We start from the raw sequence: 116788 nt of genomic DNA, 5'->3' as shown, positions 1-116788 counted from the left end.
TTTCTCATTGGAAACATCTACATTGATTTACAGGCTGCAGCAGTCATTACATTCTTCCATTAAGCTCCATAACTGGAAGAACAACTCCCACTCAAAGGTTCCCCATGCTTAGAGCTGATTCGTTCACACAGTCACATGATACGATACAACACAATAAGTCTTAAAGCTACAGTCCTTAAAGCTACAGTCCTTAAAGCTACAATTACTTCAGACCCAGCGACAGTGAAGGAACGGCCGATATATTTCCAAGTCAGGATGGTGAGTGACTTGGAGGGGAACTTCCAGGTGTTGGTGTTCCCATCTATCTGCTGCCCTTGTCCTTCTAGATGGTAGAGGTCGTGGGTTTGGAAGATGCTGTCCAGGGAGCCTTGGTGAATTCCTGCAGTGCATCTTGTAGATGGTACACACACTGCTGCTACTGTGTGTCGGTGGCGGAGGGAGTGAATGTTTGTGGATGGGGTGCCAATCAAGCGGGGCTGCTTTGTCCTGGATGGTGTCGAGCTTCTTGAGTGCTGTGGGAGCTGCACTCATCCAGGCAAGTGGGGAGTATTCCATCACACTCCTGACCTGTGCCTTGTGAATGGTGGACAGGTTTTGGGGAGTCAGGAGGTGAGTTACTCGCAGCAGGATTCCCAGCCTCTGACCTGCTCTTGTAGTCACAGTATTTATATGGCTGGGTCCAGTTCAGTTTCTGGTCAATGGTAACCCCCAGGATGTTGATAGTGGGGGATTCAGTGATAGTAATAGACTCATAGACCTTTATAGTACACAAGGAGGCCATTTGGCCCATCATGTCCTCACCGGTCAACAAAGATCTGACTACACTAATCCCATTTTCCAGCGCTTGGCCCATAGCCCTGGAGGCTATCACAACGCAAGTGAATATCTAAATACTTCTTAAATGTTACAAGAGTTTCTGACTCAACCACCCTTTCAGGCAGTGAGTTCCAGACTCCCACCACCCTCTGGGTGAAAAAATTTCTCCTCAACTCCCCTCTTAGCCTTCTACTTACCCTAAATCTATGCCCCCTGGTTATTGACCCCTCTACTAATGGAAAAAGTACCTTCCTATCCACCCTATCTATGTCCCTCAGAATCTTATACACCTCTATCAGGTCCCCTCTCAACCTTCGCTGCTCCAAGGAAAACAACCCCAGCCTATCCAATCTTTCCTCATAGCTCAGACTCTCCAGCCCAGGCAGCAACCTGGTAAATCTCCTCTGCACCCTCTCCAGTACAATCACACCCTTCCTATAATGTGCTGTCCGGAGCTGCACACAATACTCCAGTTGTGGCCTAACCAGCGTTTTATACAGTTCCAGCATAACCTCCCTGCTCTTGTATTCTATCCCTCGGCTAATAAAGGCAAGTATCCCATATGCCTTCTTAACCACCTTATATACCTGCCCTGCTCCCTCTGTGGACATGCACACCAAGGTCCTCCTGATCTTCAGTACTTTCCAGGGTCCTACCATTCATAGTGTAATCCCTTGCCTTGTTAGCCCTCCCCAAGTGCATTACCTCACACTTTTCCGGGTTGAATTCCATTTGCCACTGCTCTGCCCACCTGACCAGTCCATTGAGATCCTCCTGCAGTTTACAGCTATCCCCCTCACTATTTACCACTCTACCAATTTTTGTGTCATCTGTGAACTTATAGATCATACCCTCTACATTTAAATCCAAATCATTTATGTACACCACAAACAGCAAGGACCCCAGCACCGAGTCCTGTGGAACCCCACTGGAAACAGATTTCCAGTCACAGAAACATCCCTCTACCATCACCCTCTGCTTCCTGCCTCTCAGCCAATTTTGGATCCAATTTGTCCTGTGCCCCTCCCTCTCTTTGTCTTTACCCTTCCACCTCCCCATTCCTCCCCTTCTCCTGGGCCCAGAGATGCTGGTCAGTCTCGTCTCCACCATCTGCATTCTCCTAGCCCAGCTGGACCTGGCCGGAGTTCAGATGGGTGGGAGGATTTCACTGGGTCGGCTTTCAGAATCGAGACGATCTCTCCTTTCCCCACCTCTCTCCCAGCCAGGTGGCTAACAATGGGAAGCAGCTCCTGGAGTTCAGGTAGCGGCTCCCACAGGACACTGTGGACACTCTGCAGATTGCTGGCCAAGTCTTCATCAAAGTGCTCGATTCCTCACCGAGAAGGTGAGTATCAGGAGCTGGAATCTAATCCCAAAGGGGTCAGACAGGTGGGATTTGCTGGAAGGTGACAGGTCACAGCTGTTGAAAAAGCCACACGTCATTCAGGGCTTTCTGAACGAGATTACAAATAGACGAACATGGTCTTTATAAACACGGGTTAAGCCTCAGGCCTCAGTGGGAGGATCCTGTCCAATTCTGGATCCCACACTTCAGGAAGGATGTCAAGGTTTCGGAGAGGGTGGGGAGGAGATTTCCGAGAATGTTCCCAGGGATGAGGGGACCTCAGTTCATGTGGAGAGACTGGGAGGAGCTGGGATTGTTCTCCTTAAGGCAGAGAAGGTTAAGGGGGAGATTGAATCGAGGTTTGTGTGTATGTGTGTGTGTGTGCTGCCCAGCCTGATGATATATAACATCCCCTCTCTAACCAGCTTCTCTGCTTTTCCTGCAGCCATACCTCCCTCAACAGACCCATTATCCAAAACATGGTCAGGCCGCCTGTTATTTCTGGACACTCACTTCCCTGATTGCATTTAATCAGAACACTGGGGAGTATTGCAAGAGATACTAGCTAACCTGTGACCCATCAAACACTCCCAGGACAGGTACATCATGGGGTTAGATACAGAGTAAAGCTCCCTCTACACCGTCCCCATCAAACACTCCCAGGACAGGGAGAGCACGGGGTTAGATACAGAGTAAAGCTCCCTCTACACTGTCGCCATCAAACACTCCCAGGACAGGTACAGCACGGGGTTAGATACAGAGTAAAGCTCCCTCTATACTGTCCCCATCAAACACTCCCAGGACAGGTACAGCACGGGGTTAGATACAGAGTAAAGTTCCCTCTACACTGTCCCCATCAAACACTCCCAGGACAGGTACAGGACGGGGTTAGATACAGAGTAAAGCTCCCTCTGTCCTGGGTGGGGGATGGAGTGGGATTTGGGAATGAATTGTGTGATGTTCAGTTTGTTGTTAGGTATGAACTGTAATCTTTTTTCTCTCCCTTTGTCCTTCAGCCATTCTGTCTAAAGGAACCAAATCTGGTCAGTACTAGAACGGTCAGTACAGACACACAAGACATAGAACGCCAGATCTGAGGAGCTGTGTTAAATCTCTGTCCAAGCATGGTTAGACTACACTCGGAGTTGCCGCACACAGTCCCGGTCTCTCTATCCCACACTCGGAGTTACCACGCACAGTCCCGGTCTCCGTATCCCACACTCGGAGTTAGCGCGCACAGTCCCGGTCTCTCTATCCCACACTCGGAGTTACCACGCACAGTCCCGGTCTCCGTATCCCACACTCGGAGTTAGCGCGCACAGTCCCGGTCTCCGTATCCCACACTCGGAGTTAGCGCGCACAGTCCCGGTCTCCGTATCCCACACTCGGAGTTACCATGCACAGTCCCGGTCTCTCTATCCCACACTCGGAGTTACCGCGCACAGTCCCGGTCTCCGTATCCCACACTCGGAGTTACCGCGCAGTCCCAGTCTCTCTATCCCACACTCGGAGTTACCGTGCACAGTCCCGGTCTCCGTATCCCACACTCGGAGTTACTGTGCACAGTCCCGGTCTCTCTATCCCACACTCAGAGTTACCGCGCACAGTCCCGGTCTCCGTATCCCACACTCGGAGTTACCGTGCACAGTCCCGGTCTCTCTATCCCACACTCGGAGTTACCGTGCACAGTCCTGGTCTCCATATCCCACACTCGGAGTCACCGTGCACAGTCCCGGTCTCCGTATCCCACACTCAGAGTTACCGTGCACAGTCCCAATCTCTTATTAAAAGGATATTGAGCCACTGGAGAATGTGTAAGAAAGATTGACAAGGACAATCCCAGAAACTGAGAGGTAAGAACGATCAGGAAAGATTGAACAGGTTGGGGCTCTTTTCTCTAGAAAAGAGAAGGCCAAGGAGGTGACCTGATCGAGCTCTTTAAAATGATAGAGGGAGTTTTGATAGGGTCGATGTAGAGGAGATGTTTCCTCTTGTGGGGGGGTAGGGGGGAGGAGACCAGAACTATGGGCCATCGATATAAGACAATCACTAGTAAATCCGATCGGGAATTCAGGAGCAACTTCTTCACCCAGAGAGTGCGGAGAATGTGGGACTCGCTCCCACAGGGAGTGGTCGACAGAGAGAGACAGATGGAGGATGTGGGAGGTCGGCCAGGAGAGCGTTGGAAAACCTCGGAGTAGTGTTGAGGAAGATTGTTGGGCTTGAAGTTATTACTGTAGAGGCGAATAACACAGGTAAATATGGAAGGGAAATGCTGCTTGCATTGACATAGCGCCTGTCACAGCCACGCCTGGCGTTGGGGGGCTCGATACGATGCTTGTCGTTCACTCTGGGAGGGAGTGGGCTCTGACCTTTACCCTCTGTTCCCCAGGCCAATACCGTTCCTGAGGAAGATTGAAACTGGATTGGCTGCAGGTCACATGATCACAATCCGAGGCCAGACTCACCAAGACCCATGTGAGTAATTGTCTTCCGGAAACTTCCGCCACTCCTCAGCATTCATTCCACAGAGGGAGCTGGTCAGAGGCGATCTGGGAAGCTGGGCAGTGACAAGTGTGTGATCCCCATTTCACTGCCTCAGGACACCCCAAACCGTTCACAGACAATGTTTTTTAAGTGTATTAATTGTCGTAATGTAGGAAATGCAGCAGACGGTTTATACACAGCAAGATCCCTCAGCCCAACTATCTTCAGCTGCTTCATCAATGACCTTCCTTCCATCATAAGGTCAGAAGTGGGGATGTTCGCTGATGATTGCACAACGTTCAGCACCATTTGCAGCTCCTCAGATACTGAAGCAGTCCTTGTCCAAATGCAGCAAGACCTGGACAATATCCAGAACAAAAACAAAAATACCAGGACAAACTCAGCAGTATCTGCTGAGAGGAACACAGTTAACATTTCGAGTCCGTATGACTCTTCAACAGAACTAAGTAAAAATAGAAAAGAGGTGAAATATAAGCTGGTTTAAAGGGGGGTGGGACAGGTAGAGCTGGATAGAGGGCCAGTGATAGGTGGAGATAACCAAAAGATGTCATAGGCAAAAGGACAAAGAGGTGTTGAAGGTGGTGATATTATCTAAGGAATGTGTTAGTTAAGGGTAGAAAGCAGGACAAGCAAGGTACAGACAGCCCTAGTGGGGGTGGGGTGGGGGGGGGGAAGGGATCGAAATAGGTTAAAAAGTAGAGATAAAACAATGGATGGAAATACACTTAAAAATAATGGAAATAGGTGGGAAAGAAAAATCTATATAAATTATTGGAAAAAACAGAAAGGAGGGGGAAGAATCGGAAAGGGGGTGGGGATAGAGGAGAGAGTTCATGATCTAAAATTGTTGAACTCAATATTTAGTCCGGAAGGCTGTAAAGTGCCTAGTCGGAAGATGAGGTGCTGTTCCTCCAGTTTGCGTTGAGCTTCACTGGAACAATGCAGCAAGCCAAGGACAGACATGTGGGCAAGAGAGCAGGGTGGAGTGTTAAAATGGCAAGCGACAGGGAGGTTTGGGTCATTCTTGCGGACAGACCGAAGGTGTTCTGCAAAGCGGTCACCCAGTCTGCGTTTGGTCTCTCCAATGTAGAGGAAACTGCATTGGGAGCAACGAGTGCAGTAGACTAAGTTGAGGGAATTGCAAGTGAAATGCTGCTTCACTTGAAAGGAGTGTTTGGGCCCTTGGACGGTGAGGAGAGAGGAAGTGAAGGGGCAGGTGTTACATCTTCTGCGGTTGCATGGAAAGGTGCTGTGATTGGGGGTTGAGGAGTAGGGGGTGATGGAGGATGGACCAGGGGGTCACGGAGGGAATGATCCCTACGGAATGCCGATAGAGGGGGTGAAGGGAAGATGTGTTTGGTGGTGGCATCATGCTGGAGTTGGCAGAAATGGCGGAGGATGATCCTTTGAATGCGGAGGCTGGTGGGGTGATAAGTGAGGACAAGGGGGACCCTATCATGGTTCTGGGAGGAAGAGGAAGGTGTGAGGGCGGATGCGCGGGAGATGGGCCGGACACGATTGAGGGCCCTGTCAACGACCGTGGGTGGAAAACCTTGGTTAAGGAAGAAGGAGGACATGTCAGAGGAACGGTTTTTGAAAGTGGCATCATCTGAACAGATGCGACGGAGGCGAAGGAACTGAGAGAATGGGATGGAGTCCTTACAGGACAATATCCTGGACAATATCCAGGCTTGGGCTGACAAGTGGCAAGCAACATTCGCGCCACACAATTGTCAGGCAATGACCAACTCCAACAAGAGAGAATCCAACCATCGCCTCTTGACGTTCAATGGCATGGAAGATATGTTGCCTCCCGGGTGCCAGGATCAAGGATGTCACGGAACGGCTGCTGGGCCTTCTGAAGGGGGAGGGTGAACAGCCAGAGGTCGTGGTCCATGTTGGGACCAATGACATAGGAAGAAAGAGAAATGAGGTCCTGCAGGCAGACTTTAGGGAGTTAGGTAGGAAATTGAAAAGCAGGACTTCAAAGGCTGTAATCTCTGGATTACTCCCAGCACCGCACAGTAGTGAGTATAGGAACAGAGGGATAGAGCAGATGAATGATCAGCTGGAGAGATGGTGCTGGAGGGAGGGCTTTAGATTCCTGGGGCATTGGTCCCGTTTCTGGGGGAGGTGGGACCTGTACAAGTTGGACGGGTTACATCTGAACAGGAACAGGACCAACACCCTCACGGAGAAGGTTGCTAATGCTGTTGGGGTGGATTTAAACTAAATTGGCAGGGGGATGGGATCCTGAAAAGCAGTTCAGAGGGGAGAGAAGCTGGGATTGAATTAGAAGTTAAAACGCTAGTAAAGAAGGGGGGGAGAGGGAGGGAGGAGAGGGAGGGGGAGGGAGGGGGAGGGAGAGGGGATGGAGCAGAGTAAGGTGGAGGGGGAGGAGAGGGAGTGGGAGGGGAGGAAAGGGAGGGAGGATGGGGAGGAGAGGGAGGGTGAGGGTGAGGGGATGGAGGGAAGGGAGATGGAGGGGGGAGGAGCGGGAGGGGAAGAGGTGGAGAGAGGGAGAGGGCAGAAGGGGTAAGAGAGGGGGAAGCGGAGGAGGAGAGGGGGATAAGGTGGAGGAGGAGAGGGGGGTAAGGTGGGGGAGGAGAGGGGGGTAAGGTGGGGGAGGAGAGGGGGGTAAGGTGGGGGAGGAGAGGGGGGTAAGGTGGGGGAGGAGAGGAGGGTGATGGGGAGGAGGGGGGATGGGGATGGAGAGGGGGAAGGGGGGAAGGGGAGGAGGAAAGGGGGAGGGGAAAGGAGGGAGGGGAGTGAAGGGTGGAAAGGAGGGAGGGAGGGAGCATGGGAGGGGCGAAAGGAGGGAGGGAGGGGGAGGGGGAAACGTGGGAGGGGGAGGGGGAAATGTGGGAGGGGGAGGGGGGAAAGAAGGGGCAGGAGGGGGGTGGAAAGGAGGGAGTGGGGGAAGGGGCAAAGGAGTGAGAGGAGGGGAAAGGAGGGGAAGGGAGGAGGGGAGGGGAGGGAGAAGGGGGGTGTGTGGCGGGGGAATGGGACGAAGGGCAAGGGCATGGAGAGGAGGAGGAGAAGGGGGGAGGGGGAGAAATGGGGTGAGAGGAGTAAGGGGGGTGGGCGGGAGGGGGCCGGGGAGGGCGTTGGGGGAGGGAGGAGGTCAGTGGTGGGTGGGAAGGTGTGGAGAGAGAAGAGGGGGAGATTGGGGGAGGGGAGGGGGTAGTGGCTGGAGGAGGTTACAGAGATAGGGAGGGGTGTAGGGGCTGGAGGAGGTTACAGAGATAGGGAGGGGTGTAGGGGCTGGAGGAGGTTACAGAGATAGGGAGGGGTGTAGTGGCTGGAGGAGGTTACAGAGATAGGGAGGGGTGTAGGGGCTGGAGGAGGTTACAGAGATAGGGAGGGGGTAGTGGCTGGAGGAGGTTACAGAGATAGGGAAGGTTGTAGGGGCAGGAGGAGGTTACAGAGATAGGGAGGGTTGAAGGGGCTGGAGGAGGTTACAGAGATAGGGAGGGGTGTAGGGGTTGGAGGAGGTTACAGAGATAGGGAGGGGTGTAGGGGCTGGAGGAGGTTACAGAGATAGGGAGGGGTGTAGGGGCTGGAGGAGGTTACAGAGATAGGGAGGGGTGTAGTGGCTGGAGGAGGTTACAGAGATAGGGAGGGGTGTAGGGGCTGGAGGAGGTTACAGAGATAGGGAGGGTTGTAGGGACTGGAGGAGGTTACAGAGATAGGGAGGGTTGTAGGGGCAGGAGGAGGTTACAGAGATAGGGAGGGGTGTAGGGGCTGGAGGAGGTTACAGAGATAGGGAGGGTTGTAGGGGCTGGAGAAGGTTACAGAGATAGGGAGGGGTGTAGGGGCTGGAGGAGGTTACAGAGATAGGGAGGGTTATAGGGGCTGGAGGAGGTTACAAAGATAGGGAGGGTTGTAGGGGCTGGAGGAGGTTACAGAGATAGGGAGGGGTGTAGGGGCTGGAGGATGTTACAGAGATAGGGAGGGGTGTAGGGGCTGGAGGAGGTTACAGAGATAGGGAGGGTTATAGGGGCTGGAGGAGGTTACAGAGATAGGGAGGGTTGAAGGGGCTGGAGGAGGTTACAGAGATAGGGAAGGTTGTAGGGGCAGGAGGAGGTTACAGAGATAGGGAGGGTTGTAGGGGCTGGAGGAGGTTACAGAGATAGGGAGGGTTGTAGGGGCTGGAGGAGGTTACAGAGATAGTGAGGGTTGCAGAGGCTGGAGGAGGTTACAGAGATAGGGAGGGGTGTAGGGGCTGGAGGAGGTTACAGAGATAGGAATGGTTGCAGGGGCTGGAGGAGGTTACAGAGATAGGGAGGGTTGTAGGGGCTGGAGGAGGTTACACAGATAGGGAGGGTTGTAGGGACTGGAGGAGGTTACAGAGATAGGGAGGGTTGTAGGGACTGGAGGAGGTTACAGAGATAGGGAGGGTTGTAGGGGCTGGAGGAGGTTACAGAGATAGGGAGGGGTGTAGGGGCTGGAGGAGGTTACAGAGATAGGGAGGGTTGTAGGGGCTGGAGGAGGTTACAGAGATAGGGAGGGTTGTAGGGGCTGGAGGAGGTTACAGAGATAGGGAGGGTTGTAGGGGCAGGAGGAGGTTATAGAGATAGGGAGGGTTGCAGAGGCTGGAGGAGGTTACAGAGATAGGGAGGGGTGTAGGGGCTGGAGGAGGTTACAGAGATAGGGAGGGGTGTAGGGGGCTGGAGGAGGTCACATAGATGGGGATGGTTGTAGGGGCTGGAGGAGGTTACAGAGATAGGGAGGGTTGTAGGGGCTGGAGGAGGTTACAGAGACAGGGAGGGTTGTAGGGGCAGGAGGAGGTTATAGAGATAGGGAGGGTTGTAGGGGCTGGAGGAGGTTACAGAGATAGGGAGGGTGTAGGGGCTGGAGGAGGTTACAGAGATAGGGAGGGTTCTAGGGGCTGGAGGAGGTTACAGAGATAGGGAGGGTTGTAGGGGCTGGAGGAGGTTACAGAGATAGGGGGGGTTGTAAGGGCTGGAGGAGGTTACAGAGATAGGGAGGGTTGTAAGGGCTGGAGGAGGTTACAGAGATAGGAATGGTTGTAGGGGCTGGAGGAGGTTACAGAGATAGGGAGGGTTGTAGGGGCTGGAGGAGGTTACACAGATAGGGAGGGTTGTAGGGACTGGAGGAGGTTACAGAGATAGGGAGGGGTGTAGGGGCTGGAGGAGGTTACAGAGATAGGGAGGGTTGTAGGGGCTGGAGGAGGTTACAGAGATAGGGAGGGGTGTAGGGGCTGGAGGAGGTTACAGAGATAGGGAGGGGTGTAGGGACTGGAGGAGGTTACAGAGATAGGGAGGGGTGTAGGGGCTGGTGGAGGTTACAGAGATAGGGAGGGGTGTAGGGGCTGGAGGAGGTTACAGAGATAGGGAGGGGTGTAGGGACTGGAGGAGGTTACAGAGATAGGGAGGGGTGTAGGGGCTGGAGGAGGTTACACAGATAGGGAGGGTTGTAGGGACTGGAGGAGGTTACAGAGTTAGGGAGGGGTGTAGGGGCTGGAGGAGGTTACAGAGATAGGGAGGGGTGTAGGGGCTGGAGGAGGTTACAGAGATAGGGAGGGGTGTAGGGGCTGGAGGAGGTTACAGAGATAGGGAGGGTTGTAGGGGCTGGAGGAGGTTACAGAGATAGGGAGGGGTGTAGGGACTGGAGGAGGTTACAGAGATAGGGAGGGTTGTAGGGGCTGGAGGAGGTTACAGAGATAGGGAGGGGTGTAGGGGCTGGAGGAGGTTACAGAGATAGGGAGGGGTGTAGGGGCTGGAGGAGGTTACAGAGATGGGGAGGGGTGTAGGGGCTGGAGGAGGTTACAGAGATAGGGAGGGGTGTAGGGGCTGGAGGAGGTTACAGAGATAGGGAGGGGTGTAGGGGCTGGAGGAGGTTACAGAGATAGGGAGGGGTGTAGGGGCTGGAGGAGGTTACAGAGATAGGGAGGGGTGTAGGGGCTGGAGGAGGTTACAGAGATAGGGAGGGGTGTAGGGGCTGGCGGAGGTTACAGAGATAGGGAGCTGGGGGACTGAGAGTGGGGACGATGTGGGACTCGCTCCCACAGGGAGTGGTCGAGGTGAATAGTATCGATACATTTAAAGGGGAAGCTGGATAAACACATGAGGGAGAAAAGAATAGAAGGATATGGAGATGGGGGGAGATGGAGAGGGGTTGGGGAGAGGCTCATGTGATTGTGAATCAATTGAGCTGAGTGGCCTGTGTGTAATGTTACAGTAATTTGATATATTTCCTGGAGTTTTTGTGATTTAGTTTAATGAGCGAGAGGCTACAATAATGTTTCGACAGCTGTCTCAGCACAACAGTCTCTCTCCCTCGATACAGAGCTGTGACCTGAGGAAAAGCTGCTTTTGAGAGACTTCCATTAAGTCTCAGATTACTGCTTAAGCAGCTTGTTATAGAGTTGAGCAGCTGAAACTGCGAATGAACACTAACTGGCTAATGGATGTCCATTAAATTATTCAGCAGTGTGACAGATGCCCGGCTACGTTTTATCTTTATGCCTCTGCCCCCCAGCTAGGGAGCAGAAGGAGCCCGGACCCCCTTCCCTGTCAGCGTCAGTGGCAACCCATAAATTAAACCTTCCAGACAGCTTTATCCCAGTCCCTGCCACTCCCAGACGCCCTGTTTCTGGGAATGGGGAAGGTGGGGGGTGGGGATAAGAGTGGGCTCGGAGAGGCTCCAGTTCTCAATCGCTATCCAGAGGCAGCTGCTAAAAATGAGGGTGTGGAGAGAGCAGGTTGTCAGCCTCCACCTCTGAGAGCTTCCTCCCATAGCCAAATAGCTGACCATCATTCATTGCATAGACTGAGCAAGTGTCCTACAGCACTCACATCGCCGAATGATTGGGAAGACTGTGGATCCCTCTGAGAAAACGGAGGGGATCCCCCTGTCTGGACTCCTGCTTGCCTCAACCGAGGGTCTTTCTCTCCTCTCTCCTCCCTCAATGTCACTCTGGGCTCGCTCTCTCTCTCTCTCCTCCCTCAATGTCACTCTGGGCTCGCTCTCTCTCTCTCCTCCCTCAGTGTCACTCTGGGCTCGCTCTCTCTCGCTCTCTTCTCCCTCAATGTCACTCTGGGCTCGCTCTCTCTCTCTCCTCCCTCAATGTCACGATGGGCTCGTTCTCTCTCTCCTCCCTCAATGTCACTCTGGGCTCGCTCTCTCTCTCTCTCCTCCCTCAATGTCACTCTGGGCTCGATCTCTCTCTCTCTCTCCTCCCTCAATGTCACTCTGGGCTCGCTCTCTCTCTCTCCTCCCTCAATGTCACTCTGGGCTCGCTCTCTCTCTCTCCTCCCTCAATGTCACTCTGGGCTCGCTCTCTCTCTCTCATCCCTCAATGTCACGCTGGGTCCGCTCTCTCTCCCTCCTCCCTCAATGTCACTCTGGGCTCGCTCTCTCTCTCTCCTCCTTCAATGTCACTCTGGGCTCGCTCTCTCTCTCTCCTCCCTCAATGTCACTCTGGGCTCGCTCTCTCTCTCTCCTCCCTCAATGTCACTCTGAGCTCGCTCTCTCTCTCTCCTCCTTCAATGTCACTCTGGGCTCGCTCTCTCTCTCTCTCCTCCCTCAATGTCACTCTGGGCTCGATCTCTCTCTCTCTCTCCTCCCTCAATGTCACTCTGGGCTCGCTCTCTCTCTCTCCCCTCCCTCAATGTCACTCTGGGCTCGATCTCTCTCTCTCCTCCCTCAATGTCACTCTGGCTTTGCTCTCTCTCTCTCCTCCCTCAATGTCACTCTGGACTCTCTCTCCTCCCTCAATGTCACTCTGGGCTCGTTCTCTCTCTCTCCTCCCTCAATGTCACTCGGGGCTCGCTCTCTCCTCCATCAATGTGGTTCAACAGAGGGCACTGGTGAGAAATGACTGAAGCATTCTGGGAGAAGTCAACGCAGTCACCACGACTCAGGAGGGAATTGAGGAGGACCCACTGTCAAAGGATGGAATAGCCCCAAACATTACATTGCTGTAGTGTTTCCATCCCTCCCTCCTCTTCAAACCTAAAAAAAGAGGAAGAGGCAGTGCCTTCAGGAGTGCACCAGACCTGCGAGGGACACTCATCTGAAAGTGGATTTTAAAGAAAAAGCAGCTGATTGGTAAGTAAATCCTGGGAGCAGACTCGGAGGGAAGAGCACCGGAGTGGTGAGTATAAATCTAGCTTACCTCGGGGATTCACGGCCTTGTCTCCAGGGAGAAGACTTGGAGGGAGGAGCACTGGAGCAGTGACCTCGGGGCACAGAGTAACTGAAGCCAAAACTGAAAAAGTGACATCACAGGAAAGCTGTGACCTGATTGGTTGGTAGGAAATCTGCACCAAATTTGAAATAAAAAACACTGCAAAGTTACTTAATAAATGAATTATCTAAGTAGTGATGGCTGGGCAGGTGATGTGCTGTAGCTGTATGATGTGGGAGCTGGCAGATCCCATTGCGAGCCGCAGTGACCACATCTCCAGCAAGTGTTGGTTGCTGGAGGAACTCCGGCTCAGAACTGATGAGCTGGAGTCCGAGCTCCAGACGCTGCAGCACATCCAGGAGGGGGAGAGTTACCTAGACGCTTTGTATCAGGAGGCGGTCACACCCGGTAGATTAAGTACCTCAAATTCGGTCAGTGGTCAGGGTCAGCAGGGTGTGACTGCAAGTGAGGCAGGTAGAGGGATCCTGTGTTCAGGAACAGAGGAGCCTCAGCTCTTGACCTTGTCCAACAGGTACAAGGTTCTTGCTCCCTGTGTGGGTGAGGAACAGGGCTGTAGGGAGGATGAGCCAGCTGACCACGGCACTGTGGCACAGGAGGCCATTCATGAGGGGGAGCAAAAAGACAAGTGGTAGTTGTAGGGGATTCTATAATTAGGGGAATTGATAGCATCCTTTGTAAGCAGGATCGAGAGTCCCGCATGGTATGTTGCCTGCCCGGTGCCAGGGTGAGGGACATCTCTGACCGGCTTGAAAGGATATTGAAGAGGGAGGGGGAGGATCCAGTTGTTGTGGTCCACGTCAGGACAAATGACACAGGTAAGACTAGGAAAGAGGACCTGTTTGGGGATTATCAGGAACTAGGAATTAAAATAAGAACAGGTTCTCAAGGGTTATAATCTCCAGATTACTACCCAAGCCACGTGCAAATTGGCATAGGGACGTGGGAATAAGGGAAGTAAACATGTGGCTAAAGGAGTAGTGTGGGAAAGAGAAGTTCCATTTCGTGGGGCTCTGGCATCAGTATTGGAACAGGAGGGATCTGTACCGTTGGGACAGTCTCCACCTGAACTGATCTGGGACCAATGTTCTAGTGAAAAGGGTAAACAGGGTGGTCAACAGGACTTTAAAAAGTCGGGGGGGAGGGAAGGATAAAACTCCAAGAAGTATGACTAATGGGAAACAAAGCAGCAGGTTAGCGTTGGTGGGAGGTGGATTCAACTTCATGGAAAATTCTGAAAAAACTGAAAAGAAAGGAGAGCCCAGGAGAGGCTATTAAAGTCTCCAGAACACAAAATAGGACAGAGTGTTTGGAAAGGGCTAGGAATCTAACTTCAAGCACACCAGATAAAGGGACGACAATGAGAAAGGGGATGGGAAATACAGGACTGAAGGTGTTGTATCTGAATGCATGCAGTATACGAAATAAGGTAAATGAGTTTGTGGCGTAGATTGAAATTGGCAGGTATGATGTGGTGGGCATCACAGAGACATGGCTGCAAGGGGATCAGGACTGGGAGCTAAATATCCAAGGATATACATCCTATCGAAAAGATAGGCAAGTTGGCAGAGGGGGTGGGGTTGCTTTGTTGGTAAGAAATGAAATAAATCGATAGCAAGAAATGAAGTAGGGTCAGATGATGTAGAATCTGTGTGGGTAGAGTTGAGGAACCGCAAAGGTAAAAAAACCATGATGGGAGTTACATACAGGCCTCCGAACAGTAGTCAGGATGTGGGGCACAAGATACACCAGGAGATGGAAAAGGAGTGTAAGAAAGGCAAGGTTACAGTGATCATGGGGGATTTCAATATGCAGGTAGACTGGGAAAATCAGGTTGGTAGTGGATCCCGAGAAAAGGAATTTGTGGAATGTCTATGAGACGGCTTTTTGGAACAGCTTGTGGTGGAGCCCACAAGGGAACAGGCAATTCGAGATTTAGTGATGTGTAATGAGGCAGATTTGATAAGGGAGCTTAAGGTGAAGGAACCCTTAGGAGGAAGTGACCATATTATGATAGAATTTACCCTGCAATTTGAGAGGAAAAAGCTGGAATCAGATGTAACGGTATTACAGTTGAATAAAGGCAACTACAGAGGCATGAGGGAGGAGCTGGCCAGAATTGACTGGGAGATGAGCCTAGCAGGAAAGACAGTGGAACAGCAATGGCAGGAGTTTCTGGGAGTAATTTGGGAGACACAGCAAAAATTCATCCCTATCAAGAAGAAGCATGCTAAAGGGAGGACGAGGCAACCATGGCTGACAAGGGAAGTCAGGGACAGCATAAAAGCTAAAGAGAAAGCATACAATGCGGCAAAGAGCAGTGGGAAACCAAGGGACTGGGAAGCCTACAAAGACCAACAGAGGACAACCAAAAAAGAAATAAGGAGGGAGAAGATTAAATATGAGGGTAAACTAGCCAGTAATATAAAAGAAGATTGCAAGAGTTTTTTTAGATATATAAAGATTAAGAGAGAGGCAAAAGTGGACATTGGGCCACTGGAAAATGACGCTGGAGAAGTAGTAGTGGGAAACAAAGAAATAGCGGAGGAACTGAATAGGTACTTTGCATCAGTCTTCACGGTGGAAGACACGAGTGACATCCCCAAAGTTCAAGAGAGTCGGGGGGCAGAGGTAAGTATGGTGGCCATTACCAAGGAGAAGGTGCTGGGAAAACGGAAAGGTCTGAAGGTGGATAAATCACATGGACCAGATTGATTACACCCCAGAGTTCTGAAGGAGATAGCTGAAGAGATAGTGGAGGCATTAGTGGTGATCTTACAGGAACCACTGGAGTCAGGGAGGGTCCCAGAGGACTGGAAAATCGCTAATGTAACCCCCCTGTTTAAGAAGGGAGTGAGACAAAAGACGGGAAATCACAGGCCGATTAGCCTGACCTCGGTCATTGGTAAGATTTTAGAGTCCATTATTAAGGATGAGATTTCAGAATACTTGGAAGTGCATGGTAAAATCGGGCAAAGTCAGCATGGTTTCATCAAGGGGAGGTCATGCCTGACAAATCTGTTAGAATTCTTTGAGGAGGTAACGAGTAGGTTAGACGAAGGAGAGCCAATGGATGTTATCTACTTGGACTTCCAGAAGGCCTTTGACAAGGTGCCGCACAGGAGGCTGCTCAGTAAGATAAGAGCCCATGGTGTTGGAGGCAAGGTACTAGCATGGATAGAAGATTGGCTGTCTGGCAGGAGGCAGAGAGTGGAGATAAGGGGGTCCTTCTCAGGATGGTGGCCGGTGACTAGTGGAGTTCCGCAGGGGTCAGTGTTGGGACCACAGCTTTTCACTTTATACACTAATGATCTGGATGAAGGAACTAAGGGCATCCTGGTTAAGTTTGCAGCTGATACAAAGATAGGTGGAGGGACAGGTAGTATTGAGGAGGCGGGGAGGCTGCAGAAGGATTTGGACAGGTTAGGAGAATGGGCAAAGAAGTGGCAGATGGAATACAACATGGGGAAGTGTGAGGTCATGCACTTTGGTAGGAAGAATAGAGGCATAGACTATTTTCTAAATGCGGAGAGAATTCAGAAATCTGGAGAGCAAAGGGACTTGGGAGTCCTAGTCCAAGATTCTCTTAAGCTTAACTTGCAGGTTGAGTCGGTAGTTAGGAAGGCAAATGCAATGTTGGCATTTATTTCAAAAGGACTAGAATATAAAAGCAGGGATGTGCTGCTGAGGCTTTATAAGGCTCTGGTCAGACCACATTTAGAATATTGTGAGCAATTTTGGGCCCTGTATCTCAGGAAGGATGTGCTGGCCCTGGAGAGGGTCCAGAGGAGGTTCATGAGAATGATCCCAGGAATGAAAGGCTTAACATATGAGGAATGTTTGAGGACTCTGGGTCTATACTCGATGGAGTTTAGAAGGATGAGGGGGGATCTGATTGAAACTTACAGAATACTGAAAGGCCTGGATAGAGTGGGCGTGGGGAAGATGTTTCCATTAGTAGGAGAGACTAGGACCCGAGGGCACAGCCTCAGAGTAAAGGGAAGACCTTTTAGAACAGAGATGAGGAGAAACTTCTTTAGCCAGAGAGTGGTGAATCAATGGAATTCATTGCCACAGAAGGCTGTAGAGGCCAGGTCATTGAGTGTATTTAAGACCGAGATAGATAGGTTCTTGATTGGTAAGGGGATCAAAGGTTACGGGGAGAAGGCGGGAGAATGGGGTTGAGAAACTTATCAGCCATGATTGAATGGCAGAGCAGACTCGATGGGCCGAATGGCCTAATTTCTGCTCCTATGTTTTATGGTCTTATGTAACTCTGGGCTTGTTCTGTCTGCCCTCTCCTCTCCCTCGATGTTACTGTGGGCTCACTCTCTCTCCTCCCTCAATGTCACTCTGGGCTCACTCTCTCTCCTCCCTCAATGTCACTCGGGGCTCGCTCTCTCTTTGCTCTCTCAATGTCACTTTGAGCTCGCTCTCTCTTTGCTCCCTCAATGTCACTCGGGGCTCGCTCTCTCTTTGCTCCCTCAATGTCACTCGGGGCTCGCTCTCTCTTTGCTCCCTCAATGTCACTCGGGGCTCGCTCTCTCTTTGCTCCCTCAATGTCACTCGGGGCTCGCTCTCTCTTTGCTCCCTCAATGTCACTCTGAGCTCGCTCTCTCTTTGCTCCCTCAATGTTACTCTGAGCTCGCTCTCTCTTTGCTCCCTCAATGTCACTCGGGGCTCGCTCTCTCTTTGCTCCCTCAATGTCACTTTGTGCTCGCTCTCTCTTTGCTCCCTCAATGTCACTCGGGGCTCGCTCTCTCTTTGCTCCCTCAATGTCACTCGGGGCTCGCTCTCTCTTTGCTCCCTCAATGTCACTCGGGGCTCGCTCTCTCTTTGCTCCCTCAATGTCACTCTGAGCTCGCTCTCTCTTTGCTCCCTCAATGTTACTCTGAGCTCGCTCTCTCTTTGCTCCCTCAATGTCTCTCGGGGCTCGCTCTCTCTCTCTTTGCTCCCTCAATGTCACTCTGAACTCGCTCTCTCTTTGCTCCCTCAATGTCACTCTGAGCTTGCTCTCTCTTTGCTCCCTCAATGTCACTCTGAGCTCGCTCTCTCTTTGCTCCCTCAATGTCACTCTGAGCTCGCTCTCTCTTTGCTCCCTCAATGTCACTCTGAGCTCGCTCTCTTTGCTCCCTCAATGTCACTCTGGGCTCACTTTCTCTCTACTCCCTCAATATCACTCTGGACTCGCTCTTTCTCGTTCCTCAATGTCACTTGGGGCTCTCTCTCTCTGTCTGCTCCCTCAAAGTCACTCCGGGCTCACTCTCTCTCTGCTCCCTCAATGTCACTCTGGACTCTCTCTCCTCCCTCAATGTCACTCTGGGCTTGTTCTTTCTCTCCTCCCTCAATGTCACTCGGGGTAATGTGGTAATGTCACTGGACTAGTAACCCAGAGACCCAGGTTAATGCTCTGGGGAACATGGGTTCAAATCCCACCAGGGCAGCCGGTGGAATTTAAATTCAATTAATAAATCTGGAATTGAAAACATAGTCTCAGCAATGCTGGCCATGAAATGATCATCGATTGTGGTAAAAACCCATCTGGGTCACTAATGCTTTTTAGGGAAGGAAATCTGCCCTCCTTACCCGGTCTGGCCTACTCCAGACCCGCAGCAATGTGGCTGACTCTTAACTGCCCTCTGAAATGCCACTCAGTTCAAGGGCAATTAGGGATGGGCAACAAATGCTGACCTTGCCAGTGACACCCACATCCCATAAAAGAATGAACATTGTTCATATTGTTAAAAACCTCTTCAGTTGTTGTACACAGAAGTCATACCAGACAGATCACAGCAGCTCCAGAAGGTAGCTCAGTGTCAAAATAAATCAGGGAGGGGCAGAAAATGTTAGCTCACATCCCATGAAAGAATAAAATTGTTCATACTCCATACACAAAGTCATGGAGATGCACAGTGGAATAGGAAATGTGAAATGACTGCAGGAGCTTGTCCAATAGGTGGAGCATTTAGAGCAAATTAAAGGGGAGAGGCAGAGTGTTATACAGATAGAAAGTTAGACAGTGAGATACAGAGAAACAGGTGATGAAAAGAAAATGAGACAGAGTGTGAGACAATCAGTGAGTGAAAGGCAGGGATGGAGTGAGAGACAAAATGAGAGAGAGAGAGAGAGACAGGGATGAAGAGTGAGAGGAACAGATTAAAAGACAAGTAGAGATAGTGTGAGACAGGTAGAGACAGGGTGAGACAGGTAGAGACAGTGTGAGACAGGTAGAGACAGTGTGAGACAGGTAGAGACAGGGTGAGACAGGTAGAGACAGTGTGAGACAGGTAGAGACAAGTAGAGACAGGTACAGACAGTGTGAGACAGGTAGAGACAGTGTGAGACAGGTAGAGACAGGGTGAGACAGGTAGAGACAGTGTGAGACAGGTAGAGACAGTGTGAGACAGGTAGAGACAGGGTGAGACAGGTAGAGACAGGGTGAGACAGGTAGAGACAGGGTGAGACAGGTAGAGACAGGGTGAGACAGGTAGAGACAGTGTGAGACAGGTAGAGACAGTGTGAGACAGGTAGAGACAGTGTGAGACAGGTACAGACAGTGTGAGACAGGTAGAGACAGTGTGATACAGGTAGATACAGTGTGAGACAGCTAGAGACAGTGTGAGACAGGTAGATACAATGTGAGACAGCTAGAGACAGTGTGAGACAGGTAGAGACAGAGAGAGACAGTGAGGCAAATAGAAACAGACTGAGAGCAGCATGTACACTACACTGGACAGTTTGGCTGCTGCAAGGTGATTTTGGTCGAGGTCTGGATATCAAGGGATTCACTCCCCTCTTATTTCAAACAGGAGGAATCTGTCTGAGTTTGACAGGTACAAGGTACTCAATATGTTGATAGTTTTATTGGTGCAGGGAGTGCAACGAGCAAGGGGAGGCTTGACATGTATGGGTTCGTAATTGAGTTACTGGCCAGTACGCAGTTGTATTGCACTCGGATGGGATTTAAAACAGAACAATTGTCTGTTCCTGTTCAAGGTCAGTGACAAACCCCAGAGATGAAAGAGTGACAGAGAGCCAGCCACGCTGCTTCAGAACTGCAACACTGAAACACCCTTACCTTTTTATAGCAGCACCTCAGGTTATTCCAAAGAGAGGCTCAGCCAGTGAAGCAGTGTTGAAATGCAGTCACCATTATAATGTAGAAAACTCAGCAGCCAATTTATGCACAGGAAGATCCCACAAACAGCAATGTGATAATGACCCATATCATCTGTTTTTAGTGATGTTGGGTGAGGGATAAATATTGGCCCCAGGACACCGGGGAGAACTCCCCCCTGCTCTTCTCCCAATAGTGGCCGTGGGATCTTTTACACCCACCCGAGAGGGCAGACGGGGCCTCGGTTTAATGTCTCATCCTGAAAGACAGCACCTCCGACAGTGCGGCACTCCCTCAGTACTGACCCTCTGACAGTGCGGCACTCCCTCAGCACTGATCCTCCGACAGTGCAGCGCTCCCTCAGTACTGACCCTCCGACAGTGCGGCTCTCCCTCAATACTGACCCTCGGACAGTATGGCATTCCCTCAATACTGACCCTCCAAAAGTGCAGCACTCCCTCAGCACTGACCCTCCGACAGTGCAGTGCTCCCTCAGTACTTACCCTTCGACAGTGCGGTGCTCCCTCAGCACTGACCCTCCAGCAGTGCAGTACTCCCTCAATAATTACACTTCGACAGTGCGGCATTCCCTCAGCACTGACCCTCTGACAGTGCGGTACTCCCTCAATACTGACCCTCCGACAGTGCGGCTCTCCCTCAGCACTGACTCTCCGACAGTGCGGCACTACCTCAGCACTGACCCTCCGACAGTGCGGCACTCCCTCAGCACTGACCCTCCGACAGTGCGGCGCTCCCTCAGCACTGACCCTCCGACAGTGCGGCTCTCCCTCAGCACTGACTCTCCGACAGTGCGGCACTCCCTCAGCACTGACCCTCCCACAGTGCGGCGCTCCCTCAGCACTGACCCTCCGACAGTGCGGCGCTCCCTCAGTACTGACCCTCCGACACTGCGGCGCTCCCTCAGTACTGACTCTCTGACACTGCAGCACTCCCTCAGTACTGACCCTCGGACAGTGCGGCACTCCCTCAGTACTGACCCTCTGACACTGCAGCACTCCCTCAGTACTGACCCTCGGACAGTATGGCATTCCCTCAATACTGACCCTCCGAAAGTGCAGCACTCCCTCAGCACTGACCCTCCGACAGTGCGGCGCTCGCTCAGTACTGACCCTCGGACAGTGCGGCGCTCGCTCAGTACTGACCCTCGGACATTGCGGCACTCCCTCAGTGTGTGTATGTGGGTGTATGTGTATCAGTGTGTGACAGGCTGCTCCCTCTCCCGCATAGTTTTCTAAAATGGAATTTCTGAAATTCCTAGTTGCTCATTTGGAATGAAGCTATAAGGAGTGAATGAAGTTACCGGGAGCCCCACCCTGCACATTCTGCTGCCAACCTGCTGAAGGAACTGGAGTTGAATTTAAATTCTACAGTAGTTTGTTTGCGCTCGAAGCTGTGTCAGTGGAGCCATCCTGATGAACATGTGGGGATGCACACGGTGACCAGCGGTGAAAAGCCTCCCTGCACCAACATACCCCCAACATCCTCATCACCCAGACTGTGTCCTGTGAATGGAGATTCAATTCTGCAGGTAACATGATTGCACATTTATCTAGAGTCCTTATCTCAGTAAAATCTTATCTCAGACACTTCACAGGAACGTCAGTCAGACAGAATTCAACCTGCATATGGAGATATTAAGGATAGGTGACAAAAAGCTCAGTCAAAGAGGTCGGTTTTAAGGAGCGTCTTAAAGGAGGAGAGAGAGAGAGAGAGAAGGAGAGAGCGAGGGAGGTTTAGGGAGAGAATTCCAGAGCTCAGGGCCCCGGGCAGCTGAAGGCACGGCCGCCAATGGTGGAGCGATGGGAATCAGGGGGCTGGTCAAAAGGCCGGAATTGGAGGAGCGCAGAGATCTCGGAGGGTTGTAGGGGCTGGAGGAGGTTACAGAGATAGGGAGGGGTGTAGGGGCTGGAGGAGGTTACAGAGATAGGGAGGGTTGTAGGGGCTGGAGGAGGTTACAGAGATAGGGAGGGTTGTAGGGGCTGGAGGAGGTTACAGAGACAGGGAGGGGTGTAGGGGCTGGAGGAGGTTATGGAGATAGGAAGGGTTGTAGGGGCTGGAGGAGGTTAAAGAGATAGGAAGGGTTATAGGGGCTGGAGGAGATTACAGAGAAAGGAAGGGTTATAGGGGCTGGAGGAGGTTACAGAGATAGGTAGGGTTGTAGGGGCTGGAGGAGGTTACAGAGATAGGAAGGGTTATAGGGGCTGGAGGAGGTTACAGAGATAGGAAGGGTTATAGGGGCTGGAGGAGGTTACAGAGATAGGGAGGGTTGTAGGGGCTGGAGGAGTTTACAGAGATAGGGAGGGTTGTAGGGGCTGGAGGAGGTTACAGAGATAGGGAGGATTGTAGGGGCTGGAGGAGTTTACAGAGATAGGGAGGGTTGTAGGGGCTGAAGGAAGTTACAGAGATGGGGAGGGTTGTTGGGGCTGGAGGAGGGTACAGAGATGGGGAGGGTTGTAGGGGCTGGAGGAGGTTACAGAGATAGGGAGGGTTGTAGAGGCTGGAGGAGGTTACAGAGATGGTGAGGGTCGTAGGGGCTGGAGGAGGTTACAGAGATAGGGAGGGTTGTAGGGGCTGGAGGGTGTTACAGAAATGGGGAGGGTTGTTGGGGCTGGAGGAGGTTACAGAAATGGGGAGGGTTGTAGGGGCAGGAGGAGGTTACAGAGATAGGGAGTTTTGTAGGGGCTGGAGGAGGTTATAGAGATAGGGAGGGTTGTAGGGGCTGGAGGTTACAGAGATAGGGAGGGTTATAGGGGCTGGGGGAGGTTACAGAGATAGGGTGGGTTGTATGGGCTGGAGGAGGTTACAGAGAGAGGGAGGGTTGTAGGGGCTGGAGGAGGTTACAGAGATAGGGAGGGTTGTTGGGGCTGGAGGAGGTTACAGAGATGGGGAGGGTTGTAGGGGCTGGAGGAGGTTACAGAGATAGGGAGGGTTGTAGGGAATGGGGGAGGTTACAGAGATAGGGAGGGTTGTAGGGGCTGGAGGAGGTTACAGAGATAGGGAGAGGTGTAGGGGCTGGGGGAGGTTACAGAGATAGGGAGAGTTGTAGGGACTGGAGGAGGTTACAGAGATAGGGAGGGTTGTAGGGGCTGGGGTAGGTTACAGAGATAGGGAGGGTTGTAGGGGCTGGGGGAGGTTACAGAGATAGGGAGGGTTGTAGGGACTGGAGGAGGTTACAGAGATCGGGAGGGGTGTAGGGGCTGGAGGAGTTTACAGAGATAGGGAGGGTTGTAGGGGCTGGAGGAGGTTACAGAGATAGGGAGGGTTGTAGGGGCTGGGGGAGGTTACAGAGATAGGCAGGGGGGCAAGGAAAGATTTGAAAACAAAGATGAGAATTTTAAAATGGAGATATTGCTGGACTGGGAGCTAGTGTTGGTCAGTGGGCACAAGTGGTTATGGGTGAACCGGACTCTGTCTCAGTTCTGCTGCCCTTGGCCTCGAAATTACACTAAGTGCTCGGTGTCTGACTGTAATTTCCCGTCTTTTGCCTCACTCCCTTCTTTAACAGGGGGGTTACATTAGCAATTTTCCAGTCCTCTGGGACCTTCCCTGACTCCAGTGATTCCTGTAAGATCACCACTAACACCTCCACTATCTCTTCAGCTATCGCCTTCAGAACTCTGGGGTGTAATCCATCTGGCCCAGGTGATTTATCCACCTTCAGACCTTTCCGTTTTCCTAGCACCTTCTCCTTGGTAATGGCCACCATACTCACCTCTGCCCCCCGACTCTCTTGAACTTTGGGGATGTCACTCGTGTCTTCCACCGTGAAGACTGATGCAAAGTACCTATTCAGTTCCTCCGCCATTTCTTTGTTTCCCACTACTACTTCTCCAGTGTCATTTTCCAGTGGCCCAATGTCCACTTTTGCCTCTCTCTTACCCTTTATATATCTAAAAAAAACTCTTGCAATCTTCTTTTATATTACTGGCTAGTTTACCCTCATATTTAATCTTCTCCCTCCTTATTTCTTTTTTAGTTGTCCTCTGTTGGTCTTTGTAGGCTTCCCAATCCCCTGGTTTCTCACTGCTCTTCGCCGCATTGTATGCTTTCTCTTTAGCTTTTATGCTGTCCCTGACTTCCCTTGTCAGCCATGGTTGCCTCGTCCTCCCTTTAGTATGCTTCTTCTTGCTAGGGATGAATTTTTGCTGTGTCTCCAAAATTACTTCCAGAAACTCCTGCCATTGCTGTTCCACTGTCTTTCCTGCTAGGCTCATCTCCCAGTCAATTCTGGACAGCTCCTCCCTCATGCCTCTGTAGTTGCCTTTATTCAACTGTAATACCGTTACATCTGATTCCAGCATTTTCCTCTCAAATTGCAGGGTAAATTCTATCATATTATGGTCACTTCCTCCTAAGGGTTCCTTCACCTTAAGCTCCCTTATCAAATCTGCCTCATTACACATCACTAAATCTCGAATTGCCTGTTCCCTTGTGGGCTCCACCACAAGCTGTTCCAAAAAGCCGTCTCATAGACATTCCACAAATTCCTTTTCTTGGGATCCACTACCAATCTGATTTTCCCAGTCTACCTGCATATTGAAATCCCCCATGATCACTGTAACCTTGCCTTTCTTACACGCCTTTTCTATCTCCTGGTGTATCTTGTGCCCCACATCCTGACTACTGTTCGGAGGCCTGTACATAACTCCCATTATGGTTTTTTCACCTTTGCGGTTCCTCAACTCTACCCACACAGATTCTACATCATCTGACCCTACGTCGTTTCTTGCTATTGATTTATTTCATTTCTTACTAACAAAGCAACCCCACCCCCTCTGCCAACCTGCCTATCTTTTCGATAGGATGATATATCCTTGGATATTTAGCTCCCAGTCCTGATCCCCTTGCAGCCATGTCTCCGTGATGCCCACCACATCATACCTGCCAATTTCAATCTGCGCCACAAACTCATTTACCTTATCTCGTATACTGCGAGCATTCAGATACAACACCTTCAGTCCTGTATTTCCCATCCCCTTTCTCATTGTCGTCCTTTTATCTGATGTGCTTGAAGTTAGATTCCTAGCCCTTTCCAAACACTCTGTCCTATTTTGTGTTCTGGAGACTTTAATAGCCTCTCCTGGGCTCTCCTTTCTTTTCAGTTTTTTCAGAATTTTCCATGAAGTTGAATCCACCCCCCACATGCTAACCTGCTGCTTTGTTTCCCATTAGTCATACTTCTTGGAGTTTTATCCTTCCCTCCCCCCCGACTTTTTAAAGTCCTGTTGACCACCCTGTTTACCCTTTTCGCTAGAACATTGGTCCCAGATCGGTTCAGGTGGACTGTCCCAACGGTACAGATCCCTCCTGTTCCAATACTGATGCCAGAGCCCCACGAAATGAAACCCCTCTTTCCCACACTACTCCTTTAGCCACATGTTTACTTCCCTTATTCTCACGTCCCTATGCCAATTTGCACGTGGCTTGGGTAGTAATCTGGAGATTATAACTCTTGAGAACCTGTTCTTATTTTAATTCCTAGTTCCTGATAATCCCCAAACAGTTCCTCTTTTAAATCTCAGAGATAGGGAGGGTTGTAGGGGCTGGAGGGGGTTACAGAAATGGGGAGGGTTGTTGGGGCTGGAGGAGGTTACAGAAATAGGGAGGGTTGTAGGGGCAGGAGGAGGTTACAGAGATAGGGAGGGTTGTAGGGGCTGGAGGAGGTTATAGAGATAGGGAGGGGTGTAGGGGCTGGAGGAGGTTACAGAGATGGGGAGGGTTGTAGGGGCTGGAGGAGGTTACAGAGATAGGGAGGGTTGTAGGGACTGGGGTAGGTTACAGAGATAGGGAGGGTTGTAGAGGCTGGAGGAGGTTACAGAGATAGGGAGAGGTGTAGGGGCTGGGGTAGGTTACAGAGATAGGGAGGGTTGTAGGGGCTGGGGGAGGTTACAGAGATATGGAGGGGGGCAAGGAAAGATTTGAAAACAAAGATGAGAAATTTAAAATGGAGATATTGCTGGACTGGGAGCTAGTGTTGGTCAGTGGGCACAAGTGGTGATGGGTGAACTGGACTCAGTGTAATTTCGAGGCCAAGGGCAGCAGAACTGAGACAAAGTGCTCGGTGTCAGACTGGGCAGAGTATTTACACTGAACAATCACTAGATCAGTAACCTGACCATGACCAATCCTTTCAAAACAAATGTGAGGGGTGAAAGGTAGCCTAGGCTGGTATAACAAAGTTACGTGATGGTGTGCAAATATTTGCTAAAATTTGACCAAACAGCACTGTGTTTATAACAGCTGAGGCTTAAAACAGATTTCCAGTCTATCCAGTTCAGTGAGTTTAAAACAAAAACAGAATTACCTGGAAAAACTCAGCAGGTCTGGCAGCATCGGCGGAGAAGAAAAGAGTTGACGTTTTGAGTCCTCATGACCCTCAAGTTCTGTCGAAGGGTCATGAGGACTCGAAACGTCAACTCTTTTCTTCTCTGCCGATGCTGCCAGACCTGCTGAGTTTTTCCAGGTAATTCTGTTTTTGTTTTGGATTTCCAGCATCCGCAGTTTTTTTGTTTTTATATCAGTGAGTTTAAAACCCTGTCATAAAAAGAAAAGTTCCCTGTAATGGTGCCAAGATGCCGATAGCCTGAATGGCAACAGGACAATGTTGCCACTACTCTCCACTCTGAATGCTGATGGTGGCGTTGTGAGCTGGGTTCTTTCTAGGTGCCAGAGTCAATGAGAGGTTTCGGGTAAGGGGAGGGAGGCTGTGGTTGGTGTGGGCCCTGAGTGGGGCTGATGGTGGACAGAGTGTGAAACCGACCTGGGAGCTGTCCAGTCCCTCATTCGAGTGAGATGTCACTCCTGAAAGCAGTAATGTAAGTGTGAAGTCACAGCAGGACTGATAGGCTGTGGGTTGGGTTGCAACCAAGCATTCAACCGGCATCTACTCTCACACACACCTCCCAGTCAGTAAGGCAGGATGGATGAGGCATTGGAGGCAGGCAGGAGTTGGAATCCTGGCTTCACTCTTTTTTTAATTCATTCACGGGATGTGGGCTTCGCTGGCTGGGCCCAGCATTTATTGCCCATCCCTAATTGCCCCTTGAGAAGGTGGTGGTGAGCTGCCTTCTTGAACCGCTGCAGTCCATGGTGGTGTAGGTACACTCACAGCGCTGTTAGGGAGGGAGTCCCAGGATTTTGACCCAGCGACAGTGAAGGAACGGCCGATGTATTTCCAAGTCAGGATGATGAGTGACTTGAAGGGGAACTTCCAGGTGCTGGTGTTTCATGTGTCTGCTGCCCTTGTCCTTCTAGGTGATAGTGGTCGTGGGTTTGGAAGGTGCTGTCAAAGGAGGATTGGTGAGTTCCTGCAGTGCATCTTGTAGATGGTACACACGCTGCTGCTACTGTGCGTCGGTGGTGGAGGGAGTGAATGTTTGTGGGTGTGACGCCAATCAAGCGGGGCTGCTTTGTCCTGGATGGTGTCAAGTTTCTTGAGTGTTGTGGGAGCTGCACTCATCCAGGCAAGTGGGGAGTGTTCTATCACACGCCTGACTTATGTCTGGTAGATTGTGGACAGGCTTTGGAGAGTCAAGAGGTGAGTTACTCGTCGCACAAGTCCTAGCCTCTGACCTGCTCTTGTAGCCACAGTATTTATATGGCTAGTCCAGTTCAGTTTCTGGTCAATGGTAACCCCCCAGGATGTTGATAATGGGGGATTCAGTGATGGTAATGCCATTGAACATCAAGGGGTGATGGTTAGATTCTCTCTTGTTGAGACAGTCATTGTCTGACACTTGTGTGGTGTGAATGATACTTGCCACTTGTCAGCCCAAGCCTGGATATTGTCCAGGTCTTGCTGCATTTGGACATGGACTGATTCAGTATCTGAGGAGTTGTGAATGGTGCTGAACATTGTGCAATCATCAGCGAACATCCCCACTTCTGACCTTATGATGGAAGGAAGGTCATTGATGAAGCAGCTGAAGGTGGTTGGGCCGAGGACACTACCCTGAGGAACTCGTGCGATGATGTCCTGGAGCTGAGATGACTGACCTCCAACAACCACAACCATCTTCCTTTGTGCTGGGTATGACTCCAACCAGTAGAGAGTTTTTCCCCTGATTCCCATTGACTCCAGTTTTGCTGGGGCTCCTTGATGCCACACTCGGTCAAATGCTGCCTCGATGTCAAGGAGCTGAGTGGCCCTGATGGAACCCAAACTGGATGTCAGTGAGCAGGTTATTGCTAAGCAAGTGCCACTTGATAGCACTGTTGATGACCCCTTCCATTACTTTACTGATAATTGAGAGTAGACTGATGGGGCGGTAATTGGCCAGGTTGGATCTGTCCTGCTTTTTGTGTACAGGACATACCTGGGCAATTTTCCACATAGCTGGGTAGATGCCAGTGTTGTAGCTGTACTGGAACAGCTTGGCTAGGGGCGCGGCAAGTTCTGGAGCACAAGTCTTCAGTACTATTGCTGGAATGTTGTCAGGGCCCATAGCCTTTGCAGTATCCAGTGCCTTCAGCCATTTCTTGGTATCACGTGGAGTGAATCGAATTGGCTGAAGACTAGCATCTGTGATGCTGGGGACCTCTGGAGGAGGCCAAGATGGATCATCCACTCGGCACTTCTGGCTGAAGATTGTAGCAAATGCTTCAGCCTTATCTTTTTGCACTGATGTGCTGGGCTCCCCCATCATTGAGGATGGGGATATTTGTGGAGTCTCCTCCTCCAGTGAGTTGTTTAATTGTCCACCACCATTCACAACTGGATGTGGCAGGACTGCAGAGCTTAGATCTGATCTGTTGGTTGTGGAATCGCTTAGCCCTGTCTATCACTTGCTGCTTATGCTGTTTGGCACGCAAGTAGTCCTGTGTTGTAGCTTCACCAGGTTGACACCTCATTTTTGTGTATGCCTGGTGCTGCTCCTGACATGTCCTCCTGCACTCTTCATTGAACCAGGGTTCATCCCCTAGCTTGATGGTAATGGTAGAGTGGGGGATATGCTGGGCCATGAGGTTACAGATTGTGTTCGAGTACAATTCTGCTGCTGCTGATGGCCCACAGCACCTCATGGATGCCCAGCCTTGAGTTGCTGGATCTGTTTGAAATCTATCCCATTTAGCACGGTGGTAGTGCCACACAACTCCAGATCCCAATCCAACAGTCAAGGAAGTTAAATAACCTCCTGTCCAGCAACAGAGTCCAGGAATCCAAACCCAATCCTTCTTGGTCTGTTTGTCTCTGAGACAGACACTGTAATCACAGAGTCCATGTTCGGGCCAGGGCAGGGGAGGGGGTCACTTAGCTCACCGAGGGGGGAGGAGGGGGTCACTTAGCTCACCGGGGGGGGGGGGTTACTTAGCTCACCTGAGGGGGGAACATGAACACTGTGGCCTAATTGGTTTCTAAATCATAAACTGTCAGCAGTGCCTTGTTAGGGGTCAGATTGAGAGAAGATAGAGATAAAAACAAAAATTTGTGGATGCTGGAAATCCAAAACAAAAACAGAAATACCTGGAAAAACTCAGCAGGTCTGGCAGCATCGGCAGAGAAGAGCACTGTTAAGGTTTCGACTCCTCATCTCTCTTGCCCACATGTCTGTCCTTGGCTTGCTGCATTGTTCCAGTGAAGCCCAACGCAAACTGGAGGAACAACACCTCATCTTCCGACTAGGCACTTTACAGCCTTCCGGACTGAATATTGGGTTCAACAACTTTAGATCATGAACTCCCTCCTCCATCCCCACCCCCTTTCTGTTTCTTCCCTCTTCCTTTTGTTTTTTCCAATAATTTATATAGATTTTTCTTTTCCCACCTATTTCCATTATTTTTAAATGTATTCCACGCGTGGTTTATTTCACCCCACCCCAACTAGAGCTATCTGTACCTTGCGAGTCCTGCCATCCATTCTTAATTAACACATTCTTTTAGATAATATCACCACCTTCAACACCTCTTTGTTCTTTTGTCTGCGACATCTTTTGGTTATCTCCTCCTATCACTGCTTGCTTGTCCCAACAACCATACCCCCCCCAACCTTAAACCAGCTTATATTTCACCCCTTTCCTATTTCTACTTAATTCTGTTGAAGGGTCATGAGGACTCGAGACGTCAACTGTGCTCTTCTCCACCGATGCTGCCAGACCTGCTGAGTTTTTCCAGGTATTTCTGTTTTTGTTTTGAGAGAAGATAGAGCTGCCTGTGCCTCTTAAAGTTCAAACCTCATCAACTGCTCACAGCTTTCTTTCAGCCAATAGCAGTGCCAGAGGAATTAGCTGTCAGATCGCTTTGTTCCAAATCCTGCCTAATAAAACGAAAGAGAAAGTGTTGGGCAACAAAAGCAATTTGCATTTATATAGCAACTTTTAACGTATTTGGCCTTGGCTCTTCTCAGCTGATGACCATCCATGAATGTTCCATCAAGGGCGACCGAGAGAGCGGTGAGAATCCCCCCAATCCTTTAACAATGTTAACAAAGTACAGAGTGAGGATTGAATCTGCTGCCCTTGCTCGAAGTCAACAAATTCAATAAGAAATGAGAGTTCCTAACCCTAACCCTCCCACCTTGATGAGGGATGTGCACAGGGAACAAGTCCCACATCCTGAAACTGATGTTATTCCCCTATGGGCAGTTCCATACCAACTTCCTGAAGCAGTGGTAAACATCTTCCCTGTAGCCCTGCTCTGTCACACAAGTCGGCAAAATTCTGCTCCCTGTGCCAGATCAGAAGGTAAAGAGTAAATGATGCTGGGCAGCAATAAACAGGTGTTTCCAGGCAACTCCAGCCATGCAGCAAAGGTTCAGCGTCACCGAGGTTACCACAAATTTACTGGAGTGGCCACTCCCTCAATGGTGCTTAAACAGGCAGCAATGTCAGTAAACACATCAAGGAATACTCCCAGCTTACATCAGCATCGCCTCAGGACATCCCAAAGTGCTTCACAGCCAGTAAAGTATGGGTTTCTCAAGTGTGCTCACTGTTGTGTTGTAGGAAACACAGCAGCCAATTTGTGCAAGCAAGCACCCACAAACAGCATTGTGACAATGGCCCAGGTCATCTGTTTTTCATGATCTTGCTTGAGAGAGAATTTAATCTTTAAAAAAGAGGGAGAACTCCCCCCCAACGCTCTAAAAGTTCATCTGGAAGATGGCAGTTTGGACAGCACGCGTTCAACAGTGCACAGACCCTCCAACAGTGCGGTGTTGCCTCAGCACTGACCCTCTGACAGTGCGGTGCTCCTTCAGTACTGACCCTCCGACAGTGCGGTGTTCCCTCAGCACTGACCCTCCGACAGTGTGGTGCTCCTTCAGTACTGACCCTCCGACAGTGCGGCCCTCCCTCAGCACTGACCCTCCGACAGTGCGGCGCTCCCTCAGTACTGACCCTCCGACAGTGCAGCACTCCCTCAGCACTGACCCTCTGACAGTGCGGCGCTCCCTCAGCACTGACCCTCCGACAGTGCAGCGCTCCCTCAGTACTGACCCTCTGACAGTGCGGCACTCCCTCAGTACTGACCCGCCGACAGTGCGGCACTCCCTCAGCACTGACCCTCCGACAGTGTGGCACTCCCTCAGCGCTGACCCTCCGACAGTGCGGCACCCCCTCAGCACTGACCCTCCAAACTGCGGCGCTCCCTCAGCACTGACCCTCCGACAGTGCGGCTCTCCCTCAGCACTGACCCTCCGACAGTGCGGCACTCCCTCAGTACTGACCCTCCGACAGTGCGGCGCTCCCTCAGCACTGACCCTCCGACAGTGCGGCACTCCCTCAGCACTGACCCTCCGACAGTGCGGTTCTCCCTCAGCACTGACCCTCCGACAGTGCGGCGCTCCTTCAGCACTGTCACAGGCAGAGCTGAACTGGATTATGTGGATCAAGTTTCTGATGTTATCGGATGATCCTTTCTTACATGAAAACATGCCCCAATGAGGGAAATCTTCCTGAAAAAATGAGTAGAGAAATATTTGGGGTAGCTTTTGGTACAGTGTGCAGAAATTGATGTCCGAGCGCTTTGAGTGATGAGGAATTGATTTCCTTTTTACAGGCTACGAGTGCAGAGTGATCTCTCGTGCACTGGTTCATGAGCATTCAGACATTGGGAAGATGGATGGGTCAGCAGAGGGCTTTCCTCGAAAATAGTCAGCACGGCTCACCCCATGGACGTGAACCTCTCGGCAGTCGCTGTGCAGTGGGCATTCTCTCTGGGGAACTCCAGCTACCATCCACTGGGTGACCACAAAGTCTGGGAGGTTGTGGTGATCACCCTGGTGACAGCCAGCCTGTCCTTGGTGACTGTCACCGGCAACATCCTAGTGGTTCTGTCCTTCAAATTCAACCGGCAGCTGAAGACGGTGAATAACTATTTTCTCCTGAGCTTGGCCTACGCAGACTTGATCATCGGCATAATATCCATGAACCTTTATAGCACCTACATCATCCTGGGCCGCTGGGCATTGGGTCCTGTAGCCTGTGACATCTGGTTGGCCTTGGATTATGTTGCCAGCAACGCGTCCGTCATGAATCTCCTGGTGATCAGCTTTGATCGCTATTTCTCTGTCACTCGCCCACTGACCTACAGGGTGAAGCGGACACCGAGAAGAGCCGTCATCATGATTGTTCTGGCCTGGAGCATCTCTGTCCTCCTCTGGGCTCCGGCCATCTTGCTCTGGCAGTACGTTGTGGGCCAGCGGACAGTGAAGCCGGGAAGGTGCGCTATCCAATTCCTCTCGGAGCCCGGCATCACCTTCGGCACCGCCATTGCTGCCTTCTACCTGCCCGTCACCATCATGACCGTCCTGTACTGGCGCATCTACAGTGAGACCAAACAGCGTGCCAAGGAGCTGGCTGCCCTCCAGGGAACAGGCAACAGCTGGACCAAGAATCCCGCCAGCGGCCAGAGCGGCAATGGCAGCTGGGGGAGGCGCTGGCTTTCCGGAGGGCCTCAGCGACTCTCCAACGAGGGTGGGGAGTCCTCCGCCTTCATAAGAGGTTGCGAGCCCCAGCTCCAGCTGGAGGTGGTTCCAGACGGCAGCAGCCGTGCGAGCTCCAACAACGCCAAGCCGCTGGACCCTGGCGGTAAGGCAGACTCGAGGGCAGGGCCATCGCTCTGCTGCCTGCAGAGACAGGCAGCTGGAAGCAAACCCAGCAGGCAGAAAAGCAGCCCCACCCCCGCCAAGGATGCCGCCGTCTCCGTCAGGAAGGCAGCATCGAGAGACAGTCAGTCGGGGCTAGAACTGGAGCTGGAGCAACTCAGTTTCCCTAAACCTGGGCTGGTGACCAGGCCAGGCAGGGACTCATCCAGGGAGCACAGGCAATTATTACAGCCCGAGAAACCGCTTTCCACTTCCCCCTCATCGAAGGATGAATCTTCGGCCAGTCACTCCATTCACAAGGCCAAGAGTGGCCTGGTGCAGAGAAAGAGGATCATCATTAAGGAGAAGAAAGCTGCAAAAACTCTGTCCGCCATTTTGCTGGCTTTTATAGTCACCTGGTCTCCGTACAACATCATGGTGCTGGTGTCGGCCTTTTGCAATGACTGCGTTCCCAAAGGCCTTTGGCAGTTAGGATACTGGCTCTGCTACATTAACAGCACCGTTAATCCCATGTGCTACGCCCTGTGCAACAGGGAGTTCCGTATCACCTTCAAGATGCTCCTGTTGTGCCGCTGGGGCAATAGGAAACGGACACTGAAACCTCCGGCGAGGCAAGCTGCCCCATCCTAGGAGGCTTACCATCCCCGAGTCTGGAATTCTGGGACTACAATACCAATGGATCCTTGGCGTATCTCCCAATCCTCTCAGGGTGCAGTGGGGGAGGCGGGGGTGGGGTTGGGGGGGAAGAGAGGGGATACACAGATTAGCTCCAAGAGGCAGGGCCTGACTCGGTGCCAGTCATGGCTCATTGGCCCCATTTTGTAAGGACCTAACCTGCAGGGGGTGGTGGGGGGGTGGGTGGGGGGGGTGCTCAAGACTGGTGCTCAGAGACGAGACTGCGACTTGTCCCCACCCAGAACGAACCGACACTTTACACAGTATCATATCGCGAGCATTGAATGGCAGCAGTACAGGCTAGAGGGGCTGAATGGCCTCCTCCTGTTCAAGGACATTCCAAGGCACTTCACAAATAATAAACAAACTGGTTTTCTCAAGCGCACTCACTGTCAGACAGGTAGCGGCGTGACCAATTTGCGCACAGCAAGATCCCACAGTCCGATGACACAAGTTGGAGCTGGGGTGTTTTTTGCTCATGTTTTAGACATCCTGCCTGTCCTTTGTGTTTTCTTTTTGAGGTTCCTGGAGTAAGACTTTTCCAAATCCTCTCAAATTCATCCTAAAGCCATCTGCATTACCAAGGAAAGAACATAAGAAACAGGAGTAGGCCATTCAGCCCCTCCAGCCAGCTCTACTATTTCACTGGGTCATGGCTGATCATCTACTTCAACACCATTTTCCCTGCGCTATCCCCGTATCCCTCGATGTTTTTAATATGGAGAAATCTATCGATCTCAGTCTTGAACATACTCAGTGACTGATCCTCCGCAGCCGCTGGGGTAGAGAATTCCAAAGATTCACCACCCTCTGAGTGAAGAAATTCCTCCTCATCTCAGTCCTAAATGACCTGCCCCTTTCTCTGAGACTGTGTCCCCTGGTTCCAGACCCCCGCAGCCAGGGGGAAACACCCTTCCTGCATCCACCCTGTCGAACCCGGTCAGAATTGTGTAAGTTTCAATGAGGTCACCTCTCATTCTTCTAAACTCCAGAGAATAGAGGCCCAGGCTATTTAATCGTTCCCCACAGGACAATCCCTCCATCCCAAGAGCTAATTTAACAAACCTTCAGGTCTCAGCGTTTATTAACAGCATGACTCCACGTCCTTTTCCTTTTTGCCTATCCTTCCTAAATGTCGAATAGCCTTGAACATTCAGTTCCCAGCCTTGGTCACCCTGCAGACATATCACCATAATGGTAACTAGGTCATATCCGTTTGTTTGTGTGTGTGCAGTCAATTCACCTAACTTGCTGCGAATGCTACATGCATTCACTTTTTCTGCATTTTGACCTTATTTAATGCTGCCCTTTGTTCCCGGAGCTTTCCTATTTGTCTTCCGACCATTACCAGTTTGGTTTCATAAAGGGCTCCAATTTCTCCAGCTCCTGTCACCACCTCAGGATGCCCCAAAGTGTTTCACACACAATGAAGGACCCTTTTTTTTTCCCAGTATAGTCGTTATTGTAATGTAGGAAACGCAGCGGCCAATTTACACACAGGAAGATCATTTAAGGCTCCTCCATCAGCACCTTTCAAACCCACGACCTCTACCATCTAAAAGGACAAAGGCAGCAGACACATGGGGAACACCCACCACCAGGAAGTTCCCCTCCAAGTTACTCACCATCCTGATTTGGAAATATATCGGCCGTTCCTTCACTGTCGCTGGGTCAAAATCCTGGGACTCCCTCCCTAACAGCGCTGTGGGTGTACCTACACCACATGGACTGCAGCCGTTCAAGACGACAGCTCACCACCACCTTCTCAAGGGGCAATTAGGGACGGGCAATAAATGCTGACCTAGGCAATGATGACCACATAACACAAATTAAAAACATGTTATTTACCAGGACTCCATTTTATTTGACCTCCACTAATACGCAATAGCCCTGCCTTTTGTGAACTGGAAAACGGGATGAGTTGAAGATAAGGGATTCTTATTTTCAACCAAATGTTCTAACACAGCTCAATAAAACATCTCAAATAGGAAAATAAATGATATTAATACCTTCAGATTCAACAGCCCTGATCCCGAGTTGAAAGTATTGAGTCACACTCAGACTCGGGTTCCCCTGTCTCTCGGGGTTCAAACAGACTCTGGTCCCCCTGTCTCTCGGGGTTCAGACCCACAGACTCTGGTTCCCCTGTCTCTCAGGGTTCAGACCCACAGACTCTGGTTCCCCTGTCTCTCGGGGTTCAGTCCCACAGACTCTGGTTCCCGTCTCTCGGGGTTCAGTCCCACAGACTCTGGTTCCCCTGTCTCTCGGGGTTCAGTCCCACAGACTCTGGTTCCCCTGTCTCTCGGGGTTCAGTCCCACAGACTCTGGCTTTCCCCACTTCTCTGGAAATTCCGAGCCCCACTTTCCATTGCCGAATTCAGAAACACAATAGCCTGGCTGACCAGAAAAGGGTGGAGTTTATCCAGCGAGGAAGAGGTCCCACACCCATGGGGGAAGAGACTGGTGAAAAGTAACGGATAAGGGAGAGGAAAGGAAGGGGCGAGAGTGGGAGGTGGGGTGGGGTGGGGGGAGAGAGTGGGGGTAGAGAAAAGAGAAGGGGGGAGAGAGAGGAAGAGGTGAAGGAGGGTAGAAAGGAGTGAGAAAGGCAGTAGAGGGAGAGGGCGAGGAGAGAGGAAGGAGGAGGGAGGGTGGAGAAAGAGAGTGGAGGGAGGGGGACATAGAGAAGTCGGGGGGGAGGGAGAAGTGTATGGGGGAGACAGAGGGTGGAGAGGGAGGGAAGTAGAGAAAGGAGGGAAATAGACAGAGGAGGGAGGGAGAAGGGGGAGGGAGAGAGAGAAAGGGAGGGAGGCAGAGAGTGAGAGTGATGAGGGAGTGGGATAGAGAGGAACGAAGGGATAGAGAGAGGGGAGGTAGAGAGAAAGAGGGAGGGAGCGAGAGTGGCAGAGAAACAGGGAGGGATGGAGAGAGAGGGAAGGTGAGAGTGTGGGAAGGAGAGATAGGGAGGGGGTAGACAGAGGAGGGAGAAGGTAGAGAGGAGGGAGGGAGGATGGAGAGAGGGAAGGTAGGAGAGAGGAAAGGAGAAAGGAGAGATGAAAGGGGAAGAGAGGAGAGGGGGGAGGGGAAGAAAAGAGGGGGGGGAGGGGAGGAAAGGAGATGGAGAGGGGTGGGGGGAAGGAGAGAGGAGGGAGGAAGAGGGGATAGGGAGAGGAAAGAGAGAGGGAGTGAGGAACGGGGCATAGAGAGAGGAAGGGGAGGGACCGAGGGAGAGGAGGCAGGGAAGAAGAGGGGGAGGGATGGAGAGAAAAGGGAGTGACAGAAGGAGAGAGGAAGGAGGCAGATTGTCCAGAGAAAGGAAGGAGAGAGGGTGGGTTGGAGAGTGGGAGGGAGGGAGAGAGAAAGAGGGGGCAGAGGGGTAAGAGTGAGGAAGCAGGGGGTAAGGAGGAGAAGAGAGAGAGGGGGGATGGGAAGAGAGGGGACGGAGGGAAGGGGAGAGAGGGGACGGCGGGAGGGGGAGAGAGGGGACGGCGGGAGGGGGAGAGAGGGGACGGCGGGAGGGGGAGAGAGGGGACGGCGGGAGGGGGAGAGAGGGGACGGCGGGAGGGGGGAGAGAGGGGACGGCGGGAGGGGGAGAGAGGGGACGGCGGGAGGGGGAGAGAGGGGACGGCGGGAGGGGGAGAGAGGGGACGGCGGGAGGGGGAGAGAGGGGACGGCGGGAGGGGGAGAGAGGGGACGGCGGGAGGGGGAGAGAGGGGACGGCGGGAGGGGGAGGGAGGGGACGGAGGGAGGGGGAGGGAGGGGATGGAGGGAGGAGGAGGGAGCAGGAGAGAGAGGGGAGGGAGAGGGAGAGAGAGGAGGGAGGGGGAGAGAGAGGAGGGAGGGGGAGGGGACGGGGAGAGAGAGGAGGCAGGGGAGAGAGGAGGGAGGGAGGAGGGCAGGCGAGGAGGGAGGGAGCGGCATGGGAGGATATAGGGGGAGCGGAAGCGAAGAGGGTGGATGTAGGGTGAGCGGAAGCGAGGAGGGTGGATGTAGGGGGAGCGGGAGGGAGGGAGAGTGGGTGTAGGGGGAGCGGAAGGGAGGGAGGGTTGGTGTAGGGGGTGCGGAAGGGAGGGAGGGTGTAGGGGGAGCGGAAGGGAGGGAGGGTATAGGGGAAGCAGAAGTGGAGGGAGGGTTCAGGGGGAGCAGGAGGATGGGAGGGTTTTGGGGGAGAGAAGGGGTGGGAGAGTATTGGGGGAGAGAAGGGGTGGGAGAGTATTGGGGGAGAGAAGGGGTGGGAGAGTATTGGGGGAGAGAAGGGGTGGGAGAGTATTGGGGGACAGAAGGGGTGGGAGAGTATTGGGGGACAGAAGGGGTGGGAGAGTATTGGGGGACAGAAGGGGTGGGAGAGTATTGGGGGACAGAAGGGGTGGGAGAGTATTGGGGAGAGAAGGGGTGGGAGAGTATTGGGGGACAGAAGGGGTGGGAGAGTATTGGGGAGAGAAGGGGTGGGAGAGTATTGGGGAGAGAAGGGGTGGGAGAGTATTGGGGGAGAGAAGGGGTGGGAGAGTATTGGAGAGAGAAGGGGTGGGAGAGTATTGGGGAGAGAAGGGGTGGGAGAGTATTGGGGAGAGAAGGGGTGGGAGAGTATTGGGGAGAGAAGGGGTGGGAGAGTATTGGGGGACAGAAGGGGTGGGAGAGTATTGGGGGAGAGAAGGGGTGGGAGAGTATTGGAGAGAGAAGGGGTGGGAGAGTATTGGGGGAGAGAAGGGGTGGGAGAGTATTGGAGAGAGAAGGGGTGGGAGAGTATTGGGGAGAGAAGGGGTGGGAGAGTATTGGGGAGAGAAGGGGTGGGAGAGTATTGGGGAGAGAAGGGGTGGGAGAGTATTGGGGAGAGAAGGGGTGGGAGAGTATTGGGGAGAGAAGGGGTGGGAGAGTATTGGAGAGAGAAGGGGTGGGAGAGTATTGGGGAGAGAAGGGGTGGGAGAGTATTGGGGAGAGAAGGGGTGGGAGAGTATTGGGGGACAGAAGGGGTGGGAGAGTATTGGGGGACAGAAGAGAGGAAGAATATGGGGGGCAGAAGGGAGGAAGGGAATGTATAGGGGGACAGAAGGGGAGGGAGGGTTTAGGGGGTACGGGGGAGCAGACGGGAGGGAAAAAGAACAGGTGTAAGAGGAATGGGTGAGGTGGGTGGGAGGGATGGGGAGGTGAGGGTGGGAGAGGCGAGAGGGGTGAGGAGGGCGTTATCGGATGGGAGGAAGGGGAGAGAGAGGACGAAGGGGGTAAGGAAGAGGAGGAAGGGGTGAGGGATGGGGGAAAGGGGAGAGGAGGAAGGGGTGAGGGAGGGGAGGAAGGAGATGGGGAGAGAGAGAGAGGAGGAAGGAGGTAGGCAAGAGAGAGAGGAGGAAGGGGTGAGGGATGAAGGATAGAGATTGGCAAGCTCCCAAGTCAAGAGGCAAGACGGGATATTTTTGTGCAAACCTTTATTAACATTGAAAAGAAACAAAATTTCAGTACCTTGTGGAAACCCCCACCCAGAGAGAGAGAAAAAAAACAAATAACTATCAAAAAAACGACACTGGAAAAAGATTAAAGGGCCTGTGTCATACAACATTGGAAAAATACTTATCACACTAAATGTGAGGGACAAAAAAATACCTTTGAATAAAGCACACAATTCATTTTTAAAATTAGTAAGGTTCATCAGAAGGATTCCTTATTAGTTGCTGCTTTTCACTACAGTATGTTACTAAAGTGTGTATATATATCTATTATATAAAAAATAAGACCTCACTCCCCAGACGACAGGACAGCCTGTATTCTCGGGGAATCTCACTTTTAAATTCACTAAAACCCCTTGTGCAAACACCTTGCGCGCTTGTCCGAATGATTTCAGTCTCTCTATACAAAGGGATTGGACGGGTGTTGTCAGAGATCTCAGTCTGGTCTCCCCCACCCTGGTCTCTCCAACACAAGTTGGGGGAGCTCGATGTCAGATGCCTTTTCCAGGGAGTGGGGGGTGGGGGGAGGATGAGGAGCAGGAAGAAGTGAAAGGGGAGGGAGTTGCACCAAATGGAGTTGAGGCACTTGCCGAGAGGCAGGTTACAGAGATCACAAGCTCCGAGTCCGGCCCTGTCTGCTGGAGGTGAGGTTGCCTCTGGTCGGAAGTTTGGAGAAACTCAGTCCTACACCCCCACCCCTCCCACCCACCCCCACCCCCAAGGGTTTTAGGCCCAGAACAAAACTGCCCTAGTTCAGAGCAGGCAAATCTAACAGCGGGGGAAGAAACAGCAATCGGTCCAGGCACATTGGTGGCAGGGATGAAGGAGCTCGAGCTACAACTGTCCTGGGAACGCTCAATTCTGTCACTGATCATCTGATATGGAAAGTGTTACCATCCCTGGGACAGACATCCCTCACTTTAACGAGCGCAAAATTCACACAGTCTTGCACACACACACACACAACACATACCAGTCTCTTACACACACACACACACATTCAACACATACCAGTCTCTTACACAAACACATTCAACACATACCAGTCTCTTACACACACACATTCAGCACATACCAGTCTCTTACACACACACACACACACATTCAACACATACCAGTCTCTTACACAAACACATTCAACACATACCAGTCTCTTCCACACACACATTCAGCACATACCAGTCTCTTACACACACACACACATTCAACACATACCAGTCTCTTACACAAACACATTCAACACATACCAGTCTCTTACACACACACATTCAACACATACCAGTCTCTTACACACACACATACCAGTCTCTTACACACACACACACACACACACACACACATTCAACACATACCAGTCTCTTACACACACACACACACACACAAGTCTCTTACACACACAACACATACCAGTCTCTTACACACACACATACCAGTCTCTTACACACACACATACCAGTCTCTTACACACACACATACCAGTCTCTTATACACACAACACATACCAGTCTCTTATACACACAACACATACCAGTCTCTTATACACACAACACATACCAGTCTCTTATACACACAACACATACCAGTCTCTTATACACACAACACATACCAGTCTCTTATACACACAACACATACCAGTCTCTTATACACACAACACATACCAGTCTCTTATACAAACACATACCAGTCTCTTATACACACAACACATACCAGTCTCTTATACACACAACACATACCAGTCTCTTATACACACAACACATACCAGTCTCTTACACACACACAACACATACCAGTCTCTTACACACACACAACACATACCAGTCTCTTACACACACACAACACATACCAGTCTCTTACACACACACAACACATACCAGTCTCTTACACACACACAACACATACCAGTCTCTTACACACACACAACACATACCAGTCTCTTACACACACAACACACATACCAGTCTCTTACACACAACACACATACCAGTCTCTTACACACACACAACACATACCAGTCTCTTACACACACACAACACATACCAGTCTCTTACACACACACAACACATACCAGTCTCTTACACACACACAACACACATTCACACAGTCTCTTACACACACACACATTCAACACTTACCAGTCTTTCTCTGTCACATACACACAAGTTCAACACTTACCAACCGCAGTCAGAACAACATGAGTGGCACAGATCTGGGTTTATTGGGGCAAGGGGGGAGACCGGGGAGGGGACAAGGGGGAGACCGGAGAGGGGACAAGGGGGAGACCGGAGAGGGGACAAGGGGCAGACTGGAGAGGGGACAAGGGGGAGACCGGAGAGGGGACAAGGGGCAGACTGGAGAGGGGACAAGGGGGGAAACAGGGAAAAGAAAAGACAGGGTGGTGAAAAGTGGAGGGGGGGAAGGCGGGGAGGAGAAAGGGGGGGAAGATGGAGATGAAAGGGGATAAAAGCAGGGAGGTGAAAGGGGGTAGACAGAGGGGGCAGGGAAAGGCAGCAAGTGGGGTAAAAGGGGAGACATGGAGAAGGGGCCACCTCAAATTTAATGCTCAGCAGCTTCTTTCACTCATGTTGTAAAAATTAAATCCATGCAGTCATTTCTGTCATGTTGGCCGTGACTCTTTTGGGTTAAACCACATTGAATTGCAATGTTCTTGTAATAATTGTGTTTAATAGGGATGGGGATGGGGGGGTGGGGACAGGGGGATGGGGATATGGATAGGGGGATAGGTGGCAGTCTTCAGTTGCACATTTACCTATGAAGCTGGCAATGGGTAAGTTAGTAAAGGCTGGCAGGCTGCTGTGGTCCTCTAACCCTTAATGCACCCAGTTCCGGGTATATCAATGTAAACATAAACGATATCAATCCACTTTAAACATCATCGTCTGCTCCGCTCCCTCTCTCTCAAACATCTCAGAGTGTAATAAATGAGGGTAAGGAACTCCGGATGCAGGATTTGCTCCATGGTTATCACAAGGACAGTCAGCAATGTCTGGAAACCTAAGGCAGGTATTACAGTGTTGCTTTAGTGGCCTGAACAGATGGAGTGACCAGGCTACCCCCTGATCCCAGTGCTAACCTGCGTTTAATCCCCCTGACCAAAGTGAGTGCAGGGAACAAGCTGGGTGACACGACAAGCCTGTGGTTTAAACCCACTGATCCCTCCCATCACTAGTCACAGAGATGGGCTGAGAGAGCTGGAGGCACCTGCACTCCCTTGGGAAACACACTCTAGTTGGTACTTCTCTCACTGGCCAGGCCACTCACTCTGCTCCATTGATCCCTTGCTAGGCAGGCAGACAGCCATTAGGAGCAGCTACCCACCCATCAGACAAAGCATGTCAGATGGAAAGCTGGGCTTTTTACAGGAGGGGAGGTCAGATGATGCTGTCTGGAGACACAACATGAAGTATGTGTGTGAACAGTTGATCCAGAGCACTAAAACAACAGAGGGAAAAAGAGCTCAGACTGAAAGGCATACACACAGGGCCTTCTCAAAGAACGACTGACCTGTAGAGAGGTCTCAGGAGAGGGGGGATAAGACAGGAGTAGGGTGGAGGGGAAGGGAAAGATGGGGAGCTAAGGGACAGTGACTGATGGTGAATATTCAGGACAGAGCTTGCATCTCTCTTTCGCAAGGCGGCATCAGTAATTCTCCTACACACCGTCACTAGCCTGGAACGCACTGGTTTTAAACCAGGCTTCCCCAGGCAACAGGGACCCCTCTCATATCAAGAGGACCTGAGACCTGCTTCTCCGAAGGTTCTGGAGGCTGTAAATCCTTATTCTGCACAGACGCAGATAAAAACATTTCAAACAAAAATCGAGCAGGGTGTTAACTGAGGTAGCAAGGGATCAATGGAGCAGAGTGAGTGGCCTGGCCAGTGAGAGAAGTACCAACTAGAGTGTGTTTCCCAAGGGAGTGCAGGTGCCTCCAGCTCTCTCAGCCCATCTCTGTGACTAGTGATGGGAGGGATCAGTGGGTTTAAACCACAGGCTTGTCGTGTCACCCAGCTTGTTCCCTGCACTCACTTTGGTCAGGGGGATTAAACGCAGGTTAGCACTGGGATCAGGGGGTAGCCTAGTCACTCCATCTGTTCGTGTCAAAGACACGAGGGCGGGTAAGGGTTGCACATGGGGATGGACAGGGCCAACCAGGTGAGGGGCAGGTGGGGTGAGGGATGGAAGTCCAGGGTGGATTGCTGGGCAGTGCACTGAGCAACGAGATCCAGGCTCTTTGCCAGCAAGAGGCTCCCATTGCCAGAGGGGCTGACCTCTGACCCTGAGCCTGCTCACCCCCACAGTAGGACAGGCGGAGAGGCAGACACAGGCGCTAACCACCCACCTTGTACACAGGGCCTCAGCAGAACACAAAGACCCTGCAGCTGAGGAACTTCTCTTACAGGGCGTAGGTGTCAGGGTGAGTGACTGTTTACAATGGGTTACCCCCCCAGAGGACTGCGGCACATTCACACTAACATTAGGAGGGTACCTTTCCCCTCCTTCTCTGCTAAAGGCGCTGACTCTCACCGGGTACATAACTGAAGGGTGTTAACAAGTGGTGATGTCCAGCTGGCATGGAGCAAGGATCTTGATGGGGTAACAGCTCTGGGACTCGGCTACAAATGCCTGAGGTGGGGGGGGTCACAGGGGCAGTGGGGGAGGTGGAGTCAAATCTGAGCGCTTATTAAAAAAAACTCCTGAGCCCGGCTGTTCGGGGCGATGTCAGGAAGCACTGCTACACGCAAAGAGGAGTGGAAATCTGGAACTCTCCCCCTCCTCCCAAAGAAAAGCTGTCCAGTCTGGGGCTCAATTGGAAATGTCAAAACTGAGATTGATGGACTTTTGTTGGGTGAGGGGATTAAGGGTTATGGAACCGAGGTGGGTAGATGGAGTTAAGGTACAGATTAGACATGAGCTATATGAACGGTTAGACAGGCTCAAAGTGCTGAATGGCCTCTGTCTGTTCCCATAAGTGATGTTAAATTCCTAAACGATGCGAAATGGTACAGTGAAAGGAAACACATTCCACTCTTAGATACAGCTCGGATCTGATGTGTTCCACTTTCAGGGATATGATGCTTGGTCCCTTTAAATCACCAGAGAACCCCAGCCCCAGCATCCCCCTCCATCAAAAACTCCCAATGCCTCTTACCAAACAATGAAGAATATTAAAAGCGTCCCACAGGTTTGAGGAGAACCCTAGACCTCCCAAGCCACCCATCACCTTTGGCTGTGTAACGGTGAGGGAGGGGGTGGGGGAACCCATTTAAACCGGCTTAAACCAAGCGATCGAGTCCTCTTCAAACTTTGCTGTTGTCCCTCAGGCGAGAGGAGAATGATGGTGGGGGGAATCCGAGGGACTGAAGCTATTCTCCTCCCCACACACCTTCCCCATACAGGACTCCCAGCTCGATATCCGATGCCGGATGCGAGGAGAGATTGGGACCGCTCCCGCTCCCAAGGTTTCAGGCTGTGGAAGGGGAAAGCAGACACACGTCGTCTTCCCATTCACCCCCACGCGACACCCCCAAATAAAACCCCTGGAGCTGTGAACCTGTGGTAGGAGTGATTTCTAAAACCACCATCTCCCTTCTGGTGCCACCGAGGGGAGAGTTTCTACTCTGTCCAACTCAAACCATCAGCCGGTGCCAATCTTTGACTGGCAGTGAGGGCAAGGGGCAGATACATGTTCACTCCTTAAAGGGATTGGGAGGGGGTGGAAAAATAACAAAATAAATTTGCAGGCACTGCATTCGTGCTTCCTCTGCATTCAACTGAGAGTCAAAGAGGTTGTGTGTCATTCAGCATGGAGTGGGGAACCATGGAGATGAAGAGATTCTCACGTCGTGCCCTCACTGACCTGACCAGACTAGATTATCACGCTCGGCACCTCTTAGGCTGTCTGTTAAAATTGTAGTGTTCTCACAGGGTACAAGGAAGATGCATGTAATACACCCCCAAACAGGCAACTGCCACATCATGTCTCTTCAACACACACACACACACAGAGCCCCAAACACACACAGCCAGAACCTCACCACAAACCACCCCGCACACACAGCCAGAACCATCCCCCCCCACACACACAAACCACCCCCGCGCCACCCCCACCACACACACACACATACACAGAACCTTGCCCAAATACACATACACTGCCAGAACCACCCCAGCACCCCCCCTTCACACACACCATAGCCAGAACTCCCCCACACAGCCCAGAACCACCCCCACACACAGCCAGAAATCCTCCAAACACACACACACACACAAAGTCAGACCTACACCCAGAGCCAGAGCCAGACCCAAACCCCCCCCACCACACACAGCCACATGCATCACCTCCACAGCCCCACATACACACAGCACCCCCTACACACACACAGGAACACACACACACAGCACCCCCTACACACACACACAGCAACACACACTCAGCACCCCCTACACACACACAGGAACACACACACAGACACACACACACACACAGCCACAAGCCTCTACAGGTGACTGTCTGAGAGTGGCAGACAGTGCTACTCACTGCTGCTGACTTTTACTGACTAACAACACTTGTAATGCCACTTGATGCCCTCCTTATACCCTGCCCCCGCCAGAGCCCCTACACTTCCAAACGGGTGCATTAGGAGGGAGGAGGGTTGGGGTTTTGGTAAATTGAGGCCTTTTCCTTCAGAGTATCCAGGCACAGACGACAGCTCCAGCTTCCTGTAAAAGAAAGGGAAGGGAGAGGGGAAACAAGTGGGTGAGTACAGTGACTGAAAGATGACAAGGTCATTTCAAGGTAATTCTCTCTCCTTTCTTGGATGACTGGGTATTATTCACAGTTTGCAGCCCCCACCCCCCACCCCCCTACCCAGGCCCTGGGTGGATACTGGTCTCCTGTATATTGAAAGTGTGACAGTCAAACCCTCTGTGGACGAGAGTATCACAGGAGCCAAACTGACCCGAACCCCAGGTTCACAACAAACCTGGGCAGTGCCCGTATGCACTCTGTCAATGTATTACTGGGCCCAGGGAGCTGGCCAGGCACCAGGTTCAATTGGGGGTGTAGAAAGGAAACCATGACAGGGGAAAGGGCAAACGGAGGAAGGCCAGAGCACGATCAGGTGCGCTGGCAATGCCTACCAGAGACCACCAGCCCAAACGATCCCTCAGTCCCATATGAGGAATGATCAATGGGTGAAGTACCAGGGCCCACACAAGGGGGGCAGTACAGCTGGGGGGGGCAGCGAAAGGGTGGGCCTGACCAATCAGAGTGCAGAAGGGCTACTTACAGCCTGTCTCACTCTCTCCGCGCCCCCTCCCAGCCACTGGCAAAGACCAGCCAGCGAAGGGTGAAGATTGTTTACCACTTATGGAATAAATAAAGAGGCCACTCACCTTCAGGGGGCTCCGACATTGGTGGGGTAAGGCAGTACATGTGGTAGCCACGGTCACAGTCATCACAGAATAAGAGCTGGTCCTAGAGAAACCAAGAGCATCGCACCATCAGCTGCGATAACACTGACCATCGCCACTTCTGACCAGCGAAACATCAGCTTTCACCACCTCAGGACGTCCCAAAGAGCTTCACAGCCAATGAAGGACTTTTTGAAGTGTAGTCACTGTTGTAATGTAGGAAACACAGCAGCCAATTTGTGCACAGCAAGATCCCATTAACAGCAAAGTGACAATGACCCAGATCATCTGTTTTTAGTGATGTTGGTTGAGGGATAAATATCAGCCCCAGGAAACCGGGGAGAACTCCCCCCTGCTCTTCTTCCAATAGTGGCCGTGGGATCTTATACCCCCACCCGAGAGGGCACACGGAGCCTTGGTTTATTGCCTCATTCTGAAAGACGGCACCACTGGCAGTGCGGCACTCCCTCAGTACTGACCCTCGGACAGTGCAGCACTTCCTCAGTACTGACCCTCCGATGGTGCGGCGCTCCCTCTGTACTGACCCTCCGACAGTGTGGCGCTCCCTCAGCACTGACCCTCTGACAGTGCAACACTCCCTCAGTACTGACCCTCCGACAGTGCGGCATTCCTTCAGTACTGACCCTCTGACAATGCGACACTCCCTCAGTACTTGCCCTCCGACAGTGCGACATTCCCTCAGTACTGACCCTCCGACAGCGCGACGCTCCCTCAGTACTGGCCCTCTGACAATGCGACATTCCCTCAGTACTGACCCTCCGACAGTGCGGCATTCCCTCAGTACTGACTCTCTGACAGTGCGACACTCCCTCAGTACTGGCCCTCTGACAATGCGACATTCCCTCAGTACTGACCCTCCGACAGTGCGACACTCCCTCAGTACTGACTCTCTGACAGTGCAACACTCCCTCAGTACTGGCCCTCTGACAATGCGACATTCCCTCAGTACTGACCCTCTGACAGTGCAGCACTCCCTCAGTACTGAACCTCCGACAGTGCGACACTCCCTCAGTACTGGCCCTCCGACAGTGCTGCACTCCCTCAGTACTGACCCTCTGACAGTGCGACATTCCCTCAGTACTGACCCTCTGACAGTGCGGCATTCCCTCAGTACTGACCCTCTGACAGTGCGACATTCCCTCAGTACTGACCCTCCGACAGTGCGGCACTCCCTCAGTACTACACTGGGAGTGTCAGCCTGGTACTGTGTGTTCCAGGATGGGGGTTCAAATCCACAAGTGTCCGACTCCGAGGTGAGGGAGCTACCTACCATACCACGGCTGACACTGTGCAACAGCAAGTATTATTAGCACTTAGCAGATAGAAGTGAAGCTGTTCTGAACCGTTAAGGGCGATTTAGAGGAAGTTAATCCTCACTTGTGGTTTCCTCTGTTACAAGTTTAGAGGAGCGTGGGCTTGTGACATTTTGTGCCCCTCCACCTGCTCCCCGTACTTACATCATTCTCTGAGGTGCCGCACAAGTTGCAGCATTTACACTCGATACACTGCCACCGGTAAGTCTTCACTGCAGCCATCATCACTGGTGTGAACTGGAGGCATGAAGGGTGTCCTGGAAACAGATCCACTCACTTATCACACTGCTTCTCAATTCCAAACACCTGCTCGTACAATCACACATAGCACATTCGGCCCATCGTTTACATGCTGGCTCTTCAAATGAGTTAAACCAAACAGAGTTTTGTTCATAAAAACAAAAAAAAAACTGCGGATGCTGGAAATCCAAAACAAAAACAGAATTACCTGGAAAAACTCAGCAGGTCTGGCAGCATCGGCGGAGAAGAAAAGTGTTGACATTTCGAGTCCTCGTGATCCTTCGACAGAACTTCAGTTCTGTCGAAGGGTCATGAGGACTCGAAACGTCAACACTTTTCTTCTCCGCCGATGCTGCCAGACCTGCTGAGTTTTTCCAGAGTTTTGTTCATACTTGGTGTTACTGACAGTCCCTGGTCTTCAGGTTAGCCCAAAGTGGCTACACACATTGTGGGGGAGGTGTAAGAAAGATTGACAAGGATGATCCCAGAAACTGAGAGGTTAGAAGGATCAGGAAAGATTGAACAGGCCGGGGCTCTTTTCTCTAGAAATGAGAAGGCCGAGGGGAGTGACCTGATCGAGCTCTTTAAAATGATGGAGGGGGTTTCGATAGGGTCGACATAGAAACGATGTTTCCCCTTGTGGGGGTGGCGGGGGGGAGACCAGAACTAGGGGCCCATCGATTTAAGACAGTCACTAATAAATCCGATGGGGAATTCAGGAGAAACTCCTTCACCCAGAGAGTGGGGAGAATGTGGGACTCGCTCCCACAGCGAGTGGTCGAGGGGAATAGTATCGATACATTTAAGGGGGAAGCTGGATAAACACATGAGGGAGAAAGGAGTAGAAGGATATGGTGATGGGGGGGAGATGGAGAGGGGGTGGGAGGAGGCTCGTATGGGGCAGAAACACAGGCAGACAGGCTGTACAGCCTGATAATTTGCGGTGCCCTCCCTGTAATTCTGTGTACGATGTCACATGGTCAAGTTAGGGTACCTGAACGGCCACAGTCAGAGCACGACACCAGCTCCTCCGACTGTCCTGTCTTCTTGTTTAGTCTTGAATCACCCAGGCAAAAATCACAGTAATTGTTGGGCAAAGCCAAACCATCGGGTCCTTTCTTTGCTGTGAGTTCAAATCAGAAACAAACAAAAAAATCAGAACGCTCCAGGAACCAGCATTAATTTGGTCACAGCTCACTGTCTCCTGTCTGCATTAACACTGTAACATCACTAAATAGGAAAGGGGGTTGTGGGGGGAGTGAGGTATCAATCTGGTGTCTGTCCTGCCCTGAATGAACTGGTCGTTGCCTCTCTGTGGGGGTGAGATGGATTCTCGGGGACGTGAACACAGCTTCAGATTTGGCCAGAAGAGTGCCTGGGAGGCTCGTTCTCTCAGGCGGACAGGGGAACATCACTTGGAGCAAGCTGACCCACTCCCTTGCACAGCCCAGTGGACAAGGGGAGGGAGACCCCGAACATGTCCTTCCAATCTGCACTGTTAGATTCTTTCAATACTTTACATTGGCAGCCACAGGGTCTTCTGGGGTCCCCTCAGGTCAGAGTGGGATACTTACACAGGCCAGACTCTAGCTAAAGTAATTCTGCAGGCTGGCAGGTACTTGGAACCTATCAAACTCCATCCAGGGCCTGCCCACTCCTGACCAGTTGAGCTGAAAGGCAGCAGCAGACTCTCGGCCAGCTGGGTTACACTCCCAGGTAGCTGGCCAGCTCCCCCATCTCCCACCGCGGCCGCTCCCCTCACACCCCAACACAATAAGGCAGTAAGAGAGAGGTTTGCTCCAGACCTGCTTTCAATTTTCTGAAGTCGCCTGGAGGTCGACCCACTGCAATGAAGAGAAGGGGACAGTGAGAAAAGAGCATTCTGGTACTTCTCCTGTAAACACACCCCCCACCTTTCCTCAGATTCCTGGGTCGCACAAACTCTCCTGGGCTCAAACAGGCCATGGGGCTGACTCTCATTGAGATGCGCTTGGAAAGGTGTTCACCGCAACCTGGTAACTCACCACAAGCGCCCCATTTTCTCCATGCACATGGTGCCAGCAGGCTGCTCGACTGCAGGAGGCATCAAAGTCAGGTCCCGTACCATCTCCACCCAACGTCCGAACGTACACAATTTCCGGCAGGGGATCACCAGTCAGCGCACAGGAAACATGACCGACTCAGCCCCCGCCACCTCCCCCTCTTGCTCTATGACAAAGAGCGCTGAGGTTAACTGTCTCCCTCCCTACCTTATGTCTTGGTTGTGATGAGCTAAGTCAGCACAGAACAATCCCAAGGGCTGCCAGGTCTGCAGAGCTCACCTTGTGCTGCTGGAATATTAACCTCATGAGCATTGAAGGAGCATGTAAATTCTAGAAATCAGTATGGAATGAGGAAAGGTCCCTGAACCAACATTAGGAAGAATTCCAAGAAGAAAGCTGAAGTCTCCAGCATGTAGACAAATGCAAAAATGTTCAGGAGGAGGCCATTCAGCCCCCTCAAGCCTGTTACACAGGAATGGGAGGAGGCTGTTCGGCCCTCTCAAGCCTGTTACACAGGAACAGGAAGAGGCTATTCAGCTCCTCTCAAGCCTGTTACACAGGAACAGGAGGTGGCCATTCAGCCTCTTGAGCCTGTTCTGCCATTCAGTTAGATCAGAGTTGATCTGTTCCTCAGGATAATTTACTCATCTTCACTCCATATCCTTGGAAAAAATAACTCAATGACCTAGGGGGTGTGTTCCAGGTTTCCACTACCCTTTGTGTGAAGACATCCCCCCTGAATGGCCTGGCTCGAATTTTCTGTCCCCTTTGTCCTCGACTATCCCCTCCACCTCAGACTATCCCATCCACCTCGACTATCCCTCAGACTATCCCCTCCACCTCGACTATCCCATCCACCTCGACTATCCCATCCACCTCGACTATCCCATCCACCTCGACTAACCCATCCACCTCGACTATCCCTCAGACTATCCCCTCCACCTCAGACTATCCCATCCACCTCAGACTATCCCATCCACATCGACTATCCCTCAGACTATCCCCTCCACCTCAGACTATCCCTCAGACTATCCCATCCACCTCGACTATCCCTCAGACTATCCCATCCACCTCGACTATCCCTCAGACTATCCCCTCCACCTCGACTATCCCTCAGACTATCCCCTCCACCTCAGACTATCCCCTCCACCTCAGACTATCCCTCAGACTATCCCATCCACCTCGACTATCCCTCAGACAATCCCCTCCACCTCAGACTATCCCCTCCACCTCAGACTATCCCCTCCACCTCAGACTATCCCCTCCACCTCAGACTATCCCCTCCACCTCAGACTATCCCCTCCACCTCAGACTATCCATCAGACTACCCCATAGACTATCCCCTCCACCTCAGACTATCCCCTCCACCTCAGACTATCCCCTCCACCTCAGACTATCCCCTCCACCTCAGACTATCCCCTCCACCTCAGACTATCCCTCAGACTATCCCCTCCACTTCAGACTATCCCTCAGACTATCCCCTCCACCTCAGACTATCCCCTCCACCTCAGACTATCCCTCAGACTATCCCCTCCACATCAGACTATCCCCTCCACCTCAGACTATCCCATCCACCTCGAATATCCCTCAGACTATCCCCTCCACCTCAGACTATCCCTCAGACTATCCCATCCACCTCGACTATCCCTCAGACAATCCCCTCCACCTCAGACTATCCCCTCCACCTCAGACTATCCCCTCCACCTCAGACTATCCCCTCCACCTCAGACTATCCCCTCCACCTCAGACTATCCCCTCCACCTCAGACTATCCCTCAGACTATCCCCTCCACCTCGACTATCCCTCAGACTATCCCCTCCACCTCAGACTATCCCCTCCACCTCAGACTATCCCCTCCACCTCAGACTATCCCCTCCACCTCAGACTATCCCCTCCACCTCAGACTATCCCCTCCACCTCAGACTATCCCCTCCACCTCAGACTATCCCCTCCACCTCAGACTATCCCCTCCACCTCAGACTATCCCCTCCACCTCAGACTATCCCCTCCACCTCAGACTATCCCCTCCACTTCAGACTATCCCTCAGACTATCCCCTCCACCTCAGACTATCCCCTCCACCTCAGACTATCCCCTCCACCTCAGACTATCCCCTCCACCTCAGACTATCCCCTCCACCTCAGACTATCCCCTCCACCTCAGACTATCCCCTCCACCTCAGACTATCCCCTCCACCTCAGACTATCCCCTCCACCTCAGACTATCCCCTCCACCTCAGACTATCCCCTCCACCTCAGACTATCCCCTCCACCTCAGACTATCCCCTCCACCTCAGACTATCCCCTCCACCTCAGACTATCCCCTCCACCTCAGACTATCCCCTCCACCTCAGACTATCCCCTCCACCTCAGACTATCCCCTCCACCTCAGACTATCCCCTCCACCTCAGACTATCCCCTCCACCTCAGACTATCCCCTCCACCTCAGACTATCCCCTCCACCTCAGACTATCCCCTCCACCTCAGACTATCCCCTCCACCTCAGACGATCCCCTCCACCTCAGACTATCCCCTCCACCTCAGACTATCCCTCCACCTCAGACTATCCCCTCCACCTCAGACTATCCCCTCCACCTCAGACTATCCCTCCACCTCAGACTATCCCCTCCACCTCAGACTATCCCCTCCACCTCAGACTATCCCTCAGACTATCCCCTCCACCTCAGACTATCCCATCCACCTCGACTATCCCTCAGACTATCCCCTCCACCTCAGACTATCCCATCCACCTCGACTATCCCTCAGACTATCCCCTCCACCTCAGACTATCCCCTCCACCTCAGACTATCCCCTCCACCTCAGACTATCCCTCAGACTATCCCATCCACCTCGACTATCCCTCAGACTATCCCATCCACCTCGACTATCCCTCAGACTATCCCCTCCACCTCGACTATCCCTCAGACTATCCCATCCACCTCGACTATCCCTCAGACTATCCCCTCCACCTCAGACTATCCCCTCCACCTCAGACTATCCCCTCCACCTCAGACTATCCCCTCCACCTCAGACTATCCCCTCCACCTCAGACTATCCCCTCCACCTCAGACTATCCCCTCCACCTCAGACTATCCCCTCCACCTCAGACTATCCCTCAGACTATCCCCTCCACCTCAGACTATCCCTCAGACTATCCCCTCCACCTCAGACTATCCCCTCCACCTCAGACTATCCCCTCCACCTCAGACTATCCCCTCCACCTCAGACTATCCCCTCCACCTCAGACTATCCCCTCCACCTCAGACTATCCCCTCCACCTCAGACTATCCCTCAGACTATCCCATCCACCTCAGACTATCCCTCAGACTATCCCCTCCACTTCAGACTATCCCTCAGACTATCCCCTCCACCTCAGACTATCCCCTCCACCTCAGACTATCCCCTCCACCTCAGACTATCCCCTCCACCTCAGACTATCCCCTCCACCTCAGACTATCCCCTCCACCTCAGACTATCCCCTCCACCTCAGACTATCCCTCAGACTATCCCATCCACCTCAGACTATCCCTCAGACAATCCCCTCCACCTCAGACTATCCCCTCCACCTCGACTATCCCTCAGACTATCCCCTCCACCTCGACTATCCCTCAGACTATCCCCTCCACCTCGACTATCCCTCAGACTATCCCCTCCACCTCGACTATCCCTCAGACTATCCCCTCCACCTCAGACTATCCCCTCCACCTCAGACTATCCCCTCCACCTCAGACTATCCCCTCCACCTCAGACTATCCCCTCCACCTCAGACTATCCCCTCCACCTCAGACTATCCCCTCCACCTCAGACTATCCCCTCCACCTCAGACTATCCCCTCCACCTCAGACTATCCCCTCCACCTCAGACTATCCCTCCACCTCAGACTATCCCCTCCACCTCAGACTATCCCCTCCACCTCAGACTATCCCCTCCACCTCAGACTATCCCCTCCACCTCAGACTATCCCCTCCACCTCAGACTATCCCTCAGACTATCCCCTCCACCTCAGACTATCCCTCAGACTATCCCCTCCACCTCAGACTATCCCTCAGACTATCCCCTCCACCTCAGACTATCCCTCAGACTATCCCCTCCACCTCAGACTATCCCCTCCACCTCAGACTATCCCCTCCACCTCAGACTATCCCCTCCACCTCAGACTATCCCTCAGACTATCCCCTCCACTTCAGACTATCCCCTCCACCTCAGACTATCCCCTCCACCTCGACTATCCCTCAGACTATCCCCTCCACCTCAGACTATCCCTCAGACTATCCCCTCCACCTCAGACTATCCCCTCCACCTCGACTATCCCTCAGACTATCCCCTCCACCTCAGACTATCCCTCAGACTATCCCCTCCACCTCGACTATCCCTCAGACTATCCCCTCCACCTCGACTATCCCTCAGACTATCCCCTCCACCTCGACTATCCCTCAGACTATCCCCTCCACCTCGACTATCCCTCAGACTATCCCCTCCACCTCAGACTATCCCCTCCACCTCAGACTATCCCCTCCACCTCAGACTATCCCCTCCACCTCAGACTATCCCCTCCACCTCAGACTATCCCCTCCACCTCAGACTATCCCCTCCACCTCAGACTATCCCCTCCACCTCAGACTATCCCCTCCACCTCAGACTATCCCCTCCACCTCAGACTATCCCCTCCACCTCAGACTATCCCCTCCACCTCAGACTATCCCCTCCACCTCAGACTATCCCCTCCACCTCAGACTATCCCCTCCACCTCAGACTATCCCCTCCACCTCAGACTATCCCCTCCACCTCAGACTATCCCCTCCACCTCAGACTATCCCCTCCACCTCAGACTATCCCCTCCACCTCAGACTATCCCCTCCACCTCAGACTATCCCCTCCACCTCAGACTATCCCCTCCACCTCAGACTATCCCCTCCACCTCAGACTATCCCCTCCACCTCAGACTATCCCCTCCACCTCAGACTATCCCCTCCACCTCAGACTATCCCCTCCACCTCAGACTATCCCCTCCACCTCAGACTATCCCCTCCACCTCAGACTATCCCCTCCACCTCAGACTATCCCCTCCACCTCAGACTATCCCCTCCACCTCAGACTATCCCCTCCACCTCAGACTATCCCCTCCACCTCAGACTATCCCCTCCACCTCAGACTATCCCCTCCACCTCAGACTATCCCCTCCACCTCAGACTATCCCCTCCACCTCAGACTATCCCCTCCACCTCAGACTATCCCCTCCACCTCAGACTATCCCTCAGACTATCCCCTCCACCTCAGAAAAGGAAACAGGTTCTTCTGAAAACTTCACATTTGAGACTGATTAACCCCACAATCTTCTAAACACAAGTCACGTTCCAATAGCTGTTTCCAAAACGGAGGGTGTCATCTCACACCTTCCACTCAGCAGCCCAACCACACCCACCGCTTCAGGCTCACACTGCTCCTGAGCAGCCTGTCAGTGTGCCCCCCACCCACACCCCCCCCCCAGTGCCAACGTTGCTGCTCCCTGGCACCAGCCAACAGCCGGAAGGAAGTCTCCAAACCACCCAGAGCAGCCTATACATTGCACAGGATTGGAGGGTCAAACCTCAACATACAAAGGGCCTCAAAGAAATCCTTTGGTTTCTGAAAAAACTTCATCATTCAGCAGGTGGAATCACAAATGGATACAGTCCAGAAGGAGGCCATTCAGCCCATCATGCCTGTGCTGGCTCTGAAAGGTCAATGCAGTTAGTCCTATTACCCACACCGCTCCCCCCAACCCCCACCACCACAGTCCCTCAATTTTTTTCTTTTTTCAAGTGTTTATCTATTTCCCCTTTTGAAAGTTGCTGTTAAGTGTGTTCCCGCTGCCCTTTCAGGCAGCATATTCCAGCCGGCTGTTGGTTTAAGGGGCAGCTGGTTGATACCAATGTTAGACATGCACCCATGCACCCCCGCCTCCCCCACCATAAATAGAAAGATTACAGCCACGCACACTTACGTTCCTCCCTTCTGTGGGATATGGGGATCTGAGGTTCCAGGTCTTTCTCATCGTCCCCCTCTTCATCCGCCAGGTGGGAATGTGCGTAGTGATAGCTGAGGCCCGGGCGATTCTTGTAACGCTTGCCACAGACTGTCAGGCAGAGGAGGGAGGAAAAGAAAGAAGAATTCAGGAAGATAGCCAGAGCAACAGAAACAAGGTGACTAAACATAAAGTGTCCAAAACATAACCAGAGCTGGGAGGGTGTGTACAGCATCACACTACAGGAGTACACCAAACCCAGAATCACCAGAGCTGGGAGGGTGTGTACCCCAAACCCAGAATCACCAGAGCTGGGAGGATGTGTACACCAAACCCAGAATCACCAGAGCTGGGAGGGTGTGTACACCAAACCCAGAATCACCAGAGCTGGGAGGGTGTGTACACCAAACCCAGAATCACCAGAGCTGGGAGGATGTGTACACCAAACACAGAATCACCAGAGCTGGGAGGATGTGTACACCAAACCCAGAATCACCAGAGCTGAGAGGATGTGTACACCAAACCCAGAATCACCAGAGCTGGGAGGGTGTGTATACCAAACCCAGAATCACCAGAGCTGGGAGGATGTGTTCACCAAACCCAGAATCACCAGAGCTGCGAGGGTGTGTACACCAAACCCAGAATCACCAGAGCTACGAGGGTGTGCACACCAAACCCAGAATCACTAGAGCTGCGAGGGTGTGTACACCAAACCCAGAATCACCAGAGCCGGGAGGGTGTGTACACCAAACCCAGAATCACCAGAGCTGCGAGGGTGTGTACACCAAACCCAGAATCATCAGAGCTGGGAGGATGTGTACACCAAACCCAGAATCACCAGAGCTGGGAGGGTGTGTACACCAAACCCAGAATCACCAGAGCTGGGAGGATGTGTACACCAAACCCAGAATCACCAGAGCTGGGAGGGTGTGTACACCAAACCCAGAATCACCAGAGCTGGGAGGATGTGTTCACCAAACCCAGAATCACCAGAGCTGCGAGGGTGTGTACACCAAACCCAGAATCACCAGAGCTACGAGGGTGTGCACACCAAACCCAGAATCACTAGAGCTGCGAGGGTGTGTACACCAAACCCAGAATCACCAGAGCTGGGAGGGTGTGTACACCAAACCCAGAATCACCAGAGCTGCGAGGGTGTGTACACCAAACCCAGAATCACCAGAGCTGGGAGGATGTGTACACCAAACCCAGAATCACCAGAGCTGGGAGGGTGTGTACACCAAACCCAGAATCACCAGAGCTGGGAGGGTGTGTACACCAAACCCAGAATCACCAGAGCTGGGAGGGTGTGTACACCAAACCCAGAATCACCAGAGCTGGGAGGATGTGTACACCAAACCCAGAATCACCAGAGCTGGGAGGGTGTGTACACCAAACCCAGAATCACCAGAGCTGGGAGGGTGTGTACACCAAACCCAGAATCACCAGAGCTGGGAGGATGTGTACACCAAACCCAGAATCACCATGCTCTTGTTTCATTCCTCACCATAAAGGAGACAGTCTTTTCAGCAAATTAACTGCATATGGGCAAAATAAAACAGGAATTGGGGAATGAGAGGGTGGGGAGGGGAGAGAGCGAGCGGGCGCTAGACAGCGAGCCAGCGGGCGCTGGAGGGGGAGCCAGCGGGCGCTAGAGAGCGGGAGCCAGCGGGCGCTAGAGAGCGGGAGCCAGCGGGCGCTAGAGAGCGGGAGCCAGCGGGCGCTAGAGAGCGGGAGCCAGCGGGCGCTAGAGAGCGGGAGCCAGCGGGCGCTAGAGAGCGGGAGCCAGCGGGCGCTAGAGAGCGGGAGCCAGCGGGCGCTAGAGAGCGGGAGCCAGCGGGCGCTAGAGAGCGGGAGCCAGCGGGCGCTAGAGAGCGGGAGCCAGCGGGCGCTAGAGAGCGGGAGCCAGCGGGCGCTAGAGAGCGGGAGCCAGCGGGCGCTAGAGAGCGGGAGCCAGCGGGCGCTAGAGAGCGGGAGCCAGCGGGCGCTAGAGAGCGGGAGCCAGCGGGCGCTAGAGAGCGGGAGCCAGCGGGCGCTAGAGAGCGGGAGCCAGCGGGCGCTAGAGAGCGGGAGCCAGCGGGCGCTAGAGAGCGGGAGCCAGCGGGCGCTAGAGAGCGGGAGCCAGCGGGCGCTAGAGAGCGGGAGCCAGCGGGCGCTAGAGAGCGGGAGCCAGCGGGCGCTAGAGAGCGGGAGCCAGCGGGCGCTAGAGAGCGGGAGCCAGCGGGCGCTAGAGAGCGGGAGCCAGCGGGCGCTAGAGAGCGGGAGCCAGCGGGCGCTAGAGAGCGGGAGCCAGCGGGCGCTAGAGAGCGGGAGCCAGCGGGCGCTAGAGAGCGGGAGCCAGCGGGCGCTAGAGAGCGGGAGCCAGCGGGCGCTAGAGAGCGGGAGCCAGCGGGCGCTAGAGAGCGGGAGCCAGCGGGCGCTAGAGAGCGGGAGCCAGCGGGCGCTAGAGAGCGGGAGCCAGCGGGCGCTAGAGAGCGGGAGCCAGCGGGCGCTAGAGAGCGGGAGCCAGCGGGCGCTAGAGAGCGGGAGCCAGCGGGCGCTAGAGAGCGGGAGCCAGCGGGCGCTAGAGAGCGGGAGCCAGCGGGCGCTAGAGAGCGGGAGCCAGCGGGCGCTAGAGAGCGGGAGCCAGCGGGCGCTAGAGAGCGGGAGCCAGCGGGCGCTAGAGAGCGGGAGCCAGCGGGCGCTAGAGAGCGGGAGCCAGCGGGCGCTAGAGAGCGGGAGCCAGCGGGCGCTAGAGAGCGGGAGCCAGCGGGCGCTAGAGAGCGGGAGCCAGCGGGCGCTAGAGAGCGGGAGCCAGCGGGCGCTAGAGAGCGGGAGCCAGCGGGCGCTAGAGAGCGGGAGCCAGCGGGCGCTAGAGAGCGGGAGCCAGCGGGCGCTAGAGAGCGGGAGCCAGCGGGCGCTAGAGAGCGGGAGCCAGCGGGCGCTAGAGAGCGGGAGCCAGCGGGCGCTAGAGAGCGGGAGCCAGCGGGCGCTAGAGAGCGGGAGCCAGCGGGCGCTAGAGAGCGGGAGCCAGCGGGCGCTAGAGAGCGGGAGCCAGCGGGCGCTAGAGAGCGGGAGCCAGCGGGCGCTAGACAGGGAGCGAGCGGGCGCTAGACAGGGAGCGAGCGGGCGCTAGAGAGAGAGAGCACGAGATAGAGAGAGAAAATGAGAGAGCAAGAAAGCGAGGGAGAATGAGCGAGAGAGCACAAGAGAGAGAATGCTAGGGAGCGCGACAGAGGAACAAAGGCAGGGACGGAGGCAGAGTGAGACCAGTGTGTCTTCCCAGGCAGTCAACTTAATAAGTCACAGAAGGATTGATCCTTAGGCATCCGGTTGCATTTATTTGCCTGCCCAGAGAAGGGCTTGTTAAGCCAGTAATGACTGTATTCCACCATGTCCTATTGCTACTGTACATTATTCATTTCAATATTTAATGCAGTTTATAGACAGAGGCATAATTTAATAAGGGTTTGCTCTCCCACCTTCCAAGATCAACTAGGTTCAGCAGAAAACTCAATCAACTATGGAAGCATCACATCAAGGGCTTTCTCGCTGAGCAAGTGCACTGCAGTGACATGGAGAAATGGTGAGCGACTGTGAGCTGGGTCACAGACATCGAGGACTCAACTGGCACTCCGAGTCCAAACAAAAAAACAAACCCAAAAACACAACCTACACTTCTGAGCAGAGAGAGCACTCTCTTCACCGCGCTGCACAATAACACAAATTATCTCCACTACATGTTCATCCCTAGAGGGAGGTTGAAAAGGTGAGCAATCGTTAAAGTGCCTCGAAGTCAAAGTCGTGGGTTCAAGTCCCAACCCAGAATCTCAAACCTACTCCCAGGGTCAGTACTGAGGGAGCACTGCACTGTCGGAGGGTCAGTACTGAGGCAGCGCCGCACTGTCCGAGGGTCAGTACTGAGGGAGCGCCGCACTGTCCGAGGGTCAGTACTGAGGGAGCGCCGCACTGTCCGAGGGTCAGTACTGAGGGAGCGCCGCACTGTCCGAGGGTCAGTACCGAGTGAGCGCCGCACTGTCCAAGGGTCAGTACCGAGGGAGCGCCGCACTGTCCAAGGGTCAGTACCGAGGGAGCGCCGCACTGTCCGAGGGTCAGTACCGAGGGAGCGCCGCACTATCCAAGGGTCAGTACCGAGGGAGCGCCGCACTGTCCGAGGGTCAGTACCGAGGGAGCACCGCACTGTCCGAGGGTCAGTACTGAGGGAGCGCCGCACTGTCCGAGGGTCAGTACTGAGGGAGCGCCGCACTGTAGGAGGATCAGTGCTGAGGGAGCGCCGCACTGTCGGAGGGTCAGTACTGAGGGAGCGTCGCACTGTCGGAGGGTCAGTGCTGAGGGAGCTCCGCACTGTCGGAGGGTCAGCACTGAGGGAGCGCCGCACTGTCGGAGGGTCAGCACTGAGGGAGCGCCGCACTGTCGGACGGTCAGCACTAAGGGAGCACCACACTGTCGGAGGTTCAGTACTGAGGGTGTGCCGCACTGTCGGAGGGTCAGTGCAGTTCAATGGGGTGCTGGAATGTATTGGAGAAATCTCTTTCATTGATTTACTGAAGAATATTCTGTCAAATATCACAGAGCAGTTTGGGAGTGGGGTGGTGAAAGTTTTGAAAGGCTGACCAGAAGGGAAGAAATTTATCAGCTATCACACCTTCAGATCACTTCAAATCTTATTATAAATAACAGGAAAGATACTTCAGAAAAGATATGAACACGTAATCTTTTCTGACAGTGAAGTTCATGCTGCACTGTCTGACAGACACTGTCCGAACTCTAGGCATGAGCTCTCCAGGCCCAGAGGAGCCCTCTACACCACAGTATGTCTCATTTCCAGGGCCGGCAGCTTTGGGTGTTGTTGGCTCGTCACTGGGTAAACCCTAAGCCTGAACAGCGGAGCCAGTTTCCACTCCCGAACCGTGTGCAGACTGTGCTGCCTCCCCACTTCACCACACTCCTCAGGCTCAATGTAACTGGCCCAAAACACAAAGGTTAGGGCTCTCCTACTTTTTAATACCACACCAGGCATAACGACACATAAGATCATCAGAACCAGCTGCAGGAATAGGCCATTTGAGCCCTTAAGCCTGCTCCACCATTCAATAAGATCATGGATCCTCTGATTGTGGCCTTAACTCTACTTTCCAGTCTGTTCACCATAACCCTCGACTCTCTGGTCGATCAAAAATCTGTCTAACTCAGTCTCGAACGTACTCAGTGACCCAGCCTCCAGCGCTCTCTGGAGCGGAGAATGTCACAGACAAATGACTCTCTGAGAGAGGAAATTCCTCATCTCCATCTTAAATGGGAGACCCCTTATGCTGAAACTGTGCTCCCCTAGATCTCGACTCCCCACGTGGGGGAAACATCCTCTCAGCCTCCACCGTCACTTCATTGACAAATGCTTGTAACTCTGCACACACAAAACTGCAGAACTGAAACTGCACAACTGCACAGTTAGTTTCATTGCTGCCGTTTTCTTCAACAGATCAGGCAAAGGTCAAAACCAGAAACGAGCGACAATCCAAACTTGCTGGATTAACGTGGGGCGCAGCTGCCACAACACTCGAGACCTGAGCACTCGCCCGATCAGACTGCGCAGCAGAGTACCGTGTACACCTGCCTGGCAAAGCTCATCACACACACACATACCTTGCTGCCAGTCAACTGAATGCAACAATGCACATCATAACCGGTACCCTCGGCTCAACACCCCTCCCCTGCCTTCCTGCCCTCGCAAATAACACCCATCCCCCACTCAGCCACTGACTGATAAAACATACAGGCTGGCTGAAAGCATCCACACTGCACCACACTTCCCACCACACACTTAACCCACTTACTGCCTGCCTTCTATCTCAGCGCTCCGTATGGAACACTCTTCCTTAGCAAGGCCCACCAGCAGATACCCTTTGGATGAAGGGATGGCAAACATGACAAGGCACTAACAAGTTCCTTGTTACAAACCCTATCTGTCCGATGGCTGGTATGAGCTACAATGACAACAGTGGTCCTTGCTAAACAGGTTCAGGACAGGCCAGGGACTCTATGCAGCCAATCTCACCACTGGGGCCTCAGTTCAAACTTCTTGTGCACTTGTGGAGAGATACAGACAATGCTGCATCTTATCCAGAACTCTCCCCTCCCCTCCGCAGGCCGAGCGGCCTCCCCTCCCCTCCCCTCCGCAGGCCGAGCGGCCTCCCCTCCCCTCCCCTCCGCAGGCCGAGCGGCCTCCCCTCCCCTCCCCTCCGCAGGCCGAGCGGCCTCCCCTCCCCTCCCCTCTGCAGGCCGAGCGGCCTCCCCTCCCCTCCGCAGGCCGAGCGGCCTCCCCTCCCCTCCCCTCTGCAGGCCGAGCGGCCTCCCCTCCCCTCCCCTCTGCAGGCCGAGCGGCCTCCCCTCCCCTCCCCTCTGCAGGCCGAGCGGCCTCCCCTCCCCTCCCCTCTGCAGGCCGAGCGGCCTCCCCTCCCCTCCCCTCTGCAGGCCGAGCGGCCTCCCCTCCCCTCCGCAGGCCGAGCGGCCTCCCCTCCCCTCCCCTCCGCAGGCCGAGTGGCCTCCCCTCCCCTCCGCAGGCCGAGCGGCCTCCCCTCCCCTCCGCAGGCCGAGCGGCCTCCCCTCCCCTCCGCAGGCCGAGCGGCCTCCCCTCCCCTCCGCAGGCCGAGCGGCCTCCCCTCCCCTCCGCAGGCCGAGCGGCCTCCCCTCCCCTCCGCAGGCCGAGCGGCCTCCCCTCCCCTCCCCTCTGCAGGCCGAGCGGCCTCCCCTCCCCTCCCCTCTGCAGGCCGAGCGGCCTCCCCTCCCCTCCCCTCTGCAGGCCGAGCGGCCTCCCCTCCCCTCCCCTCTGTAGGCCGAGCGGCCTCCCCTCCCCTCTGCAGGCCGAGCGGCCTCCCCTCCCCTCCGCAGGCCGAGCGGCCTCCCCTCCCCTCCGCAGGCCGAGCGGCCTCCCCTCCCCTCCCATCCGCAGGCCGAGCGGCCTCCCCTCCCCTCCGCAGGCCGAGCGGCCTCCCCTCCCCTCCGCAGGCCGAGCGGCCTCCCCTCCCCTCCGCAGGCCGAGCGGCCTCCCCTCCCCTCCGCAGGCCGAGCGGCCTCCCCTCCCCTCCGCAGGCCGAGCTGCCTCCCCTCCCCTCCGCAGGCCGAGCGGCCTCCCCTCCCCTCCCCTCCGCAGGCCGAGTGGCCTCCCCTCCCCTCCGCAGGCCGAGTGGCCTCCCCTCCCCTCCGCAGGCCGAGCGGCCTCCCCTCCCCTCTGCAGGCCTCCCCTCCCCTCCCCTCCGCAGGCCGAGCGGCCTCCCCTCCCCTCCGCAGGCCGAGCGGCCTCCCCTCCCCTCCGCAGGCCTCCCCTCCCCTCCCCTCCGCAGGCCGAGCGGCCTCCCCTCCCCTCTGCAGGCCGAGCGGCCTCCCCTCCCCTCTGCAGGCCGAGCGGCCTCCCCTCCCCTCTGCAGGCCGAGCGGCCTCCCCTCCCCTCTGCAGGCCGAGCGGCCTCCCCTCCCCTCTGCAGGCCGAGCGGCCTCCCCTCCCCTCTGCAGGCCGAGCGGCCTCCCCTCCCCTCTGCAGGCCGAGCGGCCTCCCCTCCCCTCTGCAGGCCGAGCGGCCTCCCCTCCCCTCTGCAGGCCGAGCGGCCTCCCCTCCCCTCTGCAGGCCGAGCGGCCTCCCCTCCCCTCTGCAGGCCGAGCGGCCTCCCCTCCCCTATGCAGGCCGAGCGGCCTCCCCTCCCCTCCGCAGGCCGAGCGGCCTCCCCTCCCCTCTGCAGGCCTCCCCTCCCCTCCCCTCCGCAGGCCGAGTGGCCTCCCCTCCCCTCCGCAGGCCGAGCGGCCTCCCCTCCCCTCCGCAGGCCGAGCGGCCTCCCCTCCCCTCCGCAGGCCGAGCGGCCTCCCCTCCCCTCTGCAGGCCTCCCCTCCCCTCCCCTCTGCAGGCCTCCCCTCCCCTCCCCTCCGCAGGCCAAGCGGCCTCCCCTCCCCTCCCCTCTACAGGCTGAGCAACGTCCCCTCTACAGACTAAGTGGCAGCCCGATCACCTCAAGCTCAGCAAACGATGAGACTATCAGTTGGCTTCAGGGATTTGAATTGACTAAATAATAATCATTTTTGTTGTCACACATTGAGAGAGGAGGTTAAATGGAAACCCAGTTGCCTTACTGTTACTTTTCCAGCTGGTTTTCACCTCAAACAGTTAAAATGGTAAAACTGTCGGCAGCTTCAGGGGAGTAAAGGACAGACAGTTTATGCCGTTCTGTGTCACCGACCCTGACCTGAGATGTCAGCGACAGGAAGTGCACCAGTAGGCTAATCGACCATGGGCAGCATCGCCTCCAAATGGTCCACCAAATGCATTTGCTGACTGAGTAGCGATAGGAAACTGGCGTCTTCCCTCCCTCTTCTCACCATTAGCTCAGGGACAGGGCAGCTGGCTGGAATCCTTCCCCCTGTGCTACCTTTCAAACTCGAGGCACGACACTGCACCAAGAACATCGCCAAGCCGCACAGCCGAGCCACACAGTGGGGCGAGTGCACACTGACATCATCACCAAATCTTCCATCCACCCACCCACAAGCCTCCCCCGCCAACCGCCCCCCCCACCCCCACCACCCCTCCTCGCAACACCTCACCTCCCACCCCGCCCGTCCCCCAAAGCAACACATACAGGAAACCAGAGCCAAAGGAAAGTCACAGACAGAAGGAGGAGACACAGGCGAACAAGGAAGAGGACAGCGAGAAGCTCCAGAATACCTCTTTCAGAAGAAGGTTTGGAGTTATGCTTTTGTTTGCATCTATCTGCAACAGAGAAGATAAAGAGAGTGAAAAGATCCGAAAGAACAGGTGCGGCTTCCTTTTAATTTTAGAAAAAAAGAGAAAAAAAGAACCAGATGGTCAGAATAACTCAGTGCCAGAGGAGGGCTTCATGCAGATCATGCTAAACAACTCCATGTTCAGACATGCTTACAAACTGAGACTCCGGACAAGGACCTCAGGCTCAATACAATCCTTGATGTCCCTGTATCGAGCACAGCGGCTCCCTGATACCCTGAATCCCACACAGCCCCGAACTCCGTTCTGTTTAGTCTGAAATGGGGTCTACACGGCACCAGGGGCCGGCCGACAGAGCATTTGTGGAGTCGGCGCAGGCCACAGTCTGGGGAAGGGTTTGGCAGTAAGAGCCAGCAGCTTCAGCACAAGAGGCAACGATACAGCCCCAGGGTGAGCAGGTCTGGTCGCAAGTCACCAGCAAGAATCGAAACAAAGGATGTTCCTCAACAAGAACAGGGAAAATGACTGAAGCCCCAGGTTTTAATATTGGTTGTTCTCCCCAGTATTATATAGGCCAACACTGCCAAGATCAAGGCAATGCTGGCAACTATCACAAGATACAGCAAGCTTAACACCAATGTTTATAAAGGTTATTATTGCTGATATTGTACAAGCTAATATCATTAATATTGTACAAGTTGCCAATGATACAGCCTGGGCTATTGTCACCAATATCTTTATGGAATATTATCACCATTTTATCAATAACATTTCTAAGGGTTAACATTGTCAACATTGCTTGGGTATCAGCATCAACAGAGCCAGCATTGCCAACAATGTACTGGGTATTATAGTAAATATTGCATGGATTAATGCCAATACTTTGGGAGTGATATAGTATGGATTGTCACTGCCGATATTCAGTGAGCTCCTAGTGTTTGGATATTATTGCCAATGTGGTACTGAACAGTGATATTATAAGGGGTATCAGCAATATTGGCAGGGGCATTACTGGCAAAACTGCCCAGCTCCCCGGCAACGCCGCCCAGCTCCTCATCCTACAGTATGGGCCAAGCCTGCTACACCATGCATTACTATTGTCGATATTACGTGGGCAATTGTCAATATTTTAGATGGGTTAGACACTGATAATGTACAGCGTACCTCTGATACTGTGCAGGGCATCATTGCAAGGCCCTTACTGATCGTATTTTAGTTTTGTCTGATATTAACTGAGTGATCAGTGACCTTGCCAGGATTACTGACATTGTATGGTTTACAGACTGACCATAAAACCATCTGGAAACAGTGAGGGGTGTAGCAAACTGTACAGAGGTCGCAGCTTATTATCTTTGAAGCTAGTCACTGGGATCCTAGGTGCTGAAGACCAGGTTTGTCACCCGGCTGACCTCAATGTGAGGAGGAGAATGGAGCAGCTTGGGTTACAGCTCCAGAAAGTGAGAGTCTTTCCCAATCCACACCCCCACCCCCAAGTGAAAGTCAGGCTTCTCCGTGTGCAGGGCACCTACAAATCAATCGACGATCATTCACGCGGCACAGCTGTGAAACTGGGGTTAACAGAGAGACCGTCTTTCCCTACCTCACTCCAAATGGATCCCTGGAGCTGACAAGCTGCCCTCGAGCTTTCCCTTCAGGATACAGCGATTTGTTACTGGCCGCTCATCACATTATTGGTGGTTTGTAGATCAATGGGGATATTAGGGAGGCAGGTTCCAGGTTTCATAAAGCACTTCAGATATGGGAATAGCTTCATGCGCCGCCAAGTATTCACTGTACATGCCAGGAATTACATCCCCAGTGAAGGAAGCTTTGCTCAAAGCAGAACCAGACATGCCACATTTTAAACTATCTCAGCCGTGGGGAAGGTGGGAGGGGAGGAATTGCTTGATTAGAGACAGGCATTGAGTTGGTGGACCATACAACCCAAGGAAATGAGATCCCTGGTACACCAACTCTACCATAAGGATGGGGGCGGGGGGGCAGGGGAGGTGGTTATGAGCAGCTCCAAGGAACATCAGTCTGCCAGAGATTCAGTCACAGGCCCCTGGCAATGTGCTCTTGCAATGGAACAGTTTGTGTATTGTCTAAGTCTATTACTGTATTACTAGTTCCCTGCACTGCCTCTCTGCTCCTGTGTAATTATCTTGCTGCTGAATAAATCTCTGGAATTTAGACAATGCTGCTGCCCAAGTGTGTTATTCACTCCTTGTTAGAGTAGACAGGGGATTCATTCATCTCTGATGAGTTTCCTTTTATTCATTCTCGGGATGCAGGAGTTGCTGGCGAAGCCGGTATTGATCACCCATCCCTTAGTCTCGCTGGGAAGGTGCTGGTGAGCCTTCTCACTGCCGCCTGCTTTGGAAATGGTTTGCGCGGTCACTGCAACTGAGAATCGAACACGTCTGTGTGGGCCTGGAATCACCTACAGCCCCAAACTAGGTAATGGCACCAGGCCTCCTTCCCTAAAGGGGCGTCCGTGAACCAGTTGGGCTTTTACGACAATCCAATGTATGATCGCTCGGCATGTCACTAAAGATAAGATGTCGCTGGAGCTTTTCATGGACAGGTGGAAGAATGCCAAATTTCAAAGGACCCAAAACCTTATCCGGCTGTTTGGCTGGCAAGTCATCTCTGGCTGAGGCATTGCCCTGGGGAATGGATCAGGAAACTATTTCCTCTCCACGCTTTGGTTTCATTCTAATTTGTTAATGGTGAAGGCAAAAGGAACATGACCAGGCATTGCACCTTTTTCAGGCTAAACAAAAGCGGGCAATTGTTCCCTGGTGCATTCTCCTTGGCAGGGTCGTGAATAATGAGATTGACATGCCAGCCAATCAGTATACTCTTCTCATGCAGTCTAAACTGTCGCTCCCTTTGAGATTTGGCGCTCTTGAGTCTGTCACGCTGAGTGCAAGATGAAAAGTTTCCACAGTATCTCTCGTTTTTCAGCAATATTCATGAACCCAAGCTCTTTGTTTCTAGATTCTCAAAGACAGATTTACATTCAATTCAAACTGCCCATACTGGGATGTAAACTGATGCTCTCTTGATTGCTGGTCTGACCATTCTGGTACTGTAACAGGACATGCCATTGTACTCATGGCAGCATGAAGGGGTGCACCATTGAGACAGCCTCCCTGTACAAATTGTCCGTGTGCTTTCAGCAATTGAGTTAACCGTGCACTTGTCGCCACCATATTTCTCACTGTCCACCCCTAACAACTTGCAACACTGGCAGCAAGTTAGGACAAGTCACTGGCCTAGCCGGCTCCAACTGTTAAACAAGTTCACAAGTTCCCTGCACATCTCAGCACTAATGGCAGGAGAATCTAATCCACGCCACCGCTCCCACGTAGGGCTTCTCACTCCCACCCATTCCCAGGACTCCAGCATTAGCACTGGAGGGTGCATTCATACAGGAGCAGCCCAATGAGCACGCAGCCTTCCTCATTCCAGTCTTCATAGGATGGGATTGGGGTGGGGGGAGAGAATAATGGGGAAAAGGAGTGATATAGATTTAAGGAGAGGAGAGAGAATGAATTACAGAATGAGCACAGCAAGTCAGGCTGCTGGAAGGGGTGGAGACACGGTACTTACTGTCACAAGCATATGGTTTCTCTCGATCCTCAATTGCAGCAGCATCCATTGCTTTCTTTCTCGCACTCCTGCCAACTCCTTTACCCTGATTTGATGGATAGACAAAACAGCTTACCCTCAGCAAATCTGTCAAAATCAACTTAAAAGCTTCAGAGCTTCACTCAGAAATAAATCACTGGTGCTTTTAATTCTTAAATTATAAATAAGGGTGTATAGTAAATATACTAAAGTCATGTGGGAGTTCATCAGGAACTTGTATTTCTATAACATCTTTAGCATTGTAAATGTTCTCCACAGGAGCATAACTGTTAAGGTCCTTGATTGGTAAGGGGATCAAAGGTTACGGGGAGAAGGTGGGAGAATGGGGTTGAGAAACTTATCAGCCATGATTGAATGGCAGAAAAGACTCGATGGGCTGAATGGCCTAATTTCTGATCCTATGTCTTCAAGGTCTAACTCAGACAGAATTTAGCCCTGAATCACAGAGAGATGTGAGGGACAGATGACCAGATGTGAGGTGAAAGAAGTCGGTTTTGAGGAGCGGCTTAAAGGGGAGAAGGGGCAGGGGGAAGGGAGAGAGAGAGAGGTTGAGGTTTATGGGGGGAATTCCAGAGCTTAGGGCCCCAGGCAGCTGAAGGCACGGCCGCCAAAGGTGGAGCGTTGGGAATCGGGGGGGTGGTCACGAAGCCAGAAATGGTGAGTCGCAGAGATTTCGGTGGGGGGGGGGGGGGGTGCTGTAAGGGGCTGCAGGAAGTTAAAGGGCCAGGGATGAGGGGGCCACGGAAAGATTTGGAAACAGGCCTGAGAATTTTAAAATCGAGGTGTTGCTGCACTGGGCAGGTCAGCAAGCACGGTGGGGATGGGGGGTTAGTGGTGATGGGTGAATGGAACCAGTGTGAGTTAGCATGGAGTAAGTCAGGCGGTCTCGATGTTTGATAAGTAAAGGACTGTTATATAGTACAACACATGGGAGCATCTGTTTGGTTAAGGCAGGGCCCATTAATGTTGAGTAGGGGTGCAAAGAGGTTCCTGTGGATCATAAAGACGGGTTCGGCTGAATGGCCTGAAGCTGTGCCGTAAATCCATGAAGGAATGGGAGGAGGGATAACCAGGAGAGCTCTCTGCTGGAAAGAAGGTTGGTAAAGGCAATGATGGAGGAAGAGAAGGTTAGAGGGCTGAAAGTTTGAACAAGGGATGGCATGTGGCCTGGGGTTTGCGCCATTAGTTCGCAGGAGAGCAATGCCAGGATGGAGGAGATGAGAGATAAATCAGGGTAGAAGTGGACAGCAATGAGCTAAACAGCCTGCTTCTTACCAGTGGGACCACACTCTATATCATCACTGGTGGATAACTATCAGTTACCTTGGCTCGGCCTTTACTCCGCCGCTTCGGGAGATCTTCCTCATAATCTTCATCATCCAGATCGTCCAGGAAATCATCCGGATCCAGGATTCTCTGCAAACAAAAACAGGATATCATAAACTTTCCCCATAGAATTGGAGAAAGAATCAGACCACCCAACAATTCCTCACACCCTTTAATATCCCACCCAAACTAAATCCACTCTCCTCTCACTCCCCGCACCCTTTAATATCCCACCCAGTCTAATCCCCCTCTCCTCTCACTCCCCACACCCTTTAATATCCCACCCAGTCTAATCCCACTCTCCCCCTCACTCCCCACACCCTTTAATATCCCACCCAAACTAAATCCACTCTGCTTTCACACCCCGCACCCCTTAATATCCCACCCAGTCTAATCCCCCTCTCCTCTCACTCCCCGCACCCTTTAATATCCCACCCAGTCTAATCCCACTCTCCCCCTCACTCCCCACTCCCTTTAATATCCCACCCAGTCTAATCCCACTCTCCTCTCACTCCCCGCACCCTTTAATATCCCACCCAGTCTAATCCCACTCTCCCCCTCACTCCCCGCACCCATTAATATCCCACCCAGGCTAATCCCCCTCTCCCACTCGCTCCCCGCACCCATTAATATCCCACCCAGGCTAAACCCCCTCTCCCCCTTGCTCCCGGGACCCTTTAATATCCCACCCAGTCTAATCCCACTATCCCCCTCACTCCCCGCACCCTTTAATATCCCACCCAGTCTAATCCCACTCTCCCCTCACCCTTTAATATCCCACCCAATCTAATCCCCCTCTCCCCCTCACTCCCCACACCCTTTAATATCCCACCCAGTCTAATTCCACTCTCCCCCTCACTCCCCGCACCCTTTAAAATCCCACCCAGTCTAATCCCACTCTCCTCACTCCCCGCAACCTTTAATATCCCATCCAGTCTAATCCCACTCTCCCCCTCACTCCCCGCACCCTTTAATATCCCACCCAGTCTAATCCCACTCTCCCCCTCACTCCCCACACCCTTTAATATCCCACCCAGTCTAATCCCACTCTCCTCCTCACTCCCCACAACCTTTAATATCACACCCAGTCTAATCCCACTCTCCCCCTCACTCCCCGCACCCTTTAATATCCCATACAGTCTAATCTCACTCTCCCCACATCCTTTAATATCCCATACAGTCTAATACCGCCTCACTCTCCCCTCACTCTCCGCACCCTTTAATATCCCAGTCTAATACCACCTCACTCTCCGCACCCTTTAATATCCCATACAGTCTAATACCGCCTCACTCTCCCCTCACTCTCCACACCCTTTAATAGCCCAGTCTAATACCGCCTCACTCTCCGCACCCTTTAATATCCTGTAGAGTCTAATAACGCCTCATTCTCCCCTCACTCTCCGCACCCTTGAAAATCCATGCAATCCAATCCCACTCTTCCCCTATCCCAATCTCTCTGCCCTTCAACATCCCACTAATCCCACTCGCCCAGTTCACTACTAAGAGTTCAACCAATAATACAACAGGAGCGCCACACTGTTGGAGGGTCAGTACTGAGGGAGCACTGCACTGCTGGAGGGTCAGTACTGAGGGAGCACTGCACTGCTGGAGGGTCAGTATTGAGGGCGCGCAGCATTGTCGGAGGGTCAGTACTGAGGGAGTGCCACACTGTCGGAGGCTCAGTACTGAGGGAGCGCCGCACTGTCGGAGGGTCAGTACTGAGGGAGCGCCGCACTGTCGGAGGGTCAGTACTGAGGGAGCACTGCACTGCTGGAGGGTCAGTATTGAGGACTCGGAGCATTATCGGAGGGTCAGTATTGAGGGAGCGCCACACTGTCGGAGGGTCAGTACTGAGGAAGCGCCGCACTGTCGGAGGGTCAGTATTGAATGAGCGCCGCACTGTCGGAGGGTCAGTATTGAGGGAGCACCGCGCTGTCGGAGGGTCAGTGCTGAGAGAGCACCACATTCTCAGAGAGTCAGTACTGAGGGAGTGCTGTACTGTCAGGGTGTCTGTACTGAGGGAGCGCCACATTCTCAGAGGGTCAGTACTGAGGGAGCGCTACACTGTTGGAAGGTCAGTACTGAGGGAGAGCCGCACTGTTGAAGGATCAGAACTGAGGGAGTGCTGCATTGTCAAAGGGTCAATACTGAGGGAGCAGCGCACTGTTGGAGGGTCAGTACTGACAGAGAGCCAGTACTGAGGGACAGCCACGCTATTGTAGGGTCAGTACTAAGGGAGTGCTGCACTGTCAGAGGGTCAGTACTGAGGGAGCAGCTCACTATTGGAGGGTCGGTGCTGAGGGAGTGCCGCACTGTCGGAGGTGCCGTCTTTCAGGATGAGACATTAAACCGAGGCTCCGTCTGCCCTCTCGGGTGGGTGTAAAAGATCCCACGGCCACTATTGGAATAAGATGGGGGGGGGGGGGGAGTTCTCCCCAGTTCCCCAGTGTCCAACATCACTAAAAACAGGTGATCTGGGTCCTTATCCCATTGCTGTTTGTGGGAGCTTGCTGTGCACTAATGGGCCGCTGTGCTTCCTACATAATGACAGCTACACTTTCAAACCTATGTAGCAAATATCCACCTCCCAGTGATGAGATCAATCAAGCTCCAGTTCTGTAGTAAAATCATTGTGACAAAGAACTCCATTCCTGCTGGGCATCAACAAGTGTGCTGCAAATACAGCCAAGAGACTCGCACACCTTCCTCGCTCTGCTGTTGTTCACAGGGTAGTCATTAAGGCTGTCGTCATCTCGGTGGTCGGATAGTCCTCGCTGTTTATCCACTGCCTCCCCTCGCAGCAATGCCTCCAGACTACTGCCATCAGGGGGCACCAGACTGTCCTTCTTCAACCCCAAATCAAGCTCTATAGAATCAAGAGAGAACAGTTCACACTGACGGAGCCATGCTGCTAGAGTTCAAAAAGAACACTGCTTAAAACGTCACTTCCTTTGTGAATTATGTACTAAGGGGGTCACTGTTTTTCAATTTCAGGCTCCCAGGACAGGTACAGCACAGGGTTAGATACAGAGTAAAGCTCCCTCTACACTGTCCCCATCAAACACTCCCAGGACAGGTACAGCACGGGGTTAGATACAGAGTAAAGCTCCCTCTACACTGTCCCCATCAAACACTCCCAGGACAGTTACAGCACGGGGTTACATACAGAGTAAAGCTCCCTCTACACTGTCCCCATCGAACACTCCCAGGACAGGTACAGCACGGGGTTAGATACAGAGTAAAGCTCCCTCTACACTGTCCCCATCAAACACTCCCAGGACAGGTACAGCACGGGGTTAGATACAGAGTAAAGCTCACACTACACTGTCCCCATCAAACACTCCCAGGACAGGTACAGCACGGGGTTAGATACAGAGTAAAGCTCCCTCTACACTGTCCCCATCAAACACTCCCAGGACAGGGACAGCACGGGGTTAGATACGGAGTGAAGTCCCTCTACACTGTCCCCATCAAACACTCCCAGGACAGGTACAGCACGGGGTTAGATACAGAGTAAAGCTCCCTCTACACCGTCCCCATCAAACACTCCCAGGACAGGTACAGCACGGGGTTAGATACAGAGTAAAGCTCCCTCTACACCGTCCCCATCAAACACTCCCAGGACAGGTACAGCACGGGGTTAGATACAGAGTAAAGCTCCCTCTACACCGTCCCCATCAAACATTCCCAGGACAGGTACAGCACGGGGTTAGATACACAGTAAAGCTCCCTCTACACTGTCCCCATCAAACACTCCCAGGACAGGTACAGCACGGGGTTAGATACAGAATAAAGCTCCCTCTACACTGTCTCTATCAAACACTCCCAGGACAGGTACAGCACAGGGTTAGATACAGAGTAAAGCTCCCTCTACACCGTCCCCATCAAACACTCCCAGGACAGGTACAGCACGGGGTTAGATACAGAGTAAAGTTCCCTCTACACCGTCCCCATCAAACACTCCCAGGACAGGTACAGCACGGGGTTAGATACAGAGTAAAGTTCCCTCTACACCGTCCCCATCAAACACTCCCAGGACAGGTAGATACTGAATACTTCAGAGCTTGGTAGCTGATGATGAATGTGGGAGGTTGTTAAGGATGGAACGTTGGGCTGTGCAGGATGTGTCTGCACGGGGAGAGGATATGGCTGATGGGAAGGGAGATGTTCAAAAGGAGGATTTGAGCAGTGCAGTGGGGTTGCTGCCTGTGAGCAGGAAAAGTGCCGAAAATTCCTGATTTTTTTTTTTACAGACAGCCTTGGATTGGTGCTTGTTACCATGGCGACTTCAATCATCTGGGTATTGTTTCATGTGCGATGCTGACGCACCACACCCATGAGAACTGGGCTCTCCGCCAGAGCCATTAACTCTTCGCTGGGGTTGCGGACATATATTATTTAACAAATCTCTCAGAGCCGAGCGGCTGATTAGCTCCAGTACCTGGTTTGAGAGCTGCGAAGCTGAGATGAGGGTCCTCAGGGGGGTGAGCTCGCCTCTTCTTCCTCCAGCGACGGGCAGGATAAGTGTACAGTTGTCCTGGGGCCATTCCTGCAGAACAGCGAGTGTAACCTTAACATCTCTCAAACCCAGAATAAGCCTGAGAGCCACAACATCTGCCACACCCCCCGACACAGAACCAGACACAGATCCAGACAGAAACTCCCCCCACCTCCCCGACACAGAACCAGACAGAGACACAGACCCAGACAGAAACTCCCCCCACCCCGCCGACACAGACCCAGACAGAAACTCCCCCCACCCCCCGACACAGAACCAGACAGAGACACAGACACAGACCCAGACAGAAACTCCCCCTACCCCCCCGACACAGAACCAGACAGAGACACAGACCCAGAGAGAAACTCCTCCCACCCCCCCCGACACAGACCCAGACAGAAACTCCCCCCACCCCCCGACACAGAACCGGACAGAGACACAGACCCAGACAGAAACTCCCCCCACCCCCCGACACAGAACCAGACAGAGACACAGACACAGATCCAGACAGAAACTCCTCCCACCCCCCCCGACACAGAACCAGACAGAGACACAGAACCGGACAGAAACTCCTCCCAACCCACCCGACACAGAACCAGACAGAGTCACAGACCCAGACAGAAAATCCCCCTACCCACCCGACACAGACCCAGACAGAAACTCCCCCATCCGACACATAACCAGACAGAGACTTCCCCCACACCCCAGAAACAGCATTGACCCCCCCACAGAAACAGCACTGACCCCCCCAACACCCAGAAACAGCAATGACCACCCCCCACAGAAACAGCAATGACTCCCCCCCCAACAGAAACAGCACTGACTCCCCCCCCAACAGAAACAGCACTGACTGCCCCCCCCCACAGAAACAGCACTGACTGCCCCCCCCACAGAAACAGCACTGACTCCTCCCACCCCACAGAAACAGCACTGACTCCCCCCACCCCACAGAAACAGCACTGACTGCCCCCCCCCACAGAAACAGCACTGACTCCCCCCACCCCACAGAAACAGCACTGACTCTCCCCCCCCCCCACAGAAACAGCACTGACTCCCCCACACCCCACAGAAACAGGACTGACTCCCCCAAAGCCCACAGAAATAGCACTGACACCCCCACACCCCACAGAAACAGCACTGACTCCCCCCCCAACAGAAACAGCACTGACTCCCCCCCCCACAGAAACAGCACTGACTCCCCCCCCCACAGAAACAGCACTGACTCCCCCCCCCCACAGAAACAGCACTGACTCCTCCCCCCACAGAAACAGCACTGACTCCCCCCACCCCACAGAAACAGCACTGACTCCCCCCACCCTACAGAAACAGCACTGACTCCCCCCCACAGAAACAGCACTGACTCTCCCCCCCCACAGAAACAGCACTGACTCCCCCCCCACCAGAAACAGCACTGACTCCCCCCACCCCACATAAACAGCACTGACTCCCCCCCCCACAGAAACAGCACTGACTCCCCCCCCCACAGAAACAGCACTGACTCCCCCACACCCCACAGAAACAGCACTGACTCCCCACACCCCACAGAAACAGCACTGACTCCCCACACCCCACAGAAACAGCACTGACTCCCCACACCCCACAGAAACAGCACTGACTCCCCCCCCGACAGAAACAGCACTGACTCCCCCCCCACAGAAACAGCACTGACTCCCCCCACCCCACAGAAACAGCACTGACTCCCCCCCCAACAGAAACAGCACTGACTCCCCACCCACCAGAAACAGCACTGACTCCCCACCCACCAGAAACAGCACTGACTCCCCCCCCACAGAAACAGCACTGACTCCACAGAAACAGCACTGACTCCCCCCCCACAGAAACAGCACTGACTCCCCCCCCCACAGAAACAGCACTGACTCCCCCCCCCACAGAAACAGCACTGACTCCCCCACCCCACAGAAACAGCACTGACTCCCCCCACCCTACAGAAACAGCACTGACTCCCCCCCACAGAAACAGCACTGACTCTCCCCCCCCCACAGAAACAGCACTGACTCCCCCCCCACCAGAAACAGCACTGACTCCCCCCACCCCACATAAACAGCACTGACTCCCCCCACCCCACATAAACAGCACTGACTCCCCCCCCCCACAGAAACAGCACTGACTCCCCCCCCCCACAGAAACAGCACTGACTCCCCCACACCCCACAGAAACAGCACTGACTCCCCACACCCCACAGAAACAGCACTGACTCCCCACACCCCACAGAAACAGCACTGACTCCCCACACCCCACAGAAACAGCACTGACTCCCCCCCCCGACAGAAACAGCACTGACTCCCCCCCCACAGAAACAGCACTGACTCCCCCCACCCCACAGAAACAGCACTGACTCCCCCCCCCAACAGAAACAGCACTGACTCCCCACCCACCAGAAACAGCACTGACTCCCCCCCCACAGAAACAGCACTGACTCCACAGAAACAGCACTGACTCCCCCCCCACAGAAACAGCACTGACTACCCCCCCCGCAGAAACAGCACTGACTACCCCACCCCCACAGAAACAGCACTGACTCCCCCCCACAGAAACAGCACTGACTCCCCCCCACAGAAACAGCACTGACTCCACAGAAAGAGCACTGACTTCCCCCACCCCACAGAAACAGCACTGACTCCACAGAAAGAGCACTGACTTCCCCCACCCCACAGAAACAGCACTGACTACCCCCCCCCCACCCCCACAGAAACAGCACTGACTCCACAGAAACAGCACTGACTCCCCCCCAACAGAAACAGCACTGACTACCCCCCCCACAGAAACAGCACTGACATCCCCCCCACGGAAACAGCACTGACTCCACAGAAACAGCACTGACCCCCCTTCCCCTGACACAGACCATAATCCCTTCCCAGCTCCCTCTACCCCAGATTCTAGCACCACCCACCCAGAACGGAATGGAAGAAACCCTGTGTTGGCCCAGTTTCTACTCCCAACCCCCATCCCTCCACTCCCCCCTGCCCCACGTCCGCCCCCCACCTCCACCAACCCCCACCCGCCCCCCCACCCCGGTCCCCCCAGTACCCCCTCTGTCCCGCGTCCCCCCCACTCCCCCACCGCCCATCCTCTTCTTACCAGGTCCCCGGTGCCGTTTCTCCATCCAGATATAGCAGTTACTCTGTGCCACTCCTGTCTGGGAGTCGAGGAAAGGCAGTCTCACACTCCTCTCCGCACACAGCCTGGCATTGTAGTTGTGACATTGCTCAATGGCATCCTTGTAGTACTGCTCACCGATGCTGCATGGAGGGAGGATGGTCACAAGTCAGTTAGTGCACAGCAGCGGGTACTGGGTACCTCTTCATTGCACATAGCAGATAATATCAGGTGGCAGAAGCATTCTCCACCAGCTGAGGGACAATTCAAAAGCAGCTCCATTATCTGACACCTTTTGAGTATTTGATTAACCCTTTGTTTTCTCTGAGCTGAAAGCAGCAGCCTCTCAGCCCATGTATGCTCCAGCAGTGTCACTCGCTGCTTCCACCCCTGATAATCCCTGTGTAACCTCTCCCCATCTAACTCACCACCCAGACTGCCTCAGAGACCTCAATGCCTGTCACCAACCCCCACTGTGGCCGTACCTTCAGCTACGATACCCTCACTGGTTAGAGATCCCCAACATCTCAACAACCTAGCACACGTGTGACTGCTCCAGTGTTACCAGAGGATGACTGAATGGGATCACGCCATTCACAGGTCACAGAGTGAGAATCAGGTTTACCCACAGTGCAGTGGACGAAGATTGTTAAGCCTCCTCACCATGAATCATCTCTAGAAAAACAGATTCTGATACAACACCTCAATCACTGCTCCCCATGCATTCCAACCAGTGAGGACAAAGACAGGGTGGTGAAATGGACACAGGTCAGAGAAGTGTGAAGTGAAACTTTTTGGTAGGAAGAATGAAGATGGTGGGACAAGTAGAGAGCAGCTGTTAAACAGGAAGACAGAATCCTGGGCTTTACAAATAGACACACAGATACAGAAACAAGGCTGTGATGTGAAACCCTTTCCAAACACGGGTTAGACCCCAGCAGGAGGATCCTGTCCATTTCTGGGCCCCACACTTTAAGAAGGATGTCAAGGTCTCGGAGAGGGTGCAGAGGAGATTTACTAGAATGTTCCCAGGGATGAGGGGACCTCAGTTCATGTGGAGAGACTGGGAGAAGCTGGGATTGTTCTCCTTAGAGCAGAGAAGGTTAAGGGGGAGATTGAATCGAGGCGTTCAAAATCAGGAAGGGTTTGGATAGAGTGAATGAGGAGAAAGTGTTTCCAGCGGCAGGAGGGTCGGTAACCAGAGGGACGCAGATTGAAGAGAATCGGTAATAGAGCCAGAGGGGGAGACGAGGAGAATGTTTTTTTTACACAGCGAGTTGTTGTGATCTGGAAGGCGCTGCCTGAAAGGGGGAGGGAGTTCCAGGATTTTGACCCAGCGACGGTGAAGGAACGGGCGATATAATTCCAAGTCAGGATGGTGAGTGACTTGGAGAGGAACTTGCAGGTGGTGGTGTTCCCAATTTAAAGTGGTGCCAAACCTTATGTTTGCAAAATTTGCTCAACGGCCCCTTGAGGGAGAAAAAATGGAAATGTGCCCCCCCCCCCCCCCACCCAACAACCGAGTGAAAAAGTTGAACAAGCCTGTTTTAAAAGGAGTTCTACTCATCCACACTTAGCGGCCAGGGATTGGGAACTGACAGACTGGCTTAAAAAACATCCAAATTTCCCAAGCTAAGAGCTGCGATTTTGTGAAGCCGTTTGTAAGGGCAATTTCACTCATCACTGCGCTGCCGGTGGGGAGGGTGGGGGTGAGGGTAGGTTTTTGGGGGGGGAGGGGGGTGTTGTTGGAGGGAGGGGTGAGGAAGAGGCTGGCGGCATGAATATTTTTCACTTAAAAAGCACTGTTTTACTGCCTTTTGGGGGCTCAAACGATGAACACATAAGAAAACAATGCAACAGCAGATTCAGAAATGATGAGGTCAACCCAATTTCTTGGAGCTCCTGCGTCTGAAAATTTGGCACAACGCTCCTGGTTGGGACGGACTTCACCTGAACTGTGCTGGGACTAGTGTTCTGGTGAGTTGCATAACGTGGGAAGTTGAGAGGGCTTTAAACTAAATAGAGGTGGAAGGGATCATGTCGGGGATGACTGAGTAAATGAAAGGGAAATGACAAGGCAATAGGTCAGGGTAGCAATAAAGGTAACGTTAATCAGAGAAAGGCAGGAAGGGACAGTGATTGCAAACTTCAGACTGTGCCAGCAGATAAGGCCAGAGCTTACAAAATCAGTAAATTCCCACAACATTCACAATAAAACAGATGAATTGCCAGCTCAAATAGAAATCCACGTGTGACCTGAGAGCCATTCCAGAAACACGACGACAAGGAAACCAAAGCTCGGACTGGAATATCCAAGGGTATGTGACATTCAGGGAGGACAGGGAGCTGGGAAAAGGTGGTAGGGTAGCTCTGTTAATTAAACAGGGCATTAGTACTGTTGTGAGAGATGACCTTAGTTCTATAGATCAAGCAAGGGGGCAGGAAACATTGATGGATGTTGTTTATAGGCCACCAAACAACAGTGGCAACGTAAATCACAGTGAAATTAGAGGTGCTTCCATCAAAGGTAATTCAGTAATCACGGGGGAATTCCACAAATAAACTGGGTAAACCTAATTAGTACTAATGTTGCGGAGGACAAATTCCTGGATTGGATGCAAGATAACTTTCTAGAGCAGTACGCTCAGAGGAACCAAGTAGGGAACGGATTATTTTAGATCTAGTGTTGTGTAATGAAAAAGGGCTAATTAATAACCTTGTTGTAAAGCAGCTTTTAGGAAATGGTGACCATAATATGATGGAATTTTATATGAAGTTTGAAAGTGACGTAGTTCAATCAGAACCTGGGGTCTTAAATCTAAACAAAGGAAACTATGAAGGTACAGGGGTCAAACTGGCTATGGTAGATTGGGAAACTATGTTCAAAGATATGATGGTAGGCAGGCAATGGCTAACATTTAAAGAACTAGTACATAGTTTACAACAAAAATACATTCCTTTAATGCACAAAAACCCAGCAAGGAAAGTGCTCCAATCACGGCTAGTGAAAGAAATCGGGGGTTGTACTGGATCAAAGGAAGAGGCGTACAAAGCTGCCAAAAAAATGGCAAGCCTGAGGTTTGGGAGCATTTTAGAATTCTGCAAAAGAGAACCAAGAGAAAGTTAAAGAAAGGGAAAATAGAATACAGTCTAATATCCTCTATCCGTATATCCAAAATCCAAACTTTCTTTTTGAATGGACCCCATTGTGAGCCAACATGGACCTCGGCAACCTTTTGCACGGTAGTTTATGTCCTGACCTTTAGCGCGGGAAGTCCAATTGTTTGTCTGCACTGTCAACAGTCAGACACTCTTACCTGTGGTTATTTAGTGCTTTTCTTCCACTTTGTGAGTGGATTAACATCAAGGCTACCGAGGAAGTATTGATTGTTTTTAATCATACCTTCATTTCAATCTCAAAAGGAGGTGCTAAGTGGTGCACGAACCTGAAGTTGTGCAGATTGCAGACGTGTGAAATGTATAATGCGTCATTATCATCGCCACAAAACATACAGTAGCGGCACATGATGGCTGACCACTAGGTTTTGGTGGCATCCGGTCAGTCCCGCCAAGAAGTTTGTTGACAGCAGCTGTTGCAAATGGCGCATGGAGTGAATTTCTCCGACTTACTAGTTAATTTGTATGTTAATAAGCTAATGTAATATTATATTACAGATATAATAAGTGTCAACAGGTAACAAGTAGAACGTGAGAGCTGGCAAATGGAGGAACAACCCAGTACTTGTAGACTACAGCTAGTCTAGGCTTTGACTATTGTAATGTAAATAGGCCTCCTGTATATACATTAGTCATATCACATCTGAAAAGCAATCCTGAAAGGCAATCAGCCCCAAGAGTTTCAGAGAAAGGATAGACAAACATTATGAGAGTAAACTCATGAGAAACATAAAAACGGACTACAAAAGTTTCTATAGGCTTGTAAAAAGGAAAAGATTAGCAAAACCAAATGTGGGCCCATTACAGGCAGAGTCAGGAGAATTTATAATGGAGAATTCGGAAATGGCACAGAAACTAAACAAACACTGTGTCTGTCCTGACAGCAGCAAATAGAAATAATGGAGAATCAAGGGGCTAGTGTAGCTGAGGGACTACAAGATATTAATATTAGTTAAAAAGTAGTACTAGCAGTGCAGTGGATGTCGTATATTTAGATTTTCAGAAATTTTTAAAAATTCATTCACGGGATGTGGGCTTCACTGGCTGGGCCCAGCATTTATTACCCATCCCTAATTGCCCCTTGAGAAGGTGGTGGTGAGCTGCCTTCTTCAACTGCTGCTGTCCATGTGGTGTAGGTACACCCACAATGCTGTTAGGAAGGAAGTTGCAAGATTTTGACCCAGCGACAGTGAAGGAACGGCGATATATTTCCAAGTCAGGATGGTAAGTGACTTGGAGGGGAACTTCCAGGTGGTGGTGTTCCCCATGTGTCTGCTGCCCTTGTCCTTCTAGATGGAAGGGGTCGTGGGTTTGGAAGGTGCTGTCTAAGGAGCCTTGGTGAGTTGCTGCAGTGCATCTTGTAGATGGTACACACACTGTTGCCACTGTGTGTTGGTGGGGGAGGGAGTGAATGTTTCTGGATATGGTGCCAATCAAGCGGGGCTGCTTTGTCCTGGATGGTGTTGAGCTTCTTGAGTGCTGTGGGAGCTGCACTCATCCAGGCAAGTGGGGTGTATTCCATCACACTCCTGACTTGTGCCTTGTAGATGGTGGACAGGCTTTGGCGAGTCAGGAGGTGAGTTATTCACGGCAGGATTCCCAGCCTCTGACCTGCTCTTGTAGCCACAGTATTTATATAGCTAGTCCAGTTTCAGTTTCTGGTCAATGGTAACCCCCCAGGATGTTGATAATGGGGGATTCAGTGATGGTAATGCCATTGAACATCAAGAGGCAATGGTCGGATTCTCTCTTGTTGGAGATAGTCATTGCCTGGCCCTTGTGTGGCGTGAATGTTACTTGCCACTTGTCAGCCCAAGCCTGGATATTGTCCAGGTCTTGCTGCATTTGAACGTGGACTGCTTCAGTATCTGAGGAGTCACGAATGGTGCTGAACATTGTGCAATCATCAGCGAACATCCCCACTTCTGACCTTATGAAGGGAGGAAGGTCACTGATGAAGTGGCTGAAAATGGTTGGGCCGAGGACACTACCCTGAGGAACTCCTGCAGTGATGTCCTGGAGCTGAGATGACTGACCTCCTACAACCATAACCATCTCCCTTTGTGCTGGGTATGACTCCAACCAGCGGAGAGTTTTCCCCTGATTCCCATTGACTCCAGTTTTGCTGGGGCTCCTTGATGCCACACTCGGTCAAACGCTGCCTCGATGTCAAGGGCAGTCACTCTCACCTCACCTCGGCAGTTCAGCTCTTTTGTCCATGTTTGAGCCAAGGCTGTAATGAGGTCAGGAGCTGAGTGGCCCTGGCGGAACCCAAACTGGGCATCAGTGAGCAGGTTATTGCTAAGCAAGTGCCGCTAGATAGCACTGTTGATGACCCCTTACATTACTTTACTGATGATGGAGAGTAGACTGATGGGGCAATAATTGGCCGGGTTGGATTTGTCCTACTTCTTATATACAGGACCTACCTGGGCAATTTTCCACATAGCCGGGTAGATGCCAGTGTTGTAGCTGTACTGGAACAGCTTGACTAGGGGGCGCAGCAAGTTCCAGAGCACAAGTCTTCAGTACTATTCACAGAATCTCACAGTGCAGAAGAGACCCTTCGGCCCATCGAGTCTGTACCGACTCGTGAGAAACACCTGATCTACCTACCTAATCATATTTACCAGCACTTGGCCCATAGCCTCGAATGTTATGACGTGCCAAGTGCTCATCCAGGTATTTTTTTAAAGGATGTGAGGCAACCCGCCTCCACCACCCTCCCAGGCAGCGCATTCCAGACCATCACCACCCTCTTGGTAAAAAAGTTTTTCCTCACATCCCCCCTAAACCTCCTGCCCCTCAACTCGAACTCATGTCCCTTCGTGACTGACCCTTCAACTAAGGGAGAACAGTTGCTCCCTATCCACCCTGTCCATGCCCCTCATAATCTTGTACACCTCGATCAGGTCGCCCCTCAGTCTTCTCTGCTCCAACAAAAACAACCCAAGTCTATCCAACCTCTCTTCATAACTTAAATGTTTCATCCCAGGCAACATACTGGTGCATCTCCACTGCACCCCCTCCAGTGCAATCACATCCTTCCTATAATATGGCGACCAGAACTGCACACAGTACTCCAGCTGTGGCCTCACCAAGGTTCTATACAACTCCAACATGACCTTCCTACTTTTGTAATCTATGCCACAATTGATAAAGGCAAGTGTCCTGTATGCCTTTTTCACCTTCCCACTAACATGCCCCTCCGCCTTCAGAGATCTATGAACATACACACGCCAAGATCCCTCAGAACTTCCTAGTGTCATGCCGTTCATTGAATACTTCCTTGTCAAATTACCCCTTCCAAAGTGTATCACCTCACATTTTTCAGGATTAAATTCCATCTGTCACTTATCTGCCCATTTGACCATACTGTCTATAACTTCCTGTGGCCCAAGACACTAAACCTCACTGTTAACCACCCGGCCAATCTTTGTGTCATCCGCAAACTTACTAATCCTATCCCCCATAGAGTCATCTATGTCGTTTATATAAATGACAAATAATAGGGGACCCAGATCCCTGGGGTACGCTACTGAACATGGTCTTCCAGTCACTAAAGCATCCTGCTGTCATCACCCTGTGTCTCCTACAACTAAGCCAATTTCGAATCCACCTTATCAAATTACTCTGTATCCCATGTGCCTTTACCTTCTTTATAAGTCTCCCATGTGGGACCTCGTCAAAGACTTTGCTGAAATCCATATAAACTACATCAACTACACTACCCTCACCTACACACCTGGTCACCTCCTCAAAAAATTCAATCAAATTCGTTAGGCTTGACCTCCCTCTGACAAAGCCATGCTGGGGTAGGGAAGGGAGAAGGGGATGGGGGGAAAAGGGAGGGAGGGAGGGGGTGGGGGGAAAAGGGAGGGAGGGAGGGGGGGGGGAAAAGGGAGGGAGGGAGGGGGTGGGGGGAAAAGGGAGGGAGGGAGGGGGTGGGGGGAAAAGGGAGGGAGGGAGGGGGTGGGGGGAAAAGGGAGGGAGGGAGGGGGTGGGGGGAAAAGGGAGGGAGGGAGGGGGTGGGGGGAAAAGGGAGGGAGGGAGGGGGTGGGGGGAAAAGGGAGGGAGGGAGGGGGTGGGGGGAAAAGGGAGGGAGGGAGGGGGTGGGGGGAAAGGGAGGGAGGGAGGGGGGTGGGGGGAAAAGGGAGGGAGGGAGGGGGTGGGGGGAAAAGGGAGGGAGGGGGGGGGTGGGGGGAAAAGGGAGGGAGGGAGGGGGTGGGGGGAAAAGGGAGGGAGGGGGTAGGGGGGGAAAAGGGAGGGAGGGGGTGGGGGGGAAAAAGGGAGGGAGGGGGTGGGGGGGAAAAAGGGAGGGAGGGGGTGGGGGGAAAAAGGGAGGGAGGGGTGGGGGAAAAAGGGAGGGAGGGGGTGGGGGAAAAAGGGAGGGAGGGGGTGGGGGAAAAAGGGAGGGAGGGAGGGAGGGGGTGGGGGGAGAGGGAGGGAGGGAGGGGGAGAGGGAGGGAGGGGGTGGGGGAGAGGGAGGGAGGGGGTGGGGGAGAGGGAGGGAGGGGGTGGGGGAGAGGGAGGGAGGGGATGAGGGAGAGGGAGGGAGGGGATGGGGGAGAGGGAGGGAGGGGGTGGGGGAGAGGGAGGGAGGGAGGGGGTGGGGGAAAGGGAGGGAGGGAGGGAGGGGGTGGGGGGGAGGGAAGGGAGGAGGTGGGGGGGAAGGGAGGGGGTGGGGGAGGGATGAGGGAAGGGATGGGGGAGGGATGAGGGAAGGGATGGGGGAGGGATGAGGGAAGGGATGGGGGAGGGATGAGGGAAGGGAGGAGGGAGGGAGAGGAATGGGGGGATGGGGAGGAGGATGGGGGATGGGGGAGGGATGGAGGGGGGAGGGAGGGGGAGGGGGATGGGGGAGGGAGGGGGAGGGAGGAGGGAGGGGGGAGGGGGAGGGGGATGGGGGAGGGAAGGGGAGGGGGGATGGGGAGGGAAGGGGGAGGGGGGGATGGGGAGGGAAGGGGGAGGGGGGGATGGGGAGGGAAGGGGGAGGGGGGGATGGGGAGGGAAGGGGGAGGGGGGGATGGGGAGGGAAGGGGGAGGGGGGGATGGGGAGGGAAGGGGGAGGGGGGGATGGGGAGGGAAGGGGGAGGGGGGGATGGGGAGGGAAGGGGGAGGGGGGGATGGGGAGGGAAGGGGGAGGGGGGGATGGGGAGGGAAGGGGGAGGGGGGGATGGGGAGGGAAGGGGGAGGGGGGGATGGGGAGGGAAGGGGGAGGGGGGGATGGGGAGGGAAGGGGGAGGGGGGATGGGGAGGGAAGGGGGAGGGGGGGATGGGGAGGGAAGGGGGAGGGGGGGATGGGGAGGGAAGGGGGAGGGGGGGATGGGGAGGGAAGGGGGAGGGGGGATGGGGAGGAGGGATGGGGAGGAGGGATGGGGGAGACGGGAGGCGGGAAGGGGGAGACGGGAGGAGGGATGGGGGAGATGCGAGGGGGGGATGGGGGAGATGGGGGGGGAGGGATGGGGGGGGAGGGATGGGGGAGATGGGGGGGGAGGGATGGGGGAGATGGGGGGGGGAGGGATGGGGGAGATGGGGGGGGAGGGTTGGGGGAGATGGGGGGGGAGGGATGGAGGGGGGAGCGGGATGGGGAGATGGGGATGGAGGAGGAGATGGAGGAGGAGATGGGGGGGGGGCGGGGGGGTGGAGTCGGGTCTCCGGTTCCCTCTCCCGGTTCGGGCTCCGCCGCCCCCGCTCTGTCCCTGTGCCTCTCGCGATGAAGCTGCAGCTCCCCCGCCGCCGGCCGCAGCTCTCATTGCCAGCGCCCCCCCCGCCTCCGCCGCCACCCTCCCTCCTCTCCCGCTCTGCGCATCTCTCCCTCCGCCTGCCACAAACTTACTTCTTCACAACGTTTTGAATCACCGCCGCCATCTTCCCCGCTGCCACCGCAACCGCGCCTGCGCGGCCTCCGCGTTCCACCGAGCATGCGCGCGGGACGGTGGCGGCAGGATCCCAACGCGCCTGCGCGTCCGCAGCCGCACCCACCCCCTTCCCTCTCCCTGTGCCTCCGAACCACCAGCCGTCCCGGCCCCACCCTGGACACGTGATTGCCAACGGTGAGCATGCGCAGCCTGCCCAGCGGACTAGAGGACCTTTGCCGCCCCCACTCGGCTGGGCGAGGAACTGCGCAGAATAGCTCGGAATGAAGTTTAGAGAACAAGAGGTTTAAAAATGTGACAATGTGGCTCTTCTTCAAAAATGGGTGTTTTTTTATTTGTACAAATTTCTATTTATAATAGTGACTTAAATTCCACACAAAACGTTCAGAAAGGGCATCACATATATTTGATGAAAGCAAAATCCTGGGTATGCTGGAAATCTGAAACAACAGAAAATGCTGGAAAACCTCAGCAGGTCTAACAGCTTCTGTGGAGAGAGAGACAAAGTTTATGTTTCCAGTCTGTAGGACTCCACTTCACAGCTACATTACATATTTAATTACTCTGAAGTGCAGTAACCTGTTATTAAACAGATTTGTCGCACAGTAGGATCCCACAAACAGTAATGAGACTAAGGACCAGTTAAATTAATTGTAGAGATGTTTTTGTTAATTCATTCACAGGATGTGGGTGTCGCTGGCTGGGCCCAGCATTTATTACCCATCCCTAGTTGCCCCTTGAGAAGGTGGTGGTGAGCTGCCTTCTTGAGCCGCTGCAGTCCATTTGGTGTAGGTACACCCACCGTGCTGTTAGGGAGGGAGTTCCAGGATTTTGACCCAGCGACAGTGAAGGAACGGTGATATATTTCCAAGTCAGGATGGTGAGTGACTTGGAGGGGAACTTCCAGGTGGTGGTGTTCCCATCTATTGCTGCCTTTGTCCTTCTAGATGGTAGTAGTCATGGGTGTGGATTCAGTGGAGAGCAATCTCTCTCTCTCTCTCCTGTCGGAGGGTCAGTACTGAGGGAGTGCTGCACCGTCAGAGGGTCAGTGCTGAGGGAGCGCCGCACTGTCGGAGGGTCAGTACTGAGGGAGTGCTGCACTGTCGGAGGGTCAGTGCTGAGGGAGTGCTGCACTGTCGGAGGGTCAGTGCTGAGGGAGTGCTGCACTGTCGGAGGGTGAGTGCTGCACTGTCGGAGGGTCAGTGCTGAGGGAGTGCCGCACTGTCGGAGGGTCAGTACTGAGGGAGTGCCACACTGTCGGAGGGTCAGTACTGAGGGAGTGCCGCACTGTCGGAGGGTCAGTACTGAGTGCCAAACTGTCAGAGGGTCAGTGCTGAGGGAGTGCCGCACTGTCGGAGGGTCAGTACTGAGTGCCGCACTGTCGGAGGGTCAATGCTGAGGGAATGCCGCACTGTCGAGAGGTCAGTACTGACGGAATGGCGCATTGTCAGAGGGTTGGTACTGAAGGAGTGCTGCACTGTCAAAGGTGCCGTCTTTCAGGATGAGACATTAAACTTAGGCCCCGACTGCCCTCTCAAGTGGGTGTAAAGGATCCCATGGCCACTATTGGGAGAAGAGCAGGGGGGAGTTCTCCCCGGTGTCCTGGGGCCAATATTTATACCTCAACCAACATCACTAAAAAAACATGATCTGGGTCATTATCACATTGCTGTTTGTGGGATCTTGTTGTGGAAAAGTTGGCTATTCCACTACTGGAGGCATCATAGATAGAATGTGAAGAATTATTCTCCTCCACTCAAATGCAGGATGCAGTAGATAGAGGTTGTAAACAGAATTGTTGCTGGATTTTACCTCTCTAGAGTGCAGAGAATGTCTATTAACCTGCGTATGGCAAACTGGCTTCATCAACTAGCTCAGCACAGAGCAAGAATCCAACCTGAAATCTTTTGGGGCTCTGTCTCGCATCATTTACCCATTGACCAGCTACACAGGGTATATATTACGTGTCCTCTGACATGGTAATGGGATCCCAGTCAGCACTGATTTAGCTGGAGAAAGGAATTGGAGTAGAAAAGGAAAATGCTGGAAAAGCTCAGCAGGTTTGGCAGCATCTGTGGAGAGAGAAACAGAGTTAACGTTTCAAGTCCGTGTGACTCGAAGAATTGAATGAGCTGTTGATAGGGTGAGATGAAGAGAGAATTGGAGGAGGCTCATGTGGAGCAGAAATACCAGCATTGACTTGATGGGCCGAATGTTCCATTTCTGTGCTGCAAAATTCCATGTAATAGTCAGTCTATAAATGAAGGAATGATAATACTGACCGACTTAAAATGTTAACATCGCCCCTTGCACCTTAGGAGGATTGATCTGCGACTGAACAAAAAGGCACTCCCCCTGACGAGCTCTCCACCCCCACACAACATCTGGAAACATCAGCAGAGAGGGTGGAAGGCTTTGAGGTTTTCATCCATTCATGGACATGTTCCAGTCAGTGACAGAGCAAGTCATCTGTTTTCAACTTCCATCCTTCTGGCTTCCTTCCCTGTGCCGTCTGGTGAGGAGTGTGTCTGTGTGCAAGTCTCAGTTTGATTTGGATTCATTCTACTGTGTCTGGTGTAGACTCCTGCTTTCCTTCCTATCATGGGGGTCTCTTCCCCGTCTCTCATGGCCTTGACAATGGCATATGCGGTGCAGATTCCCAGGACATAGGAATGGAAGAAGCCCATTCCTGCTATCCAATTAGTTCTCTTCAACTCACTTACTTTAACTCTACTGACCTGTCTTGGCTCCAGAACTCTTGAGCAACTGAAATCCATCTCAGTCTCAAAAGTACAAGTGCTGGCATGTTATTCATTGGGTATCACCAACCCTGATTGGTTGGATATATTGGTCTCGGAGGGGCTTTAGCAGAGTCCTCAGAATTATATTGCAACTGAAAGGGTTAAAATATGAGAAGAGGTTGCCGAGACTAGTGTCCTATCCATTCCCCCTTCCACCACTGAGTATAGGAAACTAAGGGGTGACCTAGTTGAGACACTTTAAGATGATTAAAAAGAGTTGATCAGGTAGATGGGGAGAAACTATTTAAACTCTTTCTCTGGTTTACGTCCCTGTGACTCAGCTTGGATTTGTTATACCGTGTGAAAGGTCGGACATAAATCAGCCTGAAGCTGTGTCCCAAACAAGCAATGAGTGATGTGCAAATCAGGCGAAAAAGGGAGGCAGGAGAGGGTTTCGCAAACATTTTATTGTTTCTGACAAATGAATTAGTCACGTTTTCACTTCTGATCATTTCAAAAACTGAAAATTCCCCATATTTTGAGAGAAAGGCAGGTGTGTCAAAGTGACCTCGATCTGACCTTCCGGGAGGGAATTTCCAGCCAGCTTCAAGCCCTTGAGTTGAAAATTAAAATTTTCCCATTTGATTCCATGGCCTCCCCCTCCCCATAACCCCCTCCCAATCTCAGTAACCCCATCCCACCCCTACAACCCTCCCTATCTCTGTAACCTCCTCCATCACCTACACCCCTCCCTATCTCTGTAACCTCCTCCAGCCCCTACAACCCTCCCTATCTCTGTAACCTCCTCCAGCCCCTACAACCCTCCCTATCTCTGTAGCCTCCTCCAGCCCCTACACCCCTCCCTATCTCTGTAACCTCCTCCAGCCCCTACAACCCTCCCTATCTCTGTACCCTCCTCCAGCCCCTACAACCCTCCGAGATCTCTGCGCTCCTCCAATTCCAGCCTCTTGAGCATCTCCCGATTCCCCATCGCTCCACCATTGGCGGCCGTGCCTTCAGCTGCCTGGGGCCCTAAGCTCTGGAATTCCCTCCCTAAACCTCTCCGCCCCTCTCTCCTCCTTTAAGACACTCCTTAAAACCCATTTCTTTGACTGAGTTTTTGGTCATCTTCCCTTAACATCTCTTTATTCTGTTTGATAATCACTCCTGCCTTGGGATAATGTACAACATTAACTGGCGCATTTAACTGGATGTTGTTGCACCCAAGAAAGAGTGATTAAACTGCTATCATTAGATGTGGTGCCCATGGATTAGGGAGAGTAGAATCAGGGTCCTCTCCTGATTGCTATCCAGTCATTCCTTTGGAAAGTGTTCCCGACAGAGCTATCCCCTTTCCCCCACGGGGACCAGCTTGCCGGAACTCACTGGCCAGGCTTACGTATGAAGCTTGATCACCTAGACAAGGTAATGGAGGTGGAGGCTGCCTGTTGACCTGTAAACCTAGGAGGGGAGTCACGAGAGGATGGAAGGGGCAGGAGATGAGACAAATTGCACCCAAACCGTCGCTGAGGGGAGCCGGTGATTGTAGAATTGTCACATGATTTTTGCCCTGATGTTGAAATCACAGTGATGTTCTCCCATTGTAAGATTAGCCCAGTCACGATACAATATTGTGTCACTTAAAGAATGGATAAGTGATGACAGCATACTCATTAAATGATGACATCATCACACAACCACATCAGCACACACCATCTGATGACATCACCATCCCCATCCAATAATCCTCACTCAACGACACCATTCAATGGAGCCAGATTATGGCAGCACAACAACTTGTATTTAAATAGCGCCTTTGAACGTCCCAAGGAGTTCCACAGGAGTATTATCAAACCCAATGATGTAGTCACAATAACATGTTACCACTTAACAGAGAAACTGTCAGCACATTCTTACAGTAATGTGATAATGAGCAGGTAATCTGGTTTTGTTTTATTGATTGAGAGATAAAAATTGGCCAGGACACAGGGGATCACCACCCCACCCCCCTCCCTTTCCCTAACACAACATCATGGGATCCTTTGTGTCCACCTGAGAGGGCAAACAGTTTCACGTCTCATTAGAAAACAATTGGCTGCAGTTTCTTCAACCCATTGGAGTAAAAAATAAGTCGATGGGAAAAAGAAAGGAATATTTGTATTGATTCTTCAAAGGTTACACTTTTTCTAAAAATAGATTTAACACAGCGTTTGTGTAAATTGCAAACTGATCTGTTTCAGTACAAATAAGCGTCGAGGCAAACATTCTGCTTCTATAAACTTCAGCATGTTTCCAGAACTCAGCCCATCATGTCTGTGCTGGCTCTTTGAAAAGGGTGATCCATTCAGTCCCCTCCCCACCTGATCTCTCTCTTTTGTCTTTGCAAATGTTTCGCCAGTATTAACCCTTTTCCTTTGGAAAGTTATTAGCTGAAAATAACATTGACCCACTCATCATACAGAGTGGGGGAGGGGGGTGACACAGAATTCTGTCGCCATTGCTTAGTTGACTGCACTTCCCCATTCCAACACTGCACACTGAAAACCAACTGAGTGAGGGGAATCAGTCCGGACACCCCCTATGGCCCTGAGATGTATGAGCAGAACAACAGAATGTTGCTCTCCAGCTCCCCTGCCTGACTCGAGTACATGATGAAGCAAGCCCCTTTAAGGTTGACAGTTTCTCCTCTGGCAAAGAATAATTGGCCTGATGGTGGGGCCCTTGTGGGGGATGGGGCAGGGTGTCTGTGAAAAGAGATTTACTGCCCCTGTGAATCAGCACTGATGGGAGTGAAAAGTGCATTCTCTCTGGATGGTTCTGTTGATGTAATTTCATTGATGGGAACACTTTGGCTTTTAGTCACAAGACCCTTACACAAGCAGCTGTCTCCATGGAGATCCTGGCCAGCTTTTTCCAAGGTTGGGAAAAGAGCCAGTGCTGTTTTTGTATGTGGTGAATTTTAGGGGGTTTTGTATACAAATGACTCATTGAATAAGCTGCAGGGGGGTCACAGGTCAGCGCAGTCTGGAACATTGGGTAAACACAGCATCCTCCAAGATCCGCTGCTAACTCTGTCCTTTCACATGCTGGGGGAACTGGATTCTACATGTACAGTAAGTGCTGCTGGGGTCAGGCCATTCACTGTGTGGCAACAGCAAAGCCAAACCTCCCCCAAAGCCCCACACAATACAAAAACAGAATTACCTGGAAAAACTCAGCAGGTCTGGCAGCATCAGCGGATCTGCCGATGCTGCCAGACCTGCTGAGTTTTTCCAGGTAATTCTGTTTCTGTTTTGGATTTCCAGCATCCCCAGTTTTTTGTTTTTATCCCCACACAATACAGACGGATTGCAGAGGTGTTAAAACAAAAGAAAAAAAAAACAGGCTTTTATTTGAGCTTTTCACAACCTCAGGGCATCCCAAAGACCTTTACAGTCAATGTGCTTTTGAAGTGTTGGTCAGTGTTGCTGTGTGGGGGAAACAGGGGCAGTCAATTGGTCCAGCAACTCCAGCCAGAATTTCCCAGCTGCTCTTTCAATATTGAGCAAGGGGGTCAGTCACATCCACCTCGGAGCGCAGACAGCACCTCCACTTAACATCGGCTGTCTGAAAGATGGCACCTCTGACTGTGCAGCACTCCATCTGTACTGGGACTGGGACGTCTAGATCAGGAACTCAAGCCCACGACCTTCTGGTCCGGAGGTGAGAGTGAGCGAGAGAGAGAGAAAGAGAAAGAGAGAGAGCTACCCACTCTTACAGGGCTAAAAAAGCAAAATACAACAGATGCTGCAATTCTTAAATCATAACCCATAAAAGTGCTACAAACACTCAGCGGGTCAGGTAGGACCTGCAGAGAGAGAAAGAGAGTTAATGTTGCAGGTCAATGACCTCTTGTTGGAAGTGTTCATGATGAAGAGATTTTAAGCAAGGCCAGAGCAAGAGGAAAGGGGACAGGAAAGGGACAAAGGTCTGAGGTGGAAAACAGGAGTGATCAAAACGTTCAGATAAAGCATTTCCCATTGATCTGAGGTTCCAGGATTGTGGGAGGGGGGGGGGGGGTAACTCCATGCACACAATAAATAAGTGGAAAGACAGAGATATATGGGTAGGTAGATTTATAATGATTGAGAATCAGATCCATACAATAATTTACATTTATACAGCACCGCTAACATCCCAAGAAGCTCCCACGGGATTATTTGTCCCATAAGGAGATGATAGGAGCAGTGGCTAAAATCTCGGTCAAATCAGTGTTTTTTTTTAAATAAGGGTTTTAAAGAGGAGAGGGTTTAGGAGAGGAATTCCAGAGTCTAGGAGCAAAATGGCTGAAAGCACAGCCGATAAAGGTGGAGCGAAGGGAAGGAGGATCTGCAAGAGGCCGGAGTTGGACGAGCTGAGAGGTCCCGGGAAGTCTGTGGGGCTGGAGGGGGTTACAGAGATAGAGTGAATAAGGCCATGGAGGGATTTGAACACGAGGATGAGAATTTTAAATTGGGTCCTTTGGAGGACCGGCAGCTGATATAGATATAGCCGATAAGATGCTCCTTAAAACTGCCTCTTTGACTGGGCTTTTAGTCCCCTGTCCTGATACGCCATGTGACTTTTGTCCAACATTCGCCTGATTTATGTTCCTGTGAAATGCCTTGGAATGTTTTCCTATGTCAACGGTGCTACATAAATGCAGGATGTTATTGTCTCAAGACAAGGATTCCAAGGACAAAGGGTGGATTGTAGTGTTTTTTTAGAGGCAGGAAAGTGTGGGAGCTGTGCAGCTGTACTGAAAACACAGCAAAATCCTCAAAGCCTCAGCAGCTCTGCTACAAACAGCTTGTCTCAGGATAACCTTTAACCATCTGAACTTTCAAAAAAAAAAACTGATTAAAAATATGATACATACAAAAAAAGCTGAATGAAGTAAACACCAGAGGGGATTCGGTTCCGGGAATTTGGATCATCCCCTGGCCTCTACAATGCCCTTGTTGGATTTTCCCAGGCTATTTTCACCTCTGTGTCCTCTCGTGTACACATGAAGCTGCACAAGTCTCTCCTGGAGCTCTGTTCAAGGGAACACTCAGGGCCCCCACAGAGAGTCCACATTACTCCAGCTTTTATATTGAATATTAATGGGATACAGGGCCCCACGCTCACAATCTCTCGTCTTTCTGAAAGAAAAGAAAAGCTCACATTGATACGAGGCCTTTCACTCCCTCAGGGTGCCCTGAGACCAACGAAACACATTTTCAGAGGGTTGCCGCTGATGTAATGAGGCCAAGTGGTCTCGAGGCACCCCAAAGTCTCCACACTTTAAATTAAATTAACAGCTGGTCAGACCCTAACCATTCCAGATTGTTCCAGCATCTCTCTGGTAATACAAGGGTGACTATGCTTCAAAAGTACTTTGGGATGTCCTGAGGCTGTGACAGGCGCTATAAAAATGCAAGTTCTTTCTTTCCCCCCTTGTGTGTCCACCCCTGCCCATCTTCGAGACAGTTTCCATTCCAGTGCCGGAATTACAGATGTGACCCACGTGCCACACAATCCCAACTTTCACCCTGCTCCTCCCCATTGTTGGGGTAACTATGAATGGAGGTGGACCCTTCAGTGCCTTGTGTGCGATCAAGTCTCAGGTGTGAATTTGGATGCAGAGTCCTGGCTGGCTATCTCACCACATGAGGCATCACAGCCAAGATTCTGCCTCTGCCTGACAGGAGAGTCAGGGGACAGGAGGGACAGTCTTCGATGAAGAGTTTGGAATTGGAGGGATGGGATTCGATAGAGAGTTAGGGGATTGGAGGAATGGGATTCAATGAGAGTTAGGGAATTGGAGAGATGGGATTTTATAGAGAGTTAGGGGATTGGAGGAATGGGATTCAATGAGAGTTGGGGAATTGGAGGGATGGGATTCGATAGAGAGTTAGGGGATTGGAGGAATGGGATTCAATGAGAGTTAGGGAATTGGAGGGATGGGATTCGATGGAGAGTTAGGGATTTGGAGGGATGGGATTCGATAGAGAGTTAGGGGATTGGAGGGATGGGATTTGATGGAGAGTTAGGGAACTGGAGGGATGGGATTCGATGGGAGTGTTAGGGGGTTAGAGGAATGGGATTCAATTGAGAGTTAGGGGATTGGAGGGATGGGATTCAATTGAGAGTTAGGGGATTGGAGGGATGGGATTCAATGGGAGAGTTAGGGGGTTAGAGGAATGGGATTCAATGGAGAGTTAGGGGATTGGAGGAATGGGATTCGATGGGAGAGTTAGGGGGTTAGAGGAATGGTATTCAATGGAGAGTTAGGGGATTGGAGGGATGGGATTTGATGGGGAGTTAGGGTAAGTAGAAGGCGGTGAGATAGGTCCCAATGGGAATACATGGAGGGGAAGAAGAGAAGATATTTCAGGGGAGCACAGACCAAATATAGATGTTAAAGTACAAACAAATTAGTAATTGGACTATCGATTACTAGATAAAAGTCTGATAAATCAGCAGTCCTGGATCCAAGCATCTTTCCCTGTTTCCCAAAGTGGCATTTAATTATAACCTGTCACATCCTCAGAATATCCCAAAGTGTGTATGAGATAGTCAGTTACTTTTGAGCTACAATCATTGTAATGTAGGCAATCATGGAAGGCAGTTTGTGCACTGTAAGATCCCAGCAACAAGTTGAAGGAATGGATAAATCAGTTTACAGTTGAGGGAGGACACGTCTCCTGCTCCTCCTTGTACAGGGCTAGAGGATCTTAATGAAAGCAGGCAAGGTCCTGTTTAACATCTCCGCTGAAAGTTGGTACCTCTGACAGTGTAGCACTCCCTTGGCACTGCCCTAGGAGTGTCGGCCTGGATTATGAGCTCAAATACCAGGGCAGAGTTCAAGCCAAACAGAGTGATACCGAGTTGAGCCAAGCTGACACTTACGAGGTAAAATCATGGGAAAGAGAAGATACCTTTCACTTTTCGGAGTTAAAAGCACAATGCAGCGTGGACAATGCAACAGTTCTCCACAACCAAATCAATTTGTTTGTGAGATGAAACTGGTAGATGAAGAGTTACAGAGATAACACAGCAGCATTTCAGGTGCAAGATTAAATGGTCACTGGCATAAAACATCTCCGAAAGTAACTGAAACAAACGACTGCATTTTGTAAAAATGTTTTTGCTTAGTTGAAATCAGTCCCCTGGCGGGGCTCGCGAATAGTACTACTTCATCCACGCAAATCCATCTTTGAGAAATATTCTCACTTCAATGCAAAACTGACCCTAAGGAAGCTGGACTGAATCTGAATTTCGCCAGCACCTTTCAGTATCTCAGGACATCCCAAAGCGTGTCACAGCCTCTTGAAGTCTGATGCAAGAAATGCCGAAGCCAAATTTCACACAGCAAGCTCCCATGAATGGCCAGGTGATGTTGGTTGAGGGATAAATATTGACCCACGACACTGGGGAGTACTCCCCCCTGCTCTTCTTCCAATGGTTTTTTAGCTCCATATAGCAGCTCGATTGTGGGGGAGGGGTGCTGTGTTGGCTTACATACTGGCCCTTTTTCAGATCTAGGCTCCAAGCCAGCCGAGAGTGACAGGGTCAGAGTGCTCCCTAGCTGAAGGAGGCCTGTGTGAAATGAATTTGAAAGTCTCAGCCTTGTCTCTGGTGGTGGAGGGTGAGAAGTTAACGGGACCAGAGCACTAAAGTGGCTTTGTAGATGGACATTGATTGGGCTACAGAGATGGAAAAACCAAAGTGTCACACTGCTGCTATGGGGGCTGAACATATTGACAGCCCTGTTCGTTACAAATGTTTGATAAAACATGAACGTCCTCAAACAGCCAGGTACAGGAAGTGTTCCAATCACTGCGTTTTTAATCTCTCACTCCACCCCAATCCCCCTGCACCCCCTCACCAAAAAATAAAGCCCTCCCACCCCCCCTGAGCAAATGATCTCCAGGATGAACCATCCAAAGGATCTCTTAAATGTTCCACAGGTCGGAACTCCAGATACAGAGCCTCGTACAAGGGGAGAAAGTGGATGGATGATTGGAGTCAGTTGTTTATGACACAGGATGCGGGGGGGCGGCGGCAGGGGGATGGGATGAGGGGGTGAAGCTCTCCTGGGTGATTAGTCACAAGCTCCTGCGTTGAGGCTGGTATTTGGTTCCCCTCCCTCAGAGAGTAGGGTCTTTGCACTCTGAAGACAGGCAGCTTCTTCAGCCCAGCGAGTATGCAAACATCTCCAGAAATGCAGACAGTTAGTGTTTGTTGTTATAATACTGTAATGGCATTAGATTAGGACCACATGTCTCTTCCCATCCCTGTCTGTCTCACACTGCTCGGCCAGGTCAGTGCTGGTCTCGCTGAAAGGCACCCCCCCCACCCCCCGCCCCGCCCCAAACAAGTAGGGGCTCCTACTGAAAGGAAAGGATTTCACACCTAGGACTGGATTCCAGGGAAGCCATGTTGGGCCGTATGTCCTGCTCTTTGTCCATGATCTGAAGCACATCGTCTAAGATAGATGGACCCAGGTCCAGGTGAAGGGACAGGAGGGAGACGGCGTTGGAAAGCAGGCTCCTCTCAGGATGTTCCTTCATGACAAAGTCTATCTTTGAGTGGACGTGGTTGGTGGTTCTCTGATCATCTTGAGAAAGTTGGTTAGCCTCTGACTGTCCGCTGCTGAGGCCAGAGTCTGGAGGGGCCTGGACCTTGCCCATTTGCCCTGGCTCTTGGCTTCCCTTCGACGCCGTCTCCTTGGCTGGGGGCTCTCCGTCCTTATCGTCCAAGTGCAGCCTGGGTGGTTTGGGGGGTGCCTCGGCCACAGGCTGGGTGGCAACTTGAGGGCCCGCTATCACCGGCAGAGAGATGGCGTTCTTCAAGAGGGGTGAAGATTGCTGCTGCTGCTGCTGCTGCTCACCGTGCAGGCTGGCAGTCCTGGTGAACTCATAGGACATATACCGACTGGCCTTCCCCGACAACGTGCCTCCCTGCTTGCCCGGGAGGAGGTGGAACTTGCCTTTCAGGAAGGAAATGTCGCCAAAGATGTCGTCCTCTCCCCCGCTCCCGATGTGAATGGTATGGCGGAAATCTCCGAGTGGTGAGCTGATCATGTCGGAAGACAAGATGTCGCGCAATTTTTCCTTCTTTCCTTTCCGGTTGGTCCGCTTCAGGTAGATAGGAGCCTTAGCCGACATCTTTGTTGTTGTCTCTCCCTCTCTCTCTCCCTGCAGCGATCTGGTGCTACCGTCAGTGAAGGTTCCTCGTCTTCCCCTGATTCAGTCAAAGATGTCACTGCAACCACTCTCACAGCTCTGAAGAACCTGAACAATACTCTTGTGATATGTCAGAGGGAGGGCAACAGGGGGGATGAACTTCCCCAGGATCAGATCAAATCTTACAACAAACTGCTGTTTCCAACCATTCATAGATTCATGCTGGAGAGTTGCAGTTTCACTCCTTCGCTACAGCAACAGAGAGGAATCCCCCTCGATGTCCACCTGGTCTATATCCTCACGCAAGATCTGCAGTCAAAACAGGCAAGAGAATAAATGATAAACAAACACACAACATGCCGGAAATATTCCTCAGCTCAGGCAGTATCTGTGGAGGGAGAAACAGAGTTAACGTTTCAGGTCAACGACCTTTCGCTAGACCTGCGAGAACATAAGAAATGAGAGAGGGTGATCTGATAACTGAGGAGGCTGGGGGGTGTTGTGGTAAAAGGGAATGAGAAGGGACACCCTATCGTAGTTCAGGAGTGAGGGAATGTGGGTGAGAGCACAAATGAGGGCAAGAGATCGGACATGATCGAGGGCCTGGAAGCCATGGGGGAAGGAATTCCCGGTTTAGGTAAAAGGAAGACATAAGGACATAGGACTCAGGAGCAGGAGTAGGCCATCAGCTCTTTGAGTCTGCTCCGTCATGGCTGATCCGGTTGTAGCTCAACTCCACCTTGCTGTCTGCTCCACCCCATAACTGCTAACTCCCTTGCAAAGGGAAACAGAGAAAGATGGAGATTGGGATAGGTTCCTTACAGGAAGCATGGTGGGAAAGAGTGGAGTCAAGAGCAAACTGCCTTTAACATTACAGCAAAAACCAGGTGTCTGGGAGACAAGGCTTGTAGCTACACATTTGAAAGGGAAATGTAGGTCTCGGTTGTGATCTCAGTGGGTGGGGCTGTCTGTCTGTCTCTGTCTCTGATGGAGTCAGGAGGTTCTGGGTCTGAACCACACTCCACAGACCTGAGCTCTAGAATGCAGGCTGACACACCACATGCCAGCACTGGGGGAGGGCCACACAGTCAGAGGGTCAGTACTGAGGGAGCGCCACACTGTCGGAGGGTCAGTACAGAGGGAGCACTGCGCTGTTGGGGGGGTCAGTGCTGAGGGAGCGTCGCACTGTCGGAGGGTCAGTGCTGAGGGAGCGCCGCACTGTCGGAGGGTCAGTGCTGAGGGAGCGCCGCACTGTCGGAGGGTCAGTGCTGAGGGAGAGCCGCACTGTCAGAGGGTCAGTACTGAGGGAGCGCCGCACTGTCAGAGGGTCAGTACTGAGAGAGCGTCGCACTGTCGGAGGGTCAGTACTGAGGGAGCGTCGCACTGTCAGGAGGGTCAGCGCTGAAGGAGTGTCACACTGTCGGAGGTGCCGTCTTTCAGGATGAGACATTAAACCAAGGCCCTGTCTGCCCTCTCGGGTGGGTGTAAAAGATCCCACGGCCACTATTGGAAGAAGAGCAGGGGGGAGTTCTCCCCGGTGTCCTGGGGCCAATATTTATCCCTCAACCAACATCACTAAAAAAAAATTATCTGGTTGCAACCAGATTTGGGGAGATGGTGGCGTAGTGGTAATGTCACTGGACTAGTAACCCAGAGACCCAGGCCTGGGATATGGGTTCAAATCCCACCAGGGCAGCTGGTGGAATTTAAATTCAATTAATAAATCTGGAATTGAAAACTAGTAACAGTGATCATTAAACTATCATCGATTGTTGTAAAGACCTATCTGGGTCACTAATTCCCTTTGGGGAAGGAAATCTGCTGCCCTTACCTGATCTGGCCTACATGTAACTCCAGACCTACTGCAATGTGGTTGACTCTTAACTGCCCTCTGAAATGGCTGAGCAAACCAATCAGCTCAAGGGCAATTAGGGATGGGCAACAAAATGCTGGGCTTGCCAGCAATGCCCACATCCCATGAAAGAATTTTTAAAAATTGCTGTTTGTGGGATCTTGCTGTGCACAAACCTGTTGCCACGTTCCCTACATTACGACAGTGACTGCACTTCAAAAGTACTTCATTAGCTGTGAAGCTGTTTGGCACATCCTGGGGTTGTGAAAGGCGCTGGTGAAATGGAAGTTCTTCCTCTTATTTAATCACAGTCCTGTCACCTGAGTGGAAAGGGTCAGGGACGGAGTCAGTGAGTTTTAAAGTCTCTCCAGGGTTTAGTTTGGAGACAGGGATAGGATTGAAGCAGAACTACCCCATTGAATCAACTACAGCTTTGATTTAAGCTCCCAGATATTTACTCAGCTTTAAGCTGTCACACGTGTGTTTATGTGTATAAAGAGACATATACATACATCTCTGTATATAAAACATTTGTTTAAAATGAAGATATGCAAGGCAACAGTGTCATGTTGAATCCAATCCAACAGATATAACACTGCGAGTGCACAGAACACTGATGTTTATTTGACTCAATAAAGTTTATAGTCAGTTATGCAATGGCATGCATTCACTATGAGTCATGGCTCTCTGTGAGTAAAAACACACAGGCTGTGGGCAAAGTTTTACTATAGAGGCATCCAAAAGGTATCTCATACAAAGGTCACAGCGGGATCCTTGCTCAGTCACTTGCCGTTGCTGCACTGAGACAGGGAACCTGCTACTGGCATTCCTCTTGCCTCGTCCCTCTGGAGCACAGTGAAAGGAGAGAACTCTGGCTGGTGAACGGAGCTGAGGTATAGAGCAGCCATGAGCGGGCGCAATAGGCTGGAGGGGCTGAATGGCCTGCTCGTGTTCCTATGTTCCTGGCCAGCAGGAACCCATGAGGGAGTGAGCTGGTACTTTGTAGAGCACAGTTGGGGAACTGATGGGATGTGTCGCTGGTCCATACACATTACAGGCCTGAAAAATTCCCCTGTGTCACAGAGAGAATTTATTAAAGAAATTACCTTGTCACTGGGTAAGATAGGATCTACCAACCAGTGCTGTCCAATCCCACACAATTAACAACAGATGTGAACCACACCCCTCTCACAGCTCAAGTGCCAGCTCCCTGGGTTTAACAAGAACATTGGTACGTTAAAAAGATTCAGATTTCCACACTGACTTCACACATCAACTTCACATTCCCTGAATTACTCCGAAAGAGCAGTCACTGCTGTTGTAATGTAGAAGAAACATTAACCAGTAAGAGTCACAGTTCCGCATTAACTCAGTGACAGACACAGTTACAGATTAACCCAGTGACAGACAGATACACATTAAGTGACAGTCACAGTTACACATTAGCCCAGTGACAGATAGTTACAGATTAACCCAGTGACAGACAGATACACATTAAGTAACAGTCACAGTTACACATTAGCCCAGTGACGGTCACAGTTCTACGTTAACACAATGATAGTCACAGTTACACATTATTAGTTATATGTTAGCCCAGTGACACTCAGTATTAGTGACACAGACAGTTTGACATTGCCCTTGTGACAGTCACAGTTACACATTAACCCATGACAGACACAGTTACTTATTGACCCAGTGACTGTCACAATTATACATTATTACAATTATATGTTAGTCCAGTGACAGTCACTGTTTGTGACATACACAGTTACACATTACCTTTGTGGCAGTCACAGTTACACATAAATCCAGTGACAGACACAGATACATGTTAACCCAGTTACAGACACAGTTACACATGAACCCAGTGACAGGTAGTTACTGATTAACCCAGTGACAGTCACAGTTCCACATTATTAGTGATATATTAGTCCAGTGACAGTAACTGTTAGTGACACACACAGTTGTACATTACCTTTGTGACAGAGACGGTTATACATTAACCTTGTGACAGACACAAATTAACCCAAATAGACAGGAATAACAAACACTTATTAGTTTACAATTCACATTAAATGGAACCAGCAACTATGCAATCCTTTGCCTTTCATTAGTAACATCTTGTACATACCAAACAATATCCCTGTTTACAATGGATAAAACTTGAGCTTCTCATCTGTCCTGCAGTAATAAAATTGAACTCCACGGGTACACAGTTGGATTGTAGACTAGGCTCCAGGGACTGATCAGTATACTTAGAGTGCTTAGAGATGAATATGCAGTCGCCTGCTATTGATAAGCCAAACCAGGCAAACACATGACTCAACTAGGCAGCATTCCAAAGAATAAACTCCCTAAATTCTGCAAACAACACTGATTAGCTCCAACTGCAGTTAACGAGTGATTGTGGGAGTGGTGCATGATTCTCTGAGACGTAAAACTGAGAGAGGCCAATGACGATGAGATCAGTTTCCTGTACCTGCAGCTTGGGTGGTGCAGTCACTCACAACACTGGCTCCTCATCTCTGGGAACAGGGCTGAATCCAGAGCAGACTGATGGGATCAAACCCAATCTCTGTTGCTTTTAATATCCTTGATGAAACAAGTTAAAATCAATTTAAAATCAATGCCGGTGGAGACATTTAACCCATGCTGTACTGTCCTGGAAGTATTTGATGGGGACACTGTAGAGGGAGATTTACTCTGTATTTAACCCTGTGAGCTCCCTCAGTACTGACCCTCCAGCAGTACAGCACTCCCTCAGTACTGACCCTCTGACAGTGCGGTGCTCCCTCAGCACTGACCCTCCGACAGTGCGGCGCTCCCTCAGTACTGACCCTCCAGCACAGCGGAGCTCCCTCAGCACTGACCCTCCGACAGTGTGGCGCTCCCTCAGTACTGACCCTCCGACAGAGCGGATCTCCCTCAGCACTGACCCTCCAACAGTACGGTGCTCCCTCAGTACTGACTCTCTGACAGTGCGGCGCTCCCTCAGTACTGACCCTCCAACAGTGCAGTGCTCCCTCAGTACTGACTCTCTGACAGTGTGGCGCTCCCTCAGTACTGACCCTCCAACAGTACGGTGCTCCCTCAGTACTGACTCTCTGACAGTGTGGCGCTCCCTCAGTACTGACCCTCCAACAGTGCGGCGCTCCCTCAATATTGCACTGGGAGTATACACCTCGATTTTTGAAGTTCTAATCTCTGGAGTGGAACTTGAAGACAGGACCTTTTGACTCCGAGATGAGAGTGGGACCCACTGAATCACAGCTGACCCTGTTCCTTGCAAATGGCATGTTCTAGCAGTTGCAAAGCCCTGACTGCTGCCTCAGTTGTTGCAGCATGGAGCTGAGATTAATGCCAGCACTGCCCTGATCAGTAAGTCACCTTCACTCAGCCTCATATGAAAGGAAAGTCCAAAGGTTTGCCCAGTGATTTCTGATAAGCCAACATTCTCAGAAACAAAACATAACGTCATAAAGTGATAATATTCATCCCATGTCCAGGATATCCAGATACTCAGGACTCACATCCTGTACACTACATGCTGGCAATTCCACTCCAATTCTGGGCAGTGCTTCTGCAACTATCCCAATTATAAAATATATTTATTTCTACATTAATGATGGGATAAAAATACCACTTGAAAATTTTCCAAACGAAAGGAATTGCAAATTCAAATCTCTTTCATACAGCTTTAGGAAGCAGCAGAAGGCCATTCAGCCCCTTGAACCTGTTACACAGGAACAGGGGGAGGCCATTCAGCCCCTCAAAACCTGTTACACAGGAACAGGAGGAGGCCATTCAGCCCCTCAAAACCTATTACACAGGAACTGGAGGAGGCCATTCAGCTCCTCAAATCTGTTACACAGGAACTGAAGGAGGCCATTCAGCCTCTCTTGCACCTGTTACACAGGAGCAGGAAGAGGCCATTCAGCCCCTCGAACATTCATACAGGAACCAGACGAGGCCATTCAGCCCCATTCAATTAAACCATGGTTTATATTTTCTCTCAATCCAACTCACCTCCTGTAGTCCTTGATACTCATACTCAACAAAAACTTAGCCCAGGAGGCCATTCAGCCCATTGAGCCAGTGCCAGCTCTTTGTGAAAGATCTATCCAATTAGTCCTTATTCCCCCCGCTCTGTCCCCCACAGTCCTGCAAATCTCTCCTTTTCAAATATTTATCCAATTCCCTTTTGAAAGTTCCTATTGAATCTGCTTCCACCGCCCTTTCAGGCAGCGCCTTCCAGATCACAACAACTCGCTGTGTCAAAAAAAAATCTCATCTCCCCCTCTGCTTCTTACACCTTTATGTAACAGAGCTCGATGACGAATAATGACCCCACATCTCCTCTAATCTGGCTCCAGGGAATGGTTGTGCTATTCAGCTCCTAACTTTCATGTTTCTTTATGGCCACTTCATCAGTCAGGTGACTGTAGCTGTAGAAACCAATGTTGCAACTGACTATAAACGTTTCAAAAAAGTTTAATCTTGGGATGCGTGTGTCACTGGCAGGGCCATGGTGTACCTGCCCATACCCAACCAACTCTTGAGAAGATGGTGGTGAGACAGCTTGGATACAACTGAATAGCTTGTGAGTTCATTTCAGAGTCAGGTAAGAACAACAGATTTCCTTCCCTGAAGGGGACATTAGTGACCCAGATGGGTTTTTACAACAATCAACAATGGTTTCATGGTCATCATTAGACTTTTAATTCCAGATTTTTATTGAATCCAAATTCCACCATCTGCCGTGGTGGGATTCAAACCCCAGAGCATTACCCTGGGTCTCTGGATTACTAGTCCAGTGACAATACCACTGTACCGTCACCTCCCCTTATACACCTACCTGAAAGAGCAGACAGGGCCTCGGTTTAATGTGTCATCCTGAAAGACAGCACTTCTGACAGTGCGGCGCTCCCTCAGCACTGACCCTCCGACAGTGCGGCGCTCCCTCAGCACTGATCCTCCGACAGTGCAGCACTCCCTCAGCACTGACCCTCCGACTGTGCAGCGCTCCCTTAGCACTGACCCTCCGACAGTGCAGCGCTCCCTCAGCCGTAACCCTCCGACAGTGCAGCGTTCCCTCAGCACTGACCCTCCGACAGTGCAGCACTCCCTCAGTACTGACCCTCCGACAGTGCAGCGCTCCCTTAGCACTGACCCTCCGACGGTGCAGCGCTCCCTCAGTACTGACCCTACGACAGTGCAGCACTCCCTCAGTAGTGACCCTCCGACAGTGCAGCACTCCCTCAGTACTGACCCTCCGACAGTGCGGCGCTCCCTCAGCACTGACCCTCCGACAGTGCGGCGCTCCCTCAGCACTGACCGTCCCAACAGTGCAGCGCTCCCTCAGTACTAACCCTCTGACAGTGCGGCGCTCCCTCAGTACTAACCCTCTGACAGTGCGGCGCTCCCTCAGCACTGACCCTCTGACAGTGCGGCGCTCCCTCAGTACTGACCCTCTGACAGTGCGGCACTCCCTCAGTACTAACCCTCTGACAGTGCGGCGCTCCCTCAGTACTAGCATCGGGGGTGCGTCAGCCTAGATTATGTGTGCTCAAGTCTCTGGAGGGGGTCTTGAAGCTACGATCTTCTGACTCAGAGGTGTGATGGGCATCATGCTCTGAGACAGGGCTGATTTAATAAAAACTTTAATAAAAAAAGACATTGTTGGACAGTAAAATAAATTCTAATGTTAACTGGTCTTGAATACTCCAGGCCAGGTTTTTAAAAAATCTCATTCCTGTAATTCTCATCATGATAAAGGGCATTCTTTGCAATAGGCAGAGTGGAGACAGCTGGGCTGTGTCTGTGAACAGTATACATCACTGAGAATGTGGAAGAGTGGGGAATGAAAACAGAGTCTTGCAGTGAGCTCTTCTTTGAACAGAGGCAACAAGTTCTGGAGAAAAGGGCTCAACGCAAGCACTTCAACCCTGGGTTCACCTGAAGCAGCGACAGGTTGGACAGGTTAAACTGAGAGCCCAAACCGCTACTGCTCCCAATAAACTCACACAGAATCTCCCCTCATCTCCTTTTCATGACAGATCCCATCCCACAAGATCCCACATCCCTCCCAAGGTTTCTCTCCCCTCCTGTCCTGAAGGAGCTGGAGCTTGCGGGGGGGGGGGGGGGGGGGGGGGGGGTCCCCCCACAGGCACAGGCCTCCCCTCCCACCCACTGCAGTCCGCACCTAACACAGATCCTCTGGATATTGATCCTGCCGCTTTCTACAGGAACTTCCCGTGAGCAAATTCGCTGTGGCATTCCCCACATTACAACAGTGACTGCATTTCGAGAAGTAATTTATTGGCTGTGAAGTGCTTTGACAAATCCCAAGGTCCTCAAAGATGTTGGAGAAATTAAATCCTTTCTCTCCATATGCCATGGGTCGAATTGCTCCAGGGTTAACCCCGAGAGTGCCAGCATGGATAGATAAAGGCAAGGGGGCGGAATCAGTATCAGTTATGATTGCCTCCACAAACGAATAGCTTTCAGAAGCTCACTCATGCCAGGCCCACACATGGAGAACGGAGATTTGTGTCTGTCAAACCCAAGCCCATTAAGTTAAGGATTTGGGGCTGGTGAGGAGGGGGATGATAGGGCAGGTACAGCAGAATTTAGAGACATATTGCTCATAGCTATCTGACATCTGAAATTCTCCATGTTATCCTGACTCTTTGTCACAGCAGCTTTGCTTTTTAGTTGTGCCTTTTGTTTGCTGTTGTCTAGATTAAGGTTTATCTGATGTGTTGGGGCAAGTCAGTGGGAGACAATGAGAACATTCTTAACCACAGCATCATTACAGACACCCATCCTTTGGTTGTTATTGAGTAACAAAAGGCACACAGCATTGGGTAATGAGTTAAAGAGCAGCGAAACTAGAACTACTAGACTTTTAGGTGATGTTTAAGTGATGCTTTAGAAAATAGTCCATTTCTCTTATGAAGCAAGGAGGATTGAAGGGGAAGTGAGGAGCACTGAGATTCTTGGAAAGGGTGAGATAGGGCAGACAGCAACCATAAGTCTGATTTCAACACAGACAAAGGAGGAGGAACAGTGTATACATAGGAGGACGCCACTCAGCCCCTTTGTGTCTATCCCTCCATTTAATCAAATCATGGCTGATCAATATCTTAACCCCCCCATCTACCCACCCACTTAGGTTCTGTAAGCCTTAATACCCCTGCCCAACAAAAGTAGGGTGTAGGGTGGGGCTTTTGGAGTTTAGGCAGATCAATAAAATGTAGTCTGGCAGGCAGTGCGACACAGAGTACTGCCAAGTCACCTCATTGGCATTGTCCCAGGTTTGAAATTAAAAATATTTCAGACAGGCACCTGATGTTGAGAATAGTGGGTTATTATCATCAGCAATGAGCTGAGAAAATCACACTGTGCTGTGGCAGCTATCAGTTGAGGGATAAGACCCAAAGGGGTAGTGGAAGTAGTAATGGCACTATCTGGACAATCAATGTGGAAATGAACCCTGTCTTTTTAGATAGCCCAAGAACAGACTTATTTCCATGTGTGCTGACTGCATGTGGGAGAGAAGGAGGGGAGGAAAAGGAAGAATGGACACAGCTGCCAGAACTTTCTTCTGGGAAAAGCCAAACAACGAGATGTTTCTCGAGTGGACTGAACAGTGCAACAGGATATGAGGGCATATACGTGTAACCCTCTGCATTCAAACAGTCGAGGAGGTCTATCACTAGCAGTCTGCACTAAGAGCTGTGGTCTACCTGCAGAACTCATCAGGCAAGGCTTTAGGGGAATGAAAAGCTGGTACCATCAGCACCAGTGAATCCCCAAGAAAACACTGGACTAATTCTATCTTTCGATCAAAGCAAGGCTGTCAGCAGTTCAGTGATATCCCAAGATATTGTTGAGAACTTGAGAAAGGTTCCTCCAGTATACTAACTATACTAACAAATAACACCCTGCTAATACTCTAAGAACAGCTGCATTTATATAGCACCTTTAACACAGTAAAATGTCCCCAGGGAGCTTCACAGGAGCATAAATCAGGCACCGAGCTACATAAGGAGCTTGTCAAAGAGGTGGTTTTAAGGAGGGTCTTAAAAGAGCAGAGGTCTGAAGGAATTGCAGAGATTATGGCCGTGACAGTTGAGGGCATATCCACCAATGGTGGAACAATTTAAATCAGAAATGTGCAAGAAGCTAGGATTGAAGGAGTATAGAGATTTTGGAGGCTTTTAGGGGCTAGAGGCGATTACAAAGATCAAGAAGGAGGTCATGGAGGAATCTGAAAACAGAGAATTTTAACTCTCGCATCAAATCCCACTAAAGCCAATGTGAATCAGGGAGAAAACTCACCCCTGCCTGGAGTCATACCTGGCCCAAAGGTTTGGTTGTTAGAGGTCACTGGGACAGTGCTGCAGGAGTTCCTCAGGGTAGTGTCCGAGGCCCAGTCCCTGTCAATGTCGGTTCATCAGTGAACTTGCTTTCATTATAAGGTCAGAAGCTGTATTTTACATGGGTTTACACTTCTGCTCCTATTATGCAGCTTTTAATGATTTTCAGAGCCCCAATACTCCTACAACCTCCTGTATACTGTTATAGTAAACAGCATCACCGGCAGGCCCTCAAAGTGAGGAGAACACACCTACCGTGCAGTACAGACGGTGGTAAGAGTTTGTGTGTGGAGTCTTTTAACATGGCTGTTACACTGCAGCTACCACACAATTCTGGCTGATCAGGAGACTCTCCCACTCTTACCGCCTGTCACAGGCGTATTTACAAATTGATAATCAACCTGTTTGGCCATGTTATGAATGCACCTTTCATGATCATCAAGTTGTCGGGGGGGGTACTCATAGCCGGAGTTTGTGGCTGAGGGGCAAGGTCACTCCTCACTGCCCCAGAAGAACTCCTGTTCCAGTAATACAGACCAAACAGTTCCACACTACTCCAATCTGTAAAACTGTGTATAGCTCACCTCACATCCCATCACTAACAACTGCTATGTTAAAGCCTCCAGTTCACTCCCAAGAATATATCTGCAACTAAGTGGTTAATATGAAGGTTGCCTGATTGGAGGTTTTGATGTGACTCTTCAAACAAACTTTTGTCCTCTTCCCAATCATTCATCCCCCAGTCAGCCCTGTAGATAATGTGCCTTTTATCTTCTGGAGCCCAGCCAAGGTAAGTAGTATTTTCTTAAGCGAAGCATCGGTGTGTTTCACTATTGCGGTTACAGCTTCCTGCTCCCATACTACATAGTACCTCCTCACTTTTCTGTCCATCCTCCTGTTTATATCCACTGTCCTCCTGAGACTGAGGGGCAAGTGCAAGTAGGATGGGGAGTGGCTGGACAAGTTGAGAGTTTCCCTCTTGGCAGTGACAGGATACTGGGAGCACTGTGCAGCACTATATAAAGTTAAACTTCGTGCCCCCCTCCTCCCCCTCCCTGATCCCTCGAGGGACATCACTGAAGACTGTACTCCAATTAGTTCTCATGTGCACAGTCTTCACTCCTCAAAGCCACTTGGCTGAGATAAGGAACTCTGCAGACTTGAACAGTGTTAGATCTGCTTTTATTCACATGATTTTGGTAAGAAAGAATTGCTGCCCTAATGAAGTGTGTCACAATTCAGTTTGATTAGGTGTTGAATTATCTCAACTTCAATTTTCCTCCTGCACTGCACGATTCCAGGAAAGTACATCCCAAGCAATGAATGATACTGTTTGAGGAGCCATCACTTTTGCTTTGTAGGTAAATTCCTCAGCTTGTCTGAACACAGCAAGATCCCATAAGAGTCAAAGAACTGAATTACCAGTTTTGGTGGAGTTATAAAATCTCACTCGCTGTTTCTGGCCATGTTCAGTGAAGGGTTTGCAGATCACTCTTTGAGGAAAATCTCAGCTCTGATTACTCCAGAGATTTACAACGTAATGGTGCACTGATCCCAGTATCCTAACCATGGCAACGTGAATGCCATCAAGTTATTGGACAGGGGATGGGACCAATGTTGTTTGGTTCACTGGTGTTGATAATTCCTCGAGCATCTCTGTAATTCTCCCAGTCTTTACTCAATGGGGGGGGGGAGGGGGACTAGGATTTTTTCAGTACCTCTGGGTTAGAAGGCGTTGGGGGCGAAGGTGTAAAAACATCAGTCGCTATCTGGTGACATCTTATGGTGTGGGTGTTGATGCCAGACAGGACCAGCTTATGAATTCCTCCATGGTCAGACTGCTACTGGCAGTCAGGTGAAGAATGGGAGCTCAGGGAACGGAGTGTGGCATCATCTGTGGAGCTGTGTCCCCAACGAGAGGGACTTAACTGAAAGACAGCGCCATAACCAGTGCAGCACTCCCTCAGTGCTGCACCGAAGTCTCAGCTTGCACTATGTGCTCAAGTCTCAGGAGCAGGAGTTGAAACCACAACCTTCTGAATGGTGGAGCAGGCTGTTGGGGGGCGGGGGGGGGGGGGCTTGCTCCTGCTCCTATTTCTTATATTTATATTTCTGTTCAGAAGGAGAGGGTTACTACATGAGCCACAGCTAGTCACCCACAGGAACAAAATAAAGTTCTGTACTTACGGTTACTGTGTAGTGAGAACATGTTTGCTTCTTTATAAAGACAATCAGTTAGGGAATTTCTACAATTCCGAAACTTTCCCCACTCCTACAGCTTTTAAGGGGAAGTGGCTGACAGTCTCAATTCTCTCACTCGCCCGGGTTTTTTTTAAGACGATTCCTCAGTGGCTCCAGAATATTTCTTCTTCCTTTCCAAGCTGGTCACGCCGTGGTTTTTGGCGCATTGAGATTCGGGGTGATCTGAAGTTCGAAAGTGTTCGTCAGGTCAGTGTCTCTGGTCTCACTTCATTGGAGAAGGTTCCCAGCACAGCCTGGGCTTCCTCACAAACTGCGAGCCTCTGATAAGCTAAATCTCGCTCTGTTCCCAATTAAGGCGGCAGTTTTCAAACCCCTATTGCAGGTCAAGCAGCTCTTCTCTCTCCCTCAGACAGACAGACACACACACACACACACACACACACACAGACACACACACCCACCAACAGCCGCTGACTGTTCTGCTGTCCGAGGCAAGAATTGTTTCTTTCTCTTCTTCTGTCCAACAGTTTGTCTGAGTTGAGGAGCAGGATCTTCTCCACTAATCTATTCTGAAAAGGGACTTGGCACAGCTCCACTATCAGCTCCTTGAGAATGGGACTCAAGGGCTGATGCATTCAGCCGTATTGTTTCAAACACAGCACGTTGTCAATGTTCTTAACTCATTCACAACCCTGACACAGAAACAGCAGCTCACCCACCCCACCCCCACCCCACTCCTCCTCCTGGAGTGCAAGGCAGCATGTAATCTCAATTATGTCACCCCCCCAACCTGGGGAGCAGTTTAAGTTTATGAGAGCAGCGCTTTGTCTTGTCTTGCTGTGCTGCGTCAAGGGAGGAGGTGGCAGATGGTCTAACGGTTACCCACCCAACCTTGTGAATGAACTCTTGGATTGCTGCACTTGTCATTCAGCTGCTGGTGAGGGCCTCCCCCTCCACCCCCACAATACTCCTTTTGCCTTTCAAAAGCAACGACAGCACAGAAACCAGCGCTCAACCCCTGACTGCATCTTTCACTCCACCTTAAGTCAATGCATTGCTCCATCTATTCCCCACCAGACACCCTCCTTCCCAGAAGCTGCCAGGAGACATCTCCAGCACTGACAGCTCGAGGGCAACATGGCAGAGAGAGTCAATGCACCCGCAGAAAGACACGTCCTATTTCAAACAAACCACAGGCGGATCACACGTCAACTCCCTTCCAATCGTGTGAAGCAGCCTCACTGGGTGATGCAGAACATGGCCCAAGAGCTGAGGGTGCCTTGCAGTCGCTCCCTCTCCTCCAATACTCGCTGCTGAGGGTCCACCATATCACTTCTGTGACCGGGCATGTCCACGATCAAGTCCCCGTTTTACATCAAAAAGTGAAAGCAAAATAAAACAAGAGAGGAGGCTGCAAGTTTCCCAAAGAAGAGATTCAAAAACATTTAAAAAATCTCGTCTCTCTTCAATTGGCTTTTTCTTCCTCATAGAGTCATTGAGGTCTACAGCACAGAAAAAGGCCCTTCAGCCCGTCGAATCTGCGCCATTCAAACAAGTACCTAACTATTCTAATCCCATTTTCCAGCACTAGGCCCATAGCCTTGTATGTCATGGCATCGCAAGCGCACATCCAAATACCTCTTAAACGTTATGAGGGTTTCTGCCTCTACCACCCTTTCAGGCAGAGAGTTCCAGATTCCCACCCCTCTCTGGGTGAAAAAATTCTTCCTCACATCCCCTCTAAGCCTCCTGCCCCTTACCTTAAATCTATGCCCCTGGTTATTGATCCCTCCACCAAGGGGAAAAGTTCCTTCCTCTCTACCCTCTCTATGCCCCCCTTAATTTTATACACCTCAATCATGTTTCCCCTCAATCTCCTCCGCTCCAGGGAAAATAACCCCAGCCTATCCAATCTCTCCTCATAACTAAAACTCTCCAGCCCAGTCAACAACCTGGTAAATCTCCTCTGCACTCTCTCTAGTGCAATCACATCCTCCCTATAATGCGGATTCCAGAACTACACGCAATACTCTAGCTGTGGCCTAACCAGCGTTTTATACCGTTCCAGCATAACCTCCCTGCTCTTATATTCTATGCCACCTTCTCAACATCTGTAATTAGGCAGGTCATGTCTTGGATCCAAGCTGCTGTTGGTGAACTTCCTTGTGAGGTTTAACTGAATCATCAGTGCAGGTTGCTGTGGCCTGAGCTCCTCTCTGGTATATTGAATGCAGGACAGAAGGGTGGGTCTGGGGGAGGTGAGCCAGGGCTCATTTTTGCAACATTCAATATACTGATGATCCTCAAGGACTAAGATGGGGCACCAGGAAAGGTCACTTAGGGGGAGACAGCTCGGTGTCCAGTGGAACCTGGCCCTGGCATGAGTTAAAGGACAAGGTGAAAAAATGGGGGAGATGATGGCATAGTGGTAATGTCACTGGGCTAGAAATCCAGAGGCCCAGACTAATGCTCTGGGGACTCAGGTTCAAATCCCACCACTACAGCTGGTGGAATTTAAATCTAATTAATAAATCTGGAATATAAAGCTAGTCTCAGTAATCGCGATCAGGAAACTATCATCAAGATAAAAAGCAAAATACTGGGGATGCTGGAAAGCTAAAACAAAAATTGCTGGAAAAACTCAGCAGGTCTGATAGCATCTGTGGAGAGGAACTCTTGTCTTGACAGACGCTGTCAAACCTGCTGAGGAAACTATCATCGCTCGTCATAAAAATCCATCTGGTTCACCAGTGTCCTTTAGGGAAGGAAATCTGCCTTCCTTACCCAGCCTGGCCTACGTGTGACTCCAGCAATGTGGTTGACTCTTAATTACCCTCCGAAATGGTCTAGCTACTCCGTTCAAGGGGCAATTAGGGAGAGGCAAAAAATGCTGGCTTTGCCAGCGACGCCCATCTCCCATGAAAAAGTAAAGAAAAAAATTGTCTGATTAACAATAATCGGCGTGTAAAATTTTATATTAATGTCGGCGGAGAAATCTGACCTGAGATGACATCATAAACCATCAGCTCTCCCAATCACCTTTATGTCTACCACGGTGAACCTCACTGACTGTCATAGCAATTCAACCTGGGATCTGGGCCAGCTCCAACTTCTGTAACATCTCCGTGCAAATTGACTCACATCTGAAAAATATGTTTCGCGCTCTGAAGCAAGAGATGAAGGGTTCTCTTCATCACCTCGTTACTGCTATAGTCCCCACATCACCACATATCACTCCTTGGCTGAGCATGGACACACCCACTGCTGGTCCAGGGCCTTCACCACAATTCATATTGCCACACACTTAGTGTGCTACTGAGGGAGTGCTGCACAGTTGGAAGGTCGGTGCTGAGGGAGCACCGCACTGTCGGAGGGTCAGTACTGAGGGAGTGCTGCACTGTCGGAGGGTCGGTGCTGAGGGAGCACCGCACTGTCGGAGGGTCAGTACTGAGGGAGTGCCGCACTGTCGGAGGGTCAGTGCTGAGGGAGCGCCGCATTGTCGGAGGGTCAGTGCTGAGGGAGCGCCACACTGTCAGAGGGTCAGTGCTGAGGGAGCGCTGCACTGTCGGAGGGTCAGTGCTGAGGGAGCGCCGCATTGTCGGAGAGGCAATACTGAGTGCTATACTATTTGAGGTGCTGTCTTTCAAACTGGGCATCAAAGCAAGGTCCCACCTGTCATCGCAGATGGGTGTAAAAGGTCCCACAGTCTCTCTCGTAAGATGTGCAATGGAGTTTTGCACTTTTCTGGTGCCAGCCAGGAAACAGATCATCGGCTCATTATCATTTCCCTCTGGTGGGACCTTGCTGTGCTAAAAATGACTGCTGTCTTGCCTACACTGCAGCTGTCCTGAGTGTATGTAGGCTGAGAGTTCCTGAGGTTGTGAAAGGTGCTATATGAATGCAAGTTTCTTTCTTTGTACCCCATGTAATGTCAGCAACTTTATAGGACAGTGACAGGCATGGGTGGGGAAGGATTCAGATAGGGAGAGGATAAGTCTACATTTTGAATAAAAGAGTATTTTTTTAAAAGTGTCATTCAGGAAGGTTTTGAATTTCAACAACTGTTATTTCTAAATCGCTGAATCAACACACAGAGGAGGGATGAAATTGGAATTGCGTGTGTTCCCACAAAAGCAATGAGAAAGACGAACCCCAAGCAACCCTCCACAACACCACAGAAATAAATGGAGCTGTGAGCCAGGTTAAAGGGGACTGAGAGGTTTTTTTTTCAGCTAAGAGGAATGCATTCCACCCTTAGTTTGTTATTTAACAGATTCTGTCTGCAACCACCCAGTGGGAAAAATATCCCGGATAAAATCTTTGGGTGTTCTCAAGTCATGAAAGGCACTATATAAATGCAAGTCTCTCATTCAGCTCATTATCTCCCCCCCCCACACCGAACACTCCAAAGGGTTCCAGACAGTTAACTCCATTGTACCGGTGTCTGTTGTTACGTGAGAAAGGCACACAGTCATTCTGTGCCTCCCACAGGCAGCCACATAATGGACAAAACACAGCACCCCACGTCAGTATAGTTCGAGCTCAGAATTCTGAGCCAGCTCAGTCAGTTTATTGCGAACTCTTTCATTGCCAGAATCTCATGGTCAAAGCGAGGTACACACGGAATCCACAGCACAGAAACAGGCCAATCGGCCCCACAGGTCTGTGCTGGTGCTCCACACCAGCCTTCTTCCGCCCTACAGGGTACAAACTCGGTAATGCAAAGCAACACCCCATCAAGTGCTGCATGTCCCACCTCTCACCAAAATCAGCAGTCAGACAGCTGCCCATTCCGTTGTGAACACTGTAAGATGCTGCAAGAGAAAGCAGAGACAAAGCATTGTGCAGCACCCCACAGCTCTTTTTAAAAAATTCATTCATGAGATGTGGGCATCACTGGCTGGGCCAGCATTTATTGCCCCTTGAGAAGGTGGTGGTGAGCCGCCTTCTTGAGCCGCTGCAGTCCATGTGGTGTAGGTACACCCACCGTGCTGTTAGGGAGGGAGTTCCAGGATTTTGACCCAGCGACAGTGAAGGAACGGCCGATATATTTCCAAGTCAGGATGGTGAGTGACTTGGAGGGGATCTTCCAGGTGGTGGTGTTCCCCATCTATCTGCTGCCCTTGTCCTTCTAGATGGTAGAGGCTGTTGGTTTGGAAGGTGCTGTCTAAGGAGCCTTGGTGAGTTGCTGCAGTGCATCTTGTAGATGGTACACACACTGCTGCTACTGTGTGTTGGTGGTGGGGGGAGTGAATGTTTGTGGATAGGTGCAAATCAAGCGGGGCTGCTTTGTCCTGGATGGTGTCCAGCTTCTTGAGCGTTGCTGGAACTGCACTCATCCAGGCAAGTAGGGGGTATTCCATCACACTCCTGACTTGTGCCTTGTAGATGGTGGACAGGTTTTGGGGAGTCAGGAGGTGAGTTATTCGTTGCAGGATTCCCAGCCTCTAACCTGCTCTTGTAGCCACAGTATTTAAATAGCTTGTCCAGTTCAGTTTCTGGTCAATAGTGACCCCCAGGATGTTGATAGTGGGGGATTCAGTGATGGTAATGCCATTGAATGTCAAGGGGTGATGGTTAGATTCTCTCTTGTTGGAGATGGTCATTGCCTGGCCCTTGTGCGGTGTGAATGTTACTTGCCACTTGTCAGCCCAGGCCTGGATATTGTCCGGGTCTTTCTGCATTTGGACATGGACTGCTTCAGTATCTGAGGAGTTGTGAATGGTGCTGAACGTTGTGCAATCATCAGCGAACATCCCTGCTTCTGACCTTATGATGGAAGGAAGGTCATTGATGAAGCAGCTGAAGATGGTTGGGCCGAGGACACTACCCTGAGGAACTCCTGCAGTGATGTCCTGG

General features: G+C 51.8%; 3 protein-coding genes across 6 annotated transcripts; 1 reads left to right on the top strand and 2 right to left on the bottom strand.

Annotated features, from left to right (window-relative positions):
• Positions 1-21379: 21379 nt before the first annotated feature.
• LOC121274710 (muscarinic acetylcholine receptor M1-like) lies at positions 21380-33698 on the top strand. Its single transcript, XM_041182036.1, has 2 exons — positions 21380-21508; positions 31975-33698. The coding sequence occupies exon 2, from the start codon at positions 32087-32089 to the stop codon at positions 33650-33652; it is 1566 nt and encodes a 521-aa protein (XP_041037970.1). The 5' UTR covers positions 21380-21508; positions 31975-32086; the 3' UTR covers positions 33653-33698.
• Positions 33699-45521: 11823 nt separating this feature from the next.
• LOC121274703 (zinc finger protein ubi-d4-like) lies at positions 45522-86580 on the bottom strand. 2 transcript variants are annotated; one of them, XM_041182021.1, is made up of 12 exons: positions 86523-86580; positions 77489-77649; positions 74333-74440; positions 72594-72757; positions 69889-69981; positions 68527-68611; positions 56155-56292; positions 49943-49981; positions 49132-49260; positions 48042-48154; positions 46546-46627; positions 45522-45870 (listed from the first exon to the last, which is right to left on the bottom strand). In XM_041182021.1, the coding sequence occupies exons 1-12, from the start codon at positions 86552-86554 to the stop codon at positions 45788-45790; spliced, it is 1227 nt and encodes a 408-aa protein (XP_041037955.1). In that variant the 5' UTR covers positions 86555-86580; the 3' UTR covers positions 45522-45787. The 2 variants fall into 2 exon arrangements, with proteins under 2 accessions (XP_041037955.1, XP_041037956.1); XM_041182022.1 differs by having other exon boundaries at positions 56161-56292.
• An 11093-nt stretch (positions 86581-97673) lies between these two features.
• LOC121274708 (cdc42 effector protein 2-like) lies at positions 97674-111424 on the bottom strand. Of its 3 annotated transcripts, none has more exons than XM_041182030.1 (2): positions 111391-111424; positions 97674-98803 (listed from the first exon to the last, which is right to left on the bottom strand). In XM_041182030.1, the coding sequence occupies exon 2, from the start codon at positions 98474-98476 to the stop codon at positions 97697-97699; it is 780 nt and encodes a 259-aa protein (XP_041037964.1). In that variant the 5' UTR covers positions 98477-98803; positions 111391-111424; the 3' UTR covers positions 97674-97696. The 3 variants fall into 3 exon arrangements, with proteins under 3 accessions (XP_041037964.1, XP_041037963.1, XP_041037962.1); XM_041182029.1 differs by lacking the exon at positions 111391-111424 and adding an exon at positions 110915-111041; XM_041182028.1 differs by lacking the exon at positions 111391-111424 and adding an exon at positions 102478-102696.
• Positions 111425-116788: the final 5364 nt, after the last annotated feature.

The sequence above is a fragment of the Carcharodon carcharias genome (genome assembly GCF_017639515.1).
Source record: "Carcharodon carcharias isolate sCarCar2 chromosome 37 unlocalized genomic scaffold, sCarCar2.pri SUPER_37_unloc_2, whole genome shotgun sequence".
In the NCBI taxonomy this organism is placed as follows: domain Eukaryota; kingdom Metazoa; phylum Chordata; class Chondrichthyes; order Lamniformes; family Lamnidae; genus Carcharodon; species Carcharodon carcharias.
This window is presented reverse-complemented; position numbering and strand designations above follow the sequence as displayed.

Coding starts and splice junctions, on each gene's coding strand:
- LOC121274710 (XM_041182036.1), top strand. CDS start 32,087: ATGGACGTGAACCTCTCGGCAGTCGCTGTGCAGTGGGCATTCTCTCTG.
- LOC121274703 (XM_041182021.1), bottom strand. CDS start 86,554: ATGGCGGCGGTGATTCAAAACGTTGTGAAGAA. Junction 49,982..56,154: donor CAGAAGGGAGGAACGTAAGT/GTGCGTGGCTGT, acceptor TCTTCATTGCAG/TGGGTCGACCTCCAGGCGAC. Junction 49,261..49,942: donor CTTCAGAAAATTGAAAGCAG/GTCTGGAGCAAA, acceptor TTGAACTCACAG/CAAAGAAAGGACCCGATGGT.
- LOC121274708 (XM_041182030.1), bottom strand. CDS start 98,476: ATGTCGGCTAAGGCTCCTATCTACCTGAAGCGGACCAACCGGAAAGGA.